The 129,669-nt window shown below is 39.4% G+C and overlaps 1 protein-coding gene across 2 annotated transcripts; it reads left to right on the top strand.

Moving 5' to 3' along the window:
- The first annotated feature begins 15,429 nt into the window (after positions 1-15,429).
- Positions 15,430-73,720, top strand: LOC120529650 (actin-related protein 3B). Of its 2 annotated transcripts, XM_039753636.1 has the most exons (12): positions 15,430-15,648; positions 34,910-34,965; positions 43,572-43,696; positions 44,683-44,793; positions 53,688-53,783; positions 54,495-54,602; positions 56,184-56,327; positions 56,950-57,123; positions 58,372-58,464; positions 67,762-67,887; positions 68,681-68,764; positions 72,786-73,720. In XM_039753636.1, the coding sequence occupies exons 1-12, from the start codon at positions 15,605-15,607 to the stop codon at positions 72,879-72,881; spliced, it is 1,257 nt and encodes a 418-aa protein (XP_039609570.1). In that variant the 5' UTR covers positions 15,430-15,604; the 3' UTR covers positions 72,882-73,720. The 2 variants fall into 2 exon arrangements, with proteins under 2 accessions (XP_039609570.1, XP_039609571.1); XM_039753637.1 differs by lacking the exons at positions 15,430-15,648; positions 43,572-43,696 and having other exon boundaries at positions 34,917-34,965.
- Positions 73,721-129,669: the final 55,949 nt, after the last annotated feature.

The raw sequence follows: 129,669 nt of genomic DNA, 5'->3' as shown, positions 1-129,669 counted from the left end.
ATGATTTTATTTAATTAAAAATTGTTTAGATAGATATATACGTTATTAATCCCAAGGGGAAATTCACATACTTCAACAGCAGCATACTGATAAAAAACAATATTAAATTAAAGAGTGATAACAATGCAGGTAAATGTATTGCTTCCCCAGGAGAATAAAACATCCATCCATTCATCTTCTTACGCTTATCCGAGGTCGGGTCGCAAGTGCAGCAGCTTGAGCAGAGAGGCCCAAACTTCCCTCACCCCGGCCACTTCTTCTAGCTCTTCCAGGAGAATCCCAAGGCGTTCCCAGGCCAGCCGGGAGACATAGTCCCTCCAGCTTGTCCTGGGTCTTCCCCGGGACCTCCTCCCGGTTGGAGGTGCCCGGAACACCTCACCAGGGAGGTGTCCAGGAGGCATCCTGATCAGATGCCCGAGCCACCTCATCTGACTCATCTTGATGCGGAGGAGCAGCGGTTCTACTCTGAGTCCCTCCCGGATGACTGAGCTTCTCACCCTATCTTTAAGGGAAAGACCAGACATCCTGTGGAGGAAACTCATTTCAGCTACTTGTATTCACGATCTCATTCTTTCGGTCACTACCCATAGCTCATGACCATAGGTGAGGGTAGGAACGTAGATCGATTGGTAAATTGAGAGCTTTGCCTTATGGCTCAGCTCCCTTTTCACCATGACAGACCGATACAGAGCCCGCATCACTGCGGATGCCGCACCGATCCGACTGTCAAGCTCCATTTTTCCCTCACTTGTGAACAAGACCCCGAGATACTTGAACTCCTCAAATTGGGGCAGGATTTCACCTCCAACCCTGGGAGGGCACTCCACCCCTTTCCAGCTGAGGACCATGCTCTCGGATTTGGAGGTGCTGATTCCCATCCCAGCCGCTTCACACTCAGCTGTGAACTGATTCAGAGAGAGCTGAAGATCACAGCCTGATGAAGCAAACAGGACAACATCATCTGCAAAAAGCAGTGACCCAATCCTGAGTCCACCAAATCGGACCCCCTCAACACCCTGGCTGCGCCTAGAAATTCTGTCCATAAAAGTTATGAACAGAATCGGTGACAAAGGGCAGCCCTGGCGGAGTACAACTCTCACTGGAAATGTGTTTGACTTACTGCCGGCAATTCAGACCAAGCTCTAACACCGGATGTACAGGGACCGAACAGCCATTATCAGGGGGTCCAGTACCTCATACTCCTGGAGCACCCCCCACAGGATTCCCTGAGGGACACGGTTGAACACCTTTTCCAAATCCACAAAATACATGTAGACTGGTTGGGCAAACTCCTGTGCACCCTCTAGGACTCTGCTAAGGGTGTAGAGCTGGTCCACTGTTCCGCGACCAGGACAAAAACCACACTGTTCCTCCTGAATCTGAGGCTCGACTATCCAATGGACCCTCCTCTCCAGAGCCCCTGTATAGACTTTTTCAGGGAGGCTGAGGAGTGTGATCCCTCTGTAGTTGGAACACACCCTCCGGTGCCAATCCAGAGGCACTGTCCCCGATGTCCATGCGATGTTGCAGAGACGTGTCTACCAAGACAGTCCTACAACATCCAGAGCCTTGAGGAACTCTGGGCGTATCTCATCCACCTCCGGGTCCCTGCCACCAAGGAGTTTTTTGACCACCTCGGTGACCTCAGTCCCAGAGATTGGGGAGCCCACCTCCGTGTCCCTAGGATCTGCTTCCTCATTGGAAGGCATGTTGGTGGGATTGAGGATGTCTTTGAAGTACTCCCACCACCGACCCACAACGTCCTGAGTCGAGGTCAGCAGCGTACCATCCCCACCATATATGGTGTTGACACTGCACTGCTTCCACCTCCTGAAACGCCGGACAGTGGACCAGGATCTCCTCGAAGCCGTCCTAAAGTCGTTCTCCATGGCCTCCCCAAACTCCTCCCATGCCCGAGTTTTTGCCTCAGCAACCACCAAAGCCGCATTCAGCTTGGCCTGTAGGTACCTACTAGCTGCCTCTAGAATCCCACAGGACAAAAGGGTCCAGTAGGACTCCTTCTTCAGCTTGACGGCATCCCTCACCACCGTTGTCCACCAACAAATTCGGGGATTGCAGCCACAACAGGCACCGACCACCTTACAGCCACAGCTCCGGTCAGCCGCCTCAACAATAGAGACACGGAACGTGGCCTATTCAGACTCAATGTCCCCCACCTCCCTCAGGACGTGGTTGAAGTTCTGCCGGAGGTGGGAGTTGAAGCTACTTCTGACAGGGGACTCTGCCAGATGTTCCCAGGAGACCCTCACAACATGTTTGGGCCTACCGGGCATGACCGGCATCCTCCCCCACCATCAAAGCCAACTCACCACCAGGTGATCAGTTGACAGCTCCACCCCTCTCTTCACCTGAGTGTCCAAGACATGTGGCCGCAAGTCCGACGACACAACCACAAAGTTGATCATCAAACTGAGGCCTAGCACAGTGACAAGCACAGAAGTCCAATAACAAAACACCGCTCGGGTTCAGATCGGGGGGCCCATTCCTCCCAATCACACCCTTCCAGGTCTCACTTTCATTGCCCACGTGAGCATTGAAGTCTCCCAGCAGTACGAGGGAGCCCCCAGAAGGTATGCCCACTTGTATTCCCTCCAGGGACTCCAAAAAGGGTGGGTACTCCAGACTGCCATTTGGTGCATTCACACAAGCAACAGTTAGGACCCGTCCCCCCACCCGAAGGTGGAGGGAGGCTACCCTCTCGTCCACTGGGGTAAACCCCAATCTACAGGCTCCAAGTCGGGGGGCAATAAGTATGCCCACACTCACTTGGCGCCTCTCAATGGGGGCAACTCCAGAGTGGTAGAGAGTCCAGCCCCTCTCAAGGAGAGGAGGAGGTTCCAGGGTCCAAGCTGTGCGTCGAGGTAAGCCCGACTATATCTAGCCGGAACCTCTCAACCTCGTGCACTAGCTCAGGCTCCTTCCCCTTCAGAGAGATGACATTCCAAGTCCCAAGAGCCAGCTTCTGTAGCCTAGGATCGGAACGCCAAGGTCCCCGCCTTCGGCCACCACCCACCTCACACTGTACCCGACCTCCTTGGCCCCTCCCATAGGTGGTGAGCCCATGGGAAAGGGGACCCACGTTGCCTCTTCGGGCTGTGCCCAGCCGAGCCCCATGGGTGCAGGCCTGGCCACCAGGCGCTCGCCATCGAGCCTCACCTCCAGGCCTGGCTCCAGAGGGGGGCCCCGGTGACCCGTGTCTGGGCGAGGGAAAACTCCATCCAAATTTTTTTATCTATACTAATAAAAGGCAAAGCCCTCACTCACTCACTCACTCACTCACTCATCACTAATTCTCCAACTTCCCGTGTAGGTAGAAGGCTGAAATTTGGCAGGCTTATTCCTTACAGCGCTAACCGAAACCAATGTACGTACTTATTTCAGTGTTATGACGCTACTGTCAGCCGCCATATTGAACTTTCCAATGTCACTAATTCTCCAACTTCCCGTGTAGGTAAAAGGCTGAAATTTGGCAGGCTCATTCCTTACAGCTTACTTACAAAAGTTAAGCAGGTTTCATTTCAAAATTCTACGTGTAACGGTCATAACGGTTGACAACGTTCGCCATATTGAACTTTCTTATTTATGGCCCCATCTTCACGAAATTTGGTAGGTGGCTTCCCTGCGCTAACCAAAACCGATGTGCGTACTTATTTCAGTGGTATGATGTCACTGTCGGCCGCCATATTGAAGTTTCCAATGTCACTAATTCTCCAACTTCCCATGTAGGTAGAAGGCTGAAATTTGCCAGGCTCATTCCTTACAGCTTACTTACAAAAGTTAAGCAGGTTTCATTTCGAAATTCTACGTGTAATAGTCATAATGGTCAACAACGTCTGCCATTTTGAACTTTCTTATTCATGGCCCCATCTTCATGAAATTTGGTAGGCGGCTTCCCTGCACTAACCGAAACCAATGTACAGTGGTGTGAAAAACTATTTGCCCCCTTCCTGATTTCTTATTCTTTTGCATGTTTGTCACACAAAATGTTTCTGATCATCAAACACATTTAACCATTAGTCAAATATAACACAAGTAAACACAAAATGCAGTTTTTAAATGATGGTTTTTATTATTTAGGGAGAAAGAAAATCCAAACCTACATGGCCCTGTGTGAAAAAGTAATTGCCCCCTTGTTAAAAATAACCTAACTGTGGTGTATCACACCTGAGTTCAATTTCCGTAGCCACCCCCAGGCCTGATTACTGCCACACCTGTTTCAATCAAGAAATCACTTAAATAGGAGCTGCCTGACACAGAGAAGTAGACCAAAAGCACCTCAAAAGCTAGACATCACGCCAAGATCCAAAGAAATTCAGGAACAAATGAGAACAGAAGTAATTGAGATCTATCAGTCTGGTAAAGGTTATAAAGCCATTTCTAAAGCTTTGGGACTCCAGCAAACCACAGTGAGAGCCATTATCCACAAATGGCAAAACCATGGAACAGTGGTGAACCTTCCCAGGAGTGGCCGGCCGACCAAAATGACCCCAAGGCGCAGAGGCGACTCATCCGAGAGGTCACAAAGACCCCAGGACAGCGTCTAAGAACTGCAGGCCTCACTTGCCTCAATTAAGGTCAGTGTTCACGACTCCACCATAAGAAAGAGACTGGGCAAAAACGGCCTGCATGGCAGATTTCCAAGACGCAAACCACTGTTAAGCAAAAAGAACATTAGGGCTCGTCTCAATTTTGCTAAGAAACATCTCAATGATTACCAAGATTTTTGGGAAAATACCTTGTGGACTGATGAGACAAAAGTTGAACTTTTTGGAAGGCAAATGTCCCGTTACATCTGGCGTAAAAGAAACACAGCATTTCAGAAAAAGAACATCATACCAACAGTAAAATATGGTGGTGGTAGTGTGATGGTCTGGGGTTGTTTTGCTGCTTCAGGACCTGGAAGGCTTGCTGTGATAGATGGAACCATGAATTCTACTGTCTACCAAAAAATCCTGAAGGAGAATGTCCGGCCATCTGTTCGTCAACTTAAGCTGAAGCGATCTTGGGTGCTGCAACAGGACAATGACCCAAGACACACCAGCAAATCCACCTCTGAATGGCTGAAGAAAAACAAAATGAAGACTTTGGAGTGGCCTAGTCAAAGTCCTGACCTGAATCCAATTGAGATGCTATGGCATGACCTTAAAAAGGCGGTTCATGCTAGAAAACCCTCAAATAAAGCTGAATTACAACAATTCTGCAAAGATGAGTGGGCCAAAATTCCTCCAGAGCTGTAAAGACTCATTGCAAGTTATCGGAAACGCTTGATTGCAGTTATTGCTGCTAAGGGTGGCCCAACCAGTTATTAGGTTCAGGGGGCAATTACTTTTCACACAGGGCCATGTAGGTTTGGATTTTTTTTTCTCCCTAAATAATAAAAACAATCATTTAAAAACTGCATTTTGTGTTTACTTGTGTTATATTTGACTAATGGTTAAATGTGTTTGATGATCAGAAACATTTTGAGTGACAAACATGCAAAAGAATAAGAAATCAGGAAGGGGGCAAATAGTTTTTCACACCACTGTACATACTTATTTCGGTGGTATGACGCCACTGTCAGCCGCCATATTAAACTTTCCAACGTCACTAATTCTCCAACTTCCCGTGTAGGTAGAAGGCTGAAATTTGGTACTTATTTTGGTGGTATGATGCCACTGTCGGCCGCCATATTGAACTTTTCAACAGTCTTTGTTACTTATGGGCCCATCTTCAAGAAATTTGGTACGCGGTTCCCAACGCTAACTGAATCCTATTTACGTACATATATACGCCCATAGCCTGCAGTTCGGTCACCGTGTGAGACGGCGTTGGGTCACCCATCCCAACGCCTCCCACGTTGTTGGCTGCCTGCCTATATAAGGCCGTCCGTCGCTCCAGTCTCTACATTCCCTTCCTTGAGACGCCATGCGTCTCCCTGCTGATAACTACAGCCTTTTTATTTAATCCACGGCTTCTCCGCTGTTATATTGTTCATTTATTACGATTATAGTTATTGTGTAGGTCTTTTAGATTTACTTTACATTGTTCAGGTACCCATTTCCTTTATCATTCCAACCGTACTGCCATTAACATGTCTATCAAGGTGATCACCATCGATCAAAGAACTATCACTTACCGAGTGGTTTCCATGCCTGGAGATGGCACCTACCTTTTCCATTCTCTTTGTTACATATTGCACGGCCATATCAAGCTCACTCTTGTTATCCGGAGGAACATTGTGTCTTATGTATTAAATGACTGGGACAGGTTCAAGGTGTGGACTGATGATGGTACAGGAGATAATTATACTACACAGGAGCACTAGAAGAGTGAAATGCTTAAGCCCTTCACCTGTGCATCTGCATGTGAGTTGATGGCTGCCGGTGAATTGTTCGGTTGTCGCTTTCAAGTGTACCGAAATGGTCAAATATTTTACACCTTTTGACAACCACCAATGCCTCTTAAACATTTTAGATTCATAGGTGATGATTTCAGTAGTGGACACTTTGATGTTTATAAATGTTTAAACTCTCAAAAGCTAGATGTGAAGTTATCAATGAAACCGGTTGTATACTTACAACGCTTGAAAGATGCCGAATGTCTCTTCAACACAAGTCCTACAAATACTGTCGTAATTGAAATAAACGATGAAACTCAAACGATTATGACAGCAGCAATCCAAGCTGTGAGATTTGAAACAAGATTACTGTTCACATGGCCAACTGTACGTTGCATGCTCAAGCTCAGTGCACAGCTTGGTCATATTACAACCGGAGCGAGATCCTTAACAAATTGGTATATTTTCCTTCAGTTTAAAAAGGTTTAATTTTCTTCTTAATAAAAATTTTAAGGCAGTACTTCGCCGCTGCGAAGCGCGGGTATTTTGCTAGTTTTATAATAAAACAGAATTATTAAAATGTCTATAATTTTACAGTTCTCACAAAGCAATTTACTTTGCAGTGTTTTTGTTTTGTTTTTATTAATTTTTTTAACCAGTTTTCCCAGAACAGGCCTAGTTTTTGGTGAATATACGCCTATTTGTAAACCATTCTGGGAAAACAGGGCAGTTAAAAAACAGTTATCATACACACCATTTTAAAATAGTAAATCTTTATTATATTCAGTTGCCTGAAAAAGCACAATTAAAATGAAATATAAAATATACATTTGTACATATATAAAGAGGTGAATTTTGTAAATGTTACACAACTTTAGGCGATTAAAGTAAATTGAAATTCAATGCTTTAAAATAGTGTATACGTTTTTTTTGTCTTAGCATATTTCACTCCTTCTACTGTATTAATACAATAAGCAGATTCAATTTTAAATTATTTTAAGGTTTGGAATCTTCTTTGACCATTTTCATTTATAAATGTGAAATCTACTCTATGTATATATAAAATCCTAAGCCTAGAAGTGCAACGATATTATGTGACATTTTTATGTCATTTTTTTTGTCATGCTTTAAATTGGGCTTATTTTAAAACCTACATATATATGTTTGGTGTCATTCTTTTCAGATTTTATCGAACTTTAATGTGATGTTGTTAGATTTTCAGATTCTTATTCTATTTTTAAATTAGAAAGTAAAAAATATCAAGAACTCATGTCCTACAAGACGAGACTTTGTGCCAAGAGCTTGAACCATGTCTCGGACCAGAAATAAAAGACAAAGAGTAGAACAGCTGCTGTACAGGCTTTTAAATGTTTGAAGCGCCGCGTGAGATGCAGATTATGCGGCACAGCAGCAGCAAGCCAGCAGCTGATTGAACAAAGAGGAGGTAAAAAAAAATTATTTGTTTCCCGTTGTATTACCATTTAAGAGGGGCTTTCGAAAGAGCGACCGCATCTTCTTGGGGTGCATTCAGCCCCCCTCTTCACAACGCGAGCAGCAAAGACATGAAGTTGCTGGTGCGTAGCGCAGGCCGAAGGGGTTGGCAAGCGAAGCGAGCAGGGGGCGAACCACCAGTTAACTATAAATATTAAATAAATTGTGGATATACCAAATTTTATATTCCAAATTCCCTATAAAACAATGTCGGATTAAGACCTTTAGAGGCCTTAAGCACTTAAAAGATTTTGATTCTTCCATATATATCTAATTCAAAATATAAACAATACTGTAAACCATAAAATAAAATTTTATTTTTTGAAATGAAACAAAACTTACACTAAGATGGAAAATAATGTTTATTTTTGTATACTTCAACTTTATATTTGAAATGTTTTCTCTTACTTTTTCTAATTGCAAAGTCTTTGATCAGATCCTCAAAACATTAATCAACAATACTTTTCTGCTGAAAGTTACAAAATACACAGGTTAAATCAAAACCTTCTTACCAGCATTTGGCTAACAGGGTAAATATGATAAATAATTAAAAAACAATGCTCTCAAATTTTATTGGTAATGCAGTACCTTCTTGAGATATTTCTTAAGAATTATATAAATAATTTTATATATCATATAGGATACATGACCCAATCACTTGCATGTTCTATCATATTAATTAGCACTAGTCTAGTGCAAAATCACTAATTATTATTTGAATTACTTTCTCCAAATAAAAGGAACAAATCCAGAAAATCAAGTTATCAGTAATGTTAAGTGGCAGATGATGTCTCTCCTTAACATTTATTGTAAAAAGCATGTTTTTAGACTTTGATGCTGTGTAATTTTGCTCAGCCTCATTACAACCCAGCTACAGAAAACTAATCCATCTTTATAAACTGACTCTCCGTGTGCTTTGATCAGTGTCATTGACAGTAACCCTGAGCTCCACTGCAAAATTTAAAATACCAAAGTCTACATCAGTTTTCATCAGGCAAACATTGTATACATAAGTACTGGAGACTGAAGACTGATGGTCTGTTCAATGGTGATTTCCTGACCTCTTCCTTTGTTCAGAAACAGTTGAAAATTTCAGGAGATATTTTATATACAGGGCGGCATGGTGGTGCAGTGGTAGCGCTGCTGCTTCGCAGTAAGGAGACCTGGGTTCACTTCCTGGGTCCTCCCTACGTGGAGTTTCTGCATGGGTTTCCTCCGAGTACTCTGGTTTCCTCCCACTGGAGTTCCCAAGACATGCATTTTAGGTGCATTGGCGATCTTAAGATGTCCCTAGTGTGTGCTTGTTGTGTGTGTGCCCTGCAATTGGACTGGCGCCCTGCCCAGGGTTTGTTTCTTGCCATGCACCCTGTGTTGGCTGAGATTGCCTCCAGCAGACCCCCCGTGACCCTGTATTAGGATATAGCAGGTTGGATAATGGATGGATGGATTTCATATACAGTATTTCTTTTATTTGTTAATACTTTCATCTGAACTTTACACTGGATAAACAATTGGCAGTGTTATGCTTCATTTATGGCAAACATAAAAAGATAACAGAACGGAAATCATTACATGCATCAAAAAAATAAAAACATCAATAGCCTGAAAATTGAATTTTTCTGTGGCTGTGAAATCACAGCACTAACGGCAGTACTACTCCGTATATGAAACAGTTTGACTTCTGTAATCACCTTATTTAGAAATTTAAAAGTGTACATCCTGCTTATTAGACACTAGTCAGATGTTTAATTACTGGAAATGAGTTTGGTTTGATTTACTGTAGATATGACAAGGTGTTGAATTCCAAATCACTTTTAATTCAAATAGACATAAAAAGTTAAGTCAAGCAAGATTAGAATCTAATGTATTTCTACCCTTTTAAAAGAAACTTCATTAAAAGTTGACCTCAGTTATTAATGTATAACAGTGCTGACAGCAGTAACAGTAGATCTAATGTTATTGTAGTTTTTGACTTGGTATACAACTGTTTGTTGAAATTAGGGTTTTAAGAGACTAGTCCATAGAGTACCTCAACTGTTAGACAGGAAACCTGATCAAAGTGACAGATATATATCCTGGAAGTGTTGCTTGTTTATGAAGTTGTGCCTTGTTAAACATACAAGGTGTGGCAGAAAAGTAATGAGACTGATTTTTTATTTACCAAAGTTTTTATTTTTTTCAAACATCAATGTTATCCCCTTCAAAGTAGTTTCCTTGGGCAGCTACACACCGATGGAGACGTTGTTCCCACTGTTGGTAGCAGTGCTGGAAGTCTTCAACCGGTATGGTCTTCAGCATGTCTGTTACACTCTTTTGGATATTTTCTAAAGTCCTGAAATGATGTCCTTTGAGGACATTTTTCAGTTTAGGAAAAAGGTGTGTGAATAAGCGGGCTGGGGAACCACAGGAATGCCTTTTGAGGTCAAAAATTCTGTTATGGAGAGGGCAGTTTTTCGGCACCATTTTGGCACAGACATTTCGCATGTGCAAACGTTCAGTCAAAATTTGATGAACGGTAAATCTGTTCAAATTTAATTGTTCACTCAACATTCTTAATGTTAAACGACGGTCTGATCTCAGAAGAGCGTTCACACGTTCGATGTTTTCATTGGTTTTCGAAGTTGAAGGCCTCCCTGAAAAACTTGAGCTCGGGATAAAGAATGCTCCCCATAGGCCTGTTTTAACTTTTCAAACGTCACACTTGCCGATTCTCCAAGCTTAACACAAAATTTAATGGCACAACGTTGCTCCAAATTCCGCTGTTCCATTTTGCGTGACGCACAACCAAAAATACAACTTCGCTAATAGCAGTCACAAAAATCACGTAGTTAACGGAAGGAGTTGAAACTCGCACTGAGCTATGGGAGGGTACTGATACACGTGCTCTATCAAGGACAACAGCGCAGCATTGCCAGATCGCTTGCAGTGTTGCCAGTCTCATTAATTTTCTACCACACCTCGTAGCACCATTATTTATGTGGGGATCTGGTTTGTGTAAAATATATAACTGGTTTGTGAAAAGGGGTAAATAAATATAAGGAAGGGTAAAAAGGGAAGCTGGACATCCAGGAACAGAAAGTGGCTCTGGACAAGTCATATGTGTATGGTGTCAACTGTTTGGTGCAGTGGCTGAATGAATTAGTAGAACACATCAAGCTTACTGGATTTAGAGTTGGTAGCTACTGTACAAGAAATACTGTATGTCACTTTGTAGTCTGAAATAAACCAATATGTATCAACAAACATTGGAATTGCATCAGTGGGAGTCTTATATACTGTAAATTACTGTATTATTTCCATCAGGTTCCCAGGACTACCTTTTAGGCAAATGCCACTATACGTGGAAAACATAGCCCACATGCATTTTGTGTTTCAGGTAGTGTTTAAGGATGTTTGTATGTAACAAATGAAAACATCAAAACAGAACCATTTCTAAAGCAATTAGGACCAGCACCACTATTTAGTTGAAAGTAAAGAGTTATTTTTAATTGCTTCTTAAAAAGATCCTGCCAAATCCAAACTAGGCAAACCTGGTGCAATTATATATGACACTGTGGTGACATCTATCTATCTATCTATGTATCTGTCTGTCTGTCGGTCGGTCGGTCGGACAGTCGGTCGGTCGGTCGGTCTGTCTGTCTGTCCGTCTGTCCGTCTGTCTGTCTGTCCGTCTGTCTGTTTTGTAATCTTTTTTGTGTTTTGGTAGCATGAGGCTTTAGTTAAGGTAACAAGTGCTAAAAAGGAACCAGACATCATTAGCTATGCAATTTATTTTTTAAAGTTTTTAAAATTAAGTATGTGGCTTTGCTGCCAGACCATTAAACCATTTAACTATATGGCATCAAGCAATAAAAGAATACTCGAATTCTTTAAAAAATTCACCTCTGGTTAATCCATTTATCCAATTGTATCCCATCTATTTTTTTCTCTTACAACATTGGGCTTAAAGTGGGACCCAAATGTGGATGAGGTGTCAGTCTATGTACAAATCCACTCTCACTTATACAGACACATTTTGCAGCTGCCAAATACTAACATTTTTATAATGTAGGAAAAAGTACAATCCTACGAGAAAATACAGAGAGAGAATATGCAGATTTTAGTAATGGGGACTTGACCTGGAGTCAGATAGAGATCTCTGGAGCTGTCAGGAAGTAGAAGTAATTACTGTCCAAATGATCAGTTCCTTGTAGTATCAAAAATGCAGTATGTTACAAATTTTCATTTATTTGACTTTAAGCAGACAAGAACAAAATTTAAGAATCTGGATGAGATATTGGGACAGCTTAGCTATTAGCTAAACCAAGGGGCTTGATGGACCTGAATGGTCTCCTCTTGTATGTCAAATTTCTGATGCTCTTATGTTTTTCTAATTGCTGTCTACATTGCTCTCCAGCTAATGCAGGCATTGTGCTGAGTGATCTACTGTATAACATTATCACAGAATAAATGTATATCCTGGTTGATTATTTGTTGTTCAATAAAGGAAATGTAAGGAATGTTTACCCTAAATATTATAACCATGTCACCTACTCCACCATTGGTCCAAAAACTGTCATTGTTACACTCTAATAAAAACTGCTTACCATCTGTTACACTGTCCTCGCCTCAAGCAGTGAGAGCACCTCCTTGTAATCCTGCAGTGGCTTGAAGGGCAGAAAGGAGTGGGTAAATAAAGTGGTTAAATGGTTCAGTACTGGACTATAAAGAGATGAAAAACTGCAGGATTATTTTGATCCAGTATTTTTGGATATTTTTGAAGATTCCTAATCACATTTGAGATACATGTGCAACTGTTATAACTCGATTCATGAAAGGATGTGTGAACAACTGAGCATCAATGACACCAGACATTCACTAAAAGCTTGGAGGTATGCATTTCAGAATAGTAATATGGAATCCTGCAATACATGCAGGTTAAGAATCCAGTAAAGCAGTTAAGTTGCTAAAAATAAATGTATGGCCAATCTGGAGAGTGACTATAGCAGCAGTCATGATCGACATAAACTGTGACAATGTGTATAGATGCACAAGGATTAAAACCTAATAAAATCTTATTCACATTTTGTCTCCTTGAATAAATTTAATGCTTTATATTCCTGCTGTAAATACGATAATAAACAGCCTTTCCTGTGTTTGCCAGCAGCACCACATGATTCATCTTTGTATATTACTGTAGGTGATGTCAAGAGGATTTTGAAAGAGTTACTGGCCATTTCAAAAAAGTCCCTAGCTTCCAAGTACACAGAAAATAGACAACAACCAAGCATGTAATGTGAACCTGAGACGCTGAATATATCAAGCATCAGCCCTTACCACTAGTGCAGAAAGTACTATAATATGCAATGCTTGACAGACGCATACAAAATGGAGAACAGTCAGATGATCACAGTGATCTAGCTGCTTGAGATATACATATTGGAAATTCCAAAAATATTTGCTAATCTCTTTTTACATTTCAGGCTTTGATCTTGAATTGTGTACTGCCAAATGGTAAAGAAAATTTATGCAAGGGTAGCTGGAATTCTCTACTGTTGAAAAGGTTTTATTGCAATGGCTTTGGGAATAATTTGCCATAATCTATGACTGGTCAACTCCTATGAGTTTTTTGCACAGGTGCCACAATCCTGTAAATAGCCTTTGTGTCTTGTGCCATTATGTTTAACTTTACTACATGGAGATTATACTAACCAGAATTCTGTCAATTTCGAGAGGATCCTTTAATTCACCTTTTATTCCCTTGAAGCATCTCAGATAGTGACACCTTTCTTGACTTTTATTGTCTGTGTTTCTTGTAGGGGCTACTGGTTTTGATATGAATGATATTTGTCTGGGTGCATGTTTGGTTTTATGTGTGTTATATTGGTTTATGTGAGTCTATTATTGGGTTTATGTGTGTGCTATGTTGGTTGTGTGTGCATGATCAGTTGACTTTAGCAGTAGTAGTACTGCCATGTGTAAAGAGAACAGCAAAATTCTTACTTGGATAGTTTGTTAGTTTTATGTATGCAGTATATTAGATTTTCCCCATTTTATTACTGTTTTTATGTCTAAGATTTTGACCATGGTCTATAGTTTTGAACAGTTATGAAAGCATGCACATTGTATTAATTGATCACATAATCCTGAATAGTGATGGTCTTTGCTACTGATGCAGCCACTGCGGAGTGCAATGGGCAATAGAACCAATATGTTATCAGACTCTACATTTTAAATTTGAATACCTCAGAAGACCAATTTATTTTGAAGTACCTATAATCATGCATCCCATATTTCAACTGCCATTTCCAGTTTAAATCTGTGAGAAGTTGGTGCCTATCATCAAAACAATGACAGCATGGAGGGAAACAACCCTGGACAGGACACCAGTCCATTTCAATTGGCAATTTATAGTTGCCACATAATTTGACAGTGAACATAATATTACAAAAAGTGAACATTTTTTGCTTGTTAAATATAATAATTTCTGAAGTTGTTGTCATGGTAAGTTAGTGCTACATCCTTACAGTTCTAAAGTCTTGCATTCTAATTCTGGCCCAGGCATTGTCTGTGCTGCATTTGAATGTTATTCCCATATTTGCAATAATTTAGCCAAAGGTATTCTTGTTTTCCTCCCATATCCCAGTGACGTGTCTGTTGGGTTAATTAGACACTCTACCTTGTCACCTTGTGAGTGTGTGTTGTAATATATATATATATATTCCAATTCACAAAGAATAAAATTGCTTACAAACGCAGGTTAATAAAGAGTGTAGTAAGTTATTTTCTTCTTTATTTAAGTAGATGGATGGAAAGGTAAAACACACTGGACACACTAAAAGCTGTTTTGGAAAAGTGGATGATTGCAGAATTGGATGTCACCCTGAAAAACACCCTCCAGAATGAGCTCTCTGGGACTGGGAGCACTTTTAGCCACATTCCACCATGGTGTGCTACGAAGTGCCTCTGGGGGTCTTTTCTGCCAACAGCTATCAGGCAATTCAGTGGTTCCACCCGATGTACTTGATAAGTTTACTTTTATTTATTTATTTATAGATCGATTGATTGGCTGTATTATTTGCCCTGTGAGTCTATCCTTTTTTATGTTTCTGCTGCTGTATGCATTTGAATTTCTTCATGGGATTAATAAAGGTTATCTAATCTAATCAAAAAAGTAATCATAATACATTATAAAATTTTATTTCAATCGATCGTTTTAAACTTAGTAAATACCGTTTGTTAGTATTGAAAAGCTTGTGTGCATATAATATTCATGCAGGGCAGACAACGGGTGGGTGGATCTCTTTATTTATCTATTTATTATTTATCATTATTATTATTTTTTATAGAAGGGTAGAAGTGTTGAGAAATACTTGTTGCTAAAGAGTCTGCACTTTAGTAACTATCACTATGCACAATTGTAGATGAAGCTGTTTTTTTTACCAGCCAATCGAATTCAAGCAGCTACGCAGATCTGCACATAGCTCGCTCTGCAGAAACGCGAACTCTTGACTAGTCATCCCAAATAGCGGTCCCCGCGTTGCTATAGCGGCATGAGGGCATGACTACCGTATATTGAAAAAAACAACGGGACGCTCCGGAAAGGCGTATCCTGCCTCCGTTCCCTTTGACTCGGGAAGTGCTCCAGAGCTCTGCCCTATAACGGTCCATGGAGTTACCTGTTAGGCGTTAACCTTACTGCAATAACAGCCCTCATTACACATTTCAAAACAAATTCCTCGACCGCGTTGCATTAATGGTTCACTAAGAAGAGGATTCCTTGCCGTTCCCGTTATGGCCGTGCACTTGCCTCCGTGTGTCATAGACTGTGGAACTGGGTGAGTGAGTTGCCTGACGAATACGTGGAACAGCGCGGGTCGCCTTACGGTCATGGGAGCTCCCAAGTTAGCGGAGTGGTGGTTGCAGTGACTTCGGCGAGGTGCCCGCACAGACATCGATCGTCATAAACGCTAAAATGCTTGAGCCTTCAAACTGGTGTTTTTCTTTAATATGCCTGCTTTTCATTTTTTTTTCCAAGAACAAGTTTATAGTAGAAAAAACATTTGGTAAACATTTTGCTGTAATGGTATTAGTTGCTCTGGACGAATGAACGAAAGGCGTTTTGTTTAGCAAGGCATTTCGCTGACAGCTGTTCAGTTATTCCTTTGCTACCAGGTAATCTATCCGCTATGGTGAACGTTTATATAAGTGCTCACGACTGAAATTGATATTCTTATATATTTGAATTTGGAGAATACTACCGATTTCTGTCCGTTGCTCAGTGAAGAGATTTTAAATAGGAGCAGTTTCACGTGTATATCAATAAAAAGAGTGAGTGTAACATTTTTGTATGTAGTTTCAGTATGCACAGTGTTGAGTAAGTTTAGCTCTTTCGGGTTTTTAGTATAGTGCATCTTTACAATGTACTTGACACATTTCCACATTTTGATAATAATCTTATAAAACCCATTGAATGACCTAAAGAAAGGAAATTCAATCGAGAAGATCAAGAATGCCATTACTGTTATTTTTTGTCTTGAATTGCAGTTTTGCTTTTTGCACTTTCTTGTAGCTATTTGCTCACCATGACTGACAGCTGAATGGCATCATCATGGCACTGCATGTTATTGTATATTGTCCTACATTATCTATGTTTTATGGTACTACTGAAATAGGCGTTTTGTTAATTGTTATTTTTTATTCTTTTATCTGTTTATAAGATAACATCTGTTTACACATAAGGGATAGCAGGTGGTACTGAAAGCTAAAAGAAGAGAGACTAGGCTGATTTCAGAACTCGGAGGTATGAGCTATGAGGAGAGACTGAAGGAGTTGGACTTTTTTGGTTTAAGCAAACAGGGATTAAGAAGTGACATGATTGAATTGTTTAAATATTGTGAATGGAATTAGTAAAGTGGATTCCAGCTATAATTTAAAATGAATTCTGCAGTAAGAACACAGCAACTCGGATATTTGTAAAGATTTGCCCAAATGTTATAAAGTTTTTCTTCATGCAAAGAACCATTGGCACATGCAATGGATTACCACTAGTGTGGTAGTGAGTAGGACTTTAGAGACCTTCAGATCTCAGCGTGATATTATTTTGGACAATCTAGATAATAAGGATGGACACGCCTGTTGGGCTTGAGAGCCTGTTCATGTTACAATTTTTTAAAAGTTCATATCTATATATATTTAAAATGCTAAGGTCTTTCCACAATCCACATCTCATGCAATTACTTACAAACTAGTAAAGCTACAAGCTTGATTTTGGTCCTGATTGAAAGCAAACTGAATTGACTGGACATCATTTAGAAAGACACACCTACAGTATGTATATAAGGTCCTATATTTCCAACTGCATGTCAGGAGAAAGGGACAAATGCCAAGTCATGAAGTCCAAAGAACTCACTGTTATCAAATTGTTTTGAGGCATATATCAAGGCAAGGGGATAAGACCATTTCTAAAACTGTGAGCATTCCTGGGAGCATGGTGGCCTCAATAATAAGGGAATGGTTGAAGTTTAAAACCACCAGGACTATTCTTGAGTTGGTCACCAGGCCAAACTGAGTAACCAGTGTAGGGATAAGAGAAGACAAAACAGAAAAATGTTTGGGGTAGTCACCCCGTATACTTGGAACAAGTACTTAGCAAAAAAACAGATCTTTAAAGGCTGGAGTTCAAAACAGAACTGAGAGATAAAATGAAAATGTTGGTTATATAGATGAGTTGGAACAGGAAGTGATATCCCTAGACCCAGGCGGGATTTACATCTGCTGGTCTGCAGAGAAAAGAGAGAAAGGATCAATGAACACTACCAGCCCCTAGTCTGGCATATAATGACACCCATTCAAGCCCTTTAGCTGCCTTCTATGCGCACAGGACCTTGATTAGGGAGGTGTCCAAGAACCCAATGGTCAACCTAATGGAGCTTCAGAATTCTTGAGCTAGATGGGGAATCCTGTCAGAAGGTCAGAAATTTCTGCAGCACTCTTGAGGAAAAGGCATTAATGGCAGCCTGCTTGAAGTTTGCCAAACAGCATATAAATAGCAAAAGCTTGTAGAGACTTACTCAAGAAGATTTTAATTGGTCAATGAGTCTTCTACAAACTACTGAATCAACTGTCAGAATACTTATATAAGTGACTTATTTAATTTCTTGCTCTTTTTAATACATTTGCAAACCTTTCTGGAAATGTGTTTTCGTTTTATCATTATGGGTTATTGAGTGTAGACTGATGGGTAAAAATAGCAAATTTAGTCCGTCAGTCACTCTCCAACCCACTGTATCCTAACACAGGGTCATGGGGGTCTGCTGGAGCCAATCCCAGCTGACACAGGGCGCAATGCAGGAACAAATCCCGGGCAGGGCGTCAGCCCACCGCAGGGCACACACATACACACCCACACACTAGGGACAATTTAGGATCACCAGTACACCTAACCTGCATGTCTTTGGACTGTGGGAGGAAACCGGAGCACCCAGAGGAAACCCACGCGGACATGAGTAGCACATGCAAACGCCATGCAGGGAGGACCCGGGAAGCAAACCCAGGTCTCCTTACTGCGAGGCAGCAGCAAATTTATTCATTTAAAATTATATCTGCATTACAAAAAAGTGTGCAGGAAGTGAGGGGGTCAGAATACGTTGAGTATTAGCAAATAGTAAGCAGCACACCCCCTTTGTCTGTCACCCCATAGCCCCAGGTGTCCTCCTTTGATATCTTTTAATATTACTGTAGAAGTTTACAAATATGAGAAACTAAGGTTAAGCCTCAGTTAAATAATACTGCTTGCATATTAAGTTAGATTAGATTAAAGTTTGCTAAAAAAAAAGAGAGAAACATTTTAATAATAAAGGTCTAATACCAATTGGCCAGTAATTCCTTTTCTTCCCATTTCTTTTTAGTTTTGTCTCATTTCTTGCTTTTCATTCAGACCTAACAGATAAATGATACTGTGAGGTAATAACATAATATTTTCAAACCTGCTTGACTCAATGCAGAGTGCTGGGCCAGTGCCTGTCCTGGCAGCACTGGGCAATAGGCAGGAAACAGCCCCTGTACAGGATGCCAATTCATTATGGAGTCTACTTGCACCACCACACTCACACATATACAGAGGCCAGTTTTGATTAGTCAACGTATTGAATACATCTTTGGAGATGTTCGAGGAAAACCTACACAGAAGTAATATAGGTAGACTAATCAAGCTTAACACAGACAATTACTCGTACAGGCAAAACAAAATAGTAAATATATGTAAAAAGTTTAACATTGGATATTGTTATTTTATACACTCACCTAAAGGATTATTAGGAACACCATACTAATACGGTGTTTGACCCCCTTTCACCTTCAGAACTGCCTTAATTCTACGTGGCATTGATTCAACAAGGAGCTGAAAGCATTCTTTAGAAATGTTGGCCCATATTGATAGGATAGCATCTTGCAGTTGATGGAGATTTGTGGGATGCACATCCAGGGCATGAAGCTCCCGTTCCACCACATCCCAAAGATGCTCTATTGGGTTGAGATCTGGTGACTGTGGGGGCCATTTTAGTACAGTGAACTCATTGTCATGTTCAAGAAACCAATTTGAAATGATTCGAGCTTTGTGACATGGTGCATTATCCTGCTGGAAGTAGCCATCAGAGGATGGGTACATGGTGGTCATGAAGGGATGGACATGGTCAGAAACAATGCTCAGGTAGCTCGTGGCATTTAAACGATGCCCAGTTGGCACTAAGGAGCCTAAAGTGTGCCAAGAAAACATCCCCCACACCATTACACCACCACCACCAGCCTGCACAGTGGTAACAAGGCATGATGGATCCATGTTCTCATTCTGTTTGCGCCAAATTCTGACTCTACCATTTGAATGTCTCAAGAGAAATCGAGACTCATCAGACCAGGCAACATTTTTCCAGCCTTTAACTGTCCAATTTTGGTGAGCTTGTGCAAATTGTAGCCTCTTTTTCCTATTTGTAGTGGAGATGAGTGGTACCTGGTGGGGTCTTCTGCTGTTGTAGCCCATCCGCCTCAAGGTTGTGCGTGTTGTGGCTTCACAAATGCTTTGCTGCATACCTCGGTTGTAACGAGTGGTTATTTCAGTCAAAGTTGCTCTTCTTTCAGCTTGAATCAGTCGGCCCATTCTCCTCTGACTTCTAGTATCAACAAGGCATTTTCGCCCACAGGACTGCCTCATACTGGATGTTTTTCCCTTTTCACACCATTCTTTGTAAACCCTAGAAATGGTTGTGCGTGAAAATCCCAGTAACTGAGCAGATTGTGAAATACTCAGACCGGCCCGTCTGGCACCAACAACCATGCCATGCTCAAAATTGCTTAAATCACCTTTCTTTCCCATTCTGACATTCAGTTTGGAGTTCAGGAGATTGTCTTGACCAGGACCACACCCCTAAATGCATTGAAGCAACTGCCATGTGATTGGTTGATTAGATAATTGCATTAATGAGAAATTGAACAGGTGTTCCTAATAATCCTTTAGGTGAGTGTATGTTGTCGTCTAACGCTGATACTGCTGATACTGATGTTTCAGTTCTTTGCCTGCTGCTATTGGCTGAAAATGATTGATTTAGTCACCCTCTGCACCATTTTGCTCCAGTTAGAAGATGCTTTTCTGTTTAGTATCCAAACCCATTTTTAGTTATTCATTTTGAAGATTGTATTTTATTTTTACCTGGTATTTCTGCTTTTTATTGTCAGTAATATTCTTCTTCATTTTGTCTTCAATAGCATTCAGCCTATATGCATTTTATAGTACTCTTTTTTATTCGTGATTTACATTTAACATTAATGTAATGCAGATAATGAGATATCTGGATGTAATTTCCTATAGCAAAATTATTTGCCCAAAGAATATAATAAAAATGAATGCATTTGTTGTCAACAAACAATGTTAATTGAATATTATTACTATTATTAGTATCTTTTACTATGCCGTGTGACCTAGAATTGGATTTAATCAGGCTTAAAAATGTACAGTATGTGCATTTCACTGTGTTATTCAAAATCAAGACAAAAGTTCTTCTCACTTTCTTTAGAAGTGAAACTGTTTACAGATTAACCTGTTTATATGAAAGTACTTTATGACTAAGAAAGGTACTCCTGCTGGCTGTAAAACAGAATAATATCTTTTAGTTTTGAATATACTGTATCTTTAGTACTATTGCACTGAGAGATGTTCATATTTAGGCAAATGTTGTTTGATAGAAAGAATAAAATTGTCACCAAATAACGAAGTGGGAGTAAAGGCCTATTCTCTAAATACACGGTTGTATTTATTTAGAATAGTGGAAAATGTAATTTCCATAGGTGCATGAAAGTTAACTTAAATCATAGTGTTGTATGTATTGAATTGTATTTTATATTCTGTATCTTGCAATGTTGAGAAGTAAAATGTAATGGATACAGATTATTCTTGTTTTCATAAACTGGATGAACCTTGCATCTTTCTAGTCTAATCTAAAAATGTAACATTTGAATAGTCAGTGGAGTTGTAAAACTGAAAGTACACCCTATGAGAAAGACCTAGGAGTCATAGTGGACTCGTCACTATCTACTGTACTTCCAGACAGTGAACAGAAGCGACGAAGAAAGCTAGTAGGATGTTAAGTTATAATATGTGAAGTGTCAGTCAAGTTGGGGTTATGCTAAAGTTATGTGGCATACAAGTGAGGCCTCATCTGGAGTACTGTATTCAGATTTGGTGTCCAAATTACAAAAAAGTAGTAACAGCACTAGAGAAAGTTCAGAGGAGAACAACTAGGCTGATTCTGGGACTAAGAAGTACCTGTATGAGCTATGATGAGAGATTGAAAGAGCAGAGTCTGCTCAGTTTAAGTAAACAGAAATTAGGGCAGGGGCATGATTGAAGTGTATAGAATTATGAAAGGAATTGGCACAGTAGATCCCAGTTTTTATTTTCAAATAAATTCTTCAAGGAGAATATGCAAACATGGTTAGAAACTTCTTAAGGGCAGATTTCACCCAAGTGTTATAATGTTTTTCTTTATGCAAAGAACCATAGACACGTGGAATAAATTACCAAGTGGTGGGGTCGAGAGTAGGACTTTAGGGACCTTCATATCTCGACTTGATGTTGTTTTGCACAATCTAGGTGAATAGGATGGTGAGGTTGTTGGGCTGAATGTTTTGTTCTCATCACAATTTTTCTAATGTTCTAGTATATTGCTGTCATATCCCATCCCTTACCTGTTTTGTTATGTGAAGAAGTGGTTAGTGATTGCTTAAGTGAGAGTAACTGAATGTTACAGTTTATTCTTGTCTCATCCACCCAGACTTTGGGAGCCTTTAACCATACACTGGAATAAAACAAAAGTTTTAGGAAATGGATTTACTGTAGGAAGTATGCAAAACAGATGTTGTTTAATTTATTAATGTTATTTTCTGTGTTTGTATTCACTGTCAGTTGTTTGTAATATACTATTGTCAATAGTCTGTGAGAGAGACACGGCAATCAATTTGAACACAAATTTGAAAACCTAATCCCCAAATGGTTGAAATAACTTTAACAAGATTAAAAAGTATGTACAAATATTGCACAGACTAAAATTTCTGATTGTCAACCCATCAGCCCAGACTGGTTTATGTGTACAAATTTAGCATAAATGTGTGATTCTTTTAGACAGTTTTAGTTGTTATTTGTGAGTTTCAGAACTTCAAGCTTGAGGTAAAACAGCATTCCATTGCTGAATTATTGGGAATATAAGAAATATTGAAAATATGTATTTTTAGGGTTAAATAATCAATCTTGTTGCAGTGTAGGTGATTCTTGGTCTTTATCTAATCAATGATGTGCCATTTATTAGAAAATAGTAATTAAAATGAGACTTGTTGAAAAATATTTAGATTTAAACATAATTGTTGTAGTTATAAGAGCTCACGTGAATAAAAAAGTCCTGTGAACAGTATGGCAGAGATTAATAAAGCCGATAGTAAGAGCCAACTTGATTGTAATCTGTCAGGTTTAAATGTCATGATGTAGTTTGATTAATGCTTTTTAAGTATTTCATTGAAGACTTGAAAACTTTTCATCTGTTAACTCAAAGCAAAGCTGCAGCTCGGATCCTGTTAATTTTTCAACATCGTTAACATTTTTCAAGCTCCATGCTTTCCTTTCAAAAAAGTAAAATAATATTTTATGGGAGGATTGAATATAGTACTCGTGGTAACCAATTTTAATACAATTTGTAGAATTAGATTATTGAAATATGCTCTAATTTTATGTTCTGTTTTGTGCTGAACAACATCTTGAATAGTGTTCTAAACATAATGACAGATGCGAGATTTTGTTCATTATAAATTGTTTTATAGTTAGTAACAAAATGAATTGTCAAAAAATAGATGGATATTCTAATACAATGATGATAGCATAAATAACAGTTACATAATAGTGTAAAGGGAAAATATACCATATAAATGTAAAGGAAATATGTTTATGTGAGTTCATAAATATGTATGTGTATATATCTGAAACCAAGAAAGCGACATGTTTGTAGAAAGTTAGACATAAATTTCGTGTAGAGATCAGTAAATAAATTATATGTTAGTTTTGTTTTTTAATTTTATTGGTTTTATTACAATCATTCCATACAAATCAATACATTTTTACAAAAAATAAAATTAAGAACAAGTCGACCCCCACCCCTGAGAGAGAGCAAGGCAAACGGCGTAAAAGTTAAGGCTTGTAGACATACCTAAATCAATAAGTTTGATAAACCATTAGAGATGAATGGAGAAGACAAAGAAATACAGAAATAATTGCTTCCTCTGTGCTTTAAGAGCTTATTTTAAAATATTACTGATTAGATCCTAGATAGATAGATAGATAGATAGATACTTTATTAATCCCAAGGGGAAATTCACATAATCCAGCAGCAGTATACTGATACAAAAACAATATTAAATTAAATAGTAATAAAAATGCATGTAAAAGCAGACAATAATTTTGAGTAATGTTAGCATTTACTCCCCTGGGTGTAATTGAAGAGTCGCATAGTGTGGTGGAGGAACGATCTCCTCAGTCTGTCAGTGGAGCAAGGTAATTAAACATTTTGGTCCAGAATGATGTTACTTTGGTGCAGGCCCAGAACATGTGACCCAGTGAGGCTAGGACTTGATTGCAGCGTTTGCAGGTTGGATTTTGCCCTGGAAACATTTTGGAGAGTTTTAGATGAGACAGATGTGCTCGATATACAATTTTGAGTTGAATAATTGTATGCTTTGCGTATATGGAGCTTGAGTGAATTCTCTGCATTGCTACTTTCCATTCCTTTTCTGATATTTTAATTGAGAGATCTTTTTCCCAGTGACCTCTTGGATCTTTGAAAGGGAGGGACTTTAAATGATTTTATATACAGTATTGTAGAGATGGTGTCTGAGTCCTTGAGATTGAGCAATATTTTTTCCAGCATGGATAAGGGTGCCAGATGAGGAAAATGAGGAAGGTTCTGTTTTACAAAGTTCCTTATTTGAAGATAGTGAAAGAAATGTGTAGCTGGAATATTAAATATGGAATGTAATTGTTCATAGGATGCAAAGACGTTGTCTATATAAAGATCTCATATTCTGATCTATATAAAGATCATATTCTGAGTGAGTGAAGCACGATTGGGTTATTAGTGTATTGCCGATAACTTGCATTTATTGGGGCACAGAGCAGGGAATATAAAGAAGTACTGAAGGATTTTACGTCTATTGTGGACCCAGCCTGTGTATCTTCTTCTATTGGTGTCCAAGTTTTTATAGCTTGTATATTTGCTGCAGTTTTTTTTCCGTTTATAGCAGCAGCATGGTAGATGCAGTTTTACAGCCCCCTGTAGTTTTAATAGAAGTGCTAGTTGAGTTCCAGAGATATCAATTTGTGAATCCATCTTGTCATCCCAGGTTTGATTCTGACCCCTGTGGTCAGGACATTCACTTTCTTTTAACTGGTTTAAGACATGCTATGCTGAAAAGCCAGAAGTCTATGTGACCATCATCATCAAGTCCTTCCATGAGAACCCTAAATACAAAGAGGACTGTTTTACTTATGTTAGGTAGATTGCCCAGAGGGGACTGGGCGGTTTCATGGTCTGGAATCCCTACAGATTTTATTTGTCTGGAGTTTTTTTTTTTGTTTGTTTTTTCTGTCCACCCTGGCCATCGGACCTTACTTATTCTATGTTAATTAATGTTGACTTATTTTTATTTTTTACTGTGTCTTCTATTTTTCTATTCTCCATTTTGTAAAGCACTTTGAGCTACATTTTTTTGTATGAAAATGTGCTATATAAATAAATGTTGTTGTTGTTAATAATTCCACCTCTACGTCGCATCGAGTCTCAATCCAGACTCTTTTCCAGTGTGGTTCTAAGATGGTGGAAAGGGCTGCCCTCCTCCATCCATACTGCTGACTTCTTAAATGTATTTAAGAAGCGATTGAAGACCATTCTGTTCTGTGAATATCTTGTCTAATTGAAAAGAGGAAAAAAAAACTTTGCACTGCAATACTTTATATTCTTGGTTATTTAAGTTTAATTGCTTTAATGATTATAATCTATGATTGTAAATATATAAGATATTACATCATTCACTTGCGGCAATCAAATTTTGTTTTCTGTCCTATTACACTTGCTGAACAAACAAGCTGTAGCCTAATATTACTTGATTGTTTACCTTTGTTATAAGTCGCTTTGGAAAAAAGCACCTGCTAATCAAATAAAGGTAAATGTAAATGATAATGGATTATGAAATACAGTACTGTCATTCATATGGATGTAGTAATCTATATTGAATGAAATATGTCTAGAGTATAATTGATCATTATTACTAAATATATTTGAAGTTTTTATTTTTCAAAAGCAGTAAGTTCTACACAGCAGCCCTGAATGTTCACAACTTACTTATTATACTGTACAGCTTATCTCTTGTTCTAAACTGCGTCTTGTGGGTCGAGACTTCTGTTCTGTAGAAGATACTGCTTCTGAATGACAAATGGAATGTATTTACATATATGTGCCTTTTTGTCTTTTGAATACATCAGCATTGGATTTCCACTTCAGATTCTAATGTTTAACTTTTTTTTTGTATTGCTCAATTTTGTTTGTTTACTCTAAGTCTTCATGTTGTCCTAATAACAACATCCCAATTTTTCTGAAACTTTGCTGAACCAGCCAATTTTTATATACATTTGTATAAAATTGAAAGTACTTACTGTTGTAATGTCAGAGGGTTTGCATGAAGTTGCTTGGCTTCCAGTGGACCAAGTTTTGTTGAAATTATAGAACTACTAGCAAAATACCCGTGCTTCGCAGTGGAGAAGTAGTGTGTTAAAGAAGTAATGAAAAAGACAAGGAAACATTTTGAAAATAACATAACATCATTGTCAATGTAATTGTTTTGTCACTGTTATGAGTGTTGCTGGCATATATAAACATAGAGAATATATACATATACATACATATGTACATATATATACATATACATGCATATGTACATATATATACTGTATATACATACATATATACACACTCACATACATCCATATATATATACATATATACATATATATATTTACATATCTACACACATACTGTACATATACACACACATACATACACACACATACATATATATATATATATATATACATATATATATATATATATATATATATATATATATATATATATATATATATATATATACCCTTTGGGGTACAAGCAGCTGTTGCTGGGGGTGCCAGAATCCATCGAGGAGGAAAAATGAAAAACATTATTTGTACAAAATTTTAATTTCTCTATTCCTAAATAATTAACTGGCAGGCTATTTCGTATCAGTGCAATACGTTGCTTGTTAAAACGGATGACTTCCGCTCTTACGTGCACGTAGTGCTGCATGGGCATTATGAACTATTGTATCTGTTCAAGTTGTATTTAAATTTTAAATATAAGTAATTTTTATTTAGTCGACAGAAATATCTTTGGTAGGAATGTAATTTAAATTTAGTCATCATTGCATACATTTTTCTTCACCATAGAAATGTAAAGACTAAATTCAACTTACATTCCTACCAAAGATATTTCTGCCGACTAAATAGAACCTACTTATATCAAAATAGAACTTGATAAGATATATTTATTCGAATCTGAGCTTGCATTTTAGATTGATTTAACGTGCACTACATCGTGCCCCGTGCTATTGTGCTCTCGCCTGCCGGCCTCAATAAGTCACCGTCACTTCGCTCTTACTTTTTTACCGTTAATTTAATCATGGGCCTCCCTACAGTTTTGTTTATTTTCAGGTTGTAATGTTCATTAAATTTACGTTTCATCTGGTCCATTGGCAGACCGTGCATCTCACACCTAGGCCTTCAGTACTTCTCCCTCTGAATCAACCCGCCTCTCAAAAACTAATTTATGGTTATAAAAACCATCTTAATATGCAGAAATACAGTATAAAGAGCCGCTGCATCGCAGATAGATATCTCCTGTAGCCACAATAAATGCCTTTATTGAATAGACAAACTAGGGGTGAACAAGTTCCTTTCTACTGCAGCTACAGCCGCAACACACATAAAAAACATCAATAATAACTCATAAACTTGCAATATTATTTAGGAAAATCGCAACATTTTACTCACCAAAAATTTGGATTATCTATACTAATAAAAGGCAAAGCCCTCACTCACTCACTCACTCACTCACTCACTGACTCACTGACTCATCACTAATTCTCCAACTTCCCGTGTGGGTGGAAGGCTGAAATTTGGCAGGTTCATTCCTTACAGCTTCCTTACAAAAGTTGGGCAGGTTTTATATCGAAATTCTACGCGTAATGGTCATAACTGGAAGCAGTTTTTCTCCATTTACTGTAATGGAGATGAGCTTCAACGCCGTGGGGGCGGAGTTTCGTGTGACATCATCACACCTCCCACGTAATCACGCAGTACATAGAAAACCAGGAAGACCTCAAAAAGCGCTGAAGAAAACATGCATTATATAATTGAGAAGGCAGCGAAACAATAAGAAGCGAAGCGAAAGTGACATATACAACCATATTCATGAGTTCTGCTACTTCGGAAACAAAGCACGATGTAAACCTACACTTTAAATTAAGTTCATAGACAGGCTGCCGCTGGCGTTTGTAATTTAGTGCCTGCCCATATAAGGCCGTCCGTCAGCGGCAATCCAATAGCAAACTCCACTAAATATTCACGGGTGAAGGACTGTGCTTATGCAGAGGAAGATGAGATGGTCAGGGTGGTGTTTGGCACAAACTCAGCGAAACTGCGAGAGAAAGTTTTAAGTGCCAGGACTAAGGTAACATTAAATACAGCCATGGACATAGCACGAGATGGCACCAGCACAGCTGGGAAACTTCGATGCATGTACACCGAAGCGGCTCACGTGAACTGACGCAGTGCACAGATAAAAGCAACAGTTCCAAAGAGCTGAACAAAACCAATTACACAATTGAAAAGGCAGCAAAAATATGAAGCGTCTGATACATACAAGCATATTCATAAATCCAAAACAAAGCACACGTTGGAAAAAGTCAATGTCCCGCTAAAGGAAGACAGTGTAAAAACAACCGTGCATGCAGTGTGTCAGGTCTCAGATAAAGAAGAAGACGAGCTGTTTATTGATGCAGTAAGAAACGAATCGATGAATGAAACCTGTCATCTTTACAACGATTGACAAACACGGAATGTAACTTGAACACAACACATCCTACAAATACGAACCTGATTGAAAGAAATAATGATAATCAAATCCTTGATGACAGCAACACAGTAACACTCACAAAACAAATACTGTATATTGACAGTCATGTTACGTTATTTTTAAAATGTTCCCTTTTCTTTTCTAGCTTTTTAACACACTACTTCTCGCTGCGATGCGGGTATATATATATATATATATACCCGATCTACATACTCGAATAATGGATACTTTATTCGCCATCAATGATTGTTTTGGTAAAGCCATACTCAGTGTATTCATTAGATGAACGGTAAAAAGTAAGAGCGAGGGAGGATGACTTATTGAGGCATGCAGGCTGTAGTGCGTCAACTCTATCTGAATTGCGATCACATTTGAAAAATATATCTTTTCAAGTTCTATTTAGTCCATATGTGTCAAACTCAAGGGCCGCGGGCCACATCCGCCCGGCGTAATTATATCCGCCCGAGATCATTTTATATACTGTATTATTGTTATTAAAGCCCGGTATATGAAGCGCTGGTAACACAATAAACTACAGATCCCATAATGCAGCGCTTCAGCTGCCTTGCCGAACACTTACCGTTAATCAAGTCTACCTTATGATGCTGCAAGTTATTGCGGCTAGCTCACACGATGCTGAAGAGAAAAGTTGATTCTGAAAATAGAGCCTTTAAAACCGATGGGAGGCTGAGTATATGTTTACTGAACCCGTGTGTCTCATTTGTGGAGCTAATGTGGCTGTAATTACAGAATTTAATCTAAGACGGCACTATGAGACAAAACATCAGGGTAACCTGAATGCAATGCAGAAGATACAGAAAGCAGAATAATTAAATAAGAATCTGACACTTCAGCGGACGTTTTAACCGTGCACAATCACAAAGTGATTTCAAGTGAAGCTGCTTTTATGGGAGACACAAATGCACCAGTGCATTTGCCCCACTTTCCCTGTTGCCAAGTAATGTTAAACCAAGTCGTCACTACGGTGTTCCCAAATACGCACTTTGCTGATAAACTGAGCGCACTGAGTTTGCACGGCGCTTTGGTGACTTTGAAGAACAAAAAGTCCGTCTACATGCGGCTCGAACCTTGTGCATGTTTGGTAGCACATATCTGTGTGAGAAGCTCTTCTCAGTGATAAAGACTAACAAAACAGCACACAGGAGTCGCCTCACTGATGAGCACCTGCAATCCATCCTGAGAATCTCCACAACACAGAACCTCACACCAAACAGAAACGAACCTGTGGCCAAAAAAAGATGCCAGGCGTCCAGCTCTAAAATGACATATGAGCAAAGACAACTGAATGATTTGATTTGTTATTGCTGAAAGGAACACATTTTATTTATATTTCTAGGTTTTGTTATGCAGCATGTTCATATTTGAATTTGTATAATTTTGACAGGATATATTTTTATGGAGAGCAAAATCTTTTGGGATATTTAAAATCTAAGTTTATTTTTATATAAAATTACATAAGAGTAAAGAAATTTGAATGTTTGTTCTTTTAACGTTTACTTTATTTCTAACTTGTATAATTTAGACAGGATATATTTTTATGGAGAGCAAAATATTATAAGTTGTTTAAGGTTTGAGTTGATTTATTCACGAATAATATTCCTGTCTGTTTTTACCATTCCTACCAAAGATATTTCTGTCGACTAAATAAAAATTCCTTCTATTTAAAATTTAAATAGAACTTGAACAAATACGATAGTTCATAATATCCACGCAGACTTGCACGTAAGAGCGGGAGTCATCCGTTTTAACAAGCAGCGTATTGCACTGATATGAAATAGCTGTGTGTGTATATATGTAGATATGTATGTATATGTATATATATGTTTATATATGTGTGTGTGAATGTATGTATATATATATGTATTTGTGTGTGTATGTATGTATGTGTGTATGTATTTATGTGTGTGTGTATATGTATGTGTATATATGTAGATGTATATATGTATGTATATATGTGTATATGTATAGATATGTATATATATATGTTTATGTGTGTGTGTGTAAATATATATATATGACAACAACACTCATCACTCACAACAGTGACAAAACAATTACATTGACAATCATGTTACGTTATTTTCAAAATGTTTCCTTTTCTTTTCATTGCTTCTTTAACACACTACTTCTCCGCTGCGAAGCGCGGGTATTTTGCTAGTTTGTAAATAAAATCCATCCTCCTCTCTTTCCTCAAAAACAGTTCAATCACTCTGTTGTACAGATTATCCGTGTGCCTCAGTTCCATCAAAAAGTACCTTTCTATCGCCATCGAAGCTAATGCTGAAAGTCGAACCTGCGGCTTCTATCCAATCAATGGGTCTGAATACGGTGACGTTGCTGTACTCCTTGCTAGAGGGCCGTACTGACACCAACTCAAAATCTGATTGGTTGAAGCAACAGGTTAATCGATATTTATTCTGTGTTAGAGTGCCTGCACAATGGATTGTGAAGGCCTCTCTGCCTGGCAACAAATGATGGCTGAGATGTGATTGGTTAAATGCTTTAATACGAAAATACATGCCTGGAAGCAGCACAACCATTGGAAAAGCTATGAAAGGAAGCAGACAGACTATTTGGAATTATTTAATAAGTATTCATGGACAAAATATAATTAACATCAGTTTGTGATTCAGATATTTTTACTTATGAATATGCTAAGCACAGTCCTTCATCCGCGAATATTTACCTTATATTGGCAGGCACTCAATTACGTGGGAGGCGTGACGACGCGAGACGCAACTCCGCCTCCCACAGCCATCGAGCTGCAGTCAATTACAGTATATGGAGGAAAAAATAGGTTCCAGTTATGACCGTTATGTGTAGAATTTCTAAATGAAACCTGCCCAACTTTTGTAAGTAAGCTATAAGGAATGAGCCTGCCAAATTTCACCCTTCTATCTACACGGGAAGTTGGAGAATTAGTGATGAGTGAGTGAGTGAGTGAGTGAGTCAGTCAGTCAGTCAGTGAGGGCTTTGCCTTTTATTAGTATAGATTATGGTTCTCATTAAAGTTCAATTTCATTGAGATATCTCAAAAATGCTCCAACTTTTGCACCCAAGTGTTACATCATCTGTACTTTTTCTAACTTGTTTAAACTGCTACCATTCATCTACTTCTCCAGTCCATTTTTATACTCAATTATACAGAAGAATACAGAGTCATCTGTTGATGTATCCTTCAGGTCTTTGGGTTGTGAGAGAACACCCGAGTTAAACCTAGAACTCTACACAGACGGTGCCATTCCAACTCAGTCCCAGTTCATATTAATTCAGTAACCAGGTATATTCCTTTCATCTCAAATGTTCCAATTTATTGATCAACTAGTCAGTATTGGATATTTTGTTAGAAAATCTTTAGGCGTGTCATATTTGAAAATGGTTGAGAAAAACATCCAGTTATTTTTGGTTTGTCAGACACTGGGCAAGGCACCCTAGGTGCGTAAACCTGCCTTTAATGACTTGGTAGATTCTGTGAATGCAATGCTTCCATTGCAGCGTTGTTGGAGCTCATGCTTGCAGCATTGACACAAGGGAGGAGCTAAGTGTGTACAGGATGTATTCTTATCACAGGGTTTGCTAACATATTCAGTTACATCCACATAAAATTAAACAATTTAGAGTTGCTATTTCATGTAACATGCACATCTTTTTAATACCTGGAGAAAGCACACAACACAGAGAGATTGTGTGAAATGTAATCTGAATCCTTGGAAATTTGAGGGAACAGAGATAAACATGAAGCTACAATGTCAACCATTTCAAATTTGTTTGCAGGATTTCAAGATGAGTCTGCTTTAGGAAACTGGGTCAAGGTGATTTTTTTTTTTTTCCATCAAACACCGAGAAAGTAACAGACTATTTTTATGGTTGGATTTTCATGCAAGAATCCACATGCTCAGCCAAGCTTTAATCACAAGCTTTTAGTAACACAAAGTCCTCTTTAAAATCTCAGCAGTCTGACAAATTTCAGTAAAGCAAAGAACCGGCCAAGTTCTTCCAACTTTTCCAAAGGCAGAAGTATTAGCTATGAAAGATATCACCGGCCTCTGCCTTACCTGGCTTTGGTTCTTTACGGGTTAACTGTCTGGCTCACTAAGATTGACTCAATTTTTTGAGAAATCCCGGGGGCTTTGCTCCCCCATGCCCGAGGGCCTGTGCTACGTGCCAGCCAGTTTGCATCTTTGCCGCTCGCGTTGTGAAGAGGGGGGCTGAACGCAGCCCAAGGAGAAGCAGTTGCTCCTCCGAAACCCCCTCTTAAATGGTGATACAATGGGAAACAAATACAGTATTTTTTACCTCCTCTTAGGTCGATCAGCTGCTGTGCCATGTCCTGTGTCCATATATTCAGTTTCTTTTCTCTTTTCACTTTTACCTTTTCATCAATATCGTATTGAATTTTGATTCCGTGTTTGGAATTACATTGTGACAACACAACATATAAACTACCCGTGAGTGAATATTGTTTCCTTCTCTCTACAAGAAATGTGTCTGACAATAGTATTCACACAGATGAGAAATGATTGAACCGTGTATGTGCTTGAAATTTTCTCTTGCAGGATTTCACTTTCACCAAACAACAAATCTTTTAATTCTCGTGGAGACGCCTCTTCATTAAGAAGAAACAATACTTTTTTTTTCCCCTGATGGCAACACAAGTTAGATGATCTACTTGTCTCTGACTTAGTTTAAATCCGAACAATATATTTAATCTCTTTTCACTGTTCCGTTATTTCACAAAGTAATAATTTATGTTTGTTTGCGCTAATGCGTTCTTTACTATCCTTTTTTTTGAGATTTTCGAATTTTAATTCTTCCATTATCCCTAACCTATCCCTATCCCTATCCCATAATCCCTAACCATACTGACCCCTACTCTCTCTTCTGTTTCTTTTTCCGGTTTCTTTGTGGTGGCGGCCTGCGCCACCACCACCTACTCAAAGCATCATGATGCACCAACATTGATGGACTGAAAGGCAGAAGTCTACGTGACCATCATCATCAGGTCCTTGCATGAAAACCCTAAATACAAAGAGGACTGTTTGATTTATGTTAGGTAGATTGCCCAGAGGGGACTGGGCGGTCTCTTGGTCTGGAACCCTACAGATTTTATTTTTTCTCCAGCCTTTGGAGTTTTTTGTTTTTCTGTCCACCCTGGCCATTGGACCTTACTCTTATTCTATGTTAATTAATGTTGACTTATGTTTATCTTTTATTGTGTCTTCTATTTCTCTATTCATTTTGTAAAGCACTTTGAGCTACATTTTTTTGTATGAATATGTGCTATATAAATAAATGTTGATTGATTGATTGATTGAACCTGCTCTGCATGTGTACCGCGCCAACATTTTTGAATTCTTTACGATGTTCTACTTTGTCATCTAATCTGTCTTTTATTTCCGGCCCCGGACGTGGTTAAATCTCTTGGCACAAAGACTCGTCTCGCGGTTGTTTAAGTGTCTCTCCGAGAAAATCAAATTTTTTTTTTATAACAGAGAGATAATAGAAGGACACCCTTCTGTAATCTTAAATTATGTGCATGGTGCATTGTTATCATATTAAACTGTAGCTTGCCCTTACTTGATTTAAGCACTAAGAGTTTCTTGTTTTTAGTGAGTACTGATTTTATCAGTAATGAATATGAAAAGGGGCGGCACAGTGCCGCAGTGGTAGCGCTGCTGCCTCGCAGTATGGAGACCTGGGTTCACTTCCTGGGTCCTCCCTGCATGGAGTTTGCAAGTTCTCCCCGCGTCTGCATGGATTTCCTGTGGGTGCTCCGGTTTCCTCCCACAGTCTAAAGACATGCAGGTTAGGTGCTTTGGTGACCCTAAATTGTCCCTATTGTGTGCTTGGTGTTTGTGTGTGTGTGTTTGGGCTAGCACCCTGCCTTGTGCCCTGTGTTGGCTGGAATTGGCTCCAGCAGTCCCCCGTGATCCTGTGTTAGGATATAGTGGGTTGGATAATGACTGACTGAATATGAATAATGTCACTTTTACTAGATTACATTTTAATGAACTGCATTCATGAGGTTTAGCAGCTCTGTACCAGCCAGATTTCTCACTTTTGACATCACAGTCAAGTTTATCCACATTTAACATATCACTCAGGAACCTGAGTAACTCCTCCTTTCTCCAGATGACTTCTTTGACATTATCTAATGTTTAACTGATTTTTATTTTTCTGTTGTGTGTATATATGCCTTTTCAAATAGAATGTGCAAGTGACATCTTTTACACTTAAAGAATTTTGTATAAATCATGCAATAATATGTCATTTGCTAATTATTACATTAGTAATTAAACCTTTTGCACTTTTTCATCTTTTTCAGATACACAAAGATTGGTTATGCTGGTAATACGGAGCCTCAGTTCATAATACCATCATGTAAGTTTATTTTAAAATTTTCCCATTTATGTGTGAAGCAAGTTAAGACTTAGTGCTTATTTAAGTAATATTAAATTTGTATAGAGTATGTGAATATGCCATTAAGTATTGTTGAAAGTTTAGTTCTCTCTTCATGTTGCTGCGGAACTCATGCACTTGTATTTCCCAGTGGTGATGCTTCAGTTTATAACATCCTTCTGTTTAAGTGCTTTTGGATCAGAACTGCTGACAAACAAGGAGGTCAGCAAAAAGTTACATAAAGTACTTGGAAGAATTACTGTAAGTTTATACCCTTAAACTGGAAAAGTGTATTAGGTAAGCAAAATTATGATACACTGAAAAAATACACCAATCAGTTGAAGTGTCTTTGGTAGATTGTGATGTGGAAACTCTTTTATTAAAATTATCTCTGACTTACACTGTCAAAGCTGAAATTATATCACTTGACATGTTTCAATTGGAATCTTGCTTATTTCATACACCATACACATGCAGAATGGATCTAACCACTCAGCTCTCTTCATTATCACGTAACGCTGTAAAATCAATTTAATCTAAATAAGGATCATAGCATTTGGGAGCTAAAGCCTACCCTGACAACACTGGAGCTTTGTCTTCCTTTGGCTGCTCCCATTAGGGGTTGCCACAGCGGAACATCTTGTTCCATATCTTCTTGTCCTCTACGTCTTACTCTGTCACAACCACCACCCGCATGTCCTCTCTCACCACATCCATAAACCTTCTCTTAGACCTTCCTCTTTCCTGGCAGCTCTATCTTTAACATCCTTTTCCCAATATACCCAGCATCTTTTCTCTGTATATGTCTAAACCAACGCAATCTTGTCTCTCTGACTTTGTCTCCCAATGGCCCAACCTGAGTCAACCCTCTAATGTTGTCATTTCTAATCCTGTCCATCCTCGTCACTCCCAATGCAAATCTTAGCATCTTTAATTCTGCCACCTCCAGCTCTGTCTCCTGCTTTCTGGTCAGTGTCCTGACAACACTGAATGCAAGGCAGAAATTACCTTTTTTTGGCGTCTTTCTGGAGCCTTTTTATATAGTTACCGGGTGTCAGGTTAGCTAAACAAGCTTGATATGTAGCATACAGTTTGCAGGCATGTTTCTATTAAAATCATTTATAGCACACTAACAACTAGGACTGTCTGTCCAGCTCCAGCTGACAGGAGTATGAGAAGGCTGATTTACTTTGACTATAGAATTCAAAAACTGAGATGTGAATAAAGTGAAAGTAAAGAAGCAACAAAACAAAACTCCTCTGAAATCGGGTATCAGTTTTGACTGCGCTGCTTGCACACGTCTTGTGAATGTTGTGTTTACTCCTATTCTGATTGGCCAAAGTTCATCACCACACAAGTTGCAAAAAAGTAAAAGAAAAGAAACCTGATGTATTTAAACAATTAAGGCAGTACTAAGCATCACAAGTTTTTTTTTTTTCCTTATGATTAATTAAAATTTTGAAAGTACCTGAGGGAGGTATAGCAATTAACATGCATTGCTTATGTGTAGATAGTTAATAATTTATTGTGAAAATAGCACAGTAATGGTCCATAGTTACCTCATGATACCATACATTTATGTATATCCAAGAATGTAAAATGTACAGTACATTTGTGCAAACTATTGTTACTTTATTAAAGTATGAAGCCTTCTAATCTCAAGTATTATAAACTGATAATCAAGCTTCACCAGCATCGGTACGAGGGGTTAGCAATTGTGAAAATGTCTTCAGTTTCTCAGCAATAAGCAATGTTCTTAAAGATCCAGTGGCTTTGGAAGATTATAAATAAAATCCACAAACGCCTGCAGTCTTTTTTCAGTTTTTGAGAATGTTTTTTTTGTCAGAATGCATATAACTGAGAAAGACCCCTCTTTCCCGGCTTACTACCAGCTCTCCTAATAAGATGCAGAGTGAAGCTTCAGTAATGAATATTTTCAGGCAAGTAGAGTCAGCATCATTTTACCTACTTGTTGATGTCAAACTTTTAGTACTTGTATTAAAATATTTTAATTTTTTAGGAAAATTAAATAAAGAACCGTTTTCAGTAATGCTTTGCATCACACTTCTTGTACCTCCATGACCTTACTGTAAAGCCCACTTTTATACTTCCTGAACTTTTTTCTAAACTAGAAGTAGAATGGATCGACTTATATAAAAACCTCTAACATTAAGTGGTAGATGTTTTATGGTCTGAAATTTAAAGATTCAAATATTATTATATGACCTGTGGGCAAGATTGGTGTGATTGTTGTGATTTATATTGAACAGTCTGTTAATAAGGGTCTCAAACTATTATTGTTTCTTATTGCGTTTTCATGTCATAAGTACAAATTATTTGTAGATTTCAAGACAGTGAACTGTCTTTTCAAAGTCAAAAAGTCAAAGTGAACTTTATTGTCATCTCAACCATATGCAAGTATACAGATAGACGAAATTGCGAAGCTCAGGGTCCACAGCGTAATAACATGACATGCAAATAATAAATTAAAAACAGAATTAAAATTAAAAAAAATTAAGATTAAAGATTAAAACACAAACAAGACCAGACATTGTTCAAAGATAGGACAAAGAAGTAGCAGCAATATTGATGTGTAAGATATGTAATATAATAAATAATAGATATAGATAATACAGAAATTATCAGTGTATGGTAATAGTTGTTTAAGACGTGTGTAAACAATGACAGGTCAGAATGTTTCACAGCAGAAGGATAAAGAGTGACAAAATCCTTAAAGGTCAGTATGAGATTTTCAGTTTTTTTCTACATGCACACTCATCTTTGCAGGACAGTGGTTTTCATGTTTAAAAGTTTTTTTAGAGGTGGTTGAGGCCGTGTGGAAGGTCCCAGGGGGCAACCTGGTGTTAAGGAGTCTAATAGTTTGGGGTACAAACTCTCCTGCAGCCTGACAGATTTGGCTTTGATGCTGCAATATCTTCACTTGGATGGCAGAAGTGTGAAAAGTCCATGTGAGGGGTGTAAGGGGTCCTGCACAATGCTACAGGCCTTGCGGACACTGCGTTTGTAAAATATGTCCTGTAGTGAAGGGAGAGGCACCCCAGTAATATTCTCTGCTGTCTTCACTATCCTTTGCAGGCGCTTGCGGTTGGATATGTTGCAGTTGCCATACCAGACAGTGATGCAGCTGGTCAGAACACTCCCAATGGTGCCTCTGTAGAACATGGCGAGGATGGAAGGGGGAAGACGTGCTCGCTTTAGCCGCCTCAAGAAATGTAGTCTCTGCTGGGCTTTCTTGATTAGTGATGAGGTGTTATGTGTCTACGTAAGTTCCTCAGTTATGTGCACACCGAGGAACTTGGTACTCCTAACAATCTCCACATCTAAACCGTTGATGCTGACTGGGATGTGGGCAGGACGTCATTTTCTGAAGTCCACGATTATCTTTTTTGTCTTGTCAACATTGAGAGATAGATTGTTGTCTTCACACCATGCAGCCAGCCGTTCCACCTCATCCCTGTATGCTCTTTCATCATCCCTGCTTATCAGTCCCAGCACCGTCGTATCATCCGCAAGCTTGTTGATGTGATTGGTGTTGTGCGTGGCGGTGCAGTCGTGAGTCAGCAGGGTGAAGAGCAGTGGACTAAGCACACAGCCCTGTGGTGCTGCAGTGCTCAGTGTGATGGTGCTGGAAGTGTTGTAGCCCATCCGAACTGCCTGGGGCCTCTCTGTCAATTGCAGAGGGTGGTGTTCAGGCCCAACCCGCTCAGTTTTACAACCAGTTTTTGAGGGATGATTGTGTTGAAGGCAGAGCTAAAGTCTATGTATAGTATTCTGACATATGTGTCTTTTTTATCCAGATGTGTCAGGGAGAGGTTAAGGGCAGAGCATATGGCATCCTCAGTTGACCTGTTTGAGTGGTATGCAAACTGAAGAGGGTCAAGTGAGGCAGGGAAATTTGTCTTTATGTGTGACATGACTAACCTTTCGAAGCACAACATTATGATTGGCGTGAGTGCAACTGGTCGGTAGTCATTCAGGCTTGTCACTGATGACTTGTTCGGTACTGGTATGATGGTGGTCGACTTGAAGCATGATAGGACTGATGACTGGCTCAGAGATGTGTTGAAGATATCTGTGAAGACACCAGCCAGTTGACTGGCACATTCTTTGAGCACACGACCAGGTATGTTGTCAGGTCCTGCAGGCTTGCATGGATTTACTCCGGATAGAGTCCTCCTCACATCTGTTATGGAGAGACAGAGTGCTTGGTCAGTGGAGGGAGGTGTTGCTTCTCTCGGAGGTTCTTTGTTCTGCGCTTCAAACCGTGCAAAGAAGTTGTTCAGCTCATCCGGAAGGGAGACATCACCATCGCTGCTTTGTGGGTTGGGCTTGTAGTTTGTAATTGTCTGAACGCCCTGCCACATACTACGTGTGTCTCTGGTGCTGCTGAATTGTTTGTTGATCATCTCTTGCGTATGCCCACTTAGCTCTCCTTATAGCGCGAGACAGGGTGGCTCTGGTCTTTTTAATCTTTTAATCTATACAGCAGTAGGTTTATTTAATATATGACACTCATCTTCTTAATATAGAAATATGATTTTAGCATTGAATTTAGTAAAATAAAAAATGAATAATAAATTACAATATATTGCAGAATTTAATTCAAGTAGTTAATATTGTAAAGCATACTTAATCACAACATTATTGTATTGAATAATAACGTATCACCCCAATAAGCATGTCATTCACACATTATGTCCTGGAGGATTTGCAGAACTTTTGATGGGGCTATAAGGTATGGTGGTTTTTTTTACTAATGTGTGGAACTGCAACAGAATTGAACTGTGGCAATCATGAGTATCATTTATGTGAGAGCAAAAAAGAATGTACAATCACCTTGAATGAGAAACTGAAGTCTTACATCCCATCAATTAAAAGAAGGTTCTCTATCAGTATACTTATGCGACTACTCACCAGAAATCTTCTCCAGTAGCTTAATACAAGTATTCTGTGCCTAGAAATGGTTCAGGCAGATAACGTACTTTGTGTTTTAGGTGAGCTCTACTAATAAAATGGAAAATTTTCAGTTGGAACACATACAGGTGCCGGTCGTAAAATTAGAATATCATGACAAAGTTGATTTATTTCAGTAATTCCATTCAAAAAGTGAAACTTGTATATTAGATTCATTCATTACACACATACTGATGTATTTCAAATGTTTATTTCTTTTAATTTTGATGATTACAACTGACAACTAAAGAAAGTCCCAAATTCAGTATCTCGGAAAGTTAGAATATTGTGAAAAGGTTCAATATTGAAGACACCTGGTGCCACACTCTAATCGGCTAATTAACTGAAAACACCTGCAAAAGCCTTTAAATGGTCTCTCAGTCTAGTTCTGTAGGCTACACAATCATGGGGAAGACTGCTGACTTGACAGTTGTCCAAAAGACGACCATTGACACCTTGCACAAGGAGGGCAAGACACAAAAGGTCATTGCTAAAGAGGCTGGCTGTTCACAGAGCTCTGTGTCCAAGCACATTAATAGAAAGGCGAAGGGAAGGACAAGATGTGATAGAAAAAAGTGTACAAGCAATAGGGATAACCGCACCCTGGAGAGGATTGTGAAACAAAACCCATTCAAAACTGTGGGGGAGATTCACAAAGAGTGGATTGCAGCTGGAGTCAGTGCTTCAAGAACCACCACGCACAAACGTATGCAAGACATGGGTTTCAGCTGTTGCATTCCTTGTGTCAAGCCACTCTTGAACAAGAGACAGCGTCAGAAGCGTCTCGCCTGGGCTAAAGACAAAAAGGACTGGACTGCTGCTGAGTGGTCCAAAGATATGTTCTCTGATGAAAGTAAATTTTGCATTTCCTTTGGAAATCAAGGTCCTAGAGTCTGGATGAAGAAAGGAGAGGCACAGAATCCACGTTGCTTGAGGTCCAGTGTAAAATTTCCACAGTCAGTGATGGTTTGGGGTGCTATGTCATCTGCTGGTGTTGGTTCATTGTGTTTTCTGAGGTCCAAGGTCAACGCAGCCATCTACCAGGAAGTTTTAGAGCACTTCATGCTTCCTGCTGCTGATGAACTTTATGAAAATGCAGATTTCATTTTCCAACAGGACCTGGCACCTGCACAAAGTGACATAACTACCAGTACCTGGTTTAAGGACCATGGTATCCCTGTTCTTGACTGTCCAGCAAACTCGCCTGACCTTAACCCCATAGAAAATCTATGGGGTATTGTGAAGAGGAAGATGCAATACGCCAGACCCAACAATTCAGAGGAGCTGAAGGCCACTATCAGAGCAACATGGGCTCTCATAACACCTGAGCAGTGCCTCAGACTGATCGACTCCATGCCACGCCGCATTGCTGCAGTAATCCAGGCCAAAGGAGCCTCAACTAAATATTGAGTGCTGTACATGCTCATACTTTTCATGTTCATACCTTTCAGTTGGCCAACATTTCTAAAAATCCTTTTTTTGCATTGGTCTTAATTGATATTCTAATTTTCCGAGATACTGAATTTGGGACTTTCATTAGTTGTCAATTATAATCATCAAAATTAAAAGAAATAAACATTTGAAATACATCAGTCTGTGTGTAATTAATGAACCTAATATACAAGTTTCACTTTTTGGATGGAATTGCTGAAATAAATCAACTTTGTCATGATATTCTAATTTTATGACCGGCACCTGTATATACTTTGCTAAGGATGGTTCTAAAAAGATGTTTAAATATTGATTGAAACGGCTATGGAATGAATTTTATATTTATTATATAATTAAATTATGAATTAAATGTGATTTTCTAAGCTGTCAGTAACCCTATTTTTTGCATTTGCCTTTCCCATGTAATTCTAACTTTTTAGTCAACGAGAGCATCATACTGTATATGCACACAGCAATGGATTGTTTATGTGCTGTGTTGGGGAAATAGGGAAATAGGGGAATGACTATAATTTAGAACATTTTAAAGATTCCGCGGTAGTGACAACCAGGCATTCTAGCATGAGCATATCAGTAACAGAGTGTCACATGCATATCAAGAATTGGCTAACTTCTGTACCTTCATTTGCCCCCTGTGAAATATAGCTGAACATTCAAGCTCATCTTCTATAATTTAGCATTGCAGACCATTGACACAAAGGCCACAGAAAGCTGGCTCAACTTACTACAATAAGTGATGAGCTACAGTATGTCACCTGATAACAGTATTGGTGCTCAGATATGCTTGTCAGAATGCAGCCATGCAGGTTAGTGGTAGGTGGCTAATAATCTGGGGTGTGTGTTTATGGTACAGTATCTGTTCTTTGATATTAGCAGGGCAGTGATTGAATGCAAAATATTATCGATAAATAGGTACTTTATAGTAAAAGTGCATTCATTTCGAATAAGCTTTTCCATCTGGGTAATGTTCTATATCACCAAGGCTAGAAAAGTCCTGAAATAGTTCTTAAAAGATAAACAAATAAATATCATATTTATTTTGTGGATTTCCCTGTCATCAGATCGCAGGCCAGTTGATTACCCCTGTCTCTGAGACCAGATGACAAGAACTGTTTAGGCTAGAGATCGAAAAACAGTGGAACACACTGGAGTCAATATGGGTCATCATTCTTATTTCTCACATCCACCACATTGTTGGGTCAATGCCCGAGGCCAAAATTGTGTTAGGTATTTTGGACCACCCAGGCTAGCACTGCCATTTTAATCCCACACAGACAAGCGTGGGACACAAGTTCAAGGCACACACTGATATTTATTTTCTTTTTTACCTTGTGGGCCACACCTTCCCAGTTCCCACAAGCTCAACACAGTCCAGCACAAGCACAGCACACAAACAGTTCTCCTCCTTCTCTTTATCTCCTTTCTCCTCCACTCCTTGGGTCAAGCTTTGTCATTCCTCCACCTGACCCTGGCTCCCCGAGTTGTGGCTGCTGGCTCTTTTTATAAGGCACCCAGAAGTGCTCAAGGTGCTTGATGACTCATTTCCGGCAGCACTTCCGGGTGTGGTGGAAGAACTGCCCATAAGGGCTCAGCAGCTCCTACTGCAGCACCCCCTGGCAGTGCCTGCGGATCCGAATAGGTCTGCACCAAACTCCAACTCCCATGAAGCCCTGGGGGAGTCCGAGGCAACGCTGCAACCAGGGGGGTTACCATCTAGGGTCCTGGGGGAGGTGACACTCTGGCCACGCTTACTCCCCCGAGTGTGGAGGCGTCCCAGCCGGGGAAGGGTCCCGTCCTCACGCTACAGTATACACCATTATCTGTCTTCCTCAATATCAGGAAATATGACACATAACAAAAATGTATTGATCCATATTATGTGGCAGTAACCCAATTTTTTTGTTTGTATAAAGTGGACTTCTTTTACTTTTTTTAGATGTTTTGTTACAGTTCATGACCTTAAACTCTCCCTAGAACGTCCCAATGTGCTTTTACATTTTTTGCTTTTTAATAATTGCATATTGCTTAAGGCATTTGAGAATTGCCCTATATCAATGAAAAAAATGGACAAACAGACCGTTAATGAATGTGAATGCTTTCCTGGTCAGCCAAAGGTGATTCTTCTTTTAGCTCACTCAAAGTCAGTCTCTCTTTTGTGTTTTTAGGTATTGCAATTAAAGAATCTGCAAAAGTTGGTGAACAGGCACAGAGGAGGCTGATGCGAGGAATAGACGACTTAGATTTTTTTATAGGCGATGAAGCTGTTGATAAACCTACTTATGCAACAAAGGTGGTAAATCCTAATTGCATTGATCTGTTAAAAGCATCTTGATAAGCTGTTTTATTCTGAGTTAATACTTACTATATGTGTATGTACGTATTAATGATATATTATTGCATTATACTTTTTAGAGAACAACCAAACTAAATGAAAAGAGAATAACAACCAAAAACTATCACAGTATGATTTTTTTTTGACTGCAATAAAATTAAGAAACCAGACGAATTTACTGATAGTAGTTTGAAGCTACATGACTACATGAAACTAAGATAAAAGTGTGATCCTATTTAATTAAGTTTGTTTTGCAAAGTACTATAATGTTCACAACATCCGTTTTTAATTTATTATTCTGGAGATGAGTACAACTCTGATTTTTATTGGCCTTTACTCTTATTTATGAGCATGTCCTTTTTTGGGATTGTATAAAAGCCAATCATAGTTGCATTTTCAAAAATTGTTTATTACTTAATTACATATACTGTATATGACTGTTTTGATTGATAACAATTTCAGTTTGTTAATAATTTTCTTTGCATTTCAACAATAATATTTTTAAAAAAATAAAATGTTAAGGAAACATCTTTTTGAGTTGCACAGGGCAGTAAGAATTCATTGACCCTATAGAGCATAACACAGTGTAACTTTTTACATTTCGATTGCAGAGCCACTTGTTATCAGATAATAAATGTCAGTTTTTAAGACAAAAGTAAATCATTAGGAGTGCATTTTTTCCTTATATTCTATAGATGTAGAATCTGCACAGAATTAAAGTCAGGGTTCTTCCCATTGTTCTTGTCATTTACTTTACTGTTGATACTCCATCGTTTCTGCTTCCCCATAGCATAATCATTTGCCAGACCATGTGCATCCCACGTGCTTCCTGTGTTAGTTTGAATTTGCCCTATGATAATCTGTGAGTTGAAGGATATATTTTCGCCATTTAGAAATTGTGTTAGATATGTTAGAAATAAACAAAGATCTTTCTTTTTTCTCAGTGGCCAATCAGACATGGTATAATTGAAGACTGGGACTTGATGGAGCGCTTCATGGAGCAAGTAATATTTAAATATCTACGGGCAGAACCTGAAGATCATTATTTTTTAATGGTAAGTATTGAAATGATACACAGGGAGACTAAAATTATTTAATTCCCATAGTAGCAATTTCACATGTTCATCAATATTTTAAAATCGTAATTTTATATTGATTATCAGGAGATGGTGTTTTTATATGAACCATGTGGAAAACATAAGAGATTTTAAAATATTTCTTATTCTGGTAGTCTTCTCTGAATCTATTCATATATGACTGAATGGTAATTGTGCTTCCAAAAATAACTGCTTTAATTTATAGGTAGCACCATAATTATAACTTAAGTGTACAGATTAATCAAAGCTCATACAAATCATTTTGCTGTAGTTATTAAAGGAATCCTCCACACAAAAATGATATTTTTTATGGTGCTTACCCCATGTATTTTGTAGTGATGGCTGAGAAATATATTTAATTATGTAGAGCAAAGTTCAGAAAAATATTTCTGAACAGAAGTAGCACAGAAGTCCATTGTGACCAATGTTGGTCAACAGTTACCAATATAAAAACATCCAAGAAAATATCTCATGTTGTGTTTTTTAGTGTTTTTTGCAATACTGACACTTCCCAATTTTGATGTAATACTTTAAAAAGTATCAACATTTGAAACCAATACATCAGGTTGGGTGAAAGGTGAACTCAAAACTGAAAATCAAAATTATTTATTAAACAAAAAAATTAAACTGCATGAAGCTCACTAGATTCTTCTTGAGGGCTTGAGGGAATGCACTTGTTTAGAACACACAGATTGTTATACATTCAAAAATCAATAAAATGTCAAGTTTTGCAGACTTCTGTAAACATTAATGAAAACGATATCGTTCTTGACATAGTGCTCATGTTCAAAAGCCTTTGACATTGCCTTGCATTCTTGAATCAGTAAAGTGCAAGTAGTGCAGTCTTAGAAAGACGATGAGTATGTTTCTTTTAAATGTCTTTGTACTTTGTAATGATCTCTTAGTGGCTGCAGACTCAGGCCTAATCACAATCCTTGTTCTTCTTGACCTCAGTGCTGCATTTGACACTGTCTGTCACTTCACCTTACTAAAAAGGTTATCTGCACTAGGTATTTCTCACATTCCGTTAAACAGGTTTAAGTCATATCTTACAGACAGAACTCAGTTCATTCAGCTGGACACATGTACCTCCACTCCCACTCCTGTAGTATCTGGGGTTCCTCAAGGTTCTGTCCTTGGCCCCCAGCTGTTTATCATTTATCTGCTTCCTTTGGGTGTCATTTTTCGTAAATGGAAGATAAACTTTCATTGTTACGCAGACGACACCCAGTTATATATCTCAACTTCACCACCTGCATCACTTCCACCATCCTCACTTACTGATTGCCTTACTGAGATTAAGTCCTGGTTTTCTTCTAACTTCTTGCAGTTGAACTCCAATAAAACTGAGGTGCTTCTTATGGGCACGAAATCTGCAATAGCGAAGGCATCAAAGATCTCAGTATTAATAGACAACACATCTGTTACCTGTACAGATCAGATAAAAAGCCTTGGTGTAATTCTGGACAGCACGTTGTCTTTCCAGTCTCACATCAGTTCTGTTACTCGAGCAGCTTACTTCCACCTGTGAAGCATTAATCGCCTGCGTCCATTTCTGTCAAATCACTCTACTGCCATTTTAGTCAACAGTTTGGTCACCTCCCGCCTGGACTATTGCAACTCACTTCTCTTTGGTCTGACCCAAAAGTTACTACATAAACTTCAACTTGTTCAAAATTCGGCTGCTCGTATAATTACTAAAACACCCTACTCTGATCACATTACACCCGTTATTCAGCAGCTTCATTGGCTGCCAATAAAGTTTAAGGTCAACTACAAAATTTTAGTCCTTACATATAAGGCCATTCATAATCTTGCCCCCACATATCTCTCTGAGCTCCTACAAGTCACTAAACCCTCTCGCATGCTCAGATCCTCTTCTTCCATCAACTTAAATAATCCACCAGCACGTCTTGTCACGATAGGATACCGAGCATTTAGCAGATCGGCACCTTCCTTATGGAACTCATTACCTGCTTACCTTAGGAACATGACTACCGTTCACCAATTTCAGGCTAATCTCAAAACTCATTCGTTCAAAATTGCTTATTCACTGTAACTGTTATTGGTGTTTTATCTGATGTTTTATTTGGGTTTTAAATTTTCTAGTCATTGAATGTTTTTATTTTTTTAACCTGATTGTACAGTGACCTTCAGTTTTTTGAAAGGCGCTCTAAATAAAATGTATTATTATTATTATTACAGAGTTCTTGGGTGTCAAGAAACACATTTGTATTATTTTTGCCATTTTTACTACACATACTGTATATCATATTTACATATTTCTTTGTTGATAAGATCTCATTAAAGAATTTAACTTCTTGCTAGCAGAATACAGTATGTGCACCAATCTGTTTGAAGATTTTCTGAAATGATATATTTAAAGTATACAGTCAACTTTGAAAGAAAGAGTACCCCACTAAAACGAAAATAATGTGTAATTTATGTGTAAACTAAAAATGTAGACTCCAGGATCAAATGTCAGTGAAAGCGGCATTGCTTGTACTTTATTGACAAACTATGTGTTAAATTGAAAGAAGAAACGATGAGCAAATGTAGACGAGCATAAAGCGATAAGAACCAATAAGACCTTAAAGTGGCTGTATTAAATTAATAGGAACACTGAAACCTATGGGACAGGTCCTTTTGGAGGCTTTAAGTTTCACTGCTAACTTTGAACAGCAGCACATTGGGCAAGGCTGAAGGGCTGCTGCTCTATGTGGTGATTGGGGTGTTTGTGTGCAGAAGTCTGTGAGTCTGAGCTCGCTATCAAAAAAAAAAAACCAATGAAGTCAAACGAATTAATGTGAAAATTTTCAATCGGTTACACGGCAGATTGGTTAAATGTGTATCAGTAGAATATGCTGAAACGTTGGTGATCGCGCGGAAGATGAAAACATCTTACAAGCTTACAATATCCCGAAGAATATCTACAACCGTTAACACCGTACGGTCTTCTACCGCCCAAATTACTATTGCAAGAAGGCAGTGTCCAAGAAAGGTAATGTAGTACATCTCACGTGGATAACATTAGACGGCAAATGAGATCTTGATATGCCATTTGTATTAAAACGTTAACAGTTTCTCGTTAGAATAACTTTTGCAAAGACAACAAATCTCCATATGTGAGCGGCAAAACCGCAAAGTGGCTAGTGTGTAGCGCCAGCCCAGGGGTTGGCAAACAAAAGGAGCAGGGGGCAAAGACACCTAGTTTTTAAAATAATACATTTTTTTGAAGGTGGCAGGACATTCATTGATAGAATTTTTAAAGAAGTGTTGTGACATAAGTTTTGATGCCTTTTAAACTAATATATAAATTGAAAAATTGTGAAAACATGAATTGCCAATACTGTTACTCTTCTATCTCCCTAGATATTTTGGGGTAGCAAACCTACTGAACTTACGATCCTCTTTCCTTTAATTCAAAGCTGTTTTTTTTTTGTTTTTTTTTTTTAAGTGTTTCAGACATGGAGCATAGTGATGGTTATTTTATTGCAAAGTCCGTAAATAAGTTTGTTTATTATATAATAGGTCTCTCAAATTGTGTCTGAATAACAATAAACAGCTTAAAGCATTGTTTTTTAAAAGAGCAAATATTTCTTTAGAAGTTTTAAGAAGAGCTGCATTTTGAAAAAGCAGGGTGGAATGAAACAAAAGGTCAGTGTTTAGAGTATTATTGTAATTATGGTGATTTTTTATTTCTCTTAGACACTTAGAGAGTCAGTAGTTAGTGAGATACTTTAACGTTTTGTGTTTGTAACATTTTGTTTTTTTTATGTACAACTTGACATCATAGAAATTCCCAAGCACTTTACAGACAGAAAAGGGCCACCCTTTCAAATAATCTGCGGATTTATTTTGTGGGTAATAACAAGGGCTAAACTGAGACCTGCTAACTGAGACTAAATCAGAATGCACAGATTTGCAGTCTGCTTTGGTAAAAAAGGGTACACATTAATAGGCTATCAGTGTATTTGTATGCTTATTTCTGTCTATAAAAGTGCTGCATACTATGTCTAGAGCCCTTGCTTTTCTTGTACATGTCTTATGAACTATAAAATGTTTTACTTGATGAACAAGATTATAGCTAATAGCATTGTGATGATGTGCAAAAACAAATGGAAATATAAAAGCTCAACACCTGCAAAAAATAATTTTACTGGTAGTGAAAGTGCAGGTTGCCAAACGACAAGAAGAAAATATCTACTCAGAAGAGGAATAGTTGACCTTTTATTTGTAAAATTTTAAAATACAGGTAAAATTCAATTACAATGATCTCCCAGGGACCTAAAAAATATTTCGCTATAACGAAAACTTTGTTGTAATGAGATTCTGTATTTGTTACTATAGTGCTCTCTTTAACTTGCGCCCAGGTGTTTGCAATCATTTCAATAACTTCTTTTGCATTTATTTTAATCTCCTCCTGCGTACAAGTTATGCTGAGGAGAATTTTTCTCAGCATTTCCTTGCGATAATACACTTTCAAGGTGTGAATGATTCCCAAATCCAATGGCTGAAGCACTGCTGTGCAATTGGGTGGGAGTAATTCAAATGCAAACATTATGAAAATGTGGAAGCATGTTGTGGGCAGCGCATTCAGGAGCTGAATCATCCTTTTCTTCTTCATATTGTGAGGTTTCTGAACTCTTTTGAGATCCCCCCCCACACCCCACCCAACTGGAACAACAAGCTGAAGTGCATCCCGAAGCACGATTGCAGTGTCTGTGGAAGATTGTTTGTCCGTTGCCGGGGCAGGGCAAAAACAGGTTCATAGCGCAGCAGTGAAGCGACATAGAAGCAAATCATAAGAGATCAGGGTCGTGCTATAAGTCCCTGTCTTGCACCCCAAAACATGAGGCTGAGTCTCAGTACTTAAGCAAAACCAGCTTTATTCAGCTTGAAACAGGAATGGCACAGTTATTTATTGTAGCATGATCTACCACTCTGCTTTACACAGACACAGCAGTCAGGCAGGGTCGTGGCCAGATCAGTGATCAAGTAATCCTGTTACCTGCATTTACAATGTACCTTGCATCACCCATTGATATCTTTTCTGTTTGCTTTGGCGGATAGATGCAGCATATTTTTGAGCCAGCTGTTGCCCCGGCAATAGATAACCAGTCTTTCATAGACACGGAGATTGGACTTCGGGATGCTCTTCAGCGTTGGGGGAGGTCCCAAGAGAGTTTACAAACCTCACATTTTCTTGAATGAGTGCCGCATTAATAGGAATGTTTCTTGAACGAGCATCACTGAACCACATAAAAACTGCTTTTTCAACGTCTTCTAATGCAGCAGTTCACATACGTTTGCAACCCGAGATTTTTCTTCTTTTTTTGCTCGGTCTTTCAGTGAAGTTGACTGCGTCGATGGTAAAATTCTGAATTCACTGGCAATGTCTTTTTTCTTTTTGCCGCAATTAAGAGCTGCAAAAATGTAGTTTTTTTTTTTCTAATATGAACTGTTATAGTTTTTTTGTGTCTGCCGTTTCTATAGGAGGGTGACAATGAGTTAAATTCCAATGGATGTCTTTCAAATGCTGACGAGTAATAAACAAAAGGTATCACTGACGACCGCAGGAAACAAATAAGGCAAAAAAAAAGTACGAGGAAAGTTCAAAGAAAGAAAAAAACTAACAATTTTTCTGTTTGGGGATCATTGTTCACAACTGAGCTGCGGCCACAGAACTAGCTGCTCTGCGGATGATTCATTCAGGCATTTCAAGGTCTTTTGGGCACTTCTTTGTAATGAAAGTATCTGCTGAATGTACTTTGTAGTAACGAGATTTCTATAGACTTGCGTCATATGGGGAAACTGTCGAGACCATAAAAATACTTTGTTGTAATGAAAATTTCATTGTAAAGATATTCGTTGTAACGGAATTTTACCTGTAGGTACTCTTAATGAATTTTGTTTATAAAATGAATGATACAAAAATATACACATGTGTTAAGAATGTTAATCTTAAGCAGCCATTTCAGAGGGTAACATTACATATTACATTTAGCCTAGGGCCTAGACTTATTTTATTAACGTAAACAATACTTTATGTTTACACTACTAATTTTAACTGACTAGTTTAATTTTTAATCTGCTGTGTAAATGACACATAGAGTCTGTAAAGCTAACATCTGCTTTCCTACTTGTGTGCAGAGATTGGATTTTTTGGCTGTCAGATCATCCTCTGGCTTTGCTAGACCTTTGGAATAAATTGGTCTGATAATGTCATGTTATGTTTTCTGTCCTGCAAGGGCTACATGCAGTGATATCTGCAATGCCAATGCAAAATTGAAGTCTTAATGGCAAATATTTAACTACATTTATATAGAGCTTTTCTAGCTACTCAAATGTCTTTACATAGACTGTTAGGAACCATTTCAACCACCAGCAATGTGCAGCATCCACCTGGATGATACAATAGCAGGCATTTTGTGCCAGTATGAACTGGTGAGAGAGAGAGTTTGCCAGTTAGAGACAGGAAAATCGGGGGGCCAAGAAGGACGAGGCAATGATGGGCAATTTAGCAAGTACATCGAGGTACCCTCTATTCTTTTCAAAAGATGCACAGAGATCTTTCATGACCTCATTGGGTCAAGACCTCTTTTTAACGTGTCCTCCAAAGGACTACACCTTTTATTTTTTTCTATACTGGGTCGTTGGGATCAACTTATAGACCACAGGGTAAGCACCCTTATGCAGGCATCAGCAAACAAAGCTTACTTTGTCTGTCTCCCATCCAAATACTGGATAACCCAAACATGCTTAGCTTCAGGTGAATGACCTGTTCTTAAGTGCAGGTGGTATGGCTACTGGGCCATTCTGTCACCACACCTTCACCTTTGCTTAAATAGAAAATGTAGACATCTCATTGGCATAAACATAAGATCAGGTAAAACAGAACCCTTCTGATGCACTTAGATGCATTTAAAATGATGTAACTTGGGATTACTGGTTGTCTGAAGTCTTTCAAAATAAACCATTAGTCAAACTCCAGCTTGTGTCCAACTAGAATACATAGTCCATACATCACTCCGCTTGATAAACCATCATCTGAAGGCCACTTAACTGTCTTAATGGATGGCCTTTCTTTTTTTTTACCCCACGTCTATGACCCTGGTTCACCAAGTCCTTGTATTCAGTTTATTTTTCTGTTGGTTGTCCTCTTCCATATGTTCTTCCTAGCACCAGCTTGAACACTTGCTGTGATATCTCACATACAAGCACAATGTCTGACTTGAATATGGTCATTAAAGTGATATCCGGTAAACTGGGCTGCCTGTTAAATCGACCATCAACTGCCAGTTTTGTGTTCTCCAGAAAAGTCTTCCTGACACTCTTTGTTGGGTCTTTGGTTTATTTCTGACTCTCATAAAAGCAGTTGCCTGTCATCCTGATATGTGTTATTTGTTTTTACTAATTTCACTGCAAATTGTGCCTGCTAACAGTTACAGAACCTGATGATGGCACCACCAGTTGCATTTCTCCCTGAAGACTTTTCGATAAGATTTACAAAAATGCTTGTTAGAGGCACAAGGAGGACAATTATATTAGGATTACCCTAACAGAAGAAATTTTGCTAGACTCTAGAGAATATCATACACTGACGGAGTCATGAATTTTACATTGGTGAAGGTGGATGAGTTTAAATACTTGGGATTAACAGTACAGAGTAATGGGGATTGTGGAAGAGAGGTGAAAAAGAGAGTGCAGGCAGGGTGGAATGGGTGGAGAAAAGTGTCAGGAGTAATTTGTGACAGACAGGTATCAGCAAGAGTGAAAGGGAAGGTCTACAGGACGGTAGTGAGACCAGCTATGTTATATGGGTTGGAGACGGTGGCACTGACCAGAAAGCAGGAGACAGAGCTGGACGTAGCAGATTTGAAGATGCTAAGATTTGCATTTGGTGTGATGAGGATAGACAGGATTAGAAGTGAGTACATTAGAGGGTCAGCTTAAGTTGGATGGTTGAGAAACAAAGTCAGAGAGGGGAGATTGCGTTGGTTTGGACATGTGCAGAGGAGAGGTGCTGGGTTTATTGGGAGAAGGATGCAAAGGATAGAGCTGCCAGAGAAGGGGAAAAGAGAGGCCTAAGAGAAGGTTTATGGATGTGGTAAGAGAGGACATGTAAGTGATGGGTGTAACAGCAAGATGCAGAGAACAGAAAGATATGGAAGAAGATGACCCGCTGTGGCAACCCATAACAGGAGCAGCTGAAAGAAGAAGGGTTCAGCCTACCAGACCTTAATTGTACAATTGTGTGGTCTATGACCTTCTCCCATGTCATCCATGTGCCATGTTGCAGCATACCCTCCACCCACTGATGTTTCTTTACCTCTACCACCACTCAAGTCACATGACCATTATCGACCAGTTTTGACAGTTTCATGTCTTGGCTGTTGTTCATTTTTATTTATGTTAACATTGAGAAATTAAAGTATGAAAGGTCAGAAGATCTTACTTGTGATTTTAGTCAAATGCAAAAAAAAAAAAACTAAAACCGCCATTAAAGATTAACTACATTTTTATTTAGTCCTGTTAGGAACTCACATGCAGTTAAAAGTCAGAAAAAACTGTGAATGGCCAATGTAGCCATTGTTGTTTTGTGGTTGGTATACTCCTTTAACTTCTTTTTGTATTTATATTGTCATAGGCAGTTTTGTTAGTATTTGAATAACAAGTTGTCACAATGTACTGTATTAAAGCATTGTATCTCATTTTTAGCACAGGTGATGTATTTTGTAAGAAATATTACTAGTTTTGACCCAATATTGACCACAATTGAAAGACACTGGTGATATTGAGTTACAATATATTTCTATGTCTTGTTTGTAATTTTTTCCTTTTAAATTTAGACAGAACCCCCTCTGAACACACCAGAAAACCGAGAGTATCTTGCAGAGGTTATGTTTGAATCCTTTAATGTACCAGGACTTTACATTGCTGTTCAGGTGCTTCTCTTTGTTTTTTTCATATTTTCATGTATCTTATGTTTTGCATGTTTTGTTAATATGATCAGATTTATATTTTGAAACATTAAGAAAATCTGAATCCTAACAATGTTTATGGAAATGTGTGATATTCAGCTATTTATAAATTTATACTAAACCTTTCACATTCAATAAATGCTAATGATAGGGTTATCTTTTTTTAAAGCATTATATTTGCAATGCATTGAAAATCATCAGCATTATAAACAATTGCATATATTAACACCCAGTGAGTACATGCATTGTCTAGTTTGGTATAGAAATGCATTGAAAAATAAAATATATACACACACTTAGAGTACTAGTGCATGATGTCAGCTACCTTATAAAGGGCTCCATAATGTTAAGGACTTCATGGTCCCTCCACTCATATGAGGCTTTCTTCATGATCTAAAATAAATAGAGCTGTCAATGAATTTAAACACACAGTCATTTCCCAACTGTAAGAAATATGACTGCCAGGAAATATAGCTAGCTTCAGTTGGCATTCTGCTTTCCATTTTCCTCCCTTAACTGCTTCTGGATTTATGTGCTTAATATGTACAGTATGTTTGACACAATATCAAGTTAAATGTGCTTGAATACCATTTTATTGTGGCTATGTGGCATGTTACTAAGATAAATACAGTTCTGAATTACAGCCAAGTTGATTATATGTCCATCTCATTTTAGGCCGTTTTGGCTTTGGCAGCATCTTGGACTTCAAGGCAAGTTGGGGAACGCACACTTACAGGAATTGTTATAGACAGCGGGGATGGTGTCACACATGTAATTCCAGTGGTAAGATATTTCTCACCATTTTACAGTTGTGGCAGTAGGGGGCAGTAGTGCACCCTTGAACCCTCAGGTACAACTCCAGACACCAGGTAAAAGTCCACGACCTCTTTTATTTCTTCACACAATGTGCACAAAGCACCCTCCACACTACTCATATACAATATAATAATAACAATAATCAAACACTCCTCCTCGCCCAGACACTTGCTCCTCTACCTCCCAGCTCAGCTCATCGTCTGGAGCGAGGCACCGCCCTTTTATAGCCCCTGACCCGGAGGTGTTCCTGTCCCAACAGACCACAGTTCCTTATTCCTTCCGGGTCAGGGCAAACAGTCCTTTTCTTCACCCCGGGAGCACGTCGTTCCTTCCTGTCACGTGACCGTGACGTACTCCCGGGTCGTAAGGCACGACAGAGCACATAAGTCCCCCCACAGCGACTCCTGGTAGCCCCCAAGGTATCCAGCAGGGCTGTGTAAAAAATACTACAAAGTCCATGAGGCCCTGCTGGACCTCGGGGCATGATCCTGCTGTCGGGAGAGCTCCTCCTAGCGGCCTGGGGATGAGGACCGGCATGGAAAGCCGGTAGTCCTCCACAAGTTTTTATATATACTGTAGTTATATCATAGAACAGCTGTGGTATGAATAATTTGTTTTTCAGAAACAAACCTGTTAAACGGATTGCCTAAACAGATTAAAAGAAATAAGTAAACTGAATGAAGCATATTTATTTCTCAAAACAGTAAGAATAACATTAACAGTTCCATAAATTTGTTTGATCCCCTTCTTGGTTCCTGAACTTTGCATCACCTGATTTTGTGTTATTAGACTGTACATAGTCTGGGCCCCTGTTTTCTTATTTATGTATTTTTAAATTTGATTTTGATTGCCATTTAACTCTGATACCTTAGAGCAGTGGTTCCCAAACTTGGTCCTGGGGACCCACCGTGGCTGCAACTTTTTGTTCCATCCAGATTCATAAACAGTGATAGCAATTAATAATGGATCTCATTTAATTATCTTGTCTCTTTTTCTCCTCTCTTTATTCTGCATTCAGAAAAGAACAGCAATGTGGTTTTTACATTTGTAAGGTGTTTAGAAATATGTTTTTGCAATAGCTTTAAATTCTTAACTCTCTTTTGTTGTTTTCCTATTATTTTGCCCTTTTCCTGTGTAGTTTGCTTCCCATTGTATCATTGTAATGACAATTAAAAACAAGGAGAGCAGATACCCGGGCAAACAACACTGAATGGTGAATGTCTGCAGCTACTTTAGCATCAGACCCACTAATTAGTACATAATGTATTAAATAATCAGAACACCTGGAATATCAGAATGAAAATCAAGATAATAATATTGTTAAAATGAAAAAAATATATATATTATCCCATATAACTGCTTATTTACCAAGCTTGTGTGTCCACCAAAACACAGATACTGGGAAATATCAGCTCACTTAATTAGGCTAAAAACAGAAGTTGGTTGGAACAAAAACCGGACGAGTTTGGGAACCACTGCCCTGGAGTAATATAGAGTAACAGATCTTTCTTGCTGTTCATAATGCATCATTGTTTTGCTTTAAATTAGGCTGAAGGTTATGTCATTGGAAGCTGCATTAAGCATATCCCCATTGCTGGCAGAGATATCACATACTTTATCCAGCAGCTTTTGAGAGAGAGAGAAATAGGAATCCCACCTGAACAGTCCTTGGAAACGGCAAAGGCAATTAAGGTAAAGAGCTTATCAAACTGAAGCTCCTCTTTCTTGAAACATAAGCATCTACTTTTCAGAATCACGATTTGGAAAATAGTACATTTTATCTATGTTCTTGAATGTGCATTGAATTCTGTTTTGGCAGGATGGTCTTGTTTTTCTGCTAAACTTTGCACAGAACTTCAAGTGACCATTATTCCAAGTATAGTTTTTTTGTACACTACCTTTTATGAGAGCAGTGATCTCAGCAGTGTGTTATCTTTTTCAGCAGGATAGTGCTCCAGTGCAGCAATAGCAGTTAATTAAGTTTAACATAATGGTTTTTATTGTTGCCACATGTGAATTTAGTTGCATACCCAGCTTTTCTTTGCTGCCTTTGGATGTCTTGCTCAGTCTGTGACCGTTCTGAAGTCATACACGGTCATACATGCTGCTCAGCAGTTGTTACTGATTGAAAGGTTACTCCGCATATATACTCTTGTTTACCATACAGAATACATTTTTATATGCCTAGTATTTGAACAGAATATCCTGTTTTCATAGTGATTGTGTGCCATATTGTTGCTAATGCTTTTATTGTGACAGAGTACTGTTGAAACAAATCGATGGGTATTTTTTGCAGATTTTTTTTGTTTGACAGGAAAGATACTGTTATATCTGCCCGGATATTGTGAAAGAGTTTACAAAATATGACTCGGACCCTGGAAAATGGATCAAGAAGTATTTGGGAATCAATGCAATCAACAAAAGAGAGTTTCTTATAGATGTGGGATATGAGCGATTCCTTGGCCCTGAAATTTTCTTTCATCCAGAGGTAAGGTGAATATTTCTTGTAAAGCTGCAGCATCTAGTGGCAGAAGTGTGTATTTCTCATTTTCTGTCACATATTCATGTTTAACGTTGTGATACGTGTTCAGAAAAATCTATCTGAGGTAATAATATAATTCATTACTGCTGTCCTGTGGAAGCCAGTCTCTTAATCTTTTAACAAATAAGCAAGGCAATAGTTTATTTGTAATTAATGTGATTTCATAGCATAGAGTAGAAAAAAAGCAAAGTACCTGGAGAAAATCCTGGAGATATGAGGCAGCTGCCCAATGTGTCATCTTTCTGCCTGCATTTCAAATGTAGGCCCTGCTAGTTTATGTTTTAGATTGTCACTTGATTTTGTTATTGTTCTTGTTTCACAATATTTCCAATTATTTGATCGCTTGGGGGTTTAAAGTAAGAAAACAAAAGTGTCAGTCCATAATCACAGACATTTTGTTTCTTTTAGTGTCCCTGCGTTCCGGCTTCTAGAGACACCTTCTTATGTGGAGCTCTGTGCTCTTCTCCCTAGGGTTCATAGAGTGTCCCCCATAATGTTTGGAGCAAAGACACATTTTCCTTGTTTTACCCCTCTGCACCACTGTTTAAAATTGCAAATCAAGCAATTCAGATGTGATCAAAGTGTATGTTGCAGACTTTTACAATTGAAGTTGACATCGGCTTTCTTCAGCACTTTTCTTTAAGTAGCCCATTATGTAGAAGAGGCGGGTTCTTCAGGACCAAGTTTGAAGTGATGTTAGTGGGCTTCATCCTCTGAGCTGCGGGTGAAAGTTGAGTGGCTGTTAGCAATTGGGTTCCTTCCAGTGAGTTTTCCTGTGTCCTTACCTCCATATTGCTGAGTTGATGCTCCAGACTGTCTCGTGTGTGACAAGATATAATAATAATTCATTACATTTATGTAGCGCTTTTCTCATATACATACATAACTACATTCTATTTCTTATTTGTTTATTTATTTTTATCTATAAATTAAATACTCCTACACTTAAGATAACGTGAATTTTGATTTTTCTCAAGCAGCCCCAGCCCTGGAGTGCACCCTGTATTGCATTTTTAAATTCTTAATTGCCTTCTTGATTCTCATTTTGATTCTTCACTTCACAGTGTATTGTATGGTCATTGTGTTTTTGGATAACATTTCACTGCATTTGTGTTTTATTAAATGAGCCTTAAATAATTTGAAGGTCAATATACGACGTTTCTGTCATTAACTAGTCTGCCATATCTGTTTCAGTTCGCCAATCCTGATTTCATGCAGCCTATTTCAGATGTGGTTGATGAAGTAATACAGAATTGTCCCATAGACGTAAGACGACCATTATACAAGGTAAATGTCAAACATCATGACTGAACAACAAAATATAGTAAACTCTGTTCTGTTTAAAAAGTTTTTCTTACATCTTCCCACAATTTTTAAACTTATTTGACTAATACTATTCGGTTTCATGAAAATGTAATATGTTTTCTCTACTACAGTAATATTATTTATAGTAGCAAAACTTGCACAATGACACTTCACTTTTATAATTGTATTTCTCATTTCTGATTACCGTATTAAAGGTACAATTGATTAAACAAGAGTTCATGTAATACTAGTTAATAATGATAATGCTTATTTAATTGCAGAATTATTCATATTTTTTGTATTTTTCATTGTTTGGTCATTGACTGAGCTACTCAACAGTGGGTTCAGGTTTTTGTTCCAGCAAAGATCTTGTTTAAATTGGAACTCCTGTATTAATTAAGTATACTGATGTTTTACTGCATTAGACCTTTATTATGTAATTACAGATTGACACGATAATATTAACTTTGAATAGAAATTAAAAAATGTTTTTCATGTATTTTTCAGATCTTGAGATATTCCCATGATATTGACATTTTTTATGAAATTGTGCTGTTTTTGAAGCATTGAAATAGTTGCTTCTCTTTAGCATTACTCCTTTTACAGGTTCTTTATTTTATTTTATTTGGATAAAATTTTGAGTTCAAGGTCTATAAAAAGTTAAAAAAAGAAATATAGACTATATGAAAATATAGAAATTTTGCATTAAATTGTCTTTCTGACTGCAAAATGAGAATAATTAAAGTTAATTACAGTTTAAATAGCAGTATTATTATTATTTTTTTTATCAAAAGTTGTAAGTTAACAAAGATCAGACTGAGGTGCAAGACTGGATGAATTTAGGTTGTTCTTCCTGCTTCTGCGATCATTAGCAAACAACTGATAAAAATTGGAAAATAGTAAGATGTTAAAAAGAGAGATCAGTGAAGCTTAGACATGCTCATTAAATTCCTTTAAAACTAAAACACCCTTGTTGTGAATTTCCAGATTGACACAATAAAGGTTGAAACGGGCAAATAATCAAGATAGGAGACCAGTAAATGCCAAGAATAGATTGTAGCAGAATCCTGAACCATTCCTCTATAAACCGTGTTGAGCAGCTAGGATTTTGGCATTAGTTGGTCTTTAGCATTAACTATTTGTACATTTGTTCTTCATCTCTCTGTCTTTATCGAGTTGTTTGTATCTTTATGGTCTCTGTCATGTCCATCAATAATACCCATAGGCATACTGCTGATGTTTTTTTCTATAAAGAATGTTGGATTATTTCATTTTCTGTTACATGTTTTAGTTTTTACATTGAAAGCAGCAAAGTTAATCCGTTTTGTTATTGATCTGTTTGGTCATTTTCAAACAATTTGCAGGTCTGACAGTTTTCATTTTGCAACACTCATACCATTAGGCAACTGAACTTTTAAATTTACTGTTAAAAGTTCCCAAACACTGTGTACTGCTGAAGAAATGCTTTACAGCTCATTCCAAATGAGAATGACAACTTGTCAAAGTTCCCTCAAATGCTGGAGCCACTAATCTTTGGGAGAAGGCGAACATTAGGTTCTGTTTTACCACTTGGCTTTTCTCTTTCTTGATCTTTTGTCTACCTTGACAAAATGAGGTCTACAGCATAGTGGCCTCGCCTTTACCAGGTTAATGTTATGTGTTCAGAGTTTCCCAGCTATTAGCCCTTTGTTTTAAGGTAAGTGTTGAGGTTTTGGCCTTCCCCATACTTACATTACTTGGTGGCTGAGCATTTTATAACATGCATGTTCTTATATTGCATGTGAGCAGCTTACTTTTTCAGGATGGTTTGCCCTTACAACCAAAGGGGAGTGCGATTGTCATTCTCATGTTTTGCTGATCGGTAAACGTTTTGAGAGAGTATGAGGAAGTGTGAGTTTGAACATTTACTTTGTTAAGCTGCCATCTTATCATGGGTTCATGCCTGTTCTGTGCTTGTTTCTGATGACTTATCCTATAGGTTTTACAAATGACACACCAAAACCATTTACCAGTAGCGGCATTTACAGAATACTCACTGATAAACTGGCATTCATTCGAGTTGCAGTTGTCAACTTTGTGCAGTATTCTGTGTGCTGTCTAGTTCATAGTGAGTGGTACTTGAATGAATCTATGTGATTACAAATATGTAACATATGTTTTCATACAGTGCTAAAAATGTATAGTAATGACTGCTGTCATCTTTAATTACCTATACATCTTTTTTATCCATGGTAGGAAGCATATGGAGTAAGGCTGGACTCTTCTCTGAACAGGGCACCAATAACTTCACTCACTTTTCTCCCCTCCAAAAAAATTTTGTCAATCATTCCCCTAACTCATATTTCTGAAAGAAGTTAGGTAGTTTCCCTTTTTATTCTTTTGTGATATGAAAGGCAGACATGCATGAGTTCATTTATTATTTAAATTTCACACCACTGGAATTTACTGTACAACAGAAGAGATGTATTCAGTTGTAGAAGACAGGAAAATGAATATCATAAACAATACATTTATGTAAGAGATTAAAATGTGCATGTGTATGGTTCAGAGGATTAAATATAATGCTTTTGAAAAATTAAAATAATGTGAAAAAAGTTTTTTGTCTAATGCAGTGTAGACTAGTCATCTGCCATCATGTAATCAAAATATATTACTGTTGGCGTCCTGCCATGGATGTACTGGACCTAGCACTGAACAAGCCTGTTATCTCCTTGAACAGGGTAATATATAACAGTACAGAAGACCTGAAGTGTAGAAATGGATGCATATTACTGTATCTTTAAATATTGGAAAAGTTCTTAAATATTGAAAAAGTAGAATACGATAATAATAATCATAAGTCTTCCTAAAGATTATCTTTATCCTGGTTTTCATGCAGTTGTAGAAACAGAGAATTAGTCAGAGCTTATAAATTGATTACACTTCCTGTTCACAAGGTGTCAGTATTTGACTGCTTTTAGTGAAGTGAGCAGAATAAATTGCTATGTATGTTAAGAATGTGCACGAGCAAGATAATAATACTAGAAATAAATGTAATCTAAATCTTACCAAAGTTTACTGTGGTTCTATTTTATTCTTTTTATTTAATTTAATCTTCACTTTGGTTTGTATACACTCTTTGTGTAAGAAACAAAACAGGATAGCCTGTGTAAGTTTTTAACAGAACTAGAATTTGAAGGAAGCTTATTGGCTTGTTGTGCCATATTTTGAGTAGATATTCAACATCACATGAATGGCTGAGGCTGATGTTAGTGGTTATGTTGACCTTCTAATAAGGGTGCTTGGTGCTAAATTGCCAAATTATGTTTTCATTTGATTTACTTTATTGCAAAAAAAAAAAAAAAATATGCAAAGCAAGAGATGGCCACTATTTCATCTGAATACACTATAACATTTTACAGGTGTGCCTATGATAAGATTTTTGCTTAATTATTTTTAGGGATGCCAAGTTTATTAATTGTTGGATGGAGGGATGTTTTCAGGGCACAAATAGATAATACAATGTGAAATTGTAAAATGTGACTAAATGTATCTGGGGGGATACATTAAAGCAGAGTATGTATATTTTTTCTTTCATTCTTTTACTTCAGTACTGTAGAATCATTTCCAAAACAATTTGTAATATTTTCTAATCTACAAAGCATTCTCTAGAATAAAATACACAGAGCACAGAAAAGTCAACATTCCTGACAGCATGCATGGTTGTGGGATGTTAGTAGCCATGAATTTATACATTTCTTTAGTCTGCTTATTCCAGTTTAACATTGTGGAATGCTAGAACCAGTTCTAACAGTTTCTGGTACAAAGCTTGAATCTACCCAGTATCAGGCACCAGTCCATCATGGGGCTCACTGTCACACACATCCACAGTCACAGAGAGCCCTTTCGGAACTGCTAGAATGTGGTAGTAACTTTGGTATACCTGAGTAAAAAACCAAGCAGGAAAGAATAGAATGTGCACACATCACAAATGTGCCTAATGTGCCAATCACTAGTAAGACATGTTATGTCATTTAGATGAACAGCATCAGGTTGTGCCAACAGTCAGGATGAGGATGTTAATGAAGGGGGTTATTCCCAATGTGAGCTGAAAGGTTGAAAGCATAGCTGTCAGATTGTAAAAGTTAAGTTGTATTTGAAGCAGGAGAAAATAAACTTGGTAAACATCTTATTTTAGACATATTTTCTTGAAATTGTTTGGATTTTTTTCAAATCAAAAATTAAGTACATTTTAGTATTTGGTTCCATCTCATGTCATGCGTGTAAGGTTACAGCATTGTAATGTAACAGCATATTTCATGCAAATAAAAGGAAGTGAATGATATATTGAGAGAGACAACTAAAAATGTTCTACCACACTTCCCCAGGTAGCATGGTTTTACAGCAGCTTGTGTAGATTTTATGTAGGCAGACTTGTATTCCAAATATCTGGCAAACAGTTTATGAAAGTAGGTTGTTTTGTGCCAGGATCTGAAGAGTCCTGTGTGTCTTTTGCTTGTGTATTGCGCTCTATACTGAGTGCAGGATCAGAGCTCTATGATTAGTTCTAAGGTGAATGTAATCTCAAACTTTATACATTAGCACTGATTACGTAGTGAGTGCAAATAATGGCATGTATTTGTTTAAACAAACAAAACAAAGTACAGTAGCTTCAAACTGAATAATATAAATAGAGTGAAAAAAATATCTGTCCGTTAATTACTGAAAGTTATTGAACTGAGGCGAATTGACAACAGAGGTGAGGAAAGCAAAAACTCCAGTTTATAGCATCCCTGGAGAAAATTCAACTACTGGGGGGTCTACTATCTGTTATAACAGACACAAAATCAGAGACAGACACAGTCAGAGTTCTGGAAGCTTCAGCCAACTGGCTGCCCAAGAGACCCAAGAGAATCTTTCCATCTGTTGATTTCAAGGCTTCAAGTATCCGAGATGTCTTTCCATGGATAATTAAATGGCTTGAAAGTAGACCAGTAGCACAGCAGGATACCAAGAAGAGAAATGGAATAGAGGAGAGTTATTATTGGTTCATTAACTCTTTTAGGGACGATTTTTTTTTTTCTCACAGAGCTGAATATTTTTCCAAAAACTCATTTTTTTTTTTTTTAAAAAAGAATACAAAGCAATGGTTTAACATATCAAACTGTCTAGCATATTGTATGAGCCTGCATACTATATGATTTCACATACATGTTACACAGCAAAACCCTGCAAAGTATGACAACGCTCAAAGCAGCCAATTGCATGCATTGCCACATTGCACTGCTTAAAATATGTGTTGCACTGGTGCCTCCTTTTTAATTGTCTGTTGCTGCACACAACACAGTCAGGCTTGTACTTTTTGTCCTTGTATGTTGCAGGAAAGTGGCGCTCAGTCCGCTTGTCTGGCACTGCTGTTTGTGATGGCCTTCCTTGCTATGCCAAAGGCACTGCATCAAACTCTGCCAGCAAGATGTCAACCACCTTCTTGCAGAAATCCGCCACAGTCATGGTGCTGTCACTGTTTGCCTGCTGGAATATTGTATAGTCATTTGTGAGTGCACTTGGTGGACTTACCGCCGTAAGCATACTGTATGACCCCAGCATCTGATCCAGTCTCGATCAACTTCTGGCCATTTTACAGTTATACTCCTCCAGTGCAACTGGTTTGTCCATTTTCCAACCTTCTGGGTTTCCCTTTTGAGGAAAAACTTTCTCAGATGTATTGTTGGTGTGTACTGTAGAGAGACAAGCCACCCATTTAACATCATGCCATTACACTGCCACCAAGTTTTCCACCCAGATGAAAACAAGATTGTCACGTCTTTTCATTTTCAGCCTGTCTGGCTTCAGCTGTGAAGACATGTGTCTCCTGTTCACCCAAACTGTGCCACATGCTTCAATTCCTCTGTTCTGTAGCTCCATGATTAATTCAGGTGATGTATTGAAATTGTCCATGTACACAACATGACCCAAATGTTCATAGCCCTGAAGTAGTTCCAGCTCAACCTAACTTGTCAAGGGACAGTTCTCTCTTCGAAAGGAGTACTTTCCTGTATATGTGATTATTTTCAGGCAGAAATCAGTATTTACTTCTGCCAGTACAAAATCCTTTATGCCATACTTTGTGGGCTTGTCTGGCATGTACTGGCAGAAATAATGGCGTCCCTTGTATTTTATCGATTCATCCACAGACAAATCATGGCCAGGCTGATAAAATTATTTATATGTTTGATTACATTCAAGCAGTGGCTGAATTTTATACATAGGGTTATACCCTGGCTCACCCCTTGGGATTTGCTTGTAGTTATTGCAGAAATGAATAAAACTTTGCAGGAGCACGTACCTGTCACTCGGCATAACCTGTCCAAAGCCACCAGGGAACAAAGCATGTTTGGACCAGTCCTTCCTGAAGTTATATTGCCAGTCCAGTCCCATCTCTATTTGTAAAGCCACAAAGCCCTTTATCTCATCTTTTGTTGTGGGTTTCCACTTTGAAAAATGAGAATGCGTTGCAAGTGCACCGCACGATTCAAAAAATTGCTCTGCATACCTGTTTGTCTCGTCCGACAGTAGCGGAAAGGCAGCCTCAGGAAAGAACAGCCTGAAGTAGTCCAGCAATTGGTAATCTGTCGTGTCCAAAAGCAAGCCATGGTGTCTTGTGAAGTCCGGTGGCCAGGTTGACTCCCACAGATCAATGAAAAGGTATTCCTCCCACGCAAACCTTGCCATAGGTGCATTGGCTGTGCAAATGCGCTCAGCTGGCAGGTGATCAGCTGGAGCAGCATCGACTGGGGTCTGATCAGCTGATGCCAGTTCCTCTCTCTCCTGCTCGATCTCCTGATCACTCTCAACAAAGTCAGATTCTGAAAAATTAGTAATTTGTTTTCTGCACTTGCTTCACTCCCTCATAAGATGTCGATGCCATCTTGCCTTTGTTTACATGTTGTAACTCATGCATGTGAAGGGATTAGATGCTGAGTCAATAAGTCTAACATTCTTCCAAGCAAAGAGGGAATACCTTTAACATAACGGTGAGTTTTGTCGCTGTTTACAGCCGATAATCGCCCTAAACCCCTGGGATGTCAACGAGTGCCGTCAACTTCTCCCGTCGACAAAAGTCGACATCCACCCTAAAAGAGTTAATATTGTATTATTAATATTTTTGCACAAATGACTGACAAACAGAGCTACAATATGCACAGTTAATCAGTAGCTCTACTCACAGTGTACTCGACAAAAGTAATGAGTTTCAGCCTGGATTTGAAACCCAAGACCAAAAAGGGCATCTTTTATATAAGCAGACATGCCATAGCTTTGGGGCTCTATAACTAAAAACTCCTACTGTTATTTTTTAATCCTTTGAGTCTTTAATAGGCTGGCACTTTGAGAGATTTCTAAGTAGTGACAAGTTTAGGTAAGCAGAGCCTTGGCCATTTAAGGCTTCATATGCAAGACAGATGATTTTGAAATGAGCTTTTAAGCTTAACTGAAAGCCAGTGTAACAACTTAAGAACTGGTGTTATGTGGTCATACTTTCTAGTTCTTGTAATGGTTCTTGCAGCAGCATTTTGAATTAACTTGGAGCTGCCTAAAGAACATTTTGAACAACCTGTGAATAACGCATTGCAATAGAAACAGTCTTTATTTTCCAATAAATTTAAGCTGGAAAAACATTTTTTGCATCTGTAATGTGTGTTTTAAAAGACATACTGGTGTCAAAGATAACACTTAACATGTGTGCTAATTGAAAGAAACTGATCTAATGGTTACTACAAATGAGTTAAAAAGTGGTCTGCATCACTCCCCCCGATTAGAGTAATTTTGCTTTTTCTGTATTTAAGGTCAAGTAGTCACTGTCACTGCCCTCTTTTAATTCACTGACACAATTAAGGGCACTATCAGAGAAATGTAATTTGGTCTAAAGTGTATCATATTCTTAATTTAATTGCATCCATTACATTACACGATTTATCGTGTCAGAAACAGTAATTGCTGTTTGGTAAAAGGGTCTCAATTTACCTACAACCTCTAAAAACTGTATACAATCTTATATTTGTCTCATTCACTGTGCAGTAGTCATTTTTTACTTATGGTTTAGTGACCCTTGTTATACAACACTACGGCATAGTGCAATAAAGATTTTGTAAGAGAAATATTTTAGAAACATCCTTCTTTTTATCGAAATGTTTTTTGAAGGTTTACAGCACACAGACCTTTACTAGTGTTTGATTATGTGATCATGTATGTATTTTCATTTAGGATTATGCTTATGTATGTGTGTGAGCATTATCAAGACTTGACTTGATAAAACTTAAAGTATTATGTTTCTAACAACGTTTTAACTATTTGATTTATTTATTTATATTTTTCTGATTGTTTTCAGTTTCAAAATATCTGTCACTTTATCAAACCCACTCAATCAAAGATGTTTTGCCTGTCCTTTTTAGGATAAATCCATGCACACTTACTCATACCAGGCCAACTGATTAGATAACCTGTTACACATGCCTTTGTGAAGCTGGAGCAGAACTGTGGTGTTGGAGTAAAGCTCATCCATATACACAAAAAAACAGTCAGTGAATGAGTTGAGATTTATACTTTAGTGGTGGTCTTTCCATTAGATCTCAAACTGCTGCCCATTTTTGTAAAGGCCACATTAGAAAATGAGAATGGACAGTGGGAGTAGACATAAGTGGGTTTTTTGCTTAATGTGTTAGTCTCCACCATGAGTACTTCTGAAGTTTTAAGCATTCATTATGTGTTAAAACTTTGTTAATGTGGCAGTGTAAACCTTTAAAAACGTGTGTCCTTCGGTATGTTTATCAGATTTTGGAGCAGACGTGTGTTAAAACATAAGGACAAAACAAATCTGTAGTGCGATGTGTATTTTCACAACATCCTTTTTGTAATGCAGCCATTCAAAACCCTTCACAGCTCAAGCAGTACTCAGTTCACGTTTGTCAAACAAAACCTGAATAGACAGAAAACTGCTGTCAATTAAGAATATTTTTTCACATCATTAATGTTGGTTTTTGTGCAGTACAATGATTATGTGAACTGAAGTGGTAAAGTAGTTTTATTATATGCTAAATAAAGACTGAAGCAGAACTCTCACCTTTTAGTTGCCAGTTGATTGAACACTTTTAAGTTATTGCATGTTTTTCTGCTATGAGGCTGATTAGCTGAGCCTCTCATTAATTGAAACTGAAAAATGAGAAAGCTGATCATTTTGCCTTTTGAATAGAATGACTTTGAACAAATTTCTAAAGTCATGCTTTACATTTTTCTCTCTTACAGAATATTGTTCTTTCCGGAGGATCAACAATGTTCAGGGACTTTGGAAGACGTCTTCAGCGAGATCTGAAAAGAGTGGTAGATGCAAGATTAAAACTTAGTGAAGAGTTAAGCGGTGGGAGGATAAAGGTGTGTTGAAAACTTGTATATTTTGAATATTATTATATATATTATGAACTGTACATATTTTGCAAAGCTTGAATTTATTTTGTCCTGTTTTATATTTACCACAATGCATATGTACGAGGGGGGACCCAAAAATAACCAGAATTTTGTTGTTGTTAGGTTGGTACTTGTAGTACGTGGTTGGGCCGCTAGGGCGATCTAGTTACACTCCTCACAAGTCAGTCTGCCAAGTGCCATCAGTCTGGAAGGTTGTGCTTGTGTTCAGTGAATTTTTTTGTAAAAGTAGTTTTGTGCAAGCGTGTTTTTTTTTTACAATGGACGATTATCATGAGTAACGCGCGGCAGTGAAATTTTGTTTTCTTCTTGAAAAAAGTGTTGCAGAAACTATTGTTATTGAAACGGTATGACAACCCTGAACCACCCACCCTACTCACCGGATTTAGCTCCGTGTGATTTTCTTTTTGTTCACTCGGATGAAAAAAGACTTGAAATGAAGGCGTTTTGCTGACGTCGAAGAGGTAAAACAAGAAACGACCAGAGCATTAATGGGCATTACTTCAGACGAATTTAAAAAATGTTTCGAACAATGAAACAAATGGTTAGATAAATGTATTTCTGCCAATGGAGAGTACTCTAAGGAAGACTAATTGTAGTCTGTACATAAAATTAATTTAAACATGTTTTGTCCCCCCTCGTACAAATGTACAATGCTTCTTAAAACTGTTTATTAAATCCTTTTCACCATCATCTTCTGAGTACTATTAATTAATTCATTCATTCATTTTACTTTCTGTAGCCTAAGCCAATTGAAGTTCAAGTAATAACGCATCATATGCAGCGGTACGCAGTATGGTTTGGAGGATCCATGTTAGCATCAACAGTAAGTTGAACCTCATTTGAACTTTTAGGTATTACTTTTCTGTTTTGTTAAAATATTTTTATTTGTATTCTTCAGCATGTACTGTTTGTTCAGATTCTCATAGCCATCTTTTTGCTATGCTGCCATAGTTGTGTAGATTGACCTGCTTACAACTTTTCTGATCTCTTTGCATTCACTTTGTGTGACATTGTCTGTTTGGTTCATTTGCTGTCATGATACATTTAATAGGATTATTTTAGATAGAGTTTTGTAGTCTGGAAAGTGTACTCTGAAGTCTAGCCAGTGGCCTTCAACATCACTTGAGCAGTTCATGTTTAATATGTAATATGACCTCAGTGTTTTCCAGGCACAATGGAAATGTTAAGCTAACCACAGTAATTTATTTAGTACTATCAGGATGTCTTGGCGTTGCTCCTGGTGCAGTTCCACTTATTAGCTGACTCTTTTATTCTTAGATTATTCTTGCTTTCGTAGTCTCTTTAATTCCTGCATGACCGGCTGACTCAATAGGTCCCAGAAGGTGAATAAGACTTTGGTGTTTCTGGGGCGTTGCTTTCAAGTAGTGGGGGTGACAGAGGGGTTAACTGTAAGAGATGTCAGCTACTCATCTCATCCTGTGAAGGTGGGCTTTAATTGCATTGCCGCCAAAGTGTTACAGATCCAGGCCTGATTTGAATGTTTTGAAAGGAGAGTATGCGTTCATGCTGCCCATACTGCTTAGTAAAGCGCCTAGAGACCGTGACCAAAAAGTTGGATGTTTCTTTGTCCTGCTCAAATGTTCTTTTTTAATATTAATCTGAACATCTGGTAACAGGAGTTGTTATTATCAAGTTTGATGTAGGAGTTTTCATCCATCCATCCATCCATTATCCAACCCTATATATCTTAACTACAGGGTCACGGTGATCTGCTGGAGCCAATCCCAGCCAATACAGTGCGCAAGGCAGGAACATACCCCGGGCAGGGTGCCAGCCCACCGCAGGGCGCACACACACACACACACACACACCCACACACCAAGCACACACTAGGGATGATTTAGAATCGCTAGTGCACCTAACCCGCATGTCTTTTTTTCACCTACTTAAAAATAATCTGACTTTCAGCTTTGTATATAAGTTATACATAACATGGCTTGTTTATATATTGGTTTATCTTTGAGCACATTTAGTTATTTCTACTTTTGTGAATACCCTATTTATATACCCTAAGCAAGTATATCTGTTAAGCATGTACTATGTATGAATGTACTATGCAGTATCCCCATTCACTCACAATTATAAAAATTAAAGTGAAATGATGGACAACAAAAGTGAAAGCCTTCACAGAGCATCCTAGAAGGGGATTCATCTTAGACCAAATGTCTTTTATTTCTCTTTCAAAGAATGCAGAGTGTACCATTCCACCGGACCATTTACTACTCACCCCTGTAAGCAGTGGCAGGCATCAGCATTCATGGACTGTTACATTTACAGAAGCTGGCTAGTCATACCCCGGCCCACCCAAAGATCCTGCCAGCTCTGACAACTGAATTTACAGTTGGACACTGGAAGGAAGACTCCGGCATTTATTAATTAACATTATGTTAACACTTCAACTAAAAGTGACTCAGATTTTGGGTCATATTTGTGTTTTTTTTTTTTTTTGGACTCTTCGAAATTAATTTTGCAATTGATACAAATTGGACATGATTATGTGTAGATATCTATCCTGAATGTGGTCTGCACACACAAATTTAATACAAACAGATCTTTCAGACAGATGCGACCTAAGAGCACTGTGAACAACAACAGTATGCTAGATGCTGTGCTGCTTAATATTGTTTTTAGTGCAGGACATTAGCTAACAATATGAAGGTAAAAATAAAAGATAACTACACTCTGAGTATCTGCTGTATCTAGCTAGACATAGAAACCTGGGAACAGAAGAGAAGCCAGGGCTAATTGGTGTGAGAAGGCGAAGAGTTTGATTGAAAACAGTGGTTTGACAATTCCAGATTTTCACAGGGGATGTTCGATTACTTATGTCAATGTCTGTTGACTAGACTTTCTCAGTGTGCCATTTCCACCACTGAAATGCATAACAACTGGGCTGCATCAACTGGTAGTAGTTGGACCAAATGTTTATTACGTCTTCCTGTTCTTAATATCTCCAGCTGCTTTAAACTAATTAATTATTGCTATCATAGTGGAAATTAGCATTTTCAACTATTAAGCTTATTTTCTGATAGCCATTTCCTGATTTGTACAGCATAGCAACCTTTTGTTGCATGTCATTAGTGTGTTCTCAGGTCATTCCCATTGTCATGGATGACTTAGAGAATTTGGCCTGTGTGTCACCTCCTATTTATACTCCAGTGAAACAGGAAACTCATGACTGTCCACTTACAGTTAGGTCCATAAATATTTGGACAGAGACAACTTTTTTCTAATTTTGATTCTGTACATTACCACAATGAATTTTAAATGAAACAACTCAGATGCAGTTGATGTGCAGACTTTCAGCTTTAATTCAGTGGGTTGAACAAAAAGATTGCATAAAAATGTGAGGCAACTAAAGCATTTTTTTAACATAATCCCTTTATTTCAGGGGCTCCACCAAAAAGTGGAGACACAAAGGGGTGTGGGGGTCTAGCTCCATATTAATTTCCATGGTTTTGGAAGGGGATGTCAAACAAACTCATATAGGTGTAATGATCAGGAGTCCACAAGCTGTTTGGTTTCAAAGGAGCTGAAATTCACAGCAGCATTTGTAGTCCACCGAAGTGTATACAGTAATCCCTTGCTATATCGCGCTTATACTTTCGCGGTTTCACTCTATCGCGGATTTTAAATGTAAGCATATCTAAATATATATCATGGATTTTTCGCTGGTTCGCCGCTTTCTGCGGACAATGGGTCTTTTAATGCTTCCTCAGTTTGATTGCCCAGTTGATTTCATACAAGGGATGCTATTGGCGGTTGGCTTAAAAGCTACCCAATCAGAGCATGTATTACATATTAACTAAAACTCCTCAATGCTATAAGATATGCTTCCCACGCGGTGCTTGTTTGCTTCTCTCTATCTTTCTCACTCTCTCTGCCTGACGGAGGGGGTGTGAGCAGAGGGGCTGTTTGCACAGAGGACACGGACGCTCTTCTACAAAATGCCGCTTTATCGCGGTACTTCTGCATACTTAAAAGCACGTATTGATTTTTTGATTGTTTGCTTTTCTTTGCGAGCTCTCTCTCTCTGACATTTTCTGCTCCTGACGGCGCTCCTTTAAAGATAAGATATGTTTGCTTTCTTTTAATTGTGAGAAAGAACTGTCATCTCTGTCTTGTAATGGAGCACAGTTTAAACGTTTGACTAAAGGGTGTTATTTCATGTCTAGAGGGCTATAATAATGTTAACAGTGTGGGAGAGTTTATAAGGGCTTAAAATATATAAAAATAACCATACAAACATATGGTTTCTACTTCGCGGATTTTCACCTATCGTGGGGGGGTCTGGAACGCAACCCCCGCGATCGAGGAGGAATTACTGTATAGCAAGATAGGGATTGTCAAACAAGTAGGATGGGCGAAGAGACCTTGGGAAGGCTGTTGATATCATGACAACCGAAAACGAGGAATGGGTAGAAGTCAGGGCTGTTGTTTGTGAGTAACAAAGGAGGTCATCAGATTATGAATAGACAGAGTCGTTAAAGTGGTGCAGTGGTGCTGATGAGGAGGGTCGGAAATGGTGCATATATATATAGCAGTCTAGTCAAGTTAAGAAAAACATTGTAACCACAGTCATAAGAGTGCTGAAGTATGGAGACTATGTTGTGAAGTAACGAATCTGAAATTTCCATAACTTAAATAACTGCTTTTGTAAAGGGTGGAAACTGGTTGAAGAGCCCTCTTACGGTATATTGTGTTGTCTTCCTGTTTGATTTCATTTAGGTTTTTTTTCACCCTTCCTTCCATGTCTGATTGCGTCATCCACAAAAAAATCTTAAGTGAATCATAACTGTAGTATTTTCGTTTTATTTTTTCAGCCTGAGTTTTTCCAAGTGTGTCACACCAAGAAGGATTATGAAGAGTATGGACCCAGCATCTGTCGCCACAACCCTGTTTTCGGAGTTATGTCATAACGCTGGAGCGCACAATTAAGAAATAAAAGTGATAGTGCAGCGAAAATCACTTGCTGCTGCAGTAAAATATCTAGCCACTTGAGACGCCCGAGATGGTGGATGGGCATGTGTGCTTGCACATTCAGGCCAGAGCCTTTTCAAGTAGAGCCATCAGTATGTGCTGACTGTTTTCTAGCATTTAATTACAATATCTTCCTATGTAATGCAGAGCTGGCTAGGATTGTTACAGAAACAAAAAACGATTCCTTTTAATAATTAAGTATTCAAGGCAAGAAAATGATGTAGAAATGTGTTTCTAATGATCTGTTATAAATATTTAAACACATATACAAAATCCCTTTTGGGTGGTTTTCAACATGTGTATATAAGATATATATATAGAGAGAGAGAATTTAATCCTTAACATGCATTGCAAGCCAGTGTTTATATTTCATATCTTTTGTATTGTATAACTGACAAGGGAATTCAAAAACAAAAGGTTATCAGTAGATGCAGTGATGTTTAAACACAATCCAGTTAATTCGAGTTAAACTACATTCTAAAGCATGTCAGGAAAGATTTCAGTATACTGCTGCTAGACGCTTTGATTTCATTCATCAGTGTTTTGAGTACATCAGTTTTCAGTTTAATGTTCCATATTAGTTTTGCAAGAAAAGGAAAAATGCAGACCTCAGAGAGTGTATTATCACTTTATTTATTATTATTATTACTACTTTCATTTTGGTTAACCTCAAGTGTAGATTTAAGTTATTATTTAAGGGTTTATTTTTTGCTGACTGATGATTCTAATGCTGCTTTTGGCCATTGTTCAATAAAACGATGTTACACCTCTGCTTGTATTTGTTAGATCTTCATTTGCCTGATGGGACACTGCAATGGACTGGTACCCTGTGCCCTGTAGCAGGCTGGTTGTCTGCCTTGTGCCCCCATGCTGCCAGTTTAAACTACAGGACTTGTGAGCTGAAGTGTTACGGATCTCATAGTGGCCGCCCAGCTACAGTATGCTTGTGTTTGCACGCTCATTTCATGTTGGTGTGTTTTTTCTCCTACATCTTGGATACAGTGCCCTCTGTAATGTTTAGTTTACACATCTGCTCTGCAGTTTAAATTTACAAATCCAACAATTCAGCCATGATTAAAGTGCACATTGCAGACTTTCATTTAAGGATATTTTTTTTTTTTTAAATTTTTTTTTATTTATTAATTTTATTACAATCAATACATAGCAATCAAGTTTTACAAAAAAAGAATTATGCTAAGAACAGATCGATCCCCACCCTTGAGAGAGAGAGCAAGCCAAACGGTGTAAAATTTAAGGCTTGTAAAAATACCTAAATCAACAAATTCTCTGTGCTTTATAAAATCATTTCAAAATATTACTGATTAGATCCTGCCATGTTTTGAAAAAGTCTGCACAGATCCTCTAACTGAGTATTTGATTTTTCCAATTTTAAATAATATAACACATCAGTTTCCCACTGACTTAAAGAGGAGAGTTTGGGTTCTTCCAGTTTATCAGAATAAGTCTGCGTGCCAAAAGTGTAGTGAATGCAATCACAATTTGTTTGTCTTTCTCCACTTTAAGACCCTCTGGAAGAACCCCAAACACAGCTGTTAATGGGTTAGGAGGGATTGTGAGTCCAAGACTGTCTGAGAGGTAATTAAAAATTTTTGTCCAGAATAATGTTAATTTGGAGCAGGCCCAGAACATGTGACCTAGTGAGGCTGGGGCTTGGTTGCAACGTTCGCAGGTTGGATCATGCCCTGGAAACATTTTGAGAGTTTTAGTCGAGACAGATGTGCTCGATATATAATTTTGAGTTGTATAATTGTATGCTTTGCATATGGAGCTTGAGTGAATTCTCTGCATTGCTACTTTCCACTCCTTTTCTGATATATTAATTGAGAGGTCATTTTCCCAGTGTCCTCTTGGATCTTTGAAAGGAAGGGATTGTAAAAGGATTTTATATATTGTAGAGATGGAGTCTAACTCCTTGAAATTGAGCAATAATTTTTCCAGCGTGGATGAGGGTGCAAGATGAGGAAAATCTGGAAGGTTCTGTTTAACAAAGTTCCTGATTTGAAGATAGTGAAAGAAATTTGTAGCTGGAATGTTAAATTTGGAATGTAATTGTTCATAGGATGCAAAGACGTTGTCTATATAAAGATCTCTAAGCAAGTTAATTCCAAATTTTTCCAGATATTAAAACTGCATATGTTTGTGAGGGTTGAAAGAGGTGGTTCTTTTGCAGGGTGCCACAGAAAGAAGCTTCTCCGTCTTAAAATGCTTTCTACATTGGTTCCAGATTCTAAGTGAGTGGAGCACAATTGGGTTATTAGTGTATTGCCGATAACGTGTGTTTATTGGAGCACAAAGCAAGGAATACAAAGAAGTACTGCAGGATTTTACTTCTATTGCGGTCCATGCCTGTGTATGTTCTTCTATTTGTGTCCAGGTTCTTATCGACTGTATATTTGCGCCCAGTAATAAAACTGGAAGTTAGGTAGAGCCATGCCGCCTTCTGCCTTTTGTCTTTGTAGGGTCGCTCTTTTGATGCGTGGATGTTTAGAATTCCAAATAAATGAGGTTATTGTTGAATCTAATTGCTTAAAGAACGATTTATTAATGTATATTGGTATGTTTTGAAATAAAAAAAAGGAGCTTAGGAAGAATATTCATCTTAACAGTGTTAATTCTTCCAGCTAGTGTGAGATGAAGGGTTGACCATCTATGCAAGTCTTGTTTAATTTTTTCCATGCAGGCGACGAAATTTTGTTGATAAAGAGCTTTATGTTTACTTGTGATGTTTACCCCGAGGTATTTAAACTGTTCTGCAATGATAAAAGGAAGGGTGTCTAATCTAATATTATATGCTTGCGAATTCACGGAAAGAGTACACTTTTATTCAGATTAATTCTGAGACCAGAGAGCTTTTGAAATTCTGTGAGTGCTGCTAAGACTGCAGGCACAGAATTTTCTGGGTCCGATATATACAGTACCATGTCATCTGCATATAATGAGATTTTCTGTTCCAGTCCTTCTCTGCTAATCCCCTTTATCTGATCAGTATTTCGACAATGTATTGCCAGTGGTTCAATGGCAATTGCAAACAGCAGTGGTGACAAAGGGCATCCTTGTCTTGTGCCACGTTCTAGTTTAAAGTAGTCTGAGCAAATGTTATTGATGCAAACTGAAGCTTCTGGGTTAGTATACAGTAATTTAATCCATGCACAAATGTTGGGCCAAACCCAAACTTCTCCAAAATAGTAAAAGGTATTTCCATTCAATCATGTCGAATGCTTTTTCTGCATCCAATGATAATAATATTTCTGGGGTGTTTGATTTAGTTGGTGAGTATATTACATTAAACAGGCATCGAAGATTTGAAGATAAGTGTCGGCCCCTAATAAATCCAGTTTGGTCTTGTGATATTACTGAGGGGAGCACTTTCTCCATCCTTCTAGCTATGATTTTAGAGAGTATTTTAACGTCGTTATTCAGAAGTGAAATTGGTCTGTATGATGCACATTGTAATAAGTCCTTATTTTGTTTTGGGAAGACAGTGATTAGTGCTTGGCGAAAGGTTTGTGGAAGAGATTGGTTATCTCTGGCTTCTGTAAATGTTGCTAATAGGAGGGGAGCTAGCTGAGCGGAGAATTTCTTGTAAAACTCTGCAGGGTAGCCGTCAGGGCCTGCTGCTTTTCCACCTTGGAGTGACTTTATAGCATCCAGTAATTCTGATAATGACAGAGGTTTATTGAGCTCTCATTTAAGGATATTTGCATGCATTTTGGTTAAACTTTGTAGAAATGACAACAACGTCTCGATGCATGCTCAATAATCCAGGTAAGGAAATTCTACAAAGTTGATTCTGTTCATCTGTTTTTTTTCTGATGCATTTCATCACTCATCCAAGTGACTTCTTAAGTCTCAGTTGACTGCAGGTTTCTCCAACCTTATAAGCAGTACCTTGGCCTAATGATCGAACTAGCACCATTGACTAATTGGGCCGTGATCAATGATATGCAAAATGTCCATTGATCAATGGCCATGAGTACCATTCACAGAGAGTTGGGGAACGGCTGCTTTCAGTGATGAAGATGTGCACATCCTGGACAGGGAGGAACGCTGGTTTGAGCGAGGAGTCAAGGAGGCCATTTACATGAAAAATGAGTGACCATCTCTGAACCAAGGAGGGGGCCTTAGGGTACATCTTTCACCATCTTACAATGCGGTGATTGCAGCCATTCCCCAACTCTCTGTGAATGGTACTCGTGGTCATTGATCAAAGGAAAATTTGCATATCATTGATCACATGGCCTATTGTTAGTCAATGGTGCTAGTTCGATCATTAGGCCAAGGTACTGTTTATAAGGTTGGAGAAACCTGCAGTCAACTGAGACTGAGGAAGTCACTTGGATGAGTGATGAAATGTATTGGGAAAAAAACTATGTCCAGATGAACAGAACAGAATCAACTTTTTAGAAATGACAACACTTTTTCTACATGGTCCCTCCATTTCAGGGCACCATGATGTTTGGGACAATGGGTGACCCAGGTGTTTGTAATTCCTCAGCTGTGTTTCATGGCTTCCAGAGATACCTCAGCTTGCCTCTACCCTTTGGAGTCTGTAGTTGCCGTTGTTCAACATGAGGACAAGAGCTGTGCCAATGAAACTCAAAGAAGCCTTTTTGAAGCCAGAAGAACAAGAATAAAACCATTCAAGCCATTTTTAAAACCTTAGGATTACCTAAATTAACTGTCTGGAATATTATTAAGAAGAAAGAACACACTGGTGAGCTCAGAAATCACAAAGGGACTGGTAGGCCAAGGACGACCTCCACTGTTGATGACAGAAGAATCTTCACTATGGCTATGGTAAATAAAAAGACCCAAAGGCCTGTCTGACAGATCACAAATGGTCCGCAGGAGGTAGATGTTCACGTGTCAGAAACAAATATCTGCAGAAGAATTCATGTACAAAAATACAGAGACCACACTGCAAGATGCAAAAACTAGTTAGACAAAAAAGAGGATGGCCAGATTACAGTTTGAAAAAACAAACTTAAAGGAGCCTGCAGAATTCTGGAAAAAGGGCTTGTGGACAAACAAGATGAACCTGTGTTAGTGTGATGGCAGAAGCAAAGTGTGGAGATGAAAAGGAACTGCGCAGGTTCTAAAGCAGACCACCTCATCTGTTAAACATGGTGGTGGGGGTGTTATGGCTTGGGGGTGTATGACTGCCACAGGTCCTGGCACACTTCTCTTTATTGATGATGGAACTGCTGACGGCAGTCACACATTGAATTCTGAGGTGTAGAGAAGCATCTGATCTGCTCAAGCTCCAGTAAATGTCTCCAAAGTCATTGGATGGCTCTTCATCCTACAACAAGATAATGACCTCAGATATACTGCTAAGGCAACACACAAGTTTATCAAAGCTAAAAAATGGAAAATTCTGGTCAAACCAGTCACCCAATTTAAATCCAGTTGAGCAGGTCTTCCATATGCCTAAGAGAAAACTTAAGGGGACAAGCCCCCGAAACAAGCAGGAGCTGAAAATGGTGGCATTAGATGCTTGGTAGAGCATCACCAGAGAAGATCCTCAGCACCTGCTGACGTCTATGAATGGCAGACTTCAAACAGTCATTGCATGTAAGAGATATACAACAAAGTATGAAATATGACCATTGTATGTCCCAGACATGATGGCGGGACCATGTAGAAAAAGCAGTGACATTTCCACATGATGTGACCGAAATGTATGCAAATCCTCTTAAATGAAAGTTGGCAATGTGCTCCTTAATCACTTCTGAAATGTTTGATTTGTAATTTTAAACTGGGGTGCAGATGGATTAAATCAAGAAATAAATGTGTCTTTGCCCTAAACATTATGGAGGTCCTAAACTATGTGCGACTTTGATTAATGGGTGACTGTAACTTGTTCTGAATGAGAGACTGTCAATAAGAATAGATGGCTTCTGCCTTGCAGCATAGACTGTGAACTGTAGCGGCGGTGATTTGGATGAACTAAGTGTGAGAATGTTATTAAAAATGAATGGATGGAGTACTGGTGTCTATCTAACACCAAGTTAAAACCATTTCAGTTTGTTGAATTCTAACTCTTTAACTTGGTGTACCAACAAAAATGTGTGAGACAAAAGTGTGTGGTGCGCACAGTGACAAATGGCCTACAAAGTGTCCGTTATTCATATTCTACACATACAGTCTCCAAAACCACTTTCACATTTCATTGTCTCGTAATTTAAACGTACAGAAAATATTCAGACCCCTTCACTTTTTGCACACTTTCTTACATTCTACATTTAATTTTAAGTTAATAAATGTGCTGTTTTTGTAGATTAGACTACATGCAGTCTAGATTACCCAAGAAGACTCGAATGCTATAATTGCTACCAAAGGCTTCTACAAAGCACTGAATTAAAAGTCTGAGTACTTAATATAAGTAAGTTTTTGATTTTTAATAAATTAACAAACCTTTCTAGAAAGAGTCCTGGTGGTTTCACACGTCTTCCTTGTCACAGTTATTGAGGCAACTGTCCACTGGGAACAAACAAAGCTTTCAAAATAGTTTTATCCCCTTGCCCTGACTAGCAATCCTAAACTGATCAGTGACAGATTGATGCCGTTTTTCACACACCCTTGCCCTGATCAATGCCTCACCACAGCTGTAGAGAAAGTTTGTTGAAGTTCATGGCTTGGTTTTTGTCCTGACATGCAGTGTGAATTGTGGGACCTTACACATGCAGGTTTGGGCCTTTTAAATGATGTTTAGTCAATTCAGTTTGCCACAGGTGGACTCCAGTCAAATTCTGGAAACATCTCAAGGGGGATTAAAGCAAACAGGATGCACCTGAGCACAATTTGAAGCATCACAGCAAAGGGTCTGAAACTCTTTTGAATCCACTGTCTAAAACTAACAGCTGTATGATATGCTGAAAATTTACCAATGCTGAAAATAAGAAGCTCACACCAAACTAATTCTGCTCAACTGCACTCTGTAATGTTTGGGACAAAGACACATTTTTTCTTGATTTAGCCCTCTGCTCCAAATATTTAAAATTACAAATCAGACAATTCAGATGTGATTACAATGCACATTGTAGACTTCAATTTAAGGGTATTTGCATTTCAGTCACACTTTTTCTACATATGGAGGGCACTGCATGTTACTGTGTGCTTTCAGAAGCTTCCCGGAGGTAAGTATGGAGTATTAAAAGATCAAAAACTGATCTGAGTCATTCATCATAAGGACAAAATAGTCAATCAAATGTGTCGTAAAACACCCCATAGGCACTTAACATCAATATGGCCAAAAGTGGTGATGTGGGAGACAAAACTAAAGGGTTTCATCAGGTTGTACATGAATAGCATTCACAGCTGAGTGTCGATCAAAACACTTGAAAAGTTAGATGTCAGCTTCCATATCCAAACTTTTAATATAAAGATATACAGTAGATGTACATGTATGTGTGGTCTACAATAATCTACAATAAAAGTTTATAAAGTAAAACTATAATTAATACTCAAGTTACACATAAAGAAAAATAGATAACTTGTTGCAAACTCATTATTATTTGCAAAGTTGCAATACTGAAATTGGTCACTAGATGCCACTATTGTTATTAAAGGCACTATTGAGAAGCATTTTACAGGGTTAATTAAATTACAAGCGTAACTGTTATAAATGTTATTAATGCATTAAATATTAATAGTGCCTTATAAGAACTGTAGAGACAATTAAAGTTCTCAAAAATATAACTACATTACTTTCCTGTTCTTTGCTTATTTAACTTTGACAAGGAAATCACTCACCGGCTCTAAAGTAAACATATACAGTATAAGCAAACAATTTAACACAAACAAGAACAAATGAACAGAAATGGCGTTGTTTCGTTTGACACACACTATTCCTGAGGAACGCTCGAACAATTTGACCTTGAAACAAATACTTTAAAGAGACATTTGAGAACATTTTTCTTTCCTGCTACCCACAATCCTTTGCAGAAAGCAGCATCCAAGTCCGTCCTCCTGACGATTTCACTCCGCCTTTCAGAAGGGCAGCATCAGAGACCGAGATATGTGTAACCTTTTCATCTTGATGTCGGAGAGCAAAACTTACAAATAACACCACCTGCTAAGTCGAAAGCTTCCCAGGACAACATCTACCCCTTGATATTTCTGATTTTCAGTAAGCTTTTCTAGGTTGCTTATATCCAGACTTTGCTATTTTATTTTCTATTATATCCTATTTGGTATTGTTCTACATTAATAAATACTACCTTCCTTTTATATTTTTTGTGTACTTTGTCTTTTATCTAGAGTATGTGAAATAATAAAAGGCCCCTAATGTGGTTTGACCGCTGCTTTCTTGTCCACAGGGTTTATTAAGGCTTTGAGGCCACTTGTAGTTTACTGCTGACATTTCTGAAATTCCTTTTACCAATTTTCAAACATTCACTTCTACCTATTTCTTCCTTATTTTTTCTACTTTTTAATTTTGTCCCCACACATTTTCCCATTTATATCAGGGAAGGCAGCAAAATCTGAGAAGGAATGGTGATCTGCTAACACTGCCTGCCACATCTACAGTACAATGGCCAATTGTGATAAGGCAGTGAAAATGACAAGACACGGGGATAGCTCTGGATGTTTAGAGCACAACTTATGAGCCTCAGCAAAATCAGGATGCCACCCCATTTAGTCTTTTTTAGGAGGTGTCACAAACTCCACAAAGAGCCATAGCAAGGTTTGGGGCAGCCGCCTGTATATTTGATTTCCTAGCTGCAAATTGCAAATAAATGATAGCACTGATGTGCACAAAACTGAGTCCAAAACAGAACTGTGGGAATAGATAGATAGATAGATAGATACTTTATTAATCCCAAGGAGAAATGTACATACTCCAGCAGCAGCATGCTGATTAAAAAATAATATTAAAGAGTGATAACAATGCAGGTATAACAGACAATAACTTCGTATAATGTTAATGTTTACCCCCCCCCCGGGTGGAACTGAAGAGTCACATAGTGTAGGGGAAGAACAATCTCCTCAGTCTGTCAGTGGAGCAGGACAGTGACAGCAGTCTATCGCTGAAGCCGCTCCTCTGTCTGGAGATGATCCTGTTCAGCTGATGCAGTGGATTCTCCATGATTGACAGGAGCCTGCTCAGTGCCCGTCGCTCCGCCACAGATGTTAAACTGTCCAGCGCCTACAACAGAGCCTGCCTTCCCCATCAGTTTGTCCAGGTGTGAGGCGTCCCTCTTCTTTATGCTGCCTCCCCAGCACACCACCATGTAGAAGAGGGCGCTCACCACAACCGTCTGATACAACATCTGCAGCAGATGTTGAAAGACGCCAGCCTTCTAAGGAAGTATAGTTGGCTCAGTATTGGCAGTCCAGACCAATTTATCATCCAGCTGCACTACCAGGTGTATATAGGTCTGCGCCCTCTGCACACAGTCACCTCCGATGATCACAGGGTCCATGAGGGGCCTGGGCTTCCTAAAAATGCACCACCAGCTCCTTGGTTTTGCTGGTGTTCAGTTGTAGGTGGTTTGAGTCGCACCATTTAGCAAAATCCTTGATTAGGTTCATATACGATAGCATACGTTCCCACGATAGCAGTGTCGTCAGCGAACTTTTGCACGTGGCAGGACTCTGAATCGTATTGGAAGTTCGATGTTTGTTGGCTGAATAGGACTGGAGAAAGTACAGTCCCCTGCGGAGCTCCTGTGTTGCTGACCACAATGTCAGACCTGCAGTTCCCAAGACGCACATACTGAGGTCTGTCTTTAAGATAGTCCATGATCCATGCTACCAGGTATGAATCTGCTCCCATCTCAGTCAGCTTGTCCCTAAGGAGCAGAGTTTGGATTGTGTTGAAGGCGGCTAGAGAAGTCCAGAAACATAATTCTTACAGCACCACTGCCTCTGTCCAAGTGGGAGAGGGATCGGTGTAGCATATAGATGATGGCATCCTCCGCTCCCACCTTCTCCTGGTATGCGAACTGCAGAGGGTTGAGGGCATGGTGGACCTGTGGCCTCAGGTGGTGAAGCAGCAGCCGCTCCATGGTCTTCATCACATGTGATGATAGGGAAAAGGTGGAGGCTTTTAAAGGGGAAGACAGGAAGTGAGGTTAAAGGGGTTGGGCTCATAAGGGTCTTCAATCATAGGATCAAGCCCGGATGTGACATCACAGGGGCCGGAGCCGGCAAGGTCTTCTTCCATAGGCTCGGACCCAGAAGTGACATCAAGAGGGCCAGGTGGAATCTCCCATGAATGGTCTGCAGGAAAAAGAGAAAAATGTCAGTGCAGTCTGCCACATCCTGGTCTGACTCACAACTGCCCTTACTCAAGCCCTTTAGCTGCCTCCCATGTGCACGTGTGTGACAAAGGACAGACGCAATTCGAAAGAAGCAGTGGCCTTGACATTTGTTTAGGCTTGTGGAGTGGGAACACTGCCATATTTGTGCTGTTTTGGTGAGGTTTATTGCAGAGTGTCGTCATGTTTTATTATTGAATACAAAGCATTTATGATATGGGGATGGACTATGAATGTGTACTATCCATGTACTGTGTGTATCTTATTTTTTGTGTATGTATTTTATGTCTAATCAATACAATAGTGATAAAAACGTACTTCAAACACACAGAGAGGTATAAAGTTAATTGTTTGTCTAGCAAAGACTTTTTTACAGTATAAGATTTGCTAAACTGCTGGGCTTGCAGCATGAATGGTTAGAACAAGTAAAAAGGGGGGTTTGAGGTCAGCCTTGGCTGAAGCTGTAAAACCACAAGCTACATCTTGTGAGACAGCTGTCATATATAAAACTTTGACTAATGGAAGAATTGAGAAGAAAGTTACGACTTGGACGTCATGGTAAGGGTGTCAGCCCCTACTCTTCAATGGAAATTTGGCCCAAAAACGCCACAGGGAAGTATGAAAAAGACATACCATATATACTCGTGGATAAATTCTCCCGCGGATAAGTCAGGACTTGATTTTATCGTATAATTTCTAGTATTTTATAATGTTGGTCATATAAGTCAAACGCTATTGGCCCAAGAGAGTATGATATGCTAATTCCCACCTGAGAGAGTAACCACGGAGCACACTACCGTTTTTTTCTATGAATTGTGCCTACATGACCACACGGTAATACCTGAACGATTCCGAAGTGAATAGTGTTTTTTGTATCTCACACCCTCATACACCTTTATTGTAAGAGCATCCTTTATCTACGATGGAGTATTCGATCAGTAGAAAGTATGAAGCAGGTTTTAAATTAAAAGTCGTTGAAGTAGTGAAAGAAATTGGTTACTGCGCTGCTGCAACAAAATTCGATGTGTTTGAGAAACTAGTGTGAAACTGGAGGAGGCAAAATGTAAAAAAAAAATAATAATTAAGTGTTGTATTTTTGAACGGGCGTATAAGTCGGGGTCTGATTTTATGATTTTTCGGGTTTCAAGACATGAGTTTTATGACAGTATATACGGTACATATCATGGTAAGTGAACAGTCTGGGTTCCATCCCAGCCACTAAAGCCAGAGACCCTGCCAGAAAGACCCGGCTTTCAACCTGAGTGCTGGGCATATTGAGAGTCAATCCTTCGACAACAAGCGCTGCTATCTATCCAGGTTGATTGTGGGGGTAAATGCCACAGTTAGAAGTAATGTTTCAGCTTTAGGAACATTATTAGGAATTAAGGACATTTTATTCAGGATTTATAATGACAGAATAAGTGGTTTTATCCTCTCCCTTGCTTGATTGCTGAACACAGTGTTAACAATAAATGATGTGTGCGGTCCACCCTGGTTTGGTCTGCCTGTGATCAATGTCAGTGACACCTGACTATTAGACCAATGGAAAGAAGTCAGATTGGGGGATATGATAGTGAGGTGGAGATCCTCTGTGACACCCCTACAACAAAACAAAGTATAAGACTATTGTATATTTACCCAGTTGCCAGGTTTTTACGTAAAGCACACTAATAACACTGCTAGTTATTATAGTAAAGTACAGAACTGTATGTGCAATCTGCTCAGCTAGCATAACAGAGTTACTGCTTTGTGTTTGATGTTCTAGGAATGGAAATCGGCATCGGCATGTGAATGAATAACACAGTTTTATCTGAAGTGTCTCCAGATTGGTTCTGGCTGGCGGCAGGAGTTGGGGGATGGCAGGAGTCTCGTGATGTCTTGTCAGTCCCGGGGCCTGTGGAGTTGGGGTCCATCCCCGCGTATCAGGGAGGGAATTTACTTGTAATGCTTTTAAGAAAGGTGGCTCGTGGTGATAAGTGTGCAGCTCAAAGGCTCCTCCAAGACATCCCCTTCATCCCGTTTGTTCTGTCTGTTGAAAAGCGCTCATTTCTCGACTGCACATTTACTAAATATTTTCTCTTGTTTCATACAGATTTCATTATTTTTCTCTATGTCAATTTTTATTCTTTCTTTTTTGGGGTGGGTAAGCAAGTGTTATAAATTACTTGCCCTAGGGCCGCTGTAAATATTCCAATTACAAAAAACAGCTGTAAAATTTATAGTAGAAGTAGATTTGATTGATTATAATGGAGGGCTTTTGGTATACACTACTTATAGCTGACTATTTCTGAAATTTACTTTAGACGTGTAAATAAAGAATTTTTGTGCATGTGACTGATACTCTGCAAGTAGTCATTGTATTGCATTAGAAGCAAACGTTCTTGTTCATTTAATACTTTATGACACTTGTAGTATATAACAGATTATATTCATAATGTATTTTTTGCCTCTTTTCTTCATTAGAAAATATACTTTCTTTTGAGCTTTTGTTTATTGTAAGGTGTTTTCTTCTGATATATGCCAGTGCTGGTTCACAGGAGACATGGGCCTCTGTTGTAGGCCATTTTGTTTTTCTTTTGCCCAGGTTATGCCTCTTACTGTTCAGATAAATTGTACTTTATTGATCTCAGAGGAGAAATTTGCATGCTACAGCAGTAACATGAAACAAAATGCAGGCAGGCATGGTGCAAGACAGTAAAAGCAAAGTGTGAACCAAGAAACGGCACACAAGGCAGACAATACACCCAATGCACATTCAGCATCAGGCGTTTCTCCACGCCAATGTGTCTGTCAGAATTGACGGGAGTGAAAATGTGCGTGAAGGTGAAGCTGTTGTTCCAGGACTGTGTCGTGAGGAGGATGGGCACTGTCGGACATGATTCTTGTTATCTTCCCTGCCACTGTCTCTGGTGACTGTAAGGTCTGTCCTGTCATGCAGCCGTCCATTTAAAATCATAAAGCACTTAGAAATACAATACAATACAATACAATTAATTTTTGTATAGCCCAAAATCACACACGAAGTGCCGCAATGGGCTTTAACAGGCTCTGCCACTTGACAGCCCCCCAGCCTTGACTCTCTAAGAAGACAAGGAAAAGCTCCCAAAAAAACCCTTGTAGGGAAAAAAATAGAAGAAACCTCTGGAAAGGCAGTTCAAAGAGAGACCCCTTTCCGTGCAGTGGTTGTCAAAAAGAAGGGGGTCAATACAATACAATAGAACAGAACAAATCCCTAATACAGTCTAACAATAAAAATATCACAAGTACAGAGCAGAATTTAACAGTAGATGATATCACATAATATGATTTGGATTTGTTTAGAGTCCTGGAGACCTCAGCCATCAAGCTGCTTCCCCCATTTGGCCATTCCACAGCTGAAACTGCGCTGGGCCAGCCAATCCGATGAAAGGACCCCTCTACCCCACTATTCCTGCAATCCTCCATCAGGGATGACTTTACCTTAGGCAGGTGAAACAACTTGGCAGGTGGGCTGTGGCACCAAGTGCCACAATTGAGCCCCAAGAAGAGAAACAGAATAGGTGAGGGTTAATAACAAATTATAACTATCATGTTACTTATTGCAGTAGTCAATCCTACTAGAAAAAATGCATGAATTAATTTCTCAGAATCCTGTTTATTTAGAAAGTGCCTTAATTTCCCAACATTTTTAAGATGGAGGAAACATGATTTGGACATTTTTGTAATGTGAGCTTTAAATGACATGCTAGAGTCAAAGATAACTCCTAGATTGCAGGCTGATTCAGTGAAATGAATGGTGATTCCAACTGAGGTAAACGATGACAGAATATTGTTGTGATCAGCGTCATTCCCTCCAACAATTAACATCTCCTTTAATTCACTAACACAACTAATTAAAGACAACATCGGAGAAACTTCATTTGATCTAAATGAGAGGTATAACTGGGTGTCATCTGCATACGAGTGAAAATTAACAATATGTTTCCTAATGAGAGATCCCAGTGGAAGCATGTAAAGTGAAAACAGTAAAGGTCCCAGTACTGAGCCCTGTGGGACACCATATCTCACTTTTGTGCATAATGATGGAGTACTGTGTGGAAAAATACAAAACAGCTTGATCAATCTGGTGTAGGTGACAAGAGCCATGCAGACCCTGCTTGCCCATGGCGAACGTGACAAAGGGTCATGTAGACCTTGCCCATAGTATGCGTGCTAAGTGCTACTTCTTGTTTTAAGGTTACTACACAAAAAACCACAAGAGTGGACTCATCGAGCCCCAAACTAAGGAAACTAACAGATGTATTCCACCTGTAGATTTCTGTTAGTGCTGATTCAGGCTAATATTTTGAAATACTTGTGTAACTAAAGTCATAAGACAAAAGCCCTATAAAAATTTGGGACACTGACCCCTCGGGGCAGACGAAGGGCAGGTGTCCTAGGACTGTGCTTCTCTGTCATTTTACCTTTGCCTGGTGTGTATCAATAAAAGAATTTTACTAACTTTAATTATATCTCTCTGTCTTCAGTCACAAGAAACGACACTATAGAAAAAGTGTCCACAACTGTCAGCACATGTCTATACATATTGGAATCGATTTGATAAGTAAGAACTAAACCAAGAAATGAAACCATCACTTACAGGCTAAGCAAACGACTTTATTAAACTCTATAAAAATAAAACAGAGAGACTATATGATACACACACATAGAGACACTCTTAAACTCACTTAATCCGAATTGAAGGTGTAAGTTGCTATTGCCTACCCCAGCAGCATTGGGCACAGGGCAGTACGCAACTCTGGACAAAGAACCATTGCATCAGAGGACCCACACATGAACATTGACCAGTCTGGAATCACCAGTTAACTTTTGGGAATGTGGAAGGAAATTCCTTGCAGGCATGACATGGTAGGGTGCGTGATTTGAACCCAGGATACCAGATCCTTGAGACAAGGGAGCTATGCAGTGTATCATCAGAGATAACTCGAGTGAAAAAAGGTAATATAAGTGGACAAGCTGGTGCATGTGACTGCACTGCTGCTTCAAGTGTCCAGAGTCCTGGGTTTGAAGCCCACGCTTGGACGTTGTCTGATATTCTTGCATTCTGGCTTGAGAGATATTGTGGCGTCTGCGTCAGCACTTGGTGAGGAGAGCCATTTAAGAACCAAATAGTCTGTGCTATTGTGTTGTATTTCTGAGGTGGCCAAGGCAGGTTAGCCATCTAGCTCCATGAAGAGGATCACTGTTTTGTGTGTTGTATTTACTCTATTTTTTGTCACCTTTGCAAACCCAACCTACCTGGAAGGGGCCACTCTATCTCTTAATTATCCTTCCTAAGATTTCTTCTATTTCTTTCTTCATCAGGTACAAGGCTGGATGAACCAGTCCTGAACAGGGCACAATCATGCACATATCCACTGAGCCACTTTAAAATCACCTAACCTTAACTTACATGTCCAGGTTATGGGCAGAAAGCCATAGAAATACGGAGAGAACTGCCTCCCTAATCACTGTCTGGCCCTTATTGGCTGCTGCCTCTCTAACTGCCCCTTCACCACCTAATAGTTAATGTGTAGTGAATGTACTGGCACAAGAATGGCTGCTTTCATATCATCCAGGCAGACACTACACGCTGGTGGTGGCTGTATTGGTCCCCTACTGTCTATGTAAAGCACTCTAAGTAGGTTAGAAAAACGTATAAAAATGTAATTAATTAATTAATTAATTGATGTGAAAAATCCACAAAGGCAAACTAGAGCTGGGAGGCAGCACTGCTATATTGTAGGACAAAGTGGGCATTACCCATTCTGCTAGGCCTTAGGGGTACACAAGGCCTGTGAAGCTAGCAGATTTAGCAGACCTCCAGCTATACAACTATACAAAACCCCCAACTAAGATTCCCAAGCTACATTTCAGAAAGTGGCTGGACTCTTCATACCAGGATCTGACTGGGCTTCATCTGGTAACAATGGTGTAAGTCAGAATAGCAGTGACATCTCTCCAGAGGTCCCCTCTACAGGCTTCTTGAGCCAGAAGGCATGAAATAGGCTCAAGCAAGAACAAAGATGTTTAATTCAAGGAATAAACAGAAGAACTCACCTATGAGGATGCACTGATTTTGTAACTTGAAGTAACTTTAATTCAGTCAGGAGAAGATTCAGCATTCCTTTAAAAACAAAGAGAAGCTTGGAGAATGGGGGTTTGATCACACTCACTGAAATTCTCCAGGAAACCTTACAGAACTCTGGGACTCTTCCCAAGGGAACATTTTCCAAAGTGACCTTCTAAAATCTTCTAAAATGGCTGAGAAGTAGCCATTACTTCAAGAAGAGAACTTGAGCATCTACCCTCTTAGGCCAAAATGAGTAATGCCTTTTCCCTATGAAGGTGCTGATGATACAGCAAGGGGCCTAACTGAGGAAAGCATTGCACACCAGAGACAAAGGACCACACAGCCAAGAGAAAGAGTGCACTCCAACTTCTACCTACAAGAGTGAAAACTCCACACAACATCGGGCATCATCCGTAAAGACCTGCTATTGTAAAACTATTTATCTTTGCCAATATAGAGTAGAACTCTAAATAGCAAGTGAACAGTCAGCCTCTCTATGTAATATGTTTGTCTGTCTAATTCGTCTGTGTCCAGGCTTATATGTCAATATACTGTATAAATACAGTTATACATTTATAATTTTTGTGTTTATTCATAAATTGTATTATTATGTTCCTTAAAATGAATGTGCTTCAGTTACCCTGATATAAGTCTAAAGGCTGGAGACCCCATCCTACAGAGAAACGTAAGGTAAATCAGGAGCCTTACCAAATTATTTAATTATTACCAGCATTGCCAAAGTTAAACATACATACTGCGCCATCTTGCTGTTTCAAATCTTCATTAGAAATTTCTAAAAAAAACAAAATGCTTTTCAAGTCACCACTAGTAAAATATCCATCTGTCCCACCATCCATTTATGGAAACCGTTGTTTTAATTGCAGGCTGAAGGGGAGCTGAAGCCAATCCTGGACACACTGACATGGAACTCCGACACCAGGTTAACGTAGTGCCACAGACTAGCCTAGTCTGTGTATTTCTAGGAGATATGCTAATTATTTATTCTTGTAATGGTCATTTTCCAACCCAGCTAATGTAGACCAGGGTCATGGGGTCTACTGGAGCCTATAACAGCTAGCATTGGGCACAAAGTAGGAAAAAAGCCTTGGCAGGGTGCCAGTCCATTGCATGGCGAACACACACACCCACCCACACACCAAGCACACTTACACAGGCCAATTTAGTGTCTCCAATTCACCTAACCTGCATTTCTTTGGCCAGTGAGATGAAACTGGAACACCTGAAGAAAATCCATGCAGACACGGGGAGAGCATGCAAACTCCATGCAGGGAGGATCCAGGAAGCAAACCCTGGCCTCCTTACTGTGAGGTTTCAATGCTCCCACTGCACCGTTGTGTAATATCAGTTTAATTTAAAAATTACATATACTGTTGTTTTTTTCCATTGGAAAGCGCTCTTAACTTTTATGGCTGCTTTAAGAACACTTCTTATTGTGACCATCCTTAAAAGCTCATTTGACAATAGCTTGGTGAGTCCTGTTTACGAGCCCATGCAATTTCAAAAGGCCTTCCTTCACTCTGCCATGTCTCATCCACAGCACTGTAACAAATGGTGGCGAGTTTCTAGTTGAGAACACTGCGGCACATCCGCTGACAGGCTCCCTGCATGATTTATACCAGCTGCTCATATTCTCGAGGATCTGTTTCAAGGTTGGTTTACTTTCCTATAAAACCATTCAGGATCTTTGTAGCTTTTTTTTGTGCTTCCCAGCCTGTCTTCTCCCTTCACTGCTCATCAGCCATAGCACTTGATGTATTTAGATGGTTTGAATTTTCCACTTCAGAATGTCAGGAGTTCTTATTTTATGTATAATCTTCATTGACACAGAGCATTAAGCAATATTTAATAATGTATTGTTTTCTCTCTTTAGTATCACAGGCTATACAAATTTCTTTCAGCACTGGAGTTTCGTAATGTCATCCTAAAATGCAGAGGAGTCAATATACAGGTATTAATTAAAATAATAATATTTATCAGCATAACAGCCATACTGTTACATGATAAAGTTTATACGCCCTTTGCCAAATTAATTTTTTCTTTACATTTGAAGTAAAAAAATAGTAAGTACAACTTTGACAGCAAACAAACTAAAACAGTGGTATTTTTATTAAAATGTTAATGTACATTAACAAAAAACAAATGTGGCATTTGCAAAAGTTTGTGCCACCTACTATACAGTAACATATGAGGGGCAGTCAAAAAGTTTCTGGAATTGTGATATAGCGGGAGAGTGAGAGATCAGATTACGCACATAGTGTTGTGGAGGGGAGCGCAGCACGTCTGTAGACCGGTTACAACAGGTCTGGATTGGTTTCGGCATGTAGTATTGTTTAATTACCATTTGAGTTAGACGTGTGTATAGTCTTTCAGCGCAACATCCCAGTTTGAACAACGTGCTAACATCAAGTTCTTGTGCAAATTGGGGAAATCAGCTTCAGATACACTAGCAGCACTGCAGTGCTAAAGCTGATTTCCCCAATCCCGGGAACTTTTTGATTGCCCCTCGTAAATCTCATCTTAGAATTGTTTTTTGTTGGATTCTTGTTTTGGATTTTTCCCCATCCTACTGGCAGATCACTTCCAGCTGTGAGGTGTTATTGGGCTGTCTTGCATGCACAGCACATTCGAGATCTGCCAATACATTTTAAACCATGTTCAAGTCTCAGGACTATGAGGGCCATTCCAGAACCATCACATTGTATTTCCTGAGGTACTTCATAGTAGATTTCAAAGTGTGTTTTGGATTGATGTCTTATTGCACAATCCATCCCTTTTTTAAACTTCAGTTTCCTGACTGACTACCATTCACCTTCAGAATTTGGTTATATTTAGTGGAATTAATTTCTCCCTGTACCAGCACAATGCTTCCTATGCTTTTAGCTGGCTCACAACCCCAACTGTGAAATAATTAGACTCAACACATGAGAAAGGTTTGGGGCAGCCACCCGTATAATTTCCCTGGCTGAAAAAGGGTTTGACAATAGTGCTGAAGTGCATGGATTGGAGTCTATAGATGAACTGACTATGGTTGGAGAAGATGGTGTTTTTAACTGTCGAGACAAGAAGTGGCATAGTGAATCTGAAAGTGACGTGCTTCTGGGGTCGGAACCGGAAGTGACATCTTCAGAGTTGGATCAGACAGGTTTTCCTGTTTTTTGTCTACAGAGACAATGGAAGCAAGTTTAGCGCACCCTGCCACCCCCTGGCCTGACGTGGAATTACCCTCACTTGGTCCATATAGCTCCCTCCCATTCACACGTGTGTGACTCAACGCTTAAGTAATCCATCCCTGTCCTTAACAGCTGTCAATGTGCTCTTCTCTTCAAATGCTGCTCTTTTTTTACCTCCAAACAAACCTTTTATGTTTGTGGCCAAAGATTTCCTTTACAACTTAATCTGTCCACAGTACTTGGTTTCAAAATGCCTAAGTCTTAGGCACAGGTTAGGTTTCCTTTTGATGGCCAGGTCCATGTAAGTAACACTGCGTAGTAAAACAGTGCACCACCATTCCTTTCTCATGCTAAACTTCTCTGCAAGTGCCTGGGTCATATGAGGCTCTTGCTTTGCCTTCATGTACAGTATACAAGCTGTACTCTCTGTCATCGGTCTTGGTTTTCAAGATCTTGCCTTGACCTTCATGGTTCCACCTGACTGCCTTTTCTTAAGGGCATTTCGAACTGTGGGGATTGATAGCTTGAAGTAATTTGATGTCTTTTTATATTCTTCCCCTGTTTTCTAGGTATCAATTAGTTTAATTTTCAAATCCTTAGTCAATTGTTTAGAAGAGTGTTTCTCAGCCTTTTTGGTGTTGTGACCCAGGGTTTTCTCTCAAAGTGCATTTCCGGACCTCATGAAAAGGAACATGCATGTCAGGGCGCTCCTCCTTGGTGAGACAAGCACACAATGAAAAGTGGTGAGGTGGGGCCACCGTCAATAAATATGATGATACATGTTTAAGTAGCTACTGCAGCCCACCAGAGCACCCAACAATGGCAATCCACAACCCAGAGGTTGAGAAACACTGGCCGAGAAAAGCTCATGGTTGTTGGGTGTTGTACAATGTTTAAAGAGTCAAAGAATTTATCAGTCTCTGGAGCTGCGATTAGCTGATGATCCCTAAAGAAAATTCTTGACCAGACTGAAAACCTAACGAGTTCTGAGACCTAACAAGTGAAAGGGTGCCCAAACATTTGCAAATACCACAATTACCCTTATTTTTGCTTTGCGCCCTGCCCCACTATAACATATTAAATATGGGGGAGGAGCGAAAGCTTTAGATTCGTCAAAAAATTTCAATCTCCAGTTTTCAACGAATCTCGATGTTTTAGGGTCCTCTGATATCGAAAACCTCAATATCTCGATGATGGGTCTGTGTCTTTCTGTGTGTCACAGTTTCTTGAGGATGATCTAAAGTTAAAATGGCTGGACGGAAAAATACCAAACTCGAAGTTTAAGCCTGTTATAAGATGATGATGTGCTGATTAGTTTTTGAGCCAAATTGTGCAACAGAAAGAGGAACCCTCAAGTACAGTAATTCTGTACTTGTTGATTAAGATTTTTTTTCATCAATTACTATCGTAATGATCTATTTTATAATCAGAAAGATCAGCATCAGAGCAGTAAATAATTACTGAAACATTATAAAATAGTTTGGGGATCTTGGTTCTTTGAACGCAAAGCCTACTGACACTCAATGTCTGAATTTTTTAACGTTTTTTTTTAATTCATAAAATAAATCATGACTTTACAATGATATTTTAATAACAATGCCACTGTTATAGTATGTTTGCTGTTGTAAGATTTCAACAAAATGTGTAGTTTGGCCAGCGGTGTCCAAATGTTTGTATATACTCGTTTAATGGAGTGTGGAGTTATGGAGCCAGAACCTACCTGGCAGCACTGCATACAAAGTGGGAAACCATGTGGAGCCAATGACACACACAAGCACATTGATACCATTTTTGAGTTGCCAATTAAAATAATCTGCACACCTTTGGGAATGTGGAAGGTAAAACCCAAGGGGAGAACATACAAACTGTACATGGGCAGTGACGTTGGCCTCAGGATTTGACCCCAGGACACTGAATCAATGAGGCCACAATACTGACTACTGCACAACAATGCTTCCCATCACATTTAAATAACACAGTACCAATTTAGTTAGCCTTATAGTAGACTGACATCCTGCTCACTTTCGACCTTTTAATTGATACAGTAATGACAGGATCTACCTCACCATGAACCATACAACTGGTACGTGGAATGGAACTCAGATTTAACCCTGCAGTGACTCCTGCTGTGTACCTGTGCTACCAGAATTGGCTCCAACCCCAGCAATCTTAAATTATATTAAGTTGGGTCCATGATGGATGGTGTGGTGTGTGGTGGATGACTGGAGAACCTACCCAGCCGGGATGCCTGGAAGGACCACAAGAGGGACAATACCTCCCCTGGGCCACGAGAGGGCAGCCGCCCTGGTCTGCATGGTGGCCACGGGAACAGAGCTGGAAAGCCGGGGGTGCTCAGAGGCTTAAGGAGCCCTGGAATACATCACTTCCGCTTCAATCAGAAGTGCTGCCAGAAGTAATTCCAGGTAAACCCGGAGTGCTTCTGGGTGCTCATTTGGCACTTCCACCACACTGGGAAGTGCCATCAGAAGACTATCAGGAAGCACCTGGAGCACATTCAGGGCACTATAAAGGGGGCTGCCTCACTCCATTAGATGAGCCAGAGTCGGGAGGAGTAAGACTGAGCTTGCGTGAGGAGGAGTGAAGGTTGCAGAAGAAACAGAGAGAAGGAAAAGGACTGTGAGCTGGATAGTAATTTGTGCATTGTATTGGTTGGGAAGGTGCTGACGGAAATACACGTGTGTGTTTTTGGACATTTGGTGCCTGTCCGTCTGTGTCCCGGGGTTCATCTTCCACAATGGATGGAATATAGATTAGGATTGGATTAGTGTTCTATGCTTGTGCTTAGTGCTGCCAAGGCAGGCTCCACAGCATTAACATTGCACACTCAAATTTCTTTTTCATATAAGTACTGGGACCCTTAATTCAGTACTTTGCAGAAGCCCCTTTGGCATTAATTACAGCTTCATATCTTCTTCTTTGAGTCTCTATAAGCTTTGGACAACTGGATTGGGACAGATGATCTCATTCATCCTGGCATATCCTCTCAAGTTCTATTAGTTGTGTAAACTGCCATCATCGGGTCTCTCCACACATGTCTGGGCCACTCCAGGACATTCAGAGATTTGTCCCAAAGCTACTGCTGTGTTGTTTTGGCTGTATGTGTGGTCTCATTGTCATGCTAAAAGGTGAGCCATCATCCCTGTCTAAGGGTACGTGCATTCTGGAGCGGGTTTTCTTCAAGAACCTCTCTGTATTTGGCTGCATTCATCTTTCCTTCAAATCTGGGCAGTCTTCCTGTCTCTTTCGTTGATGAGCATCCCATAGCATGATGCTGCTGCCCCCATGCTTCACTGAATTAAGCAGGTGATGTGCAGTGCCTGGTCTTCACCAAACATGGTACTTGGAGTTCTGTCCAAACAGTTCCATTTTTGTCTCAGTAGGGCTAATCTTTTTTCTTATGTTCATGCGTCCTTTAAGTGCTGTCATATGATTTTTACTCAAGAATGGCTTCCACTAGCAACTTTACCATATACACTGTGCTAGACGGCTGGCAGCTCAACCCTGCCAGGATGCCCTGAGGATGGAAGGATGGGGACAGGCAACAGCTTTTGGACAGCTCCCCTGGGATATAACGGTGCCACGGATTCCCGCAGGGCATCCTGGAACTTGGAGTGCGTTTTCTCAGCCCTGTTGGGTACCGTGGGAGCTGTCAGGAGGAGCTGTAACAGGACCAAAGGAGTCATGTCTCACTCATAGCCCGGAAGTACTCATGAGTCACAAGGTCGGCTGCTCTGACGTACTTCCGGGCTGAAGAAAAGCCAGTTCTCCACCTGACCCAGAAGTGCTAACAAGTCACGTGGACAGATGGGCAGAAGTACTTTCGGGTGAAGGACTATATAAAGGACTGTTGGAGACCCAGCAAGTGAGCAGGAGTTGGGAGGTGTAGGACAGAGCTTGCTGGGAGGTGTCGGGGAGAGAATATCGTTTGTTTATTGATTGGAGTCGCATTTACTATTGATATATTGCCAGTGTATGGTGGCGGAGGTGCTTCAGGGCACTACAACAAGAAGAAAAGTAATAAAAATACTTGTTGGTGATTTTACTCTGTGTTCAGAGTTTCTGTCTATTTGGTTGAAAGGGGCAACAGCAACCCCTAGCATCTTACAACACCAAATCGATGGAGTGCTGCTCAGCTGGTGATTCTTCCAACAGGTTCTTCCATCTCAGCAGAGGACTTCTGAAGCTCTATTTGAGTGACCATTGGGTTCTTGTTCACCTTCCTGACTAAGGCCCTTCTTGTCTGGTTATAAACTTTTTCCATTCCACAATTACTGAGACCGCTGTGCTCCTCGAAACACTCAAAGCTTTAGAAATTAGTTTTTAGCATTGCCCTGGTTTATGCCTTACCTCCGTTTTATCCCAGAAGTCTACAGAGAGTTCCTTGGACTTTGTGGCTTGGTTTTTGTCCTGACATGCAGTGTGAATTGTGGGACCTTTTCTATATAGGCGTGTGCCTTTCTAAACAATATCCAATCAATTCAGTTTGCCACAGGTGAATACCAATTACGTTCTAGACACACCACAAGCAGAATAAAAGCAAACAGGTTGCAGCCTGACCACAATTTGGGGGGTCACAGCAAAGGCCCTGAATACTTGTATAAACGAGAGATTTCAGTGTTTGATTTTTAATTAATTTGCAAATCATTTTTAAAACATGTTTTCACTTTCTCGTTGTGGGTTATTGAGTAGATTGATGGGCAAAAATGTCAAATGAATCATTTTACAATGAAATCTACAACACAATAAACTGTGTAGAAAGTAAAGGGGTCAGAATATTTTCTGAATCGCCTGCATCTGAATCAAGAGCAGATATTCAGGAAGTCTTTGTTTAACTGTATCAACAAAAATGAAGATTTATGTTTGATTCTGCCCTAAAATAAGCGTGGCATACTTTATTCAGGGTACGTATATACTCGCAGATAAGATTATGATATGCTAATGCCCACTTGAGAGAGTAACCACAGAGCACACTGCCTTTTTTTTTCTATGTATTGTGCCTACGTGACCACAAGGTAATACCCAAACTATTCCAAAGCAACGTTTGCACTGATTTGTGTTTTTTGTATCTCACACCCTCATACACCTTTGTCGAAAGAGCATCCCTTATTTATGATGGAGCATTCGATCAGAAGAAAATATGAAGCTGGTTTTAAATTAAACGTCATTGAAGTGGCAAAAGAAATTGGTAACTGCACTGCTACAACAAAATTCAATGCATCTGAGAAACTGATGTGAGTCTGTAGGAGGCAAGAAGATGTTGTGAAAGACGGCTGGCACCTTATCCCGGCAAATACATCCAGGCCACTAGATGGAGTCCTCCCTGCAGCATGGAGATGCCCCGGATTCCCGCAGGGCATCATGGGAGATGGAGTTCGACTTCACATCCCTGTTGGGTGCAGTGGGTGCCATCGGGTGACACTGCAGGGAGACGCAGGGATTTATATTTTCCCTATAGCCCGGAAGTACTCCTAAGTCACGGGGACGGAAGAGCAGGAGTACTTCCAGGCTGAAGAAAAATATAAATCTTCAACTAACCCGGAAGTGCTAGTGAATCACATGGACTGAAGGACAGGAGCACTTCCAGGTCATCGACTATTTAAACGACTATGGGAAACCCAGCAAGCTGAGCCAGAGTTGGGAGGTAGAGTGACAGAGCTGCTGGGAGGAGAGGAGGATTGTATTATTGTGATTTGCTATTTGTATTGGAATATTGACTATTGTGGCGTGTGTGGTGTCTACTGTGGCACAATATCAAAAAAAAAAGAAATGAAAATTATTTCTAGCACTTTTACTTGGTATCTTGGACATTTGTCTGCAGGGTTTGAGGAGCGACATTGCCCTCTAGTGTCACAATGTAATGTAAAAATTAAGTATCACATTTTTGAACGGGCATATAAGTCGGGGTCTGATTTTATGATTGATTTTTCGTGTTTCAACACCTGACTTATACATGAGTATATACGGTAATTTCTAAAGGGCACAAGGTACAGCTGCATGTCCATTTGGCCTTTTCTAGATGGTACTTCTCTATGTCCAATCCAAACTCGTTTAATGCACTTCAGGGATATGAGAGGTGGGTGTACAGGGGGTTTTGGTGGTTGGGGGGACAGGAGTGATTGGGATTGGAAGTAGAGTAGTTACATGGCTTTGCTGGGCCTGTTCTTCTGTTTTAACATCTCTGTTTTACATTGCAACAATACACACAAACCAGGTTGTGAATCTCATACATGGTGGACCTTATTATTCTCAGGTCAGAAAATGTTTAAATACTGATAAAACACTCAATGTTTCAGTTGCCAGCTGAATGTTTTTAAATAAATAAGACATTATATTAAGAATTATTCATTTAAATATCACACCTCTAAATGTGTTTGAATCCAAACACCAACACAGTCACACATACACACAACTCAGACAAGAATTCATAATTTTTGAAAAGCTGGATGGGACCAATGAGTTAATTAAACCCGCATTTGACCAAAAGGAAATGAGGATGACACTTCCAAGACATGAAGACGGTGCATACGGCAAAGAGTAACAGAAGCCAGTTCTTTATCATGAGGGTCTTGTCATGAGGAAACAGCTGGAGGCAGAATTTATCACACAAGCTCTCATCAAAAGGCACAAAAGCAGAGCTCTCTCAGCAAAATTGGCTTAAGGATGTAATACGACTGCTGCATACAATTGAAAAATCAAAAAAAAAAACCAGAAAGTTAATTTTGCATTACTAAGGATATTGTCCCATAATGGAGTCTATTAGAAAAGAAACACTTTAGTCAGTAGACTGTAATCTTTCTGGCGAAGCATGAGAATAACAGAATACTACAGTCAGCAAATGTGCGCGCTTCAATAGCTTTGACTTTTTTTTCCCTGAAATGTATTGACCCAGCAATGTTGGGGCCTCCTTTGGAAAGGACTTGCTAATCAAAGAGTCAATGGACATTCAATGGAGTCTGTGAAAACAGAACTGAAAATCACACCAGAGAATACAAAATAATAAATACATTATAAAAGATTTTGTTTTCCATCTATTGATGAATGGTCCTGCAGCGGACTGCCGCCCTGTCCATTATTGGTTCCTGTCTTCTTCCTACTTCTGCTGGGATAGGCTGCATCCCCCCTCAAACATAAACTGGATTTAGCAGGTTTCAGATTATTGTTACCTTGTTTCTCTGTTAATGTCCACTGAATCGTGTAAAGTAATAAAACTGGCTATAATGGTACAATTGTGGAGTGACCCAGTGGAGCAACAGGAGTTTGGGCTCAACTGTTGTCTGAGACACTGTCTCTGTGGAGTTTACGAGTTTTGTCTGCGTGGTTTCCTTATCTTAAAAACCTGAAGGGACCCAGGTTCACTTCCCGGGTCGTCCCTGCGTGGAGTTTGTATGTTCTCCCCGTGTCTGCGTGGGTTTCCTCTGGGTACTCCAGTTTCCTCCTACAGTGCAAAGACATGCAGGTTAGGTGCATTGGCAATCATAAATTGTCCCTAGTGGGTGCTTGGTGTGTGGTGTGTGTGTGTGTATGTCTGCCCTGCGGTGGGCTGGCGCCCTGCCTGGGGTTTGTTTTCTGCCTTGTGCCCTGTGTTGGCTGGGATTGGCTCCAGCAGATCCCTGTGACCCTGTAGTTACGATATAGTGGATTGGATAATGGATGGATGGAAAAACCTGAAGGTTAGAATGACTGGCCTGGATTGTGAGAATGGTTCCTTTCTTGTTCCTTATGGGATAGGTGAGCATAATGCTGAGCACTGGAGCTCCCCAGGGATGCGTGTTCAGCCCACTTCTCTTCACCTTGCTAGCTCATGACTGTACTGCGACATACAGCTTCAAAACCCATTATCAGGTTTACTGATAACACAATGGTAGAGGGTCTTTTCAGAACTGATGATGAGACAAAGCACAGAATGGAAGTGGAGCAGGTGGTAGACTGGTGCAAGTGCAACAACCTGTCTCTCAATATTGATAAAACTAAATAAATGATCATGGAATTCTGGAAGACCAAACCTGTCCACACTCCATTTTACATCAAAAGTTCTTTGGTAGAGACGGGGAAAAGCATCCCATTTCTTGGTGTATGCCTGACTGAGGAACTGATGTGCTCTATCAATACCTCCTCCTTGATGAAGAAGACACAGCAGTGACTCCACTTCCTGCTCCAGCTGAAGAGGGCAAGACTTCTACGCCATATTCTAACCATATTTTATAGGGGCACCGTTGAAAGTGTCCTGACTAGTTTCTTCACTGTCTGGTATGGGAACTGTAATATGTCTAATCATAAATCCATAGAATGGATAGAGGGCACTGCAGAGATCATCACTGGGACTGCTCTCCCTTTTATCATGGACATGTTCACAAAGCACTGCATCCGTAAGGCCTCTTGCATTGTGGAAGGTCCCTTCCACTCCTCTCACAATCTCTTTTCCCTGATTCCAACTGGCAGAAGGTATCAGAAAGCCTGCGGACCAACACCGCCAGACTGAACAACAGCTTCTTCTCACAGACAGTCAGGCTCCTGAACACAATACCACCCTTTGTCCCTGAGTGTCATAAGGTCATATCAAATTACTGTTTTGTTCTTCATTCCTTTGCATTCCTTGCTCATTGTACATCTCCTATCATCACTGATTGCTATTTGTCAATATGGTTTTGAGCTGTTCAGATGTTGTTACTTGTTCTACATTCCATGATGTAAAATTACCTACGCCTTTGTATTGTTATTTTGTCAAATTCCTTGGAATAAGCTACCAAGTAGTGTGGTAGATGTACGAGTTTACGGACCTTCAAAAATTGGCTTGATGTTAATCTGGAGGAAATAAGTTGATAGGACTGCCGTGCAATGTTGGGCTGAATGGCCTGTTCTCGTCGAAAATGTTATAATATTATATTTATTATGTCAATATTACACTGTGGCCTTGGGAAACGTAATTTCAAAGCACTGTACAGTGGTGCCTGTGGTTCACAAACACAATCCGTTCCTGAAGTCTATTCATGAACCAATTTGTTTGTAGTCCAAAGCAATTTTTCCCATAAGAATGTATTGAAATGAAATTAATTGGTCCCCAAGCCCACCTAACCCTATTTTTCTTCATTATTTTTCATTTTTTTATAGTAAAAATCTGAAAAAAAGACATTACAGTATAAAAAAGCCTTAATAATACGAAAATAAAAATATGCGCTATCCGACACGCAAACACCACGTCCATGCCTTTCAATGATTTCTTTCTTCACGTGTATGGTGATTTTCCTACCCACCTTCTTCTCCTTTTCAACACCACTATCACTCTAAATTTTCTCAGGGGCCATGCTGAAATAGTAACAGGAGTTACCGTAACAAAGAACACGTGTACAGTAAAAACTAGTACATACAGTACTGCACGCACGTCTGACTGCAAGCGAGCAAAGCCTGGTAGAGGGTGGACAGGATGCTCAGCTAGTGGGACACTCTTGTGTTGCTGGGATTTTGTTCGTCAACCAAACTATGTTCGTTAACCACGGCAATTTTTTAAGGAAATTTTTGGTTGTGAAGCAATCTTCTCGTGAACAGGGTTGTTCGTGAACCGCAGGCATGACTGTATACTGTACCAAGGTATTTGTATAGATGTTATGACAATAAAGCCCACTTGACACTTGACTTGACAGTTCTCCACAATGCTGTATTCAAATAAGTGAGTTCATAAAATGAATGAATTTTGGATTTGGTATGACACTGCAAAACCAACAGCTAGACACCAGATTCAAAGGAAAAAATGAAAAAGAATGAATTCTTTAAACTGCACTTTGAAAATGGGCGAAGTACCTAATACCTGAGGCTGTATTAATAAACCTAAATTATAATCATACAGTAATAAGATGTTTCAGCAGTGCAGCCAGCCATCACACTAACTTCCTCCAATTAGCAGACATGCACCGCGTACAAACATTCGGAACCAAAAATTTGAAGTAGGAATGAAAAACAAAATGCAGGATGATAAATCATAATCAAATACGTAGGATGAACAAAGAAGACAACAGTACTTTTCTAGAAAAACACAGCAAAGAATATGAGTAGGACAACAAAGAAATAGCTGAGAACCCACCTGCCATGATTGAGCCCATTTTTTTACAATAAAATTTTTTTTTTTATAAAATGCTGATGAACATACAAATCATGTCAAGCATTTAACAATTAATAAAGATACAAAAATAATTCAACAACCTACCCAACCCAAAACAAACAAATCCCCAATTCCAGTCCCCCTTCAAAGTTCAGCCGAACACTGGAAAAGAAGTGGGTGGCAGTAAATGGACGCCAGAGCCTGTCGGAGAGGAGGAGGTTTGAGTGCCCACAGCAGGCCCGCAATGGAGAAACAAAAGGAGTTAAGCTGTGGGGTTATCAGCACTGATCAACGGCCTGGAGCCAATGGCACTGTGGAGAGCCTCACAGCTTCAGAGTCCTAAGAGCACGGTGTGTCTGTGGGGTTTGCACATTCTGTTTTTGTCTGTGGCAGTTTTTCTCCATTAACCCCAATTTTCTTCCCAAACGTGCACAAGTCAGGTTTTCATTGAGCTCTGCACTGGCCTGGTATGCATGAGTGGTGTGTACAGGCATGTGGCTTGCAATGGACTGGCAGCCTGTCCAACTTTGGTTCTTGCCTTGCTCCTGATGCTGCCCCATCATCCTGGACCAGATTATGCTGTTTCACAATGGATGAATAGATGCTTATCTCTGAATTCTGGTGATACTTGTAGATGGTTAAGATGGCTAGCCAGCCCATCAGTCAGGCCGGAGCTGTTCAGTGTCACACATGTGTGCCTGGTGGTCATCTTCCTGGCTCTGTTGAGGGAAGCAGTATAATGCCACAGTGGGAGAGGGCGCTGTTGCTAACACTGTTGTGTTTCCCTTCAGGTGTTCTGACAAGCAGCCCCAGGTTAATGCTTAATGCCCGCCTTCAGCCCCAAGTTGGCCCCGCCCATTCTAGTCAGGACACTGTAAAATTGAGCCGCCCCCTTGAACCAAATGACAAAAAAGACAGAGCTCACTTTAACAGACTATACTGTGTATTTTCTTGAAGGTGGCTGATCTGGCTATGAACTCGATAGCTCTTCTCAATGCAGAAAAGCTAAAACGTGTTTTTGCTTATTTTTTCTTTAGTAAATACAAAACCTGCAGGTGCCCCAACTGTTCTTGCAGGCTCTCTTGCCATCTGTCCAGCGGTCACATCAGGAATACCCTGAAGGCCATTTTCAACACCCTGTTTCTTTGAGAAATACAGGCTGCCACGAAAGTCCACCTTCTATTGTAAAAGACATTCTGCTGCTTTAACAGAAACTGATCACTGATTACGGCACATTGCTGCATCCACCGCATGATGAACCACCCAGATTGAGATCCATGTGCAGCCGTGCAACGGATGACACCTCAACACCACACTGAACATGGTGAGTTTTTTTTTTTTTTTACAATGTCTGGAGTGCCAATCCAGCCACCAACCCCTAGGCTGGTTGCACATTAACGTCATACGCAGGATGGAGCAATGGCAGGTTAAGGGTCTTGCTCAACGGCCCAATGGAGTAGAGTCACTTCTGGCGTTTTGCAGGATTCGAACCAGCAACTTTCCAATTGCTGGCACAGATCCCTACCCTCAGAGCCACCACTTCGCCTTTTGAATTTGGAAAATGGGTTGATAATTCTAGTAATTTTTTAAGCTAGAGGTCTAATTTCATTCGGCTTGATTTTCTATCCAGCAATAAAAATTAAACATGTTTATTATTATAAGGCATTTTTTACTGCACTTAAAAAATGTAATATAAATCTCTACCTGCAGGAGAGGGCACAGTTGCTGCATGTGGCTTTTCTGGGGCCTGTGACTTCAGCACACATAACTAACTCAGAGGGGCGCCTGCCAAAACATTGCGCTACGCATCTTGTCATCACACACTTCATCTGCCTGCAGTCGGAGACCACAAACTCATAATCACTACACTTAAACTTAAACGGACCTTTCTGGCTCCCGAGGATGGAAAGAAATTAGAATAACTGCTCTTAATTTGTGGAAGGGCTGAGCACCCAGTAGTGTAGAAAGCACTGAACCACACAAGGGCGTCTTCTAATGTGATGCAAGTGACACAGTTTGTTATTCTATTTTTTTTTGCATCAATTGTTTTGCATCAGTGAAAAATGTCAAGAGGTTGAATCATTTCAAGAAACACAATCTTTTTTTGTATATTTACACTAATAGAAAAGCTGCTTTTCAACTCCCTGAGATGTTTACTTAGCCTCCTTCATTGTTGCAGCAATTTTGCTTGATAACGTTAGAAGGTAAAGTGTGAATGGATTGACCCAGGATTATAGTTTGATATATCACTGTCAGCCTGTGCACAGTGGCTGAAATCTTAATTGCTTTAATGCCCATCATTAAAACAAAGTTGTAAGGGCTGTGGGTCAGTTCTGGGAAGATTAACTCCACGCACTGCTCTTCTCAAAGTCACTGTGGAATTAGAAGCTGTCAGATGGATTAGAGATGCAATCTAATGGAGGACCACAAGAACAAACGTACCTTTTCTTTTTTAAATTACCGGGAAGAGTTGTCTCCAGCAAAGAGCAGTTATAATTTGCGAAGAAGAACTCGTGGTTCTAATAGATGTTCACATCAGATACCAAAAGCCAATTAAGCAGGAATGTCAATATAAATCAATGAGACTGAATGAAGCAGGGCACAGAGGTGCATGTCTTAGGGATGAAGCTTAGCTTCAACTCTGTTCTCCTTTGGCTCATGAGGCTTGTCTCTAATCTTAAGGTAGATTGGCAACTTTAAATAGGTGGAAAATGTAAGAGTGCGCCCTTTCTGTCCAAATAACAACCATTATAGAACATGTGGAGCTAATCCAATCATGGAGTGGTAAGCACTGCTGCCTCAAGGATCCAGCATCCTGCATTTAAATTCTGCACCCAGTCATTGCCAGTGTGGCGTTTGCATGTTCTCTCCATCTGGACACTTGCAGCTTTTTTTAATTATATTTTCATAGCAACAAAAATGATCTGCTTATTGTATAAAAATAAGAATGCAAGTGTATCTGACAGATGTTATCTTTCAATAGTGGAGACAAGGGATGGTTCTACAATTTAAATGTAAATTTTGAGGTTGTGCGGTCATAATTAAAAAAAACCTTATCACTGAATTTCTCTGTTTTTAGATGAATAGGACTGATGAACGCTGTTGTGTTCAATGGCCTGTTTAATTCAAAATTGTTCTAATGAATACAAATACAGTGATCCCCTGTCTATCGCAGAAGTTATGTTCCAAACCCATCAACGATAGGTGAAAATCCACGATATAGAAAGACCACATTTTTATATAGGTTAAGCCTTAAAATACCCCTCCTACACGTTTTAAAATTGTGTAAACTTATTAAAACACACTTTGTAAACACATATGATATGTGGATGTCGGGCTAAGGATATGAGTAACATAATAATAATAATAATATGTAATGTATTTGTATATATATATATATATATATATATATATATATATATATATATATAGACCTCTCTCTCTCTCTCTCTCTGTATACGTAATGGAATATTTAAAAATAAAAACATTTTAAGCTCAATATGGGTACTCCTGTACCAGTGAAGATAAACTCCATAACTTGAATGAAGGTGATGAGTACGTACTGGACAGCAAAGCAGAGCATTTAAATATTTTCTGAAGGCTCGCTTCTGGTGGTTTAGGAGGGGTATCATCCTGCTGCTGGATGGCAAATTCTGTTTGTTGGGGTAAGGAACATCATTATAGGCAGTTACTGGCATTGCTTCTTCTTTTGGGAGAGGAGGTTTTTATACACTTCAATGGCTGCATCAATGGCGTTGTGAAACTGCAACACCCGAAGCATTTTGGGATCCCAATCATCTATGCGGTACGCGATATGCAGAGAACTGAGATGTGTCGGGGAAACACGCTCACTGTTCTTGCAAGATTACACCACATTAGCAGCAACCAATCAGAGCCCAGGAAAATGAAAATCCCACTCTGATTGGTTGAGTCTCCTCTTTCAGCCAATGATGGACCTTGTAAAAAAAATCATCTGGGTACTGTAACGCGAAACTCTTTGTCTACCATAGTGTACAATGTACGTATATTTAATGAATTACTGTATTGCTTAAATGTTAGATATGTTCCACAGAAAAAGCTGTGATATAGCGGGGGCATGATAGCTGAACTGCGATACAGCGGGGGATCACTGTACAGTGGATTCAGAACTTTGTGCCCAATAACAATTACACTGAACCAAGCATGCCACATAACTGTCTATTATATAAAGAAATCCTGTGACAGGACAAAACTTTTTGGAAAATTTTTTCAAGGCCCACGAGACGAGACTTTAGCCATTAGAGTTTTTCAAGTCATGCCGTCCTGTCAACCATATTCAAGTACGCACATGGTCCTCTCACTGCTCATTCGTGTGAATGCTTTTGACAGACAGTTTTTGGTCTCTCAGCTCTAATAAATTTTAACGTGTTCCCAATTAAAGAAGACGTATTACTGTATGTCCAAATCTTATTGAAGAATGTCATATCGAAGGATTATCAACAGAAAAAATGAGTACACAAGCAATCCTAACACTGAGAAACAATGAAGTCAAACGAATTAATGCCAAGAATGTTACACAGCAAATTCGTTAAATATCAATAGACTATGCTGAAACAGTTGGTGGTGATCATGCGGAAGATGAAAACAACTTACAATATCCCAAAGAATATCTACAACCGCTAACACTGTCCGGTCTTCCACCACACGAATTACTGTAGAAAGAAGGATGTATCCAAGAAAGGTAATGTAGTACATCTTCCACAGATAACATTAGACAACAAAGGAGATCTTGTTATGCCATTTATATTAAAACGTTAACAGTTTCCTGTTAGAATAGCTTTTGCAAAGAAAATTAACAAATCTCAGAGCAAAACATTCAAAAAAGTCGTTTTATTTAATAGAGAGAAAGAAATGAAATTCAGTCACGGGCAGTTGTATGTTGCGTTTTCATGATGAAAGTCAAGAACCAGTTGCACCTGACCATCTGATTTTCTGAGGACTTCAGAAAAAGAGTTGTTGATGCTCATCAGGCTGGAAAAGGTTACAAAACCATCTCTAAAGAGTTTGGACTCCACCAATCCACAGTCAGACAGATTGTGTACAAATGGAGGAAATTCAAGACCATTGTTACCCTCCCCAGGAGTGGTCGACCAACAAAGATCACTCCAAGAGCAAGGTGTGTAATAGTCGGCGAGGTCACAAAGGACCCCAGGGTAACTTCTAAGCAACTGAAGGCCTCTCTCACATTGGCTATTGTTCATGTTCATGAGTCTACCATCAGGAGAACACTGGACAACAATGGTGTGCATGGCAGGGTTGGAAGGAGAAAGCTACAGCTCTCCAAAAAAAACATTGCTGCTCGTCTGCAGATTGCTAAAGATCATGTAGACAAACCAGAAGGCTATTGGAAGAATGTTTTGGGGACGGATGAGACCAAAATAGGACATTTTGGTTTAAATGAAAAGCGTTATGTTTGGAGAAAGGAAAACACTGCATTCCAGCATAAGAACCTTATCCCATCTGTGAAACATGGTGGTGCTAGTATTATGGTTTGGCCTGTTCTGTTGCATCTGGGCCAGGACAGCTTGCCTTCGTTGATGGCACAATGAATTCTGAATTATATCACAGAATTCTAAAGGAAAATGTCAGGACATCTGTCCATGAACTGAATCTCAAGAGAAGGTGGGTCATGCAGCAAGATAACAACCTTAAGCACACAAGTTGTTCTACCAAAGAATGGTTAAAGAAGAATAAAGTTAATGTTTTGGAATGGCCAAGTCAAAGTCCTCACCTTAATCCAATCGAAATGTTGTGGAAGGACCTGAAGTGAGCAGTTCATGTGAAGTAACCCACCAACATCCCAGAGATGAAGCTGTTCTGTACGGAGGAATGGGCTAAAATTCCTCCAAGCCAGTGTGCAGGAATGATCAAAAGTTACCGGAAACATTTAGTTGCAGTTATTGCTGCAAAGGGGGGTCACACCAGATACTGAAAGCAAAGGTTTACATACTTTTGCCACTCACAAATATGTAATATTCGATCATTTTCCTTAAGAAATAAATGACCAAGTATAATATTTTTGTCTCGTTTGTTTAACTGGTTTCTCTTTATCTACTTTTAGGACTTGAGTGAAAATCTGATGATGTTTTAGGTCATATTTATACATAAATATAGATAATTCTAAAGGGTTCACATACTTTCAAGCACAACTGTAAATGTGGTCCCCTAATGGCACATGGGAACACGTTTATGAAGCCATCTATTGGTGGTAAGCTGGGTTGAATTAAAGGTTTGAAAGCAAAGATGACCCCAAGCAGCAAGCAGCCTCCTGAGAGAGCACAGAAAGTAAGAAGGGTATGGAGTTATTTAGAAGGTTTTGACATTTATTCCTATTAACAATCCTGAAAAATCACATTTTCTACATTTCATAGGAGATCTTATAACACAATAAAACAGCACCATGTTAAATGACAGTTATGCACCTATTATTTGATCCCTGTTGCTCCATCCTGTTTTTTTTTTTTAATAACACATGCTGGTGAGATGTTGGTGGATCTGCTCCAGCAATCGGAAGGTTGCCAATTCAAATCCCATAAATGTCAGAAGTGACTTTACTTGTTGAGCCCTTGAGCAAGACCCTTAGACTACAATTGCTTCATCCTGAGTACGACGTTAATCTACATCCAGCCCTGAAAGTAGGTCCTCCAATTTACAAGGAAAACTTGGGGGTTAGTGGAAGGATTGACACTTCTGCCACCATAAAAAATCTTCACACTATTCCATTGTGGTGTTGAGGTGCCACCTGCTGGACTCGGGTCCCAATCTAGGTGGTTCATCGTGTGGTGGGTGCTCCCAGCTTCTCCTCTGGTGAGATAAGTCCTCAAAGCATGTGCTCAACTGTGCAGGTGAAGAAAATTAATGAATGAATTAGACTCTTTATGTGTCTCTATACACCACAATTCAGTCAATTCTAAAATATTCTTTTAAATAAGATTTGTGTTTGCTCATTTAACCACCATTATCCAGAACCGTAGCTCTACTGATGGCTACTCTGTATTTATATGATAAAACAGCCAATGCACCAAATTGCCTAGCTTCATTTTAGCTGCAAGGCCCCAAGTCTGCCTTAATGAAAGACGTGCATCAGAGTCTCACACCCCTGTGAGCACCTGCTGAAGTGAATCTGCCTCTCGAGTTTTATTGAGCCCTTCTGATGAAGCACTGAATTCAGTCTGCTGCCGCCATCACCCACACTTGAGCCCAGACGCTTGTTGCAGTTATTCATGGAAGTTGATTGGATTCGGGTCAAATTTGCAATCCAAAAGACTGGCTTATTCTCAAGCATAATGCTCACTTTAAAGATAAATTGCTACACTGGTGCTTGGTTCCCTGAAGACGTGCTCTTTAAAAGGCAGATAAACATTTCTGAAGTGCAAAGGTGACTACCAATAAGAAGCTGGGAATACTGAATTCTTAGTACCTGTGGTTTGGAGCAAATGTGTTTTTTTCATGATTCTTAATTTATTCTTCTCACTGAAATCACACCATGATGTCTCCTTGAGGCTGTGGTGATGAAATTTGAAATGTCTTTGTCTACTGAGATTCCAAAGAGAAAGAAATTGGGTTGCATTGATCAAATATAGAATCAATACAAAGCTTTTTTATTTTCAGAACCCACCCAATCCAAAGCAGTCTTGTAGGGAGGACAGGGCTGTTGCTCCCTCACATCACCAGAGTCCTGGATTTGAATCCCACTCTCAGACACCCCATTATGTCCATGTTCATCTTTCTCATGGACTGCATTTTTCCTTCTACTTCCCAAACAAGTGCGTTAGATTAGCAGTCCCCTCTACTGTGAGTTACTGTAAACGATACTAGACTGCTGTGTCCTCTGGTCTCCTGTGACCCTAAACTAGACTAACTAAGTTTGATAAATAACTGATGGATGACTGAGGGGTGTCAGGGCTTGTTCTGAGAATATCACACACAGACAGGAGCCCACCCTGCAGAACAGTCCACTGTGGACACTAGGTGGCATCGTTGCCCATTTAAACTCAACAGACAGGCACCAGGTAAAAGCACCAAGAAGAGTGTTAATTCAAGCACCACAGCCACAATAAACACAAATCAATAATAATCACAATACTCTTTCTCCTCCACACCTCCCAGCAAGATGTTCACCTACTCCCGACTCTGGCTCCCTTGCTGGGTCTTCAGCAGTCTTTTATATACTGTAGTTCTTGACACGGAAGTGCTTCAGAGGCTCCCGTCCTCGTGACTTCCTAGTATTTCCTAGGGCTATAAGGGAAGCAAGACTCCCTCGGTCCTTCCACAGCACTCCCTGGTGGCACCCACGGTATCCAACAGGGCTGAGATAGCGAACTCTAAGTCCCAGGATGCCCAGTGGGAATCCGGGGCACCACTATACTCCAGGGGAGCTGCCATCTAGCGTCTTGGTGAGGCAGTGTTCTACAAAAGCTGCCGTTCCCTGTCCTTTCATCTCGGGGCGTCTGGCTGTGCTGAGCTGCCGACTGTCTCTTACACCACATTTAAATTAATTTCTCCCCTTGTCAAGCAACACCTCAGAATGGCAAAGTGAAAACTAGATTTGAGACATTTTTGCAAATGAAAAATCCCGTTGACACAAGTGTTCAGATCCTTTGCTCTGTATTTGGCCGTGATTATTGCCTGGAATCTCCTTGGCTATGACACGACAAGCTTCTCACACCCGATAATTTACTGCCATTTTTCTCTGCAGATCTTCTCAAGCTCTATCAGGTTGGATGGAGATCATCTGTAGACTTCTGTTTTAAAGTATCTCCAGTGATGCTTAGTTGGGTTCTAGTCCAGCCTCTGGCAAAGGCCACTAAAGGACATTTACAGAGTTGTCCCTGAGACATTCCTGTGTTGTTTTTGCTTTGTTGTGAAGTCCAGATTGGCTCCGTCACCCTTGGCAGTTCTCAAACCCGGAATTGTTGATAACATGTCCAAGGACGAGCCGTGCAATGAGCAGACATAACAGCGTGAGATGATACTGGTGTTTTTATTTCTAGTGTTCACCAATAAACAAAGTGCAGTGCAATCCTTAAATAAAGAAATAAACATTCTCAATAAAAACATGTGAGGAGTTGGAGGTTAAAATCTATACTAATAAAAGGCAAAGCCCTCACTGACTGACTCACTCATCACTAATTCTCCAACTTCCCATGTAGGTAGAAGGCTGAAATTTGGCAGACTCATTCCTTACAGGTTACTTACAAAAGTTAAGCTGGTTTCATTTAGAAATTTTATGTGTAACGGTCATAATCGAATCCTACTCACGTACATATAGTATATACGTCCATAGCCAGCAGCACGGTCGCCATTTGAGGCGGTGTTCCGTCCCCCATCACCACGTCTCCCACGTAATTGACTGCCTGCCTATATAAGGCCATCCGTCACTCCGGTCTCTTCATTCCCTTCTTTGCTTCGCCACGGTATTCACGTCTCCCTGCTAATAACTGCAGCCTTTTTATTTAATCCACGGCTTCTCCGCTGTTTTATTGTTCGTGTATTATGATGCGAAGTTATTGATGAAGCCGGTTGTATGCTTACAATGCTTGACAGATGCCCAATGTCACTTCAACACAAGTCCTGCAAATACTAACGTAATTGAAACAAACCATGAAACTCAAACCGATTATGACAGCAGCAATCCAAGCTGTAAGAAAACAGTAAAAAGGAGGCGTGTCAGACATTGTGGTACATGTTCTAATGCAGCTAGACGAAAACAACTTTTTGACACTGCCGACAAATATTCGCAGAAAAATCCACAAGTTAATAGACACGCTATCGCTAAATACTCACAGGCAAATTCACAAGTTCATAGAGACGCTGTCGCTAAATACTCACAGAAAAATCCACAAGTTAATAGACATGCTGTCGCTAAATACTCGCACGCAATTCCACAACTTAATACCGGGAATGCCTGTTAAACATCTTAGATTCACGAGTAGCGATTTGGGTAGTGAACACTTCGAAGAATGAAACCTGTTATCTTTGCAACGGTTGACAAACATGGAATGTAACTTCAACACAACACATCTTCCAAATACGAACCTGATTGAAAGAAATAATGATGATCAAATCCTTGATGACAGCAACACTCATAACAGTCACAAAACAATTACATTGACAATCATGTTACGTTATTTTTAAAATGTTTCCTTTTCTTTTCATAACTTATTTAACACACTACTTCTCCGCTGCGAAGTGCGGGTATTTTGCTAGTTAACAATAAACAGGTAATTGATAATCCAGATAAAAACAAGGCTAAAATCCCAGGCAGAATCTGTCTATCCATTACAATCTGAAGCCTCAGTGCTTCTCTCTAAAACAAACGTCTCCTCAGCTAGCCATTTCCAGTCTCCTCAGCATGAGGCGCAGTCAACTTTCAAATAAGACTCGGGCCCTGGCCACCAGTTTTTTGGCATCTACGAGGCGGCGCACATGCACCACTCCAAGCCTTGCACTATTCTCTGATGAGTCACAATACTGTGGGAGCTCCTCGGAATGGCAGGTTGCTCCTGCTCCCTGGTGTACTCAGCAGGAGCGACCTCTGTGTCCGCTAATGTGTCGGCCACAAACTCCTCTGTGAGGCATACTTCGCTGACTGCCTAGCTTCTCTCCACAATTGCACTGTCTCCATCCTGATCCTACCATTCTCCTTTCATTTTCGTTTTAGCCTTTTTCCTGCCCTCTGCTCAGGCTCTTCTTTTATACTTCTGTTGTGCACAGGTACCACAATCAGGGACTCCAGAGCATTAATGAGGAAATTATCCACCGCACACATCTGCATGTGAATATGGGCCTCTCAATTTCCTCATCAACCCTCCAAGGCTGCTCTGCCATGCTACCACGTACCCCCACACAACCACACTCCCTCTGAGCCTGTGCACACTTTCATTTATTCAAAACTTGCACCACCACGGACCTCTCTCGCCACATTTATGTTTAAGGTCATTGTCCTGTTAGAAGGTGACCAGCCGGCTCAGCCTTAGGTGCAGAGGTCTGTGATGTGAAGAAGGCTTTTATTAAGGATATCTCTGTACTTTGCTTCATTCTCTCAACCCTGTCTAGTCTCCCAGTCCATGCTACTAAAATACAATCTGATAGCATGATGCTGCCTCCACCATGCTTCACCGATGGAATGGTATTTGACAGGTGATGAGCCTTGCCCGGTTCCCCCAGACACAATGCCAATTTTCATTTCACTAGACCAAACAATCTTGTTTTTCACACTCTGAGAGTCCTTTAATTGTCTTTTAGCAAACACCAAACAGACTTCCATGTGTACTTCCATGAGGCTTCTGTCTGGCCACTCTGTCATAAAGGCCAGATCATGGAGTGTTGCAGTGATGATTGTCTTTCTGAGAGTTTCTCCCATCTCCACATAGTTTCTCTGGTGTTCTTGGTCACCTCTGTCACCAATGCCCTTCTCACCTGATTGCTCAGTTTGATGGGGCAGCCAGCTCCAGGAAGAGTCATGATTGTTCCAGACATATTCCCTTTAAGAATTATGGAGGCCTATATTCTTCGGAACCTTCCATTTTTCTTCAAGTCTTCCCCAGATTTATGCCTCAATGTCTGTAAGCTCTGCAGGCAATTCCTTTTGACCTCATGGCTAGGTTTTTGCTCTGATATACATTGTCAACTGTTGGATCTTCTGTAAACAGGTGTGTGCTTTTCCTAGTCGTGTTCACTCAATTAAATTGACCACATGTGGACTCTAAACAACGTTCAGAAACATCAAAATAATGATCAACAGAATAGGACTCACCTGAGTCAAATTTCAAGCATCATAGCAAATGATCTGCAGAGATGAATGGCAGAAAATCCCCAATCCCAGGTGTAGGAAGCTTGCTGTGTTGGACCCAGGAAGTCTCCAGGCCATGATCACTCCCAAAGGTGCTTCAAATAAGCAATGAGTAAAGGGTTGGAATATCTGAGTCAGTGGGATATTTAAGTTTTTTATTCTAATGCATTTGGAAAGTTTTCTAAAATCCTGTTTTCTCTTTGTCATTCTGGGGTGTTCAGTGTTGCTTGATGTTGGGAAAATTTAATTTAAAGGATTTTAGGATAAGGCTACAGCATAAAAAAATGTGAAAAAGTGAATATTTCCTTTGGGCTCTGTAGCTAGTTATTGCATCCAAGAAGCAAATTAATTCAGTATAAGGGAGCATTGTGTATTTCCTAGCTTTAAAGAGAAATAAGTCAAATTATCATCCAGATTTTTAGGTATTTGCTGACTTATGGTCTGTTTAATGTTAGGTTTTGTTTGAAGATGTTCCAATACTCATGTTGAAGAATACTACGCTAATTCTCAATACACATTTACATATTTATATACATATTACGCTGAAAGTGATGTTTCTGTACAGGTTAGGAAATATTTCTCCATTCAGAATACATAAAAAAAATTCTCTGAATCATTTCTGTAAAAATCATAAAGCCAAACATATTTTCTATGCCACACAGCCCGCGTCTTAACTGTAATGTTATTCTTTCCGGTTGTCAAGATCAAGGCTAGTGTGGCATGGATGGTTACTGTAAAAAAAAACCATTAAACTGACTGATTCGTTTTTTGTTGGTTGACAGCATATGGTGATTAGTCGAGCTGCAGTTGCTCAAGCTGAGTGGAGCCAGCATGTACTTTTTAAACTGTGAAAGCCAGTGCTAAGAAATTTTCAAAAATAAATGGTGTGGCTTATCAGGTAGCATAAACACAAGCACCAAGCTTGCAAATAAGATTAAATGCTTAAACTGAACTGAAGACACCACTAGAAGTCCCAATAAGTTATTTGGTTAATGCAGTTTAATATTCTGTAACATTTCTAATGCACATGTCAGTTCTGATACTTTCTGAAGCAGATGATGGCAATTCTTACATATTTGATGAATTGATGAAAACTCTATATATTGTGATGGATACCCGGGAGTCAGCAAGCCCAAGCCCTGACACGAACACAGAATCACAGTCCTGGGTTCAAATAAAGGTTGTTTATTAACAACAAATACCTCTAACACGGTACAGAAGCACAAACCACAGGTTTTCTCTCTTCCCAATAACTCACCACCACACTGCTCTCCTCCAGTCAAGTGTTGCCTCTCTACCTCCCAGCTCCAATTCACCTGGATAAGGAAGTGCGGCCCCTTTTATTATAGACCTGGGAGTACTTCTGGTGCCAGGGCGATTGCCCGATCAGAGTATTTCCGGGTCACACAGAAATCCCTCATCACAGTAGGGAGCTTGTTTCCAAACAGCGTCCTCTTGAGTCACCCTGTGACCCCAGCAGGGCTGTCCTGCTAGACTACATTTCCTGGCATGCTCTGCTGACTTCCAACGGAGCACCAACAACCAGGGCTGCTGCCATCTAGGGTGATGGGGGAATAAAAAAACCCCAGAGATATCTTCTCTTTTTAATGGGCTGTCTGTCTACCCTTACCGGTCCTTCCTTCCGGGTTTTCTTCTGGCCGGGATGCCCGTTCAACCCACGTGACATCTACAACATACAATATACATTGGTCCCAGAACTCCACCAATACCAAAACCTGAGGATAGTCAAGTCCCTTATATAAAATGCTGTAGCATTTGCATATAGCCTGTGTACAATCACCTATATACTTGAAATCAAATGAAGCGACATGCCACTTTTCAAAAGATCTAAGATTTGTATTTTCTTGTCAAGAGATAGCACTTTATGCTCCCTCTTAGCCTTTGAGGAATTGCTTAGACCACAAAGTAGCCATTTTTTTGACAGAAACAAAGAGTGTACATGTAACCCCTCTTTTACATGCGTCCCTAAATTTCCAGCATCTGTTGTAATAACAGTTGAGCATATGTGCATGTAAACTTCAGATGGCATGCCCTGTGTTGTTTATCTATGTCTTATCTGCTCAAATAAAGTCAACCACAGATTATTATTATTGGCCAGGTCAGGTTGGGGTGCATGCACTGATACAGCGCGTTGCCGCACCCTCCACATGACGAAACAGCTCGGGATCCTGGTTGACAACCTTCCAGGCAGACACATGGTCCAGTCCTATCCTCTGGAAATGACCATCTATCTGCCAGCCAGGTGTTATGTGGATGTCCCTTCGGCCTGGTCCAGCAGCTCTGCGAGCCGGATCACCCTTGGGGAGTCATGCCATAGGCTATACTGCTGTGATTGACGCTCACTTGCAATGCAGGTGTCAATGTGTCTCATTCAGGACTCCATGAGCAACCAGTGGTACCCAAGGATTCTTGGAAGAGACACAGTCCAGTCTTTGTCTCAGATCACTGGATAGTGTCCATTACTCACAAGATGTTATAATAGAGAGGAAATCCAAATCCAGTTCTGTCTATGGGGACTTCAACTCCCATCAGGCAGCACGAGTGCCCAGGGGCTTTTTGACACCATTGTCAGCGCACAAACTCATCTAAGACCGCAGGTAAAAAAATTTTCTTTTTTCTTTTAAGGTAATTTCATCCATCCATCCATTTTCCAACCCACTGAATCCGAACACAGGGTCCTGGGGGTCTACTGGAGCCAATCCCAGCCAGCACAGGGCACAAACCAATCTTGGGCAGGGTGCCAACCCACCGCAGGACACACACAAACACACCCACGCACCAAGCACACACTAGGGCCAATTTAGAGTCACCAATCCACCATGTCTTTGGGCTGTGGGAGGAAACCCAGGGCGCCCGGAGGAAACCCACGCAGACACGGGGAGAACATGCAAACTCCACGCAGGGAGAACCCGGGAAGAGAACCCAGGTCTCCTAACTGCGAGGCAGCAGCGCTACCACTGCCACCGTGCCGCCCGGTAATTTCAGTAACTGTTAAATATCTTGCTGGATTATAGCCTTGGTTTAAGAGTACATATCCTGTGTCCTATCTAACAAAGATGAATTTCTACAAAATAGTTTTTCCCTGTTTATTTGCATTTAGACCATTTTTTTCTTCTTTTCTTTCAGCCCCCCAAATAAAATTTTTAAAACTCCAAAACAAACTTTTTAGTGAGTTTCATAGTTGCGAAATTGCATGCGAAACAAAGTATTGGATCGATTTTGAAAAACTGTATGCAAAATGAAACTCAGCTATTGCACGCACCACTACCTATTATTTTGCGATGCTATAAATGGGTTTAGAAAATGGATGGATGTTAAACAAAACGCACACAGCAACATCCAGACCCCGGTTAAGAGCAGTGGCAGTCTGCTCTGTGTTTTTCAAATGAATTTCATTGCACTGTACACATGACAATAATTCTGACATGAACTAACAACACTATGTTTTTTATCAAAGCAGTTTTTATGCAGTTGTCATATAAAGTTTTGCTAAAAAACATATGCTGCAAATGATTAAAATAATTCTTAATGTTGAGTATTTAAATCTTTTACCTATGATTTAAAGAATAAGGCACATACTGTATATGCATATCTTCTGTATCTTATATGAAAATGATATAACAGATAGATGTATAGATGGATAGTGTGACAGTATGGGGACATTCTGGCACCAAGGCCGGAGTGAGACACCCACAAGCCCCTGGGTGACTTGGCTCCTTAACAGAGAGTTGATCCTAGGGTATCAGGTCATTTAAATCAAGATAGTATTTCTCCCTCTTGATTACAGCTTGTGAATCAATTGCTTCATCAGCCACAGTCTGGAGCATTCTCCAGATTCACAAAAAGATACTTGGCCAGTGGTTTATAATATTATGCAAAAAATGAAATAAACAAAGGAGGGTGCTTTATCATGGAATCACACAAGTAGTTCATTTCACACTGTAATAACTGCCAGTAGTCAGCTATGAACCTATCACATCTGGATTCCAAAGGCCCTCGGAGATGCTTCCCTACAGCATAAGCTAAAGGGAGAACGCCCCATACTTTTGGCACCCCAATTGTCAGTAACCAATGCTAAGTGGAGTGCTTTCTGGTGAGGTCAGCTGAGTTCTCTCCCGCACTCAGACTCCACTTTACAGTGCAGCAATACCTCTACACTCCACTCACCTAAAGTGCAAATTCTGCTTTCTACGCCAAATGTTCTGATGTGGAATAACATCCCAATCCAAACCAGGTTGCTTATTTTGCACGGTGGTAACTGCCTGTAGTAAGCCATGAACTCACAACTTCTAGATTACAAGGACCCCCAGAGGTAGCTGCCTATAATGTAAGCAAAAGGACGATCTACTGCTACTATTCACACAGGGAGTGCATGTAAGTAATGCAATGCAGAACACTTCCTCATGACATCAGCTGAGCACTCCCTTTCTCTGTCACGCTCAGCCCTCACCTTACTGTGCAGCACCACCGAATGCAGTTTAAAATGGAAGGACCTAAATGTAACACAAAATGTGGAAAAAATAACCAAACAGTATAAACAGTCAGGGCTGACTGTCCAACACATTAATAAAGTTTGCTCCTTCTTTGCTGTACTGGCTTTCTCTTCCTCAAAGCCACGTGAGCCTTTACCTCTACTTCTCTCCTGACATCAAGCATGTCTGACTGAGGAGGTGGAGGAGGCCAGCCCTGGGAGTATGTTTAACACCTGTCCACTCCACTGGGAAGCACTTCTGGGTAATCTCTGTTTCCAAACAGACTCCTGCAAATACTGCACTTCCCAGGAGAAACCTTAAACATTGCATTGGGATACTGCTGTTGTAGAGTTCATCCCCAGCCGAAGACTTTTGGCCCAGTAAGGGCATCTCATTTTGGATGTGTGCTGCTCCGCAGTTCCAGTTGCCCGCTGACTCTCTGGTACAACAGATAAATAGCTTTAGGTTCTGAATGGGTCTTTTCTAGATACATTTCCTGAACTATTTACTATTCTCAGTATGTTGCTATGGCTAATACAAATTTTTATAAGACTCTTATAATGTTTAATGCTTTCAGATAAATCCTCTATCTGACCTTGAAAACAACACATAAAATGAAAAATGGAATTTAGATCCAAATAGATTGTGATAGCTGATTGAAATGTTCAATCGAATATATATATATATATATATATATATGATTTATTTGTAAAAGTCTTTTGCTTGTGGCTATAATTAAAGAGAAACTTACAATAAATAAGGAATGTTATTAATGGGAATAACTTTCCACACTATAAAGTATTTTTTATGAGTTTTATATATTAAAGTGAAGGGCAAAGAAGGTCTGAAAGAAGCAGGAAAAAAACATTTTAAGTAAGCTCTTGAGAGATTTTCTGCCCCAACATTATGCCAGTAACCATGTGTGATTATTCAGAAATCTTCAGACTCACACGATAAAGATTCAAATCAATGTTTTTGTATAGTACCTTTCACTGAGTGCAGATTCAGAGTAGATATTTGTTAAACACTGTCACACACATGCGAGTAGGAGGAAGCTGTATGGACAAGTGAGAGTAATTCCACGCCAGGCCAGGAGGTGACAGGGTGCATTAAACCTTCTTCTGTTATCTCTACAGACCAAAAATGGTAAAACCTGACTCAGCCCTAAAGACATCACCTCCAGTTCTGGCGCCAGACATCATATCCAGTTACGATGTCAGAAGAAGGTCTCTTCCGGTTCCCTTACATCACTTCTGCTCTTGGCATTTAAAGCCGCCATCTTATCCACTAATCATCAGTTCTTGTTTGGACCATGTTTCCCATTTTATATACTGTGGACTTCTGGATTAGACCCTGAAACTCCAGCATGACACAATAGACATAATTCTCACCAAGATAATATATACCCCTTTAAGACTGCACGACCAATCATAAATAGATACTCTCTAAATTTACTCCCATTCTCAGGCTCACTGTTGTGGAGTGAAATTTTGCATATACTGTAAGTTGATAAATATTTTGTATGTCTTTATTTGAATGGTTATGTACCCTTACCCCCTTTTGGGACTAAGTCTCTTTGTAATTTTACAACAGGGTTGGGGGAAGTGCCTCAAACCAGTTTGGCAAGTGGTTCTCTGCTCTCTCAGTCAACCCCCACATGGAGGCCAACTATCTAGCTGGCAAGCTTCACCTTAACATATGGTTTTGGGGGCAGGTGTGAAGGTATTATGTGCCCCATTGTTCTGACGTATGGCTGTTTGGAATTGGCTTGTATCAGAAGCCTTTAAGTACCATGCCGCCCTATTGGCAGTAGGGTTTGCGCAGAAAATCTATAAATTTGCTTGCTTTACCTCTCCCACTCTCTCTCAACCAACTGATGAAGGAGCATCTCACACACCATGAACTGAAAAGAACAACACAATGAAGAGCACAGCTCGGCAGCCATATTGATACAGGCATGTGGCCTGTTCTGAAGAAAGCTGACCAAAAATGAGGACTTAACTAGAGACATTTTAAGTAACTAACAAGTCTGTGTGCCGCCTGAAACTACACAATAGCATTTATCAGGTTGTATGGTTGCCAATATTCAAATGTACTTTGCTTATTGATATTATTTATGAATATTATCAATAATACATTATTTAAAGTGTAACTTAACTCCTGATTGTCTTTTACTACACCTAATTGCTTGAGGTTATAAATGTAGAAGGGACGGTGGGGAGAAATTATCTATATATATAATTCACTAAGGCAAGACACCCATGGAAAGCACACCGGAAGGGGCGTGGATTCACTAAGCCTCCGACAAGTAAGACACCTATGGTGCACGCAGGAAGGAGCCACGCCCACCAACTCCAAGACCATTGGATACGATGACAACTCGCAGAGCCACACCCACCAACTCGGAGGCGACGACACAGAAAAAACTGCGTCATTTATATTCGTCTGTTTTAGAGGTCTCATGCACCTCCGAGCCACGTTGACTGTTCATAGAGGCATGTTTCTCGCAGAGGTGAATCGCCGTATGCAGCGTGTAAAACGGTTTGCGAGGGGTATCCCATGGGATCCTAAAAACAATCCTTTACAACTGAGGTTAAAACACAATGAAGTGAGCAGTCTTTAAAAACCGAGTGTCACAAACAATGTGAGAAGAGAGGACGCCGCCCGAAACTGCAAAGCTCTCGACCCAGCAGAGTAGCCCGACATTCCACGCCTCCGAGCGTCCACTTTGTTCTCACGACCCCTTGCCACTGAAGGCGGTGTTGTCTTCACATTGTTTACAGCTCGGCGCAGTTAAAAAGTAGAAAGATGAAAAGCTGTTTTCCTCATCTCTTTTACTATCAAGTACTGCCAATTAAAAAAAAGTTATGATGTTGTTTCCGCAACAGTCATGTGGACGAATAAATAAAACTTCTCTGTCAGAATGCGTCTGGCGGCGGACAGCTCAGCACTGGAGTCCAGAGAGGAGGTCTGGGAGAGGGCGACGCAGGGCACACTTCTATGGGAGAGATCGGCGTGTTTGTGTTTACTTCTTTTCAATATCAGTAAAGTAACTCTCACACAAATAATAACAATTCATAAAGATGATATAAAAATGGCATCCACAAACGAAGTGATTAGTTCCTGTATTATAATATGTTCTTTGGTCATAAGTAATTTCTGTTTCGCATGGTCATATGTAATTTCTCCATTTCAAACGCTATATATACAGTATATGGATATATATATGGATAAAAGCACTTGCACTTTGCATCATCCCATTGCTTAGCATGTTTTGTCCCCATCTGTCATGCTCATTCAGTTATGTTATCAACAGTGTCGGGTGCAAGAGGCTCCCAAATGGGAAGAGGAAGCTTAGAGTGGGCCTGCACCATCATAGGGTCAGAAAGACACTTACATGGAAAAAAATGGGTTTTGATGCTAGGAAAGTTGAGAAACACTGATACAACAGACAGCAGGGCCAGAGTAGTGATGGGCTGTCGTACTTTGGCAAAGCAGAGACTGACCTAAGTCACCAAATAGGGACAATGGACAGTCTCAGAGTTTACAAGAGTCAAGATGTAAGCTGATAACTGAAGAATGAAAGTAAAAATTACCAGCAAGGCATAAATAAAGGTAAGGTGGAAACTCATTCCACTTATACTCATTTATGGAGACCGTAACTCATTCTCTCATTTTGTTTGCTTGTCACACTACTAATAACTTTGGATCTTTTCAATATACTGTAATCACTAACATTTTGCTACATCAGTACTATTTTTGTTTTGCCTTTTAATAAGTGACATCAAGACGTTCAGTGTTTCAGAAACTAAAGTTGATCTGAATTGCTAATGCTGTGAAATGGGACATAAATTTCTAGTGTGCACTTTGGTCAGGCAGCGGGTGGATTGATTACTGCTAAGAGTCATTGTGCACACATTTAGCACTTCAGGCCATCTCGTAATGTCTAAGAGCTCGCTGAGTTTTCAGACTTTTTATTTACATGCAAATGTGAAAACAAATGCTGGTAATTGTTTAACCTTGAGGCAGTAAAAATGTTAATTTACTTGAAGAAAAAGAGGAAGAAAAACAAAGAGGATTTCTTTTTTCTAACAAGTTTTTCATGCTCCGTGCCTGTCAAAGGGCATTTTACATTTTATAAATTACTGTATGTTGCACTTAAGGGCATGCAGTTTCTTTTTCACAGCAGTTCTTCCATTTAATATACAACAGGAATTTATATACACTTCACAATGCCAATGACTGCTATAGGTCAGTCTGTCATTATTTACTTTAACAATATTGCACTCAAGAAGTTAAAATTGCTTCCTGCCTGCAGCCTACAAAGCAAAGTAATTGATTATATGGTTTAAAAAATGGATACATGGATTTAATTTACATTTGAATCCTCTACAAAATATCTATTCTTTATCAAACCTGCTTATTACTTTTGGGTCAAAAGCCTGTCTCAGCAGACTTGGACACAAAGCTTGAATTGGCCTTAGATGGGGTGCCAGTCTAACGCGGGGCACACTGATGCACAAAGCGCAATTCACAATCCCCACTTAACCTTATGTGTGAATCTTTGGGATGTGGCAGGAAATACAAAAAAAAAATCATATTCAGTTAATCCAGAAGGCATTCAGACCACTTCACTTTTTCACATTTTTCTATGTTGCAGTCTTGTGCTAAAGTCATTTAATTATTTCCCTCATCAAACAACACTCATACTCCAGAATGGCAAAGTGAAAACAGACTTATGGAACTGTTTCCAAATTTATTAAAAATAAAATACTGAAATCCCTATTAACACAAGTATTCAGACCCTTTACTAAGTACTAATTTGAAACATCTTTGATGGGGGTTCCTGCCTGGAGACTCCCATGCTGCAACAAACTTCACACACTTGAATTTGAAGATTGTCCACCATTCTTCTCTTCAGATCATCTCAAGATCCATCAGATTGGATGGAGACATGAGAGAGATGACGGAGATATGAGAGAGATGTTAGGCTGTGTTCAAATCCAGGCTCTGGCTGCACAACTCAGCGACATTTCCAGAGATTTCTCTAAGGCACTCTTGTATTGTCTTTGCTTTGTGCTTAGGGTCTTTGTCCGGTTGGTCTGGAGCATGATGCTGCCACCACCATGTTTCACACTTGGAATGGTATTGTACAGGTGATGAGTGGTACCAGATTTCTTCTAGACGTGACACTAATCTTATTTTCAGTAGGCCAGACAATATTGTTTCTCACAGTCTTATAGCCTTTTAGGTGCCTTTTTGTAAACTCCAAGTGAACTTCCATGTTTCTTAATTGAGGAGATGCTTCTGTTTAGCCACTCTGTCATAAAACTCAGATGAATGGAGCGCTGCAGTGATGGCTGTCCTTCGGTAAATTTCTCCTGTCTCAACTCAGATTCTCTGGAGCTCAGCCAGAGTGACCATCACGTTCTTCTTCTTACCATTGCCCTTCTCACACGAGTGCTCAGTTTGGCTCATGGTCAGCTCTAGGAAGACTCATGGTTGTTCCAGATTTCTTACATTTAAGAATTATGGAGGCCACTGTGCTCTTGGGAACCTTCAATGTTGCAGAAATGTTGTTGGAATTCTGTCTGTAAACTCCAATTAGGCAATTCCTTCAATCTCATGACCTTTAGCTCTGATACATATTGTCATCTGTGAAACCTCCCATAGACAGGTTAGTGTCTTTCCTAATCAAATTCAATCAATTGAGTTGATCACAAGTGGACTCCAAACAAGGTGCAGAAACATCTTAATGATGATCAATAGAATGGGATACACCTGAGCCAGATTTCAAGAGGCGAAGTGTTCAAATACTTGCAACAATGTGATATTTCAGCCTTTTTTAATTTTGAATAAATTTACAAAAAGTTATAAAAAAATCCTGTTTTCACTCCACACAGAAAGTGATCAGGACAGAATCTGAAGACAGGACCCCAGAGCTGTGAGGCAGGAGTGCTAACTACTGTGTTATCAAATTATTATTATTTGTAATATCTACTAGTCATCCCCCATGGCGTTGCCCGTGTAGAAGTGAAAAAGGACAGCGAGAAGGGCCCCACCCCCTGAGGTCCCGCTTCCCCTTCCCCTTGGCCCACAGCCTCTGTCTCGAATTACCGGGAATATATCGCTCCTGCAAGCAAACTATGATTTTTAGCATGTTGAAAGAGGTCACAAAATCAACCAGAATGTTCAAGCAAATTATAAAAAAAACCTGATCTAAATCCGTTAAGTAGTTCTCTCGTGAAAAGCGGACAGACAGATGGATAGACAGACTTTGAATTTTATATATACGTATATAAAGATGAATTAAAGCACACCTAAATGTCCAAAAAAGCAATATGATAAAAGAAAGGCTAGATTCAAACTTTTCAGGCCGTCATCTGACTGAAAACATATAATTAGTGTAATTGATTTGTGTTTGCTATTACTTAAAATGAAGAGCTATTCTTTATTTATCATGATGCGGGAGAGTGGTGATGTGTTGTATGTTCGTTGGACATGAAAGTAAGAATTCCACTGTACTCTGTTCACATAACAATGCTACTGTTTTTTTTTTTATTTTGAATACCTTTGTCTTCAGTACGGGTTTGTATAAGAGCAACAGGTGTTAAGCAGGACTCAAAGTTGGTTGAGATGCCAGCCCATCACATGCCTTACAGTCACATACAGTCATGGTCAGAGCAATTTAAAGTCAAGAAGGCATCATCCCTTTAGAATTTTTAAGAGGAGGAAGCCCACATAAACACTGAATGAATATAAAGTCTTTACACAGAAAACTCACCAGCTGGAATGGACCTTACATCTGAGTTCTGTGAGGCTATAACACTATGCACTGTGTCACCACAGCACTTCTAGTTTGTTTGTCTTCTTTATCATTTTGAATTTTCAAATACCTAAAGGATGAAGAAATTTTCAATCTTTCCTGGCAATTTCAGAAACATATCAGGCATAGGATGAATCTCGTGGTTCTTCTCCACATTTTGCCTGTATCTTGTCATTAATTCTGCCCTGAGTGCTGCAGAAATAGTTGAACAGCCACATGATTGATTATCTGTCCAATCTTTAACACACAGACCACAATTTTGTAAGAAACCAAACCAAAGTACAGCAGGTTTCTTTTATTTTCAAGAGAAATTCATTTAAAAGCTGTTCTGTTTTATCCTTAATAACAACATGGCTGCTTCTGCAGCCTTTTCTAATCTGACATGCCAACTGTCAAAATATCATCACAGTGGCATGACCCTAAGCAAGTTCTTCAGCCTGCATGCCCTCCGGTTTTATAAAATATATGCAGGCCAATGTGTGGTAGCAATGTATATATACAGGGTCATTAAATGGCATTCACTAGATAAAACAATTAATATAAAATAAGGGTTGTTTGTAGCTTAAATGCCAAGCAAAATGACACCTTTTATTGGCTAATAAAAAAAATTACAATATACAGTACAAGCTTTCGAGGCAACTCAGGCCCCTTCTTCAGGCAAGATGTAATACAGAAACTGAAGTTCCCTGTGTTTATATACAGTATTGTACACACACTAGGACAAGAAACAACATTGGTAAATCTTAAAATAAAAAGCCTTAAATGTAAAACATTAATAGGTTCATTCAGGCTAAGATTAATTTAACAAGAGAGAAGAACAATGTATGTTGGATAAGAGTGTTTGTCCTGTTTCTCCCACATAGAGTGCAGTGTCAGGACATTTCATGCAGAGAATGAGGTAGACCACATTAGATGATCTGCAGGAAAATGATCCCTTTATGTGATGTTCTAGTCAGCAGTGTGGTATAACTATATGGTCTGTATTATAAATGTGGGCACACGTTTTACATCTTTTCTGTCGGCAGGGAGATGTGCCATTTTCTGTCAGTTCATTATTACATCTTGCCTGAAGAAGGGGCCTGAGTTGCCTTGAAAGCTTGCATATTGTAATCTTTTTAGTTAGCCAATAAAAGGTGTCATTTTGCTTGGCTCTTCTCTACATTCATAATTGCTAACACGGTACAACACCATAGTACTTGTAGCTTAAAACAAAACGTTTCATACAAATAACAAATGAACTGTATTAGATAGATAGATAGATAGATAGATAGATAGATAGATAGATAGATAGATAGATAGATAGATAGATAGATAGATAGATAGATAGACCATATGTTGTTTTCTTAAAGGGCATTTCATTTATGGTCAAGTGCCATATTCCATCAGTGCTTCCATTTTTACAAAGAAACCCCATGGTCGTTTAGGAAAACTGGAAGAATATTCCAGAAATGTAATTAGGAGGACAAATTGTGTGATCTGTGGTACTACATTTGCTCAAACTGAGCAGTTTATGAGAGTCTCCATAAGTATATCTTTACTTATTCAGCTGACACCTTTATCCAAGGCGACTTAGAACATTTGAGATACAATTGGTTACATTCCTTTTGTTTTTTCTCCAGTTGGAGCACAGGCAGGTGAAGTGACTTGCTCAGGGTCTCATAGGGTAAGTAACAGGATTTGAACTCACAACCTTAACGCATGATGTCCAAACCACTATGCCATTTTATATGAGCTGCAAACTGAGAGCAGACCTATAAAGAAACAAACTATAAACAAACAAGTAAAATGTGCAGAATGCTTTTAAATGTTTTCTCATGCTGATCGCTTCCAATTTTCACTAGGAACAGCTGAAAGAAGCCCATGGTAAAATAGTGGCGTGATATTGTAAAGTATGTCATGGTGACTTTTTGATTTGAACTGGCCCAGCAGAAGTGTAAATCATCTTCTTTTCTTTGTATGATGGCATTGCGTCCTATTCAGGGTTGATGCTGGCTGTGATTGTTAGGAAATGACGAGAGTCCAGACACAACTCAGCTGTACAAAAGTTCAAGATAAAATAAAAGTTATTTATATGGTAACAGCACCTTGTCACATTATAAAATCAGTCCAGCACCATACTAATAACCAATAAAGCACCTCATCCCCCCTATGTGTCTCCTCTGGGAGCGTTGTCCAACTTCCTCCTGACTCTGACTCCCCACATGAGGCAAAATACTTCTTTCTTTGTCATACTTGGGAGCACTTCTGGTGTTATGGCGCCAGAAGCATTTCTGCGTCATTCATAAGCTTCCCAAAGTAGTAGATCCCCCACTGCATCCCCCAAGGGTCCTGATAGGGTTGCTTTTCCATACTACAATTCCCAGGTAACCCTGCGGGTGTCCAGACTGGGCTTCAGTTGGGGAAGCACTGCCATGTCTAGTGCTGGAGAATGAACTACTCAAAATATCCATTCATTATCTGGGCATCCTGAATGGGACAGAAACCTAGGACCACCCTGGCCGGGTTACATCTCCATTCTTGTGCTCCATCCATTACAGCCTCCCTGCCAGATAGGTAATCATCCTCAACCCTAGTCGGAACGTTCATCTATCCAGTCCGGAACTCACACTGCCTTATATCTTCTGGTTCCAAGATAGACTTCAGCTTCATATTATGCTGTATTGGAGATCCTGGGTTTTGAAAGTCAATTATTCATTATGGCTCAGTTTTCATTAATTTCTAAGTAAGAGGTGTCATAGCACTCCATGGTGCTTAGAATTATTTCCAGAAAATTAACTCTGAAACATAGTACATTATGTTTAATATCTTAACCAAGATGGAGCTCACCCTTGTGCTCACCACGTACACATGCGGTCAATCTAGTCAAGCTAAAGTCTCGACCTTCTGTAGCCGAAGCAGTTAGAATTAATGTTATGTGTGCTACTGATGCCATCACAGCTTAGTAACAGAATGGAATGCTAATCAAAAATCAAGGCCATGTTTATGTCCCCAGAGGCAATCTCTCTTAAATATTTTTGTTTATATCTATAGTTTCCAGACTTAAATCATGAATGACATTTATTTGCCATTTTATGGCCTTTCAGTTCTTCCATTCCCTTAATGTCTATGAATTCACTTTGTAAAATGATAGGACGTGTCCCAAAGGGTATCATCTTTGTGCCTTGACATCTTTTTCTTTTTTAATTCTCAGCTGTTTGCCCGTTGTTTGGCATCTATTTAGATTTCTCACTGTGGTATACAACAAGATTTCAAAGTTCAGTCTGTGTTTACTGAAAACCTCTCTTAAAATATTCTCCAACAAGTAAATGGTTTGTGGTGTGTCCGCAGCTCTCACACTTCTCACAGTTATTCTTTAGTTCTGCGCAGCTGGGCAAATCATAAGCACAAGGCAGCAGCCTTGCTTTTGTCCTTTCTGACATCTTCACAATCGGCTGGCAGATGTTTTGTTGATATCTTAGATTTAGGCTTGTGAGCTAAAAGAAAGACCATGAGCCCCAAAAAGCGCTTGATTCAAACTGAATTAATTAAATAACAAAATAAAAAAAATTACATAATGACCACAAAACAAGCAAATAGGCCAAGAAGCAAATAATAAGACAAAAGACCAAGAAATGCCACAGACAAAAAATGCCACAAAAAGGCTGAGCAACAAGACACAGAAAATGAACAAGCAATACAAAGGGCCTAGATTCAAGATAAAAGAATTCCAGACTAACCTTACTTGATGCAAATTTCAGTGAAGTGAGAAAGCAAGGAACTGATGACAAAAAAAAATACAAATTCAGCATCCTCGTAGTTAGCCTAGGGCTTGAAAAAGACTATAAAAATAAATATAATAATAATATAAATATAATATAATCCGGTTTAGTTTTCCGGATATACAATTTAAAGAG

This window comes from Polypterus senegalus, chromosome 5 (assembly GCF_016835505.1).
Source record: "Polypterus senegalus isolate Bchr_013 chromosome 5, ASM1683550v1, whole genome shotgun sequence".
Classification (NCBI taxonomy): domain Eukaryota; kingdom Metazoa; phylum Chordata; class Cladistia; order Polypteriformes; family Polypteridae; genus Polypterus; species Polypterus senegalus.
This window is presented reverse-complemented; position numbering and strand designations above follow the sequence as displayed.

Coding starts and splice junctions, on each gene's coding strand:
- LOC120529650 (XM_039753636.1), top strand. CDS start 15,605: ATGGCCGTGCACTTGCCTCCGTGTGTCATAGACTGTGGAACTGG. Junction 54,603..56,183: donor TCACACATGTAATTCCAGTG/GTAAGATATTTC, acceptor GCTTTAAATTAG/GCTGAAGGTTATGTCATTGG. Junction 56,328..56,949: donor AAACGGCAAAGGCAATTAAG/GTAAAGAGCTTA, acceptor TTTGTTTGACAG/GAAAGATACTGTTATATCTG.